The sequence below is a fragment of the Dreissena polymorpha genome, chromosome 1 (genome assembly GCF_020536995.1).
Source record: "Dreissena polymorpha isolate Duluth1 chromosome 1, UMN_Dpol_1.0, whole genome shotgun sequence".
In the NCBI taxonomy this organism is placed as follows: Eukaryota; Metazoa; Mollusca; class Bivalvia; order Myida; family Dreissenidae; genus Dreissena; species Dreissena polymorpha.
Genome location: NC_068355.1, coordinates 200,114,864 through 200,259,042, shown reverse-complemented (window position 1 = coordinate 200,259,042; position 144,179 = coordinate 200,114,864). Strand labels below are relative to the sequence as shown.

At 37.5% G+C, this 144,179-nt stretch overlaps 5 protein-coding genes and 1 long non-coding RNA gene across 17 annotated transcripts; 3 read left to right on the top strand and 3 right to left on the bottom strand.

Moving 5' to 3' along the window:
• Window positions 1–7,679: 7,679 nt before the first annotated feature.
• On the bottom strand, window positions 7,680–15,213 carry LOC127864599 (uncharacterized). 3 transcript variants are annotated; one of them, XM_052404361.1, is made up of 3 exons: window positions 15,096–15,211; window positions 13,642–13,712; window positions 7,680–10,990 (listed from the first exon to the last, which is right to left on the bottom strand). In XM_052404361.1, the coding sequence occupies exon 3, from the start codon at window positions 10,985–10,987 to the stop codon at window positions 8,798–8,800; it is 2,190 nt and encodes a 729-aa protein (XP_052260321.1). In that variant the 5' UTR covers window positions 10,988–10,990; window positions 13,642–13,712; window positions 15,096–15,211; the 3' UTR covers window positions 7,680–8,797. The 3 variants fall into 3 exon arrangements, with proteins under 3 accessions (XP_052260321.1, XP_052260320.1, XP_052260322.1); XM_052404360.1 differs by lacking the exon at window positions 13,642–13,712 and having other exon boundaries at window positions 15,096–15,213; XM_052404362.1 differs by lacking the exons at window positions 13,642–13,712; window positions 15,096–15,211 and adding an exon at window positions 14,878–15,015.
• Window positions 15,214–25,358: 10,145 nt separating this feature from the next.
• On the bottom strand, window positions 25,359–73,952 carry LOC127864598 (prolyl endopeptidase-like). The gene is made up of 19 exons (XM_052404358.1): window positions 73,785–73,952; window positions 66,022–66,149; window positions 64,745–64,840; window positions 62,474–62,642; window positions 58,899–59,000; window positions 56,495–56,637; window positions 54,903–55,068; window positions 48,701–48,796; window positions 47,840–47,944; window positions 46,050–46,154; window positions 45,465–45,545; window positions 40,249–40,362; window positions 39,016–39,164; window positions 38,692–38,808; window positions 37,865–37,960; window positions 37,095–37,196; window positions 36,748–36,904; window positions 29,747–29,815; window positions 25,359–25,654 (listed from the first exon to the last, which is right to left on the bottom strand). Exons 1-19 carry the CDS (start codon window positions 73,851–73,853, stop codon window positions 25,589–25,591), a joined length of 2,130 nt encoding a protein of 709 aa, XP_052260318.1. The 5' UTR covers window positions 73,854–73,952; the 3' UTR covers window positions 25,359–25,588.
• A 32-nt stretch (window positions 73,953–73,984) lies between these two features.
• On the top strand, window positions 73,985–83,600 carry LOC127864597 (uncharacterized). 2 transcript variants are annotated; one of them, XM_052404356.1, is made up of 4 exons: window positions 73,985–74,273; window positions 75,740–77,196; window positions 77,544–77,729; window positions 81,533–83,600. In XM_052404356.1, exons 2-4 carry the CDS (start codon window positions 75,873–75,875, stop codon window positions 82,489–82,491), a joined length of 2,469 nt encoding a protein of 822 aa, XP_052260316.1. In that variant the 5' UTR covers window positions 73,985–74,273; window positions 75,740–75,872; the 3' UTR covers window positions 82,492–83,600. The 2 variants fall into 2 exon arrangements, with proteins under 2 accessions (XP_052260316.1, XP_052260317.1); XM_052404357.1 differs by lacking the exon at window positions 73,985–74,273 and adding an exon at window positions 74,389–74,529.
• A 3,730-nt stretch (window positions 83,601–87,330) lies between these two features.
• LOC127864595 (uncharacterized) lies at window positions 87,331–93,973 on the top strand. Of its 8 annotated transcripts, none has more exons than XM_052404352.1 (3): window positions 87,410–87,618; window positions 87,876–87,942; window positions 92,278–93,973. In XM_052404352.1, the coding sequence occupies exon 3, from the start codon at window positions 92,397–92,399 to the stop codon at window positions 93,438–93,440; it is 1,044 nt and encodes a 347-aa protein (XP_052260312.1). In that variant the 5' UTR covers window positions 87,410–87,618; window positions 87,876–87,942; window positions 92,278–92,396; the 3' UTR covers window positions 93,441–93,973. The 8 variants fall into 8 exon arrangements, with proteins under 8 accessions (XP_052260315.1, XP_052260312.1, XP_052260308.1 ...); XM_052404348.1 differs by adding an exon at window positions 88,387–88,490 and having other exon boundaries at window positions 87,410–87,984; XM_052404355.1 differs by lacking the exons at window positions 87,410–87,618; window positions 87,876–87,942 and adding an exon at window positions 87,331–87,350.
• A 9,827-nt stretch (window positions 93,974–103,800) lies between these two features.
• Window positions 103,801–108,042, top strand: LOC127867840 (uncharacterized). 2 transcript variants are annotated; one of them, XR_008043675.1, is made up of 2 exons: window positions 103,801–103,983; window positions 106,371–108,042. It is a non-coding gene; the product is annotated as an uncharacterized LOC127867840 (long non-coding RNA). The 2 variants fall into 2 exon arrangements; XR_008043676.1 differs by having other exon boundaries at window positions 105,443–108,042.
• A 1,930-nt stretch (window positions 108,043–109,972) lies between these two features.
• Window positions 109,973–137,221, bottom strand: LOC127864594 (succinate dehydrogenase [ubiquinone] flavoprotein subunit, mitochondrial-like). Its single transcript, XM_052404346.1, has 15 exons — window positions 137,069–137,221; window positions 136,331–136,423; window positions 134,987–135,148; window positions 134,189–134,332; window positions 129,569–129,733; window positions 129,104–129,252; window positions 127,147–127,271; window positions 126,178–126,346; window positions 125,669–125,864; window positions 120,346–120,549; window positions 118,622–118,813; window positions 117,267–117,410; window positions 115,805–115,915; window positions 114,495–114,599; window positions 109,973–110,871 (listed from the first exon to the last, which is right to left on the bottom strand). Exons 1-14 carry the CDS (start codon window positions 137,126–137,128, stop codon window positions 114,513–114,515), a joined length of 2,001 nt encoding a protein of 666 aa, XP_052260306.1. The 5' UTR covers window positions 137,129–137,221; the 3' UTR covers window positions 109,973–110,871; window positions 114,495–114,512.
• Window positions 137,222–144,179: the final 6,958 nt, after the last annotated feature.

Below are 144,179 nucleotides of genomic sequence, written 5' to 3'. Positions count from 1 at the left end.
CTCGTCGTGTCGTCCACCGTCCGCGTCGTGCTAAAACATTTTGTTAAGGTTTTCAACATTGGCTCTAAAATCAAAGTGCTTCAACCTACAACTTTGAAACTTCGTATGTAGCTGCACCTCGATGAGTTCTACATGCCACACCCATTTTTTGGGTCACTAGGTCAAAGGTCAAGGTCACTGTGACCTCTAATATAAATCTTTAACATAAACCTTAACATTGGCTCTAAAATCAAAGTGCTTCCACCTACAACTTTGAAACTTCATATGTAGATGCACCTTGATGAGGTCTACACGCCACACCCATTTTTGGGTCACTAGGTCATAGGTCAAGGTCACTGTGACCTCTTATATCAAACCTTAACATTTGCTCTAAAATCAAAATGCTTCCACCTACAACTTTGAAACTTTATATGTAGATGCACCTTGATGAGTTCTACACGACACACCCATCTTTGGGTCACTAGGTCAACGGTCAAGCTCACTGTGACCCCTTATATAAAACCTTAACATTGGCTCTAAAATCAAAGTGCTTCCACCTACAACGTTGAAACTTCATATGTAGATGCACCTTGATGAGTTCTACACACCACACCCATTTTTGGTTCACTAGGTCAAAGTTCAAGGTCACTGTGACCTCTAAAAATAAATTCTGACAGGCTTTCATTTATTCAAAACTGCACCCGCAGCCGAGCGTGGCACCCGTTATGCGGTGCTTTTGTATTATACATGGAATGGCGGCGATGTCCCAGCGGGCTCGCAAAATATGAGTTGTGTTCTAAGAAAAAGTCTCATAACTCTGACGTCATGGTAATAATTCATGGTGAAGAGTGCAATTTGGCCATTAAAAAGTTTGTCAATACTCAACTTTATTATGCAGTAAAAAATAATTAACCACATTTTCAAATTTGGAAATTGAATGTCATGTTTAACAATCGTCACCCTTACATTTAGGTCACACTCAACAGATGGGTCAAACAGTAACGTATATTCAGGTGTTCAATTTCAGCAAAGTACAGTTTGTCTGAACTGCAAATTCATCATTTATCATGTAAAGGTAATGGTCAGACTGAAGGTCAAACATGGGCCTGGCATAGCTTGTTAAAGAATTGCAAGCATTTTTGTTAATGGGTCAAACATGGGCCTGGCATAGCTTGTTGAAGAATTGCAAGCATTTTTGATTAAGTTTATTTTATACTGCCAACAGGGCATCTGTCTAGGATAGAGTGTACTTGTTATTTATAATTTTGAAGAGGGGCACTTCACAAACATTGTGAAATAAGTAATAGTCATTATATTATTATTTATGATGAAAGTGAAATACCGCTTCATGCATGTGATTTATTTATTCATGCTGAACTACAGAGGCAAAGCCTGCGGTTAGGCAGCCGATGCACATAGGCAAAGCCTGCGGTTAGGCAGCCGATGCACATAGGCAAAGCCTGCAGTTAGGCAGCCGATGCAAATAGGCAAAGCCTGAGGTTAGGCAGCCGATGCACATAGCCAAAGCCTGCGGTTAGGCAGCCGATGCACATAGCCAAAGCCTGCGGTTAGGCAGCCGATGCACAGAGGCAAAGCCTGCGGTTAGGCAGCCGATGTACAGAGGCAAAGCCTGCGGTTAGGCAGCCGATGCACAGAGGCAAAGCCTGCGGTAAGGCAGCCGATGTAAATAGGCAAAGCCTGTGGTTAGGCAGCCGATGCACAGAGGCGAGGCCTGCGGCAAGGCAGCTTTAATACAGAGGCAAAACCTGTCGTTAAGCTCTCAATGCACAGTGGCAAAGCCTGTGATTAGGCAGGCGATACACAGAGGCAAAGCCTTCGGTTAGGCAGCTAAAGTACAGAGATTAAGCCTGCGGTTACGCAGCTTAAGTACAGCGGCAAAGCCTGTGGTTAGGCAGCTATAGTAATTAGGCAAAACCGGCGGTTAGGCAGCCGGTGTACAGGGGCAACGCCTGTGGTAAGTCAGCCGTTGTACAGAGACAAAGCCTGCGGTTAGGCAGCCGATATACAGATATGTATAATTTTTCCAGTAGATTAATATATTATAAATATTTTCTTAAATTTTAAGTCCTATTGGTGCGTTCTGCAAATAAAATTATTCGCGACCATTAAACTACTGTACAAGATGGGCATTATTCTCCTGAAAGGCATGTAAGTGTTATGGAACTTAAAATGTGACCTCACACAATAAACTCGAAAACATATGCGCATTTTCAATTAAGTACATAAGGAAAACTTAGTCAATTAAAAACGTGGATTTTATAGCAAAATTCTTGTTTAATTGTGGAAAATCAACCATGTGGTAAGATCTGTTATAATATATATATATATATATATATATATATATATATATATATATATATATATATATATATATATATATATATATATATATATATATATATATATATATATATATATATATATATATATATATTTAAAGGGAAATAAATTCTTCAGCAACAAAAGTACATAACAATGTGATAATCTCCCGTAAGTTAGCGTAAAGTGTTCATCACATGTTTTCAATAAAAATATTTTAATTTTCTTTTAAAAACGTTGAATAAAGCACTGAAGTAGCACTAATATATATTCCCATTTGGTGCATAATGCGATGACAACGAAATTACTAAATACCCTCTAGTAGCTCTAGGAGATTTTCTTAACATTTTATTCATACCATACAATATATTTTCGGCATTTGTTACTAACATCAGTTTAGAAACTAGCAAATTATGTTCACTTCCCTCTATGATGCTTACACAAAATAAAGAAATCGTATTCCGTGGCACGTACTTTCAAAGAATTTAACTTCATTTGAACTGATTCAGATGTTCGAACTATTTCGACACAACAATTGCAGCGGTAATTTACAGAAGATCTAGAGAATCTGATGAACAAGACGTGACATTTAACACTATTATTTACAGAATTACATCTGCATTGTGTAGACAAGACCGGCACATAGAAATAATACCTTAACGCAAATGCAATGGTATGAGCCTTTTTCTGAGAAAACTGGGCTTAATGCATGTGCGTAAAGTGTCATCCCAGATTAGCCTGTGCAGTCCGCACAGGCTAATCAGGGACGACACTTTCCGCCTAAACTTGATTTTCGGTAAGGAGGGACTTCCTTGAAACTAAAAATACCATAAAAGCGTAAAGTGTCGTCCCTGATTAGCCTGTGCAGACTGCACAGGCCAGTCTGGGACGACACTTTACGCACATGCATTATGCCCTGTTTTTTTCAGAACATGACTCGTATTTTTAAATGGCAAGAATCATTGCACATTGAGAAAATTGCCCAATGTTTTTCTTAAAGCTACTTTTACAGTATGGGTGAGATACAACGCGCCTGATCTATTGTTTTGTGGTTTTTTTTTAAAGTTATTGGAAGTAATCGCCATTTACGTAAAAAAATTAGGAGCTTAAGAATAAATTTCCTCTATGATAATTTAACGCAATGTTTTTATTATCAAATAGTGACGATGTGGCCGTGTATCTTTTGAGATAAAAAAAAGTAATTCATGATTGAGAAGGTCCAACATAAAGTGGAGATTTCTACTAGACTGTATAATATAGTAAGCCACTCTTGGGACATACGTTTTGCTAATATGTGTTGTTGTTGTTGTTTTTTGCATGAATGTGAACGTTTATCTCGATTATTTATGCTTTACTAAATATACTTAACTGACTTCTAAATAAGCATTTATGTGTCAGTCCATTTATTATACTTATTAAATAGGCGAAATAGGTTCAAGTGGCAGCTAAATAGGCTAAAATGAGCTTAATAGGATGTTAATTTCAACATTCGTACTAAACTTGCTAAATAGGTTAAACAGATTTAATTGGCTTACTTCACACACGTAAACAACAAATTATGAAGCACATGTGCATTGGTGCATGAATAATTAAAAAACTTACCAACCACTGAGCCAGGAAGCACATGATGAAGAAGCTGCTGGATTCAGGATGCTGTCCCAATGATATTATACAGATTAGTGGCCATAAGAAAGTAAACGCATCATAAACTACAGCGACATATCTCTCCAAACAAATGTCCAAATATTGTATCAGGCACTCGAATTCCGAAAAATATGTCTCGAAACACCATGCACACGAAAGCATCTCCATTTCGAAGTCTTCGTCTGAATCCCGCACAAAATCAGCTTCCAAAGGAAGTCTTCGCAGCTGTTAATCCATTTATGCATAGCGTTTAGAAAAAAGGCATTGGCAAATAGCGCAGACCCAGATGAGACGCCGCATGATGCGGCGTCTCATCAGGGTCTGTGCTGTTTGCTTAAAGGAATTTCTGTAAGAAATATTCTAAATATAGAAATAAATATACTACTGCGGCGTCTCGTCTGGGTCTACGCTGTTTGCCAAGGCCTTTTTTTCTAGACGCTAGGCATTAAAGGGTTAAATTTAGTATGTCGTTTACGAAGTCACAGTATGCCATTTCAACTTAGGGGGATTTTACAATAAGTTGTATTTCCGAATAACAAGCTTCTTATATTTAAGTTGTATGAAACACTATTGTTCTACAGACCGACCATTAAAAAGTGAGCTTTTTTCACAGCGTCAAATAAAATAAATGCGTTGCATTTTTAAAGCAGACCACCTATACAAATAAATAATTTCGAATGTCAATACTATAGCCGAAATACGGGCATGTGTTTCCTGTCAACAAATAACTAGATCTATATTAAAATTTTGGCGAGGTGGCAGTCTACAACAATCTAGGTGTGGTGTTTCCCAAGTACATGCGTATATTGGTAGCTTAATTTCTGTTAAGATTGTAATTTTGTATACGCTGTGGAATGATACCACGAATTATAAATACATTTATCAATGAAAACTCCATGTATACATTTGTACTTATTTAATTATGAGCATATAACATAATTTTTAAACCATGGTGCATGATTTGAGATGAAAATATGAAAGAATGGCATTACCTACATCCTTTTATATTCAAACGTTTATATCCATTTGTATGCAATATTTTACGACCTATTTGATATGTATACTGTGACAGGCAATTTGATTTTAACATTCCTATTGTGTTTGTCTACAAGAGAGACCTTACAATTCTCGGATGCAATAAAACAAATGCAAAGTTGCGTTCAAATTTCGAAATTTCAAATTTGCGGTTTTATAATTATGTATAGAAATAGCTGAAGCTAATTAGATACCCGCTAACCCATTTATGCCTAGTGGACTCTCCCATCCTTCTAAATTGCATCATTTATTTCCCAAATTAGGGATGTCTAGTATATTTATTTCTATATTTAGAATATTTCTTACATAAATTCCTTTCAGCAAACAGCGAAAACCCGGATGAGACGCTGCATCATGCGGCGTCTCATCAGGGTCTACGCTGTTTGCTAAGGCCTTTTCTCTAGAAGCTAGGCATTAATCGGTTAAACGAGAGGCGATTTCGCAAGTCACTTGGGATTCACGTGAAACCAATTAATATGTACAAAACAACGCTTAAATTTGCTTATTTGTTTAATTGAACTATCAATGACTTTTTTTAGGAAACTGGCACTGGAAGTCTCCATTTCAACTTCAATTCATTCTTCAGCAACTAACGGTCATCTATGCACAATTCACAAGTATAGGAACAACGGACACACTCACGGACAATAGAAGGCTACAGCATAAAAATGATCCCCTTTTTATATTAAAGTGACATTATGGGCATTTTTCACCGTTGACTTGTGATGAAAAGAATTAATTAAAATGTGGTAACTGACCAATTATCTGCAACTCATCTTGCTTCCAGTTGTTTATAAAAAATATATATCATATTCGATATTTTACATGACTGTACAGTCCTTTAAGTCGAGCGGAACTGTCTTTTTATTAGGATCGGAGTTAGTGTTGGTGTGTCGTATGAATAGATATCGTTGCAGGAAAACGAATCATTTCTGTCGCCAGTTGTCAAACGAAAAGCCACACAACTTATTTGGCATAGTAAATTTAAGTATAAATAAGAAACATATTTTATCTATGCCAATTAGAATATATCTGGTGGTTTGCGCTTTAAAATTTAAAAATAACCGCGTGTGTCAAAATAGAGAAAAAATAATAAATTACTTGCTAACTAGGCTAAAGATTTAATTTTATCTATGCCAATTAGAATATATCTGGTGGTAACAAGGTAGAAATCCGTCTTTTTTTAGCGTTTGTCGAAATGGACGTATACGTATAGAAATCCTACTTTTTGTACGAAACGAAAGTACGGTTGATATTCAAATGCGTTATTTTTCTCATTCCGGGATATTGTTTTAGTATGTTGATGCTGCATTAACACATATAAGTGTAAATGAAGTGAAAACACCAGAAATAAACAACGAGTGCCATGGGCGGGTCCAGGATTTTTGGTTAGGGGGTGGGCGGGATATTGAAAGATTTGCTGGGGGTCCAGGGGGCCGTTAGGGCCACTGGTGGGAGCAGGGCCAAGCCCTGCTAGGGGTCCAGGCGGCAGAGCCTCTCAGAAACTCCACGAGATTGTGTTCGAAAAAGAAGAAAAATGAGTTTAAATAGGTTATTTAGATCTAGTTAAGTGTGAAACATAAAATGAATTTATTTACTTTGGCGATTTTAGGGGGAGGGGGGGGGGGGGGGCGTACGCCGCGGATCACCCTATGGTTGCGACAGACACCTTTAAACATAGCATATACTTTTAGATGCGCATTATGTCACTTTAAGGTTATTTACTCAACACTTTCAAAAGACTATGCTGTAAATGTAAGTGTTTATGTACCTTCAACGTGCCTGCTGTATGCTTGAAATTCTTAAGTGACAATATGTTGGCATGTAAAACACAACCTCGAACTGTATGACGTCATGTGAAATAATCGAATTATTTTGTCGATGTCGAATGAACAAGACATATTGTTTTCAATGTTAGTTAAAGTTATTTTGGTATGTGTGATTTATTTATCGATAATAGCGAAAATACACGTTTTCGAGGGCATGATCATCTGCGGGCGCTCTCAAGATCCGTTCTGCGCACTAGGGCAGTAACGAATTTTTCGAGGGCCCGCAGATGATGATGCCCTCGAAAACGTGTATTATCCCTATAATCATTGTGCATGCTTTGATGAGTGGCACAATTCACGCCACATGAGCTCGATTTTGATTCACTGCATCAAAGCGGTCGAATAACAAGCGAGGTCAAACGCTGGAAAAAAAATGCAGCTATATCACTAACGTTTGTTTTTATTAATAGTTGACTAGTATACTGAACATGATAAAGGTAAAGAAAGGTCTCAAACAAATGGGCCAACCGACGAAATAAACAGAGAAAAGCATGATTTTAAAACAGACTACAACCAATTGTATATGTATCATATCTGATTTATTTGTACATGCGCCGTTTTGGATTTATCAGTTCTCGCGTACATGCTAACTGACTTTACGTATTTTAAACATAATATTGTAACCCTTAATCAATACTATGAATAATAAAGACACATATATATTTATGTATATATATATATATATATATAATATATATATATATATATATATATATATATATATATATATATATATATATATATATATATATATATATATATATATATATATATATATATATATATATATATATATATATATATATATATATGTGTGTGTGTGTATATTTGTAAAAATGACAGAGGCATGTCTTTTAATTTAAGTATACAATCTATACGTATCAAAATGATAATGATATATAAACAATTATCACCACATATCAGATGTGAGATTATATTTGTCTATCTAGATTCCATAGCACTTCACAGAAATGTCTATTTGACTGTCGGACGCACTTTATGACATTGGAGCCAAAATTGATACTATTATAGACCGGAGAAGAACATTCTTATTTATAAAGAGTGCTTGTATTAGGAATTCTAATACATGGATACAACCCGGATCGTTTCCATTTTGGGAGCCAATCGGAAGGGGCCACTACTCTCGGTCTTCAGTCTGATATTGATTTCTTATTTTGTAACAACGATGGGGATATCACGATATTGTGGGGAGACTGGGAGGATGGGAAGACTGGGAGGATGGTAAGACTGGGAGGATGGGAAGACTGGGAGGATGGGATGTTTAACTACTGATGTTTCATGATCAAACCACTCCTCCACAACAGTTCTGGCTACTTAAAGTCCGATGGGACTCACCAGAGTTAGATACCTGGCTGGTCCATGACGTACACGTTAGGAAAGATTTTGGAAAAGAACTGTTGAGCTCAAAACGATGGAAACATGAACTCGAGTCTATTGTTAAATCTACAGTTGAGGTAACCAACTGTGGGCCTTCTATGAGCTGGGTACCCAACTGGGACATTGTACATGCAGTTCAAATATGCAAACCTCTTCCTGAAATACTACACTGGATAGACAGATGTAGAGGTGGACACTGGCCGCCTGTCAAGCTACTTGAGGCTGCACGGGTCGCGCCGTGTTTCCTGGTACCGGCCGGGCATCCAGACAATGATTACAAGAGCAAAGAATGGCGACTATCTCCGAACATGATAGAACAAATGTCAATATGACACAAATAAAATGTTACGTTGTTTTAAAACTAATAAAAAATCTGTTTTTGCTAAAGTAGCGGAGAGTCTACTACGGAGTCTACTACGAACTACTACTACCACCACTTCCACTACCACTACTAAAGTTTCGAACTTTGCCGAGATATTATAGGGACACATTACTTATTTAATGTATATACTATAACGATGGAAAAATGTTCCTCTAATACCATGTTTAATAGAAGTTTATTAAAAACATAACTATACAAGCCCCAGTAGCCTTAGCAGACGTGAAGCCGCAAGATTATCATCCTGTCTAGCTGTTAGAGAGATCGCGTAATAACCCAAAGCACTATCAAAATCGCGTTCCACCTCGCAACAGTACCCAATCATACTCATCGTGGTCTCATAGTGATGCATTTGCTCGAAACGTTCCGTCCTAACGTACGTCTTCAAACAGCTCAATGCCGTCTCTTGTCGGCGCCGTTCGCCGAAGCGCCCGAAGGTCAGATACTGAAGAAAGTACATAAAAGGCCGCGCGTCAAAGGCAACCCATGTAATTTCCTTTGCCTTGCGATTCTCACATTTGATCTCGGTTAGATCGGATCTTGAAGTGTGTTCTGCTGGAACTAACATGCCGGGGACGCAGTAAAACTCGAAATTATTGAAGCGCAAGCAGTAGGCGATGTTGCTGGTGAGTTTCCCCCCGTACCGGAAATCCTCAGTCAGATACTCGTGAACTGCAGTTTCATTAAACGTTTCAAATGTCCGCCCACACCCGCATACGGCTCTAACGGTGACGTCATACCTTCGTTCTACGTCATCCAAAAGTTTGGCCGCGGCGCGCAGCTCCCCGCCGCAGTAATACATGGCGGCCATTTTTAAACGACTAGAAACCACGTCCGAATCTAGCGACAAAACAAACGCCTCCATAACTGATTCCGGTAAGCCTTCCGGTTCTACTGCGACAGCGACCTCTATACTCAGTATTCTAGACGCAGCAACTGTAGCGACTGTGGAGTAGAAGTGTCGCTCTAGCCGAGTGGCAATATATTGCTCAAACACCGTACCCCCGTTTATGAACGGTCTTAAAACGTCAAATTTGCTTTGAAGAAAATCTATGTATTGAAATTCGTCGTCGAAATGTTTGTGCATATCATCAGCTAAACTTAATCTCATGTAATTATATATTTGTTTATTCAGGTGATTCTCAAGCATACGCGTAAAGGCGAAGCGGGAAACACTGCCGAAAATCTCTGCATTTGGTCTTAACATTCCACCGAAAAACGCCGTCATTCTGTACCCAAAGTTGTCAAGGTCAATATGAAATAAGCCGATGACGTTATTGTCAATTAGCTTGGTTACGTAATTATAAAGTTGAGTTTGTTCCATGTGAGACAGTTTTCCTTCAAAAAGATTCACACCTTGAACAATAAAGTGCGGGCAATAATGATGTTTCAGCCATAATTTAATATCATTAAGGCATATCAGAAGACAAGCCATTACATTTTGTTTCTGCCATAGACTCTTCGGAGTTCTTTCTAAAGCGAAAAATAACGCCGTTTTACAATGAAAACTTGTAAAACCTTTCCCGACGATCTTGCGAAAGAGGGATTCTTTGATCATTTTCAACAACACGTAGCACTGTAACTGGACGGCGTTTAAACTAAACATTAGATGACGCTCTATCAGACTCGGCGACAGTCGCCACTCTATCATTTGAAAGTCGCTATCGTGTGACCCAACGGGCACCAGAAAACATTCACACCGCGACGAGGCCGCCATTACTTCCGGTGAAGGCCACGTGTCGATGCCTCGCGGTTTGCTTAGCCATCGTTGAATTTCCGGCACAGGTTTCGTATATTTGAACGCCATCACGAAGTCGTGTTCCTGGAAAAACGACACAGCGGGTCCGTGCTCGTACATCCGGGTAAAAGACGCCGATGGTCCCGTATCAACCATCTTTAAATGTGACTCTAGAATGGCTTTTTGCATCGATGATTTGTTAATTTGGTTACTCAAAAAAATGTTACCCAGTGGTCCCCTCACGTGAAAATCGCCATCCCAATTAGACAGCGCCACCGGTGATTCTGTGCTAAACACCTGGAGTAAGTAATGTTGTTTCGTGGTTGTACTCTCTTTACAAAGAAGGTAGTTATCTCGCGAGGTTTTCCAGTCGACCGCAGAAGTCATAATGTTAGCAGTACATTCACATTCCAGCAGGTCGGTATCTGACCTAAGCCCGGGGGTGTTGGTACCCTCGGTCTGGCTCCCGAAGTGGTAGCACTCAAAACTGAACCCGGACATCCGGCGGCGAACCGTCTCAAGGGCCTCCATGTGTAAGAACACGTCACGCCTCTTGCTGATGACGTCATCATTGATCCCGATGTCGTCGAGTACGCGTGCAACACGCTGCGACAGGGTGTGGTCGCATCTTGGAGAAAATGCCATAATCTGAATGAAATAATTAAAACCTAAGGTCAACTATACATGAAACAAGAGGGCCATGATGGCCCTGAATCGCTCACCTGACTCATTAAGATCAGATGAAAACTATGACCTCTATTGTCTACACAATGTTTTTCTATGATTTGACCTAGTGACCTAGTTCCTGACTCTAGATGACCCAAATACAATCCCAATCCAGATTTCATCAAGATAAACATTCTGACCACAGTTCATAAATATTGGATGAAAACTGTGACCTCTATTGTCAACACAAGGTTTTTCTATTTATTTGACCTAGATTTTTACCCCAGATGACCCAAATACAATCCCTCCCAGATTTCATCAAGAATTCTGACCAAATTTCATAAAGGTTGGATGAAAACTGTGATCTCTAATGTCTACACAAGGTTTTTCTATTATTTGACCTAGTGACCTAGTTTTTGACCCAAGATGACCCAAATAAAATCCCAACCCAGATTTCATCAAGATAAACATTCTGACCAAATTTCATAAAGATTGAATGAAAACTGTGACCTCTATTGTCTACAGAAGGTTGTTCTATTATTTGACCTAGTGACCTTGTTTTTGACCCCAGATGACCCAAATACAATCCCAAACCGGATTTCATCAAGATAAACATTTTGACCAAATTTCATCAAGATTGGATGCAAACTGTGACCTCTACTGTCTACACAAACAAATTGTTGACGGAATGACGCACGGACACACGCAGGCACGCACGCCGGACATCACACGATAACATAAGCTCACTGTGTCACTTCATGACAGGTGACCTAAAAATATGTGTCGGAGATAAACATGAACAGTTGTGGTTAAAATCCCATAGAAACAAGGGCTGTTTGTAAAACATGCATGCCCCCCTATATGGGCTATAAGTTGAAGTAGCAGCCATTGTGTGAATACGTTTTTTGTCACTGTGAATGGTGGTGGTGGTGGTGGTGTAGTAGTAGTAGTAGTAGTAGTAGTAGTAGTAGTAGTAGTAGTAGTAGTAGTAGTAGTTGTAGTAGTAGTAGTAGTAGTAGTAGTAGTAGTAGTAGTAGTAGTAGTAGTAGTAGTTGTAGTAGTAGTAGAAGTAGTAGTAGTAGTAGTAGAAGTAGTAGTAGAAGTAGTAGTAGTAGTAGTAGTAGTAGTAGTAGTGGTAGTAGTAGTAGTAGTAGTAGTAGTAGTAGTGGGTAAAAGTAGTAGTAGTAGTGGCAGTAGTAGTAGAAGTAGTAATAGTAGACGTGGTGGTGGTGGTGGTGGTGGTGGTAGTAGTAGTACTAGTAGTAGTAGTACTAGTAGTAGTAGTAGTAGTAGTAGTAGTAGTGGTAGTAGTAGTAGTAGTAGTAGTAGTAGTAGTAGTAGTAGTAGTAGTAGTGGTAGTAGTAGTAGAAGTAGTAGTAGTAGTAGTAGTAGTAGTAGTAGTAGTAGTAGCAGTAGCAGTAGCAGTAGCAGTAGCAGCATTACAAGACCAATACTTAAGAATGATCAAATGGGAAAAGGTAACATAGCACCAGCAGTAAATATGGGGCTCATTTACAGGTCAGATTTGGAATCTCTGCTGTAAAATGAGATTTTGAATGAATTAAAGGGAGGCAAATCTGTAATAAAAAGAACATGCATAAACCGTAGTTGTTTCCCTTGTTTGAACCATGCTAAATCCTTACAAGTTTGGAAAGAATTGGATGAAAAATTTGGACTTTATTGCATAAACACCATTTTCTCAATTCAAGGGGAGGTAATTCTGTACTTCATGGACCAATAATGCTAATTTTTTGTAGGGTTCGTGTCCTCATTGATATAAAGACACTGTGCAAATTTGGAAAGGATCGGACAAAAAATGTGGAAGATTTTTGAAAGTTTTCACAAAATAGGCAAAAACGAATAAACATGCAAAGTTCAACGAGCTCCTGCGGCCATGTTTTTTGACGAATCAAATTTCTTTGAACAACTTTTTCAGGGGAGCCCTCAAAGGTCATCCCTGTGAAATTTTTTGAAAATCTGATGAGCGGTTTCTGACAAGAAGATTTTTTAAGGTTTTTACCATATATGGTCATGGCGGCCATCTTGGTTATGTGATCAAATTTTTTTTAACAATTCTTTTGTCCCATGACCTAGGGATGCTCCACATGAAATTTAGTTGAAATTGGCTCAATGGTTTAGTAGAAGAAGATGTTTACAAATTGTTTACGGACGGACGGACGGACGGACGGACGGACGGACGCCGGACGCAGAGTGATCACAATAGCTCACCTCGAGCTATCGCTCAGGTGAGCTAAAAAGAAGAAACTTATTCTTATGAACATTGCAAAGACCAAAATACAAATTACCGCTTTGAAATCCGTCGAATAATGACGATTTGAGTTTTTAATGCCTATTTTGTGATTACAAAATAGCGTGCGATGTTTCTGGAGTAAATAAAAGTATCGGTACGTACACTACCGTACATAAAAGTATATATTTTATTCGTACCAAGTAGTTTTGAACATATAACATAACGTATATGTATTTCTTATAAAAGACGTAGATTTTACTAAAATAAACATCATTTCAAATGATGCTTAACAACTAGACAACTAAAGAAAAACAAACAAACAAACAAGCACATTACAATTGTCTAATTGTAACGTAACAAATATCATTAAGAAGCACTTTACACACGGTGTAGATGCATATCGGTGGCCTTTCTGTCAAAATGATGCCCCTCTGTTCATTCTTCGCTGCCTCTCTGTCATAAACAAGAACAATGGATGACCGTTATTCACAAACAGGCAAGAAAATCTAAAATTAAAACCCGTAAACACATTTGTGCATAAGTATTCCGCAGGTCCAAACACTTATCACAAACTCTATCGACGATGGAATGATGACGAGGGTGGTGGAACAACCGTGCATACATGCCACTTTGATGACTTTTTAACATAGCTTTTCCGTAATATGTCAAATACCTAGTATCATTGATATCATCTTTATGATCCAATCTTTACGTTCAATGTATGCTATAAAGTAATTTTCATCAATTTTACTTAAAAAATGCCTACTTTCGCTATCGTTGTGGCACGAAAAGTCTCTCGATCGGCTCACTTTTCTGGTGTATAAATGCTGACTTACTCCAGCAATGTTCACACAGGTCCATCAATCTTTACACATGTCAGGGGCGTAGCTGCTATTAGGCACAGCTTGCCCGGGACTACATTTTTTGAAAACATGAACAAAATTAAAATGCTTCAACTTCGAAAAACGCATTAAAATGTTGACCCTGCGGTCTTAGAAATCTGCATTTCATATTGACATAATCCTTAGACAATGGATTCTGGTCGTGTTCAAAGGACATATCATCCAATTATAAAATCTACTTCTTTCTATGTGCATAGATTCTAGCTCGCTTCTTTTTACGTGACTTGCTGTTACAAGTTTACATAGATCTACATGTAGATCTACATGTCTCCCTTTCAACACTACAGTAATTTGTAATCGATTTTCGTTGGATTTTTAAGAAACATTCCGAATGATGTTTATGACCGCGGAAATTTAAAATGGAGCACTTGCCCCCGTATCCCGATCAATTGACTAAATCCGGGTCGGCTCGGTCCCTTAATGCCGAACAAAAACAAAATTTAGTTCTCTGACATTGAGATAAAACAGTAAAATATCAAAGAAAAGCAGGCCAAAGTCTTATATTTTCTTATCTTCTTATTTGTCTAGATATGTATTTAATCTCACCACAGGCGTTATAGGATTTACAAAATTTCAGGGGGAAGGACCCCCGGAACCCCCGTTTTATGTATTATATCCGGGCCTACAGCTCAAAAAATGCTAGCCACGCCCCTGCATGTCCAGCAATAACATGCCGACATACTTTAGTATATCACATGTATTAAAACTATACGTACAGGTGAAACGAAAGCCGCAATGACGACAACAGGCGATGATAAATCATTCTAGCTACCAGTTAATGAAATTAAAGAAATACATCAGTGTATTGTCAGTGAACTCACTTGGGAGATATACGTGTACATGTCAAATAATGAACTGTCGCAACGAAACTAGATGCAGTGACTGAAAATAATTCACGATAAGCCGAAATCACAATACAAACGCAAATATGTACCTGTGATGTTGGTTGTCCACTGAATTCCATTCACATAAGCAAATAATTCGTGTCTGTCCAATAATACACAAGTCAAGCGAGCCTAACCCTAATTTAGATGAATCAAGGGGAAATACTCCTTCGTAGGTTACATACAAGTAAACATAAACCTTTCTCGCGATGGCTTCCCCTGCAGGGTAATGCGTTATAAATAAACGTTTCAATAAAAATTGTCGTCATATGCGACTTAAAACTAGCAAACAAAACTAATGTCAGCATTTTATTTCTCTCTCTTAAACCTATCCATGAAAATGAACCAGGAATGCGTAATAACACGTTAACTCGCTTATAACGATAACATCGAACGATGTTTCAAGTAAATTAGAAAGACAAAGTTTTCGACGATACCGACATGTTTTTTTTTAAACCAAATACATGTTTTTGTATATGTGCCGTTTGCAAAAGTTGCCCATAAATTTTCCTATTGTAGAGCCGAAAATTCTTCGAAATTGCATAAAACACTAATTGCGTTGATTTTCTGTTCCTATATCTTATAAACTGTTATCCTCGATTTTCATTCATCTTTTTACCCGTTTTCAAAAATCGTTCCGTCACTTGCTTGAAGAGTGGCGGCAGCGAAAACGGGTTGCGCATTTTCTAAAATATTCGATTTTGTTCAGACATTTTTATTTACATACATAAAATTCGATAGCGTGGTGGATTTGTGAAGACTTATTAGCTAAATGATAAAGTTAGCATCAATAAGTTTCTGTACAGTTAAGTATACCATGACAATATTATATGCATCATATTTACAAATTTGCTTCTTTAAAAAAAGAACCCAGCCATCTATAAAATATTTTGTTAGTGAATCGCACAAAAGAAAGACAAGGGTAAATCGTACAGACGAACACATAAATAAAAATGTGTTTTGGTACCAATTACACATTTTTGTCCCCTACCGGTTTCACCGGAGAGGACTTATGGTTTGCGCTCTGTGTGTCCGTCAGACTGTCTGTCCGTCACACTTTTCTGGATCCTGCGATAACTTTAAAAGTTTTAATATTTTTTCATGAAACTTGAAACATGGATAGATGGCAATATGGACATTATGCACGTCATTTCATTTTGTTCTTACGTCAAAAATTCTGGTTGCTATGGCAACACATAGACTAGAACTACTGTTGAAAATGGTGGTTTTCTGGATCCTGCGATAGCTTTAAAAGTTCTTCATATTTTTTCATGACACTTAAATCATGGATAGATAGCAATATGGACATCATGCACGTCATTTCATTTCGTTCTTACGTCAAAAATTCTGGTAGCTATAGCAACAAATATAAAAAAATCTGACAATGGTGGAGCCGGTAGGGGACATATATTGATTGGCAATAGTCATGTTATTACATGAGATGGACATTAAGATGTGTTTTTGAACGTAGTTAATGGTTAAATATACCGCCACCTTCAGCCTTGAATCCTACATCCGCGCATAGTAGTTAATTATGTGGTTCACGCCATATCATGGAAAACCCATTCATTCATGATTTCAACGGATATATTTTTAATAATACTACTACCACAGCACCTAAATCCGCCATGGTCTGTTCCATTTATGTCTTTGGCGAATACCCGGGCAGCCGGGGTAAATTTGACCTACTTGGCTCAAAATAAAGAAAAAATGCTATAAAAGGTCACATGGGAAGGTCACAAACAGGCAGTCATGAAAACGCCGCGGGACCTGTGAACTCTTACTTCCACACACGTATCTCACGAATAAATTCTTCGTTTGTTTTTGAAAAAATATATATACAATTTTGATCGATTTAATAAGAATTATTCAATCAACTTGACCAATGAATTGATCATAATCGCGATGATTCACGATACTACACATACCGTTAGTTGAGTCAAAAAGCTTTGTACATCAAAACCACTAAAACAGGTCTGTTCGAAGAAAGCACGTATACATTTTTGAAATATAAATGGATGATTGGCGTTTTGCCTGATAACTTGTACGTTTTTATTTCATTTTCAACGAGTATATCGAGTGTTTTTTTTATATTTTATTTATACATATATTACCAGTATTCATTGTGGTTGTGATGCAGCTAAGAACTGATCTTTGATCTCATTCATATAACCGATATATCTTTCACCAACGCAAGCAAAAATCAAGGCCGTATATCTCTTTTTTTAATATATTGGCATGTGGTCTAAAATATTATTTTAATGAGAATGACGTCATTTTGAATGGATTTGATGGCAGTACCGGTATAGATTAGTTTCAAGTTTTCAAGTTTATTTGAACATAACATCCAGAAGGCCAAAAGCCCAAATGGACAAATTAAGCGTACAGTGTTTACATAGTAAATAATCATGATTATACAAAGTAATAATACGTACAATTTCAACAATACATATATTAATAATGTTTACATAAACTATGTCTTAATATGAAATAATACTTCATACTTAACCAAGTAACACAATTCATGCTTTGTACATGTTTGATAATTGTAGTACAATACATGTATATGTACGCAGTAATTCGACTCTTTACAATTAGTAAACTGCATTGCAAACATATTGTGGTATATATATATATATATATATATATATATATATATAATATATATATATATATATATATATATATATTTATATATATATATATATATATATATATATATATCTATATATATATATATATATATATATATATATATATATATATATATATATTTATATATCAATAGGCACGATAATGTAAAATAACCTTTAATGAAAAGATAATGACAATTGATCAAAAACATTCAAAAACAGTTTTTATAATAGATTTTACAGGTCCGTTTAACACTTACATATATCAACAGGGTGCATATGTATTATTAGCCCGTACTATAAATGATTTATATATGTAACAACATAATTTGTGCCGCAACGTTTTATTTTCAGCTGTTAGTAATTCAATACATTTGATTACGTTAGGTCGATTTATGTAATAAAATGGTATATACTGGGATCTTAATTCTGAATACATTCTACACTCTTAAACAAAGTGAAATTCATCTTCTAATGTGTTACAAATATGACATATTCTTTCGCCTATAGGAACGGGAGGTTTGGCCCATCTCCCACTTTCTACATGCAATCTATGTGAAGAGCATCTCAGTTTAGAAAAACAAATTCGAAATTTTTTAATTGTGCACAAATCTAGATATGGCTGGAATTTAGAAATGGCAATGTTTTATATAAATTGGCTCTGCTTCAGTTGTTCAGTCTCTCATTCCAGTTTTGAATAAAATTATCATTTAATCTCTGTTTAACATTTGAGATGAACACCTTGTCATTTCCAACATCCTGAAACAACCATGCCTCGTAAAATCCTAAGTTACCAAGCAAGACTTTAAGTAGTGAACACCAGTTGATTTTATTAGGATGAACATTACAATCATTCACCAACATTAAGTAGACTTTTTAGTAAACTTTTTTTCTGATGTTCTAATTAATTTAATCCAATATTTAATAATATTAACATATCTAGCAGATTGACAGTTAAGACGACAAAGTTCGCCATATACACAATCATTTTGCGTACATCTTTTTACACCAATTATTTGTTTACAAAATTGCATATGAACACGTTCAAAAGACATACCACTAGACAAGCCCCAAACTTCACCGCCGTAGTTCAGAATTGGCGTTATAAGTCTATCAAAAAGATTCAATCTGTGACTCACAGAAAGGCCAGTAAATTTATGTAAATATTTATTCATTTTGAAAATAGCTTTTAATGCTTGTCCTGAAAGCGTAGTTTGTGCTTCCGAAAAGGAACCTCCATGTGTAAAAACGATACCGAGATAATTAAACTTATTTTCAATAGCAACCCGTTGACCGTTATAGTAAAAATGTTTAGAAGTTTGTCGCCCACCTTTTTCTGAAAATCATGATTTTTGTTTTTTCAGTGTTTACAATAAGTTTCCAGCGCTGACAATAATCTTGAAGTAAATCTAATCCTTTTTGTAATTCTTCTGCTGTGTTACCGAAAATAATCATATCATCAGCATAAAGTAAAAGGAACATTTTAAAAGTATTAACATCAATACCTTCTATACTTTTAATTTAAAATTCTGACTCTAAGTCATTTAAATACATTGAAAATAAAAACGGGGACAAACATTCACCCATTCACCTCCAAGCATGCATTCGTAACTATCACTTATTTCGTTACAATGTTTGACTTTGGACTTAATCGCATTATAAATCGACCTCATGATATCAAGAATAGGACTACGAATACCTAACTCTATCACTTTATACCATAAATTATCCCTTACGACGTAGTCGAATGCCTTAGTAAAATCTATAAAAGCACAATACAACTGTTTACCATGATTTAACATGTGAGATATGAGTCCATGTAAAACACGAGACCATCTGACCATGCCGTAGGGAAATACCCTAACGTAAATATTTTTATTAAATAGCGCATGTAAATACGGCGTAAGTATTATTTTTTCCGTGTATAAAAAATTCATTTAAATATAAATCAGGGCCTGCACTCATGTGAGGGCTTATTTCGGAAATTGCCATGTTAATTTCTTGTATTGAAATGAGAATATTTAATTCCTCAAACATAATATTAAACTCATTTTGTTCATACCTTTCAACAAAGTGCACAACGTCTTCATCAGGTGAAAAAAACATGCTATCTGGGTTGTTTATACTTTTAAAATAATTCGAAAATACATCCATGGTTATATTTGATGTTTGTAAACCAGCTGACTGTTTTAGCATTTTCCAATACAATTTTGCATTTTTAAACCTGGCCTCTAGCAATTTTTTTGTTTGATTATTATTAGCTTGCTTAATACAATGCTTATATTCAGTCCTACTGTTAATTAATAACGACCTATATTCATCTGTTTTATTTTTTCTATATAAATTTAAATGATGATAAAAGGTCGATCTTTTTTCAGAGCATTCAGAAGTAAACCATCTATTGTTACGACTTGAACCCCCATAATTTGCATTTTGTATTTTCAATTTCCGCTTGAATAACGGTGACACAACTTGATCAATAATACCACTAAATTGTGAAATACATGAATCTATATCATTTACAGAACTGCAACAACTAACATCATTTTGCCATGCATTCATTTGATCAATAACATAAGCAGATGACAATACTTCTGTGTAACTATCCTTTTTTACACTATTCCAAACATATCTATATGACTGATTCTGTTCAACTTTTACAAATGAACTACTATTATCAGGCAGATTAAAAGACAATGAAAAATCTAACAAACAATGATCAGATAAAATATTTGTATCATGTACACAAAATTGATTTATATATTGAAATAAATATGACATAGTTAAAACATAATCAACAACGCTTGATCCAGAGATACCAACATATGTATATTTACCGGGCACATCTTTATCAATGCGACCGTTAACTATACGCAAACCGTTTTGTTTACACAAATCAAGAAGCATCAAACCAGTATTATTAACCCGCCCTTTATCTTGCGAGAAGCGCAGAATACATACGTCAGGGATATAATAGTCTGGCAAAAAATCGATATTATTAATGTTTTAATTTTCAACGAAATCAGGCAGATCTGAAGTATGAGAGTTTAAGTCACCACACACAATTAAATTTAGCTCTTTTCCATGTTTGGGTTCAAGATCAACAATAAATTCTAATAATCTCTCAAATGTATGGCTTTGGCGAGAACTTCCTTCTGGTACAACATAACAAAGACATATATACAAATCATCAGATAAATTAACTTTTGATGCCTCAATTTTAACACATATAATATCATCTTTTGATTTAAAAACCAAAGTATTTTTACCTTCTTTTGATGCCTCAATTTTAACACATATAATATCATCTTTTGATTTAAAAACCAAAGTATTTTTACCTACAAATGCATTCCTTATGTAAACAATTATTCCACCCGGAGATCGCTTACTAGTTTTCAAATTTTCATATCGATTCAATTCAAAATATTCAAACCCATCAAAATGTAAATCGGTTAAATCCTGTGCCCATGTTTCAGTTAACAGTACAATATCATGAGAATCAAAGATACTAATAAGTTCATTCGTGTGAAGTTTATATAATCTACGGCTAAAAATACCCCGAGTATTTAACAACGCACACCGCAAATTGGCCTTCCCAACACCGTCCTTGTTTTTTATACCGCATGACACTTGCTGTATTTCCACGGGATTACCATCCACGCATTGTTCAGAGTCAGCTGATTTCAGGCTTGTGCTGCTAATTTTAGCTGCAGATTTCATGACCGGTCTATTTTGGGAATTACCCCGATCATAGGGTTTAGCAAACTGTGACCGCTTTTCTGCCCTTGAAATCGACCGTGCTTCTCGTGGACGTCCTCGTGCAGGTGCTTTCACATTTGAAGGTAAATTTGGGTTGCTTGCATCATGTATCACCGATTTCACTGTTGTTTCATCTCGCGATTTTGGGGGCATTGGTGGATTCATATCGTACAGTCTCGGCTGTTGCACTGTGCAATTATTTATAATTTGTGACGTATGCGGTACAGAAGATTGTGGCTGGAGTATTGCTTGTTCGATGTTTATGCTTGCCTTTACTTTTTGACTTTTTCCAGTTGTTGAAGTGTAATGATTTTAGCATTGACGGGTTCTGGTTCAAGCACATTGTAGCACTGCGCGTCCATCGTCTCAGTGGTACAAAACAAAGTCTCATCATGCTTTTTTTGGTCACACCCATTGACGTTAGCGGTCATATTTGTCTCGGTGTGAAACATCGATATGTTTGTGACGGGCTGACTTGCAACGAGGTTATGGACCGACGGTCGGTGAACATTGGTTTCACTCCGGGGTGAGTCGGTCCCACGAGTATGAGGTGCCTTAGTGCGCCCAATTTCACCAATTTTCAACAGCCGGTTGTCCCCGATGTACTTGCCCCATTCAGGCAGTTCATCCTAGATTAAATTTCCGTAATGCATCAATTTCGCCGGGTACACAATACGGACCTTTGACCTCGGATTTTGCACTTTTAGCTGTTTGTATCTAGGCCACAGACGCCCTCGAGCCTCTTGAATTTCTCGAGGAAAATCGAAGTCAATAGAAAATTTAGTGTTCCTCAGCCTTCTTACAGTGTTTATGATTGTCTCGACATTGCAGTAATCACGAAAATTCACTATAATCGGCCTGCTTTGATGGCAATGCCTCGGATTTTTGTGACCAAGTCTGAGTGCACGAGCAATGTAGACATAACTTGGGTCAATATCCAGATTGTTCTTTAAAAAGCCAAAAAATATTTGAGTGCAGTTTTCCCCGTAGTTCTCAGCGAACCCCCTGAATAATAGGTTGTTCCGCCTTGATCTTGCTTCAATATCGATCGATTTATATGCAAGGGTCTTCAAAAAATCTGAATGGGCATTCGTGGTTGATGTAACTTGAGAAAGCTTTACATTGATGTTTATGATGTCTTGTTGCATGTGCGTAACGTTCAAACTGCAATTAACTTGCTCATTCCTGATGAAGCGCAGCTCATCAAACATATGATTTAGTTTATCATCTAATGTACTGTTAACAAAATCTTGCCGTGATATACTTTGACACACCGCTCTGCTTTGTTGTTTGTTTTCCCGCTCCCTAATGGCGCTAAACCGGTTTTCCACGGACACGGAAAAATTGTCACAATCCATGTTTATGTCCTTTTTTGATCACTCACACACATGTAAATCTTACAGTAACCACTTATTTAACACAAACATCCACAATTTTGGTAGATTTTAAGTCCAAAATAAGAAAAAAATATTAGTATTTCGCTAGCAATTTTCACGACGTAAACACTGCATCACGTGACCGGAACATGTATAGATAAAAGGCCTAGTTTAATGAACGGCTGGCCACTCCATGGAGTGTGTCACTCAGTGTATTGATACAACATAAAATAAATCTCTTAATATTCAATATTTTCTCTTAGTTAACTTTACCGTTTTCGCCGCATCTGTGAATTAATGATGGATTCCAGTAAACAGTAGTATACTAAACGAGTTTTGGGGAGGGGGGGGGAGATTTGAACAAAGAAATAATTAAGTTCTTTAAATAGTTATGATATGAAACATGGGTATTGTGTACAAGTTCAAAATGTTCTAAACCTATTTATTTTAGCCCGATTACATCGGAAGTCTAAGTCTTATTCAAAAGCTCATGAATCCTTTCCCTCGGTAGTTGTTGTCTTTGGATGTGAGCTAAAGAACTCTGCCACCGTGAGGATACCATCTGAGTTTACTCCAACAATATCGTTCTTTGCATCAGTGTTTGATAAAATAGCGAATGAAATGTATATATAATAAAACGAATGTTGAACGACACTGAGTATGTATTTTTTTATATAAATATGTTCGTATCCGTTCACAGTTAGCATATTCACATCGCATTCTGTTTTTTCGACTTAATACATCCCGTTTTAACACAAATTCGTTAACATGACATGTTCACAAATTGTCATAGTCCAAAAACAATTTCATAGATTGCAAAAAGAATGCATAGATTTTATTCAAACGAGTAAAAGAAGCATTCCTTACCAATACATATGTTTAATATATCGTTTCGTTTAGGAATAATCATCATTCGATAAAATAATTAAACTTGTCATAAATTATGTGTGAAATAAGCGTTTTACTAAGCAGGGTTTAAAACACGGTAATTAAACAGCCTACATTGTATTCATAGCCGATTCTTCGGGTTTCCGTTGGGGCAACTTGATGTTTCTAATAGTCGACATCTAGACTACAAGCGCTAGGAAGCGAGAAAACGATACGAAACAGCGGGATCAAGATGCGATAAGCCGAGATCACGATGCAGGATCGCGATATTAGATACATTGTCCTCTCCTATCTTCGTATCTTGATCTCGCGTTCGCGACCTTATACATTCAAAGCTAGACAACGTGAATACACACTGCAAGATAACGGTATTAATATCGCAAACTCTCGTCGTTGTTTTGCTATATATCTTTTTATAATGGTGATCTCTCATCGTTGTTTCGCAACTTCGCATAGTAATCTCGCTACCTCGAATCGTGACATCGCACCATTGTTTATCGTCTGTTGTGTAAAAAGGCGGTAAATATTCACAAAACTTCATACAACTACCAAACAACAGCAAATAGTGATATTGTTGGGCATAAAATGAGCTCACAACGCGGGTATTAAACATGTATTAATACATACATTGAATTAATAGATGGTATTAAGATAAAACAGGAAAAGGAACGTGTATTATACAAAAGCGGACGACGAAATTTTAAAACGAAATATAACTTCTAGCTTATTTATTACCGTAGTATTGCCGCATATTAATAGCTGTTTTGCACGATTGTTCTTCTCGCGGTTGTATATGCAAAACAAAATTGTCGCCAAATGATCTTAAATTGTTCGAGTTTCGATGAGAATTAGGGAGATACATGTATGTGAATTTTCAAAATAAACTTGAGAGTTTTGCCAAATGTGTTATTCAGTTAACAAACCATCACTTCCATGTCATTAAACGACTGGTGTATGATACAACATGATTCAGATGTTTTGCAAAAGAACTTTAAAAGCACATAACATTGCGACGTTCGGTGTTATCCATTGTTTATTACATCAGACAGCGAATTACAATTGAATGATCTCAAAGGAAATGGGCATTCCAATTTTTTACTTTGGCATGTTTATAGAAGCCATAAAGACCAAGCGAATCACACGTGTATTTTAACTTTGGCACGATTATTTTAGCGATAAAGACTACAACGCGTCTGTACCGACCAATAAGTGTTCGGATTCTGACTGCAGTACAGAACTGTCTGGTCCAGCTTGTAATGTCCATTCAGTGATGCAGTGACGATCCCACGTCTTTACCACAAGCAATTTATTTAGCATTATTTATGTATTATAAATGGTTGAAATTGTTTCATACATCTCAGGTTACTTGTTAGGACAACGTGTAGGCACTGCACTTCAGCTTAATTAAAGCTTCGCACCTATAAAGTACCACGTTGATACGTCCTAAAATTTTCGAGACACAGCCTGGTCAACTTTTCAGCGTAAAAAATCACAAAATATTCTGTGGAACTACTCAAACAGAAGGTACGGCGCTTGTGCATAGCACGCCCTCTTAATAATGACATACGCACATTACCAAAAATAAACTGATTTCTTTTGGCAATGTGTTTCAAACGAATTCAAATGTATAACAAGGTGTATAAACATAAATAATTCCTTGAATAAGATTTTTTTATTCATCAAAATATTGAATTTCTTCAGCTAAGACAATTTTCAATATGACACATAATCAATAATGAAATAAGAAGCTAAGAGAAATTAAGTAATGAAAAAGTCTGGTATTGTTATATTCATATTTTTACTAAGACAAAACAGAGATAGATTTAAAATAAATACTTCAGTTTTAAATATAAGCAGGGTGCTACGAAAAATGATTTATCACAGTTTTCACTTGTGCCACTTCAGTCCCAGTGTTTGATATATAAAGCTGTATATATCAGTCAGCTCTTCGATCTGCAAATATAACATACACAGACATTTGAGTTGCGCTCTGGCAATATGGGGTTTAATGCATTTGCGAAAGGTGTCGTCCAAAATTATCCTGGGCTGTCTTCACAGGCTAATCAGGGACAACACTTTTACCCTGATTAGCCAGTACAGACTGAATAGGAACGTCTGGAATGACACTACCCATATGCATAAAGCCCTGTTTTCCATACAGCGTTAGAAGTCTTCCATTAATCACGTATATTATCACCATCCAAGCACAACAAAAACAGGGACCAAGCCTGGTACACCCAGATCAACTGGCACCAGTTAACAGGGACCAAGCCTGGTACACCCAGATCAACTGGCACCAGTTAACAGGGACCAAGCCTGGTACACCCAGATCAACTGGCACCAGTTAACAGGGACCAAGCCTGGTACACCCAGATCAACTGGCACCAGTTAACAGGGACCAAGCCTGGTACACCCAGATCAACTGGCACCAGTTAACAGGGACCAAGCCTGGTACACCCAGATCAACTGGCACCAGTTAACAGGGACCAAGCCTGGTACACCCAGATCAACTGGCACCAGTAAACAGGGACCAAGCCTGGTACACCCTGATCAACTGGCACCAGTTAACAGGGACCAAGCCTGGTACACCCAGATCAACTGGCAACAGTTAACAGGGACCAAGCCTGGTACACCCAGATCAACTGGCACCAGTTAACAGGGACCAAGCCTGGTACACCCAGATCAACTGGCACCAGTTAACAGGGACCAAGCCTGGTACACCCAGATCAACTGGCACCAGTTAACAGGGACCAAGCCTGGTACACCCAGATCAACTGGCACCAGTTAACAGGGATCAAGCCTGGTACACCCAGATCAACTGGCACCAGTTAACAGGGACCAAGCCTGGTACACCCAGATCAACTGGCACCAGTTAACCGGGACCAAGCCTGGTACACCCAGATCAACTGGCACCAGTTAATAGGGACCAAGCCTGGTACACCCAGATCAACTGGCACCAGTTAACAGGGACCAAGCCTGGTACACCCAGATCAACTGGCACCAGTTAACAGGGACCAAGCCTGGTACACCCAGATCAACTGGCACCAGTTAACAGGGACCAAGCCTGGTACACCCAGATCAACTGGCACCAGTTAACCGGGACCAAGCCTGGTACACCCAGATCAACTGGCACCAGTTAACAGGGACCAAGCCTGGTACACCCAGATCAACTGGCACCAGTTAACAGGGACCAAGCCTGGTACACCCAGATCAACTGGCACCAGTAAACAGGGACCAAGCCTGGTACACCCAGATCAACTGAACTGGCACCAGTTAACAGGGACCAAGCCTGGTACACCCAGATCAACTGGCACCAGTTAACAGGGACCAAGCCTGGTACACCCAGATCAACTGGCACCAGTTAACAGGGACCAAGCCTGGTACACCCAGATCAACTGGCACCAGTTAACAGGGGCCAAGCCTGGTACACCCAGATCAACTGGCACCATTTAACAGGGACCAAGCCTGGTACACCCAGATCAACTGGCACCAGTTAACAGGGACCAAGCCTGGTACACCCAGATCAACTGGCACCAGTTAACAGGGACCAAGCCTGGTACACCCAGATCAACTGGCACCGGTGAACAGGGACCAAGCCTGGTACACCCAGATCAACTGGCACCAGTTAACAGGGACCAAGCCTGGTACACCCAGATCAACTGGCACCAGTAAACAGGGACCAAGCCTGGTACACCCAGATCAACTGAACTGGCACCAGTTAACAGGGACCAAGCCTGGTACACCCAGATCAACTGGCACCAGTTAACAGGGACCAAGCCTGGTACACCCAGATCAACTGGCACCAGTTAACAGGGACCAAGCCTGGTACACCCAGATCAACTGGCACCAGTTAACAGGGACCAAGCCTGGTACACCCAGATCAACTGGCACCAGTTAACAGGGACCAAGCCTGGTACACCCAGATCAACTGGCACCAGTTAACAGGGACCAAGCCTGGTACACCCAGATCAACTGGCACCAGTAAACAGGGACCAAGCCTGGTACACCCAGATCAACTGGCACCAGTTAACAGGGACCAAGCCTGGTACACCCTGATCAACTGGCACCAGTTAACAGGGACCAAGCCTGGTACACCCAGATCAACTGGCACCAGTTAACAGGGACCAAGCCTGGTACACCCAGATCAACTGGCACCAGTTAACAGGGACCAAGCCTGGTACACCCAGATCAACTGGCACCAGTTAACAGGGACCAAGCCTGGTACACCCAGATCAACTGGCACCAGTTAACAGGGACCAAGCCTGGTACACCCAGATCAACTGGCACCAGTTAACAGGGACCAAGCCTGGTACACCCAGATCAACTGGCACCAGTTAACCGGGACCAAGCCTGGTACACCCAGATCAACTGGCACCAGTTAATAGGGACCAAGCCTGGTACACCCAGATCAACTGGCACCAGTTAACAGGGACCAAGCCTGGTACACCCAGATCAACTGGCACCAGTTAACAGGGACCAAGCCTGGTACACCCAGATCAACTGGCACCAGTTAACAGGGACCAAGCCTGGTACACCCAGATCAACTGGCACCAGTTAACCGGGACCAAGCCTGGTACACCCAGATCAACTGGCACCAGTTAACAGGGACCAAGCCTGGTACACCCAGATCAACTGGCACCAGTTAACAGGGACCAAGCCTGGTACACCCAGATCAACTGGCACCAGTAAACAAGGACCAAGCCTGGTACACCCAGATCAACTGAACTGGCACCAGTTAACAGGGACCAAGCCTGGTACACCCAGATCAACTGGCACCAGTTAACAGGGACCAAGCCTGGTACACCCAGATAAACTGGCACCAGTTAACAGGGACCAAGCCTGGTACACCCAGATCAACTGGCACCAGTTAACAGGGGCCAAGCCTGGTACACCCAGATCAACTGGCACCATTTAACAGGGACCAAGCCTGGTACACCCAGATCAACTGGCACCAGTTAACAGGGACCAAGCCTGGTACACCCAGATCAACTGGCACCAGTTAACAGGGACCAAGCCTGGTACACCCAGATCAACTGGCACCAGTTAACAGGGACCAAGCCTGGTACACCCAGATCAACTGGCACCAGTTAACAGGGACCAAGCCTGGTACACCCAGATCAACTGGCACCAGTAAACAGGGACCAAGCCTGGTACACCCAGATCAACTGAACTGGCACCAGTTAACAGGGACCAAGCCTGGTACACCCAGATCAACTGGCACCAGTTAACAGGGACCAAGCCTGGTACACCCAGATCAACTAGCACCAGTTAACAGGGACCAAGCCTGGTACACCCAGATCAACTGGCACCAGTTAACAGGGACCAAGCCTGGTACACCCAGATTATTAGTTTTGCAGCATTTTGGGAAAACTGGTCTCTTTAGAACAAAATTCCTTGGCAGGAAGGTGTCAACTCTGATTAGCCTGTTCGGACTGCACTTTACGCACATGAATTAAGCCCCGTTTTCTCAGAACCAGGCTCAATTTTGTTAAGGGATCTTTTGCAATAAAATATGTGTCTGCAAAACCAGTAACACTAGTTATGAGTATTTGGTTACTGGTCTTAAATAAAAAATGAATAATGCCATGAGCATTTTGTACTCTATTGATCAAATCACTGCCCACTCTGTAAACACGTTTACTGTGGTCAATCTCCTGCAAACACAGTTGACAGTATAAGAAATATGAGCAGCACTTTGGGAAAACAGGGCTTAATGCATGTGCGTAAGGTATCACCCCTGATTAGCCTGTGCGGATTGCATTAGCTAATCTGGGATGTAACTATAACACATGCATTAAGAACCGTATCCGACAATGCGGCTCAGTTGAATGTTCCAAAAAGACATTTTTGTTACAATTAGGTCCCAGCTTTTGACAGGCTCTCATAAATTATCAAGGTCTTCTAACTTGACAATCTCAGATCCCCCCATAAGTGCAAAAGGTACCATGTGACATTAAAATAAGGAGTCACATGGTACCTTTTTGCACCAATTTGGCGATATATTACTAAAGCAACAATTGGTGTCACTACGATTGTTAAACTTACAACTTTAGCAGTTGGTTTCCCTGCACCGTGCCCAGATTTTGTGTCAACACGTATCATCAAAGGATTGGTCTGTAATGAAAAAAGAGATGTTTGTAAGACATGAATGCAGCCCCTTCACATCTTACAAACTTGTAAATAGTTTCAAAGCCCCCATCAGCAATCAAAATACAAGTAAATTGATAGGTTTATGAATCGGGCTTAGACAGGTTTTTATGTAAACATCAGATGATAATGCATCTTCTCCATGCAGCAACATTCTATAGCAAATGAGCCCCATTCTGGGATAACTGGGCTAAATGCAGTCAGCACAAGGCTTATCATGGACGACACTTTCTAAACTGAACTAGATATTTCCAAAGAAGAGACTGAATTAAAATAAAAGCTACAATAAACGCTGATAGTCCCTGATAAGCCTGTGCGGACTTCACAAGCAAATCTGGGATGACAGTTGTTGCCCAGTTTTTTCCAACCTAGGCTCAAATAATTACGGTATACAGTGTCCAACTGTCATATGCTGTTTTATTGCACTTGAAATTCCTCTTAAGTTAATGGATTATTTGTAAAGGTTTTACGTTACTTCAAACCACCATTGTACGTCTATTATTTCATGTTACAAGCCCCTGAGACCTTGACTTTTGACTAATTGATCTAAAACTCCTCATACCAATCAGGGGTGGCGAAATCAAATGTCCGAGTTGCCCGAGTCGTACATTTGCTTGTCTGGGCAACTGATTTTTTTCAATTAAGTTGTCCGTGGACAACAAGTTTTTTAAAAGTCGGGTCCAGGAATACAAAAAAATACATTGTATTAAAGCCCTAATTAAGTTTTACAAAACCGTATGTTGACATACGATTACATTGTCAGTGCTATCTGCGGAGCAATCAAGCTAAAATACGGGCACTCTCCTGCGCAGTGATCTCCCTTATTATATAACAGACCAAGAGCATGCCGCATTTTAAACATTCGGCCCGACTGTTAGAGAGTGTACAGACTGGTATCTTTATTTTTACAATCGGACGGAAATAAAAAGTATCAAAGTAAGATAATCAAAACACAGTCTACCTTGTTATTTAAAACGACTTTAATGGTAAAAATGGAACATTTAGTTTTTTTAAATCTTCAACAACGGAGCAGAAACCCGAAGCTTTGAGCAGTCCACCTCCCAAAAAAACTAAGAAAGATTATGATAAAAAATATGATCTAAGTAAACGCACCTGAACTTTTCAAGAAACTTGGCTCACAGATTTTCAATGGTTACCAGTTGATGATAATCAAATTGCTACCAGTAGCGGCGCAGAGCCTCAGTCTGATAAAGTCGACATATTGGACTAGTTTAATTTGTTAAGATTACGATGTACTTATGTTCAACACATGTTTTAATAACACTAGCTTTGCAAAATTAAAAGTTTTAGAAAGTCTTTATATTGTTTATAATATACTGCTATAATGAATGTACTATTGAAATACAACTATAAACAAAACTAACAAATCATACTCATTTTGGTATATTCCACGTTGTTTTACATTAATCATGTAATCTTATAATTGATATAAACATTAACGGACAAGTGTAGTTCAGCAACGGACAAGTTAAATTTCCTAAATGGTTGTCCATGGACAAGTATAGTTTTTTGAGATTTCGCCACCCCTGCCAATATGCTTGATCACAAGTAAATACTTTCTCAAGATGTTGTGTGGATATGAATGGGTTTACTGACCTACCCACCCAGTACCCACAATGTGACCCACTGAATGACAGACAGGTGCAAACCAATATACACCCCCTTCTGCAAAAGGGGGAAGAGGGCCTCACAAAATGGTTTCATTAGCATTTGTATTTCATTTTTACAGTCAGTTCTTTATAGATAAACATGCCAGTATCAGATGTGTCATAATTGTTACAGTCAGAACTTTATAATTAAAGAAGATGTATCATAAATGTTTAGTTAGTTCTTTAAGTTAATAAAAAGTGTAAGGTGTGTGATAAATAAGAAGACAGTATCAGATCAGTCATATGTTATTGTCAGTTCTTAAATTGTAAAGAATACAGTATTAGGTGTATCATTATATATCATATTTGAAAAACACTAAAAAAGAACTTTAAATAAACACAATGGTAACCTTAATGACAAACAACTGTTGAAATAATTCTTTATACACATAGCTTGTTAAAGTTATAACTTTTTTCAGACACAGATAATGGATACAAGCCAATGACTCTGTGACTTCTAGTAATAAGTTTCTGACATTTTTTCTTCACCAAACTGTGGAAGGTCAGATCCAACTTGAGTTCAACAAATTTGCATTTGCTATCAAGTAATTGAATATTTTTTTAATCTGCAAAAACTGATTTCTTCTGCTTAAGCATCAATTACTTAAGCAAAAACCATTTGAGCCTCGGTCTGGGAAAACTGGGCTCAATGCATGTGTATAAAGTGTTGTCCCAGACAAGCCTGTGCAACTGGGCTCAATGCATGTGTATAAAGTGTTGTCCCAGACTAGCCTGTGCAACTGGGCTCAATGCATGTGTATAAAGTGTTGTCCCAGATTAGCCTGTGCAACTGGGCTCAATGCATGTGTATAAAGTGTTGTCCCAGATTAGCCTGTGCAACTGGGCTCAATGCATGTGTATAAAGTGTTGTCCCAGATTAGCCTGTGCAACTGGGCTCAATGCATGTGTATAAAGTGTTGTCCCAGATTAGCCTGTGCAACTGGGCTCAATGCATGTGTATAAAGTGTTGTCCCAGATTAGCCTGTGCAACTGGGCTTAATGCATGTGTATAAAGTGTTGTCCCAGACTAGCCTGTGCAACTGGGCTCAATGCATGTGTATAAAGTGTTGTCCCAGATTAGCCTGTGCAACTGGGCTCAATGCATGTGTATAAAGTGTTGTCCCAGATTAGCCTGTGCAACTGGGCTTAATGCATGTGTATAAAGTGTTGTCCCAGATTAGCCTGTGCAACTGGGCTTAATGCATGTGTATAAAGTGTTGTCCCAGATTAGCCTGTGCAACTGGGCTCAATGCATGTGTATAAAGTGTTGTCCCAGATTAGCCTGTGCAACTGGGCTTAATGCATGTGTATAAAGTGTTGTCCCAGATTAGCCTGTGCAACTGGGCTTAATGCATGTGTATAAAGTGTTGTCCCAGATTAGCCTGTGCAACTGGGCTCAATGCATGTGTATAAAGTGTTGTCCCAGATTAGCCTGTGCAACTGGGCTTAATGCATGTGTATAAAGTGTTGTCCCAGATTAGCCTGTGCAACTGGGCTCAATGCATGTGTATAAAGTGTTGTCCCAGACTAGCCTGTGCAACTGGGCTCAATGCATGTGTATAAAGTGTTGTCCCAGACTAGCCTGTGCAACTGGGCTCAATGCATGTGTATAAAGTGTTGTCCCAGCTTGTACAGGCAAAGCAGCGTAAACACTTTCTGCTTTTATGGACTTTTTTATTTAAAGGAGATCTCTTCTTAAAGAAAACCCACTGTAGGCAGAAAGTGTGGTCTCTGATTAGCCTGTGCAGACTACACAAGCTTACTCTGATTAGCCTGTGCAGACTACACAAGCTTACTCTGATTAGCCTGTGCAGACTACACAAGCTTACTCTGATTAGCCTGTGCAGACTACACAAGCTTACTCTGATTAGCCTGTGCAGACTTCACAAGCTTACTCTGATAAGCATGTGCAGACTTCACAAGCTTACTCTGATTAGCCTGTGCAGACTACACAAGCTTACTCTGATTAGCCTGTGCAGACTACACAAGCTTACTCTGATTAGCCTGTGCAGACTTCACAAGCTTACTCTGATTAGCCTGTGCAGACTACACAAGCTTACTCTGATTAGCCTGTGCAGACTACACAAGCTTACTCTGATTAGCCTGTGCAGACTTCACAAGCTTACTCTGATTAGCCTGTGCAGACTTCACAAGCTTACTCTGATTAGCCTGTGCAGACTTCACAAGCTTACTCTGATTAGCCTGTGCAGACTACACAAGCTTACTCTGATTAGCCTGTGCAGACTACACAAGCTTACTCTGATTAGCCTGTGCAGAATTCACAAGCTTACTCTGATTAGCCTGTGCAGACTTCACAAGCTTACTCTGATTAGCCTGTGCAGGCTACACAAGCTAACTCTGATTAGCCTGTGCAGACTACACAAGCTTACTCTGATTAGCCTGTGCAGACTTCACAAGCTTACTCTGATAAGCATGTGCAGACTTCACAAGCTTACTCTGATTAGCCTGTGCAGACTACACAAGCTTACTCTGATTAGCCTGTGCAGACTGCACAAGCTTACTCTGATTAGCCTGTGCAGACTTCACAAGCTTACTCTGATTAGCCTGTGCAGACTACACAAGCTTACTCTGATTAGCCTGTGCAGACTACACAAGCTTACTCTGATTAGCCTGTGCAGACTTCACAAGCTTACTCTGATTAGCCTGTGCAGGCTACACAAGCTTACTCTGATTAGCCTGTGCAGACTTCACAAGCTTACTCTGATTAGCCTGTGCAGACTACACAAGCTTACTCTGATTAGCCTGTGCAGACTACACAAGCTTACTCTGATTAGCCTGTGCAGACTACACAAGCTTACTCTGATTAGCCTGTGTAGGCTTCACAAGCTTACTCTGATTAGCCTGTGCAGGCTACACAAGCTTACTCTGATTAGCCTGTGCAGACTACACAAGCTCACTCTGATTAGCCTGTGCAGACTACACAAGCTTACTCTGATTAGCCTGTGCAGACTTCACAAGCTTACTCTGATTAGCCTGTGCAGACTGCACAAGCTTACTCTGATTAGCCTGTGCAGACTACACAAGCTTACTCTGATTAGCCTGTGCAGACTTCACAAGCTTACTCTGATTAGCCTGTGCAGACTACACAAGCTTACTCTGATTAGCCTGTGCAGACTTCACAAGCTTACTCTGATTAGCCTGTGCAGACTACACAAGCTTACTCTGATTAGCCTGTGCAGAATTCACAAGCTTACTCTGATTAGCCTGTGCAGACTTCACAAGCTTACTCTGATTAGCCTGTGCAGACTTCACAAGCTTACTCTGATTAGCCTGTGCAGACTACACAAGCTTACTCTGATTAGCCTGTGCAGACTACACAAGCTTACTCTGATTAGCCTGTGCAGACTACACAAGCTTACTCTGATTAGCCTGTGCAGACTACACAAGCTTACTCTGATTAGCCTGTGCAGACTACACAAGCTTACTCTGATTAGCCTGTGTAGGCTTCACAAGCTTACTCTGATTAGCCTGTGCAGGCTACACAAGCTTACTCTGATTAGCCTGTGCAGACTACACAAGCTCACTCTGATTAGCCTGTGCAGACTACACAAGCTTACTCTGATTAGCCTGTGCAGACTTCACAAGCTTACTCTGATTAGCCTGTGCAGACTGCACAAGCTTACTCTGATTAGCCTGTGCAGACTACACAAGCTTACTCTGATTAGCCTGTGCAGACTTCACAAGCTTACTCTGATTAGCCTGTGCAGACTACACAAGCTTACTCTGATTAGCCTGTGCAGACTTCACAAGCTTACTCTGATTAGCCTGTGCAGACTACACAAGCTTACTCTGATTAGCCTGTGCAGAATTCACAAGCTTACTCTGATTAGCCTGTGCAGACTTCACAAGCTTACTCTGATTAGCCTGTGCAGACTTCACAAGCTTACTCTGATGAGCCTGTGCAGGCTACACAAGCTTACTCTGATTAGCCTGTGCAGACTACACAAGCTTACTCTGATTAGCCTGTGCAGACTACACAAGCTTACTCTGATTAGCCTGTGCAGACTACACAAGCTTACTCTGATTAGCCTGTGTAGGCTTCACAAGCTTACTCTGATTAGCCTGTGCAGACTACACAAGCTTACTCTGATTAGCCTGTGCAGACTACACAAGCTTACTCTGATTAGCCTGTGCAGACTTCACAAGCTTACTCTGATTAGCCTGTGCAGACTTCACAAGCTTACTCTGATTAGCCTGTGCAGACTTCACAAGCTTATCTGGGATGACACTTTACGCAAATGCATTCAGCTTAGTTTGTTCAGAGCGGAGCTCATTTCTTAAGTAATAGTTACGTTTACTGCCTCCACCTATGTCCCATGATATCCATAGCAAGGTCTTGATAGCAAGCATGCAAGTAGGAAGTATCACAAAATAGCTTAAATTTAATGAGAGTAATATTGAGCTTCAAACATTCTTTATCTTCCATATAAATGATGTTGACCCCATTAGGTGCAATCCCAAAGAAGTCAGGGGAAAAGGTATTTATGCATTACATTTCATTACATTACCAACGATTTGTTGTTCTTGCATTAGTAGTATCTAGGGAAAACATTTTGCATTTCTAGTAAGAGTAACAATTAAAATGCCCACTAATTTCATATGTATTCCCAAGCCATCTTCATGTAAGATATCAATCTATATATGAAGTTGAATGACAATCCTTTATCCTAATCCTTTATTGTGTTGTCAATATGTTAAAAAGAAACCCTAGTTTGAAAATGTGTAATACTAATATATAGCTTATTGTATGTTATTTTTAACTTAACTTTGACAAGTTTCAAACAAGAACTGCAAAGTTTTGGAAAAATAAACATAACTGTTAAATACAATTCCCAAATTTAAACCCTTTTGTTATTAACTTGCACTTAGCCCAAATTATGACATCGAAGAATGGTTAGTAGAATAGCTCTTCTTTTCCACAACAAAAATCTTATCAAAACAAAAAAAAAACTGCACAAAAAAATGTTGCAACAGTTGATTTTCTAAAGCCTGTGACCAACATAGCCTCGTGTGGAAAAACTGGGCTTAATGCATGTGCCGAAAGTGTCGTCTCATTTTAGCCTGTGCAGTCCACACATGTTAATCACGGACGACACTTTGGAAAGTGGAAAGTGTCATCCCTGACTGCACAGGCTAATCTGGGACAACACTGTATGCACATGCACTTTGCCCAGTTCTCCCAGAAAGAGTGATGACATTAACCAGTACCTGTTTCTCCACTCTGCCCATGACATTCTGCAGCTCAGCAATGAACTTGAGGGAGTGGAGGGGCACAACTCTGTCATCATGGTCTCCCGTCAGCAGCAGAGTTGCAGGGTATTGCACCTCCCCCTGGGGCAACCTGACATTGTGCAGGGGTGAGTACCTGAGAAATACAGAGTTGAATGATCAAATTACTCAGATTTATATCAAATAGGCTTCATTCTTCTCATATCATGGAGCCTCACTCTGGGAAAACGAGGCTTAAAGCATAAGCGTAAAGTCGTCCGAACTTGAAATGTGGTATACTTGACTTGATATATGCCATGTCTTACTTGATTTGTGCAATGTCTTACTTGATCAACCACTTGAATTCCTCTTCTTTGTCAGAGCTGCCGTAATCTGTGGTCCAGGCATGGCCGATGGTGAACTGGTGGAACTTGAGCATGTCCATCACCCTGACATACAGACAAAACATGTATGTCCATCACCCTGACATACAGACAAAACATGTATGCCCATCGACCTGACATACAGACTAAATATGTATATCAAAACCCTGACATACAGACAAAACATGTATGTCCATCACCCTGACATAAAGACAAAACATGTATGTCCATCACCCTAACATACAGACAAAGCATGTATGTCCATCACCCTGACATACAGGCAAAACACGTATGTCCATCACCCTGACATACAGACAAAACATGTATGTCCATCACCCTGACATACAGACAAAACACATATGTCAATCACCCTGACATACAGACAAAACATGTATGTCCATCACCCTGACATACAGACAAAACACATATGTCAATCACTCTGACATACAGACAAAACATTATGTCCATCACCCTGACATACAGACAAAACACATATGTCAATCACACTGACATACAGACAAAACACATATGTCAATCACCCTGACATACAGACAAAGCATGTATGTCCATCACCCTGACATACAGACAAAACCTGTATGTCCATCACCCTGACATACAGACAAAACATGTATGTCCATCACCCTGACATACAGACAAAACACATATAGGCTTATATGTGTAAACAACACAACTATGCCTGTCCTTAATTTTGCACATTAAACAGCAGGACTTACCCCACTTGGGCTATACCACATCCAAACAAGTCTGGTCTCTGGTTCATGCAAGCTCCCACCAGCAAGCCACCATTGGAACCTCCATTGATCACTAATCTATAAAAAATATTAATGGAATGGGAATCACAAGAAACAAGACCTGGTGATGCATATTAGTCCATCCTCAACCGTGTGTCTGATATATTTGTTCATTCTCACCCAACTGTATATTTGTTCTACTTTATCCAACTGTCTGATTGGGTATATTTGTTCTACCCCACACTCCTGCCTCAAGAGGTATATTTGTTCAAACCAACACACCTATATGATGAGGTATATTGTTCTTCTAGACCCACCTATCCGATGAGGTATATTGTTCTATCCCACCCACCTATCTGATGAGGTATATCGTTCTACTCCACACAACTATCCGATGAGGTATATTGTTCCACCTCACCCACCTTTTTGATGAGGTATATTGTTCAACCCAACCCACCTATCTGACAAGGTATATATTGTTCTACCTCACGCACCTATCTAATGAGGTATATTTGTTTTACCCCACCCACCTCCATGTTGAGGTATATTATTCTACCCCACCCAACTATCTTATGAGATACATTGTTCTACCCCACCCACCTTTCTGATGAGGTTTATTGTTCTAACCACCCACCTATCTGATGAGGTTTATTCTTCTACCCCAGCCACATATCTGATAAGGTTTATTGTTCTACACCACTGAACTATCTTATGAGATATATTGTTCTACCCTACCCACCTATCTTATGAGATATATTGGTTAACCCCACCCACCTATCTTATGAGATATATTGGTTTACCCCACCAACCTATTTGATGAGGTATATTTGTTCTGGATGAGGTACTCAGCTGCTGCCTGGAAGTCGTCAAACACATTCTGTTTGTTGGCCAGCATGCCAGCCTTGTGCCATGTTTCACCATACTCTCTACAACAGAAACTCAGACATGTGATGTGATATAGTTCTTCCTGGAATTAGAATATTCTTTCTCTTACGTCACTTAAGATTGTTCTTTCTAGAACTTAAAATAAATGGACTGATACACAAATGAAGAGAACAAAGTTTTGATGACATATGGACGATTTCACAGGGTATTTGTGACCACATAAACCACACTGAGGTGCTGATACCTACCCCCCTCCCCGTATATTTGCCACTACATAAACCCCTCCAAGGTGTTGTAGGAACACCAGCCTGGATACAGAGAATGTGGGTGTAATGGAGATGTTGAAGCCACCATAGCCATACAACATCACTGGATTCGTGCCGTCCTTCACCAGGGACTGAAAAAGAGAGATGTGTGTGCTTGAAATGCAGACAGATATGTGCTTGAATTGAAATGCAGACAGATATGTGCTTGAAATGCAGACAGATATGTGCTTGAAATGCAAATAGATGTGTGCTTGAAATGCAGGCAGATGTGTGCTTGAAATGCAGACAGGTGTGTGCTTGAAATGCAGACAGATGAGTGCTTGAAATGCAAACAGATATGTGATTGAAATGCAAATAGTGGTGTGCTTGAAATGCAGACAATTGTGGGTTTGAAATGCAATGGTTTATATGTGATTGAAATGCAGAGGTATACACATAACTTTATCCTGCACTACAAAACAATCCTATACAGCAAAAAGAAATTCATCATGAATACCTTAAGATTTACACACAAACTTTAATGCTAATTTCAAAAGTTAAAAAATAGTTAAGCCACTCTTTACTTAAAAGATGTCTGAATAGTTCTGAAAAAAATTAAATAAAAACTAATTAAGCCACACTTTACTTAAAAGATGTCTGATTAGTTCTGCAATAATTAAATTAAATATCTCATAAAAGTTATAATTATTTATACAGACTTCAATAAAACAAGAAACCGTCGTTTTTTTGTCACAATATTGCACAGTAGTTGGGGGGACAAGAATTCAGTCAATGGAAAATTTCAAAGTGCCATAACTCAGTGAAAAATCATCCGACGAGAACCGGCTGATAATATGTACATCTCCTCTTGGTAGTGAAGCTTCCCATAAAGTTTCATTGAATTGTGGTCATTAGTTGCTGAGAAATAGCCCAGACAAGAATTGCACTATATGTACAGTTAATGGAAAATTTCTAAGGGCCATAACTCTGTGAAAAATCATCCGACCAGAACCGGCTGATATTATGCACATCTCCTCTTGGTAGTGAAGCTTCCCATAAAGTTTAATTGAATTCCGGTCTTTAATTGCTGAGAAATAGCCCCGACAAAAATTGTGCAATGACGGACGGACACACGGACGGAGAGACGAAGCGGCGACTATATGCTTCCCCCCAAAAAAATGTATGCATAGTTCTGAAGTAATTAAACCAAAGATCTCAAAATAATGGAGCATTTACCTTTGGTTGAACAATAAACATGGGTATCTGAGTGCCATCTTTACTCGGGTAGAAGACTTGCTCTGTCTTGAACTCATCAAAGGAAAAGTTCTTCACTTTGATATCTCTGAATACCTAGAAAATATACGACAACTGGAAGATTGGAAATAATATGAGCATTGTTCTGGAAAAATGGGGCTTAATGCAAATTTCGTAAAATGTCATCCCACATTAGCCTGTCTTTAAGAGGAAAATCTAGTCTAGGCGGAAAGTGTTGTCCCTGATTAACCTGTGTGGACTGCATAGTGTAATCTTCGAGGAAACATGCATAAAACTCTTGCAAGGCCAGAGCAAGGCTCAAATCCAACTTACCAATACAGCATCAAATTCATCCTTACAAAAACATTGTGTAGTTGTAGTACAGTACAGCTCACGCAGATTTTTCAAGATTGTTATAAGAAAATTCCATTCGAGCAAAGGTTCATTACGAAAAGATATAACATACAAGTATACCTTTGTATTATGTCATGGTGAATAAATAAATTCCATTAATTATAAATTGCTCTATGATATAACATTGTTTTGTTCTGTTTCCTAATAACAATGAAGAAACACGTAAAGTATTAATAGCCTGGTAACTAAGATTCCCGAATATAATCGTAGCTAACTGTTCCTATTTCTGTGAAAAGTAATAAACATGAGAAATTATATTTGAATACACAATTAAATACTCTCAAATAAAAAGATGATAACTCGTGTAGAATAACTTTTTGTGCGTAACGTTTTACGCCATCTCGAGTCCCTAACATATGAGCACATAATCTGTTAACCAATCAATCAATTTAAAACACCTGAATGTATGATCATTACAAAAGAAGAATTATTCACGCTTATTTCAGTTTGTGTTAGCATTATCGGTTTTGTTCTTTCCGCAATTATTTTAATTGTATTTCACGGGTGATCAAAGAAATTAGTATTTTTACAAGTTGCAAAGACACGAGTGAACATATTTTTTCTATGATCACCCTTGAAATAAAATTGATAAGCTTCCCAAACCAACACATTTAATTTTATAACACAGTTTACAGTTTACAAATCTGAACACTGATACTCATTTAATCCATTTATTATTAACCTATACGGCGGTAATCAGAATGAAGCGACGTCATTTCAAAATTTAATCCTGGCTAATCAGGTGTTAAATTAGCCTGTGGCAATATGTGTCGCTAAGTTAAGACATTGTCCAGATGGTAACCAACATGATAGTTGTTACAACAGAGACCCTACACCACAGGTGGTAAACGATATCAGGATCATGAAACGTAAAAACATGCTTTATTAAAGTGTTCATGTACGTGTAAAATAAGATAGAACAAGCAAATTCGTTGAATTGATATCGCCCGCCAATATGCTTCTGGACACAAAAGCGTTATATTTGACACTAAAACAAGAGATGTGTTTGTCAGAAACACAATGCCCCCTATTGTGCTGCTTTGAAATAAAATTTCAATATATCATTTGGCAGGTTTAGAAATTATCTCCCTTTTAAAGCTTATTACTTCCCTTGGATAGTATTTTTTGACTTTTGACCTTGAAGGATGACCTTGACATTTCACCATTCAAAATGTGCAGCTCAACGAGAAGAAAGTAAAAGATTAAATGGAGAAATGATTTGATTTTTTTTTACCTTCCACCTTGAAGGATGACCTTGACATTTCACCACTCAAAATGTGCAGCTCCACGAGATACACATACATGCCAAACATGAATTTGCTGTGTTTAATATTAAACAAGTTATGGCAATGTTAAAGTTTTCAGACGGACGGAATATTTGACATTTGACCTTGAAGGATGACTTTTACCTTCACCTTTCACCACTCAAAATGTTCAGCTCCAGGAGATACACATGCATGCCAAATATCAAGTTGCTATCTTCAATAGTGAAAAAGTTATGGCCAATGTTAAAGTTTTCGGACGGACGGACATACGCCATATAATGTAACGGGTTATAATGGGTATATTTTAGTAAAATGTATATTTTATTATTATGGGTTTATTTTATGAAAAGATAATAGAAATATTTCAGTAATATGTAACGAACAGAAAATATAAGAATCGTGACTCGCAAAATGCATATAAACAATTAGTAAGTACATTAAGCGGGAAGGAGCCACATTCCGATACATTTTCCAGGTGTGAATACAAATTGGCGATGTCAAATTAAATGGAGACCCGCGAGTACAGAAGGTGTTAAATCCGTAGGGATGGTACGTCATCTGTCTATGAACGCCAAGATACCCATTATAACCCGTTACATTACAGCCATATATTAGACATTTGACCTTGAAGGATGACATTGACCTTGACCTTTCACCACTCAAAATGTGCAGCTCCATGAGATGCACATGCATGCCAAATATCAAGTTGCTATGTTAAATATTGAAAAAGTTATGACCATTAAAGTATTCGGACGGGCGGACAGACTGACATACTGACTGACGGACAGTTCAACTGCTAAAAGCCACCCTGCCGGGGGCATAAAAAGCATTTTTTCAAGATACAAAGGGCCATAACTCTGTTATTATCAGATGGTGTACAATGCCATGTGGCGTGCATCATCCTATTAGCCATATAAATACTCATACGAAGTTTAAATGAAATCCGCCAAAGCACTTCCAAGATATGGCTCCGGACGGACGGAAAGATGGACGGACGGACAACGCCAAAACAATATCCCTCCGCCTATGGAGTGGGAAAATAAGATGGTATCGGTGCGCATTTTTGTAGTGGTATAAATAATGTTAGTAAAGGTACTAGTATTATATAATTCGTCTTAATGAGTTACTAATAGGAAATTTCGCACATGTTATCAATATCAGTATTTTTAATTGATCCAGGCTTCATTGAATGTGTGTTACATGTATAATAAATAAATAATAATAATAATTATATCATGCGCTATGATATCTATTTATTTTAAAGATAAATACATGTACATGTTTGTATATTTAAAATCTACTTTGAGATTAAATAGTTACAGGCCGTCAACTGACTTAAGGTGAAAATATAGGAAAAAAATTAGGAATTTTGCATCAAAATAAAGGACGTTTGGGCTTGTTTAGGGTTAAAATATAGGAATTTTATGGTAAAAAGTAATGTTCTAGAGATATGTAGAGAACTTCTTACTTACTTGTTTTCTGTCTATAATCATTAAATTCATGTTTTACTTAACAAAACAGTCCCTCATCTTCACCACCAAGGCAGATATGCTGATGCAGCAACACACTGTGGTCATCAATGTGGACACCTGAATTGTTTTTATTATAATAGTTAAAAATCAACAAAACACAACACATTATTAAACATTGTATTATAACTTACATAAGAGTGCAACATAACCAAAAACATGAATCACATTCATGTAGTATCATATCATGGTATATGATATAAATTCTGTATTTTATGCACGTTAAAATTTCTGTACACTCTTCAATCAAACATTTTTAGGACATGAAAAGAACACCAAAACATCATATATGATAAAATGTACATACAGAATATAAGATTTTTCTGGCAGCTTCTGCATATAAATATATTTGAAATTGAAAATCAAAATAATTAATTAAACAAAATTGCACGGTGTTATTAATACCAATTGTAAAACTATCTAATCTCATGGGTATCAGATACACAATGGAAGATGCATATCCTAAATTATTCCACAAGACCAATGCCCTAAAATATTTAAATAATTTTCAATATTCAAAAGAATTGGAAGCCTGTATATACACTCAATTCCATCTAAGATCAGGAAGAGCATTTAATATCCCCTCAGAAGAGCATCCCTGGGGAAACCCCTGTAACAACTATCTGTTAGGATTTGTTCTCACCTTTGAAATGGTTATATTTTTCTTCATCAAAGGTGTCCATATAGATATCACAATGGTGTACAACAGCACTCCTGCAAGATGGTGATGATTTGGAAGAGGAGGGACAGCTTTTTACACTGTAAATTAATATATCTTACGGCAGTATTACTTCTTATAACTATTTTTTTTTAAAGGAGGAAATTTTCAGAACAAAATATAGGAAAAAAGTCAAAAATATAGGAAAATATAGGAAATATAGGGTTTTTGAAAAATATGGGAAAATTCTCCAAAATATAGGAAAATATAGGAATATAGGAATCAGTTGACGGCCTGTTAAGTTAAGGTCACAGTGTAACGCTGCGGATCGTCACTGTGGACCACGGTGGACAAATGTCTGCTGTGTTTTTTGCCCAAGTTGATTACGTCCGCTATGGCCTGACACGACGATTATCACGGACCGGTGAAACTCCGATGTTGGCAGCAATTCCTTACAAAAACGCGTCCGCGGTGACACAGCGGAAAGTGAATACTGACTAAGAGCTGTACTGTAGCAGTAAATGTATGCCAAGTCTAAACTTGACAAAAAAGACTAGCTTGAACTTTAGACAAAGGGATTGAAATATGCTGGGGCCCACCAGACTATGGCCCCTTAGAGGGAATACTGGGACACTGCATGTTTTTGGAAAACTAATAGATCCTCTAAACAGAAAGTATTAAAAGAATAAGTGTTTGAAAATTGTCAGTTTGTAACCATATTGAAGAAGCTTACAATTTACTATTATTACTGCATCGGCAGATAATAATTTTGGATTGTATAAAGCAGTAACAGACCTATGTTTAGTTAAAAACTTTTTATTTTAGCTAGATTGCATCATAAGCCCAAGGTTTATTGAAACTCTCTTTAGTCTACTCGGGGCTTTTTTTTCTTATGAGAGAATGGCCATTTTTCACAAATTTGAAGTTTGCTACTTAATTCACAATTTAAAGAAGTTTGCGACTCAAGATTTCACAAATTTAGGGGGACAATACCAAATCACACAGACGAGAAAAAAGTGCTGCCATTTCCTGGGAAGAACCAGTATTTTTAACCTATTTATTTTAGCTTGATTGCATAGAAAGCCAAGGGCTTATTTGAAATGCTCTTCAGTCCATTTCCTGGGCCTAGAACCAGTACTTGGTGTCTATGGGGAAAATCTAAAGAATGCTCCCACAGTGGGGATCAAACCCATGACCTTCCGGTCGCTAGGCGGACACCATATCCACAACGCCGCTGCAAACAGCATTTGACGGGAAGATCTAAAGAAAGGACCAAGCTCTCAGTCATTAGGGAGGTTCCATATCCACTACTCAAAAGCGATGTTAAAATACCTTGGGCTCATAGGTATCGTTTGCCATGGGACACTGGTATATTATTCCCGGAGTCAGGAACGACATGAATTGGTAGAATATCTGAAACAGAGAGTCAATTATCAATAGAACATGTTCAAAATGTTTAAAAAGCAACCAATTATTGCAATACTATATATACATTACAAGAAGATTTTCCCTGAAACAAGTTATGTTTGAGGAAAATGGTTGTCCCCCCCCCCCCCCAAAAAAAAAAATTCAGCAAAGTTGTCTCTATAAACTGGATTTAACATCTTGTGATTAAAAGAAACATTAGGGTTCATTATTTGTTGAAACTAACAAGAACAGATCAGAACAGAACTTCCATTTTCACCCACGTATATAACATATACAATAAGGGCAATACATGTATAACAAAGTACAATATTAAGTACAATATTGTCACTTCCGACATCAATACTAAATTAAATGATCTTACGAATTCTCTTGATTTTGTGCAGACACCAATTTAATACAAGCCCCAATGACCTTGACCTTTTGACCTGAATGTTATAGGTGTCTTACTTTCCACCAAAGTGACCACAACACCAATGTGCATACTCATACCTGGTCATCCCTTTTCCTGCCTGAGTATGCCACTATGGTACCCACGTCCAGGGGCAGGTGTCCCATCCGCTGACCACTGGGCAGGTCATGGATGTACAGCTGGTTCTGTACAGCCGATAAATATGGATGTATCGAATATTTAATGCAGAAAACTGGTCAAAAGCCTTCAGCATCTTTATTCTCAACTATCATCAATATCATCATCATCATCATCAATATCATCATCATCATAATATCATCATCAATACCATCATCATCATCATCATCATCATCATCATCATCATCATCATCATCATCATCATCATCATCATCATCATCATCATCATCATCACAATCATTACCATTTGAATCATCATCATCAGCATCATCATAATTTAATCATCAGTACCATATCATCATTACTATTATCAACATCAACATCACCAGCATTATCATCCTCATCATCACCACCACCATCATCATCATCATCAGCAGCAGCATGTTCAAATTCTTCATCAAAGAAAAGAAAATAAGCAGGAACCAACTAGGCTGACCGAAAGCCCCAGCGCCCTCACACTACTTTGGGGGAAGGGGTCCGCAGCCCTTAGGTGGGGGAATTTTCGCGGCGTTTCCCATTTTGGGGGATTTTTTTACTTACTCTCTCATAATTACATTTGTAAATGTTTGCACTATATTCATTGCATTTGTCATAATTTAGTATTTTTGTAAAGATTTAATTGAAAAAGAATTGAGATATAATAATCATGAGAAACATCTTTCTATGAAAATTTTATATTTTTTTTTAGGGGGAATTTTTCCCCCCAAAAGGGGAAAAAAGTATACTTTTCAGGTGGGGGACTGCTGCCAAAATTCGGCGGCAGATTTGATAGATTGAGGGCCCTGAGCCCTTAAAATACTTAGTGGGCCCCCAAATCTACAGCAATTAATTGCAAATGGTTTCAATGTCCCCCAGAAGGACAATCAAAAGCAATGAAACTGGAAGAACCAGGTTTTTTTTAACATGTCAATCAAGATTACGTGTTATGCACAGTTTGCATTAAATGATGACAAAATATTATGTATTAACAAGAGATGTGTTTGTCAGAAACACAATGCCCCCTACTGCGCCGCTTTGATTTAAACACAAATTCACTTTATCCCTTTGAATTGGATCATAGATCATTTTCACAAGGGAAGTAATTTTTTTTATTACTTCCCTTGTGAAAATGATCTGTACCTACCAAATGATAAATATAAATTATCTCCCTTTAAAGCGTGTTACTTCCCTTGGATTAGTTTTTTTACCTTAGACCTTGAAGGATGACCTTGACCTTTCACCACTCAAAATGTGCAGCTCTATGAGATACACATGCATGCCAAATATCAAGTTGCTATCTTCAATATTGCAAAAGTTATCGCCAATGTTAAAGTTTTCGGACGGCCGGACTGACTGACGGACGGACAGTTCAAATGCTATATGCCACCCAACCGGGAGCATAAAAAGTTACAATTGGAAACATATTTAAATATACAAAATGACGTTACTTCAACAGTGAAAAATCTAACAAAAAAATTAAAAACTTTATATCCACAAAACGTGTCTCTATAGGTAATCCATACTTCCACATTATCAGTCTCGTTTTCATTTGGTTTTATCAGGGGAGACAACTAATACAGACCTATTCTCTATATCTGGAAATGTGAAAAAGGTTTATTGAAAGTTTTCTTAATGGCTGCAAGCATAATACGGCAACATAACACCTTATACATGCCCACAACTCAGAGACCTCTCCCTCCCCACAGCAACATACCTTGACATCCTCGAGGTAACACAACACCAGTCTGTTGCCATGGACACAGGCCGCCCACTCCAACACACTCCTTTCATGCTCATCCACCAATGTGATCCAGTTCTCCTAACATTGAAAAAAACTTGGCTTAATGCATGTGGGTTTATCCCTTACGAGTTAATCTTAATTAACCAAAGATAAAATGGGGTATAAACTCCCAATATTAGTCAAATTATTTACTTTTGTTTGTAGAATTTTATTATTCACTCGAGCACATATTTAACCATAGTATTACTTTTTGCTGTGTTCTATTATTTGACGTGTAAAATCCTTCGCATTATAAGTAATTGTTTCTAAATAAAATTATATATTTTTTCATTTATATATTTATAAGTTTTTTTGTTTTTTTAAAACCTTTTTATACCATCACTTTGTGTATATTAGAAAGCTTTTTAACAAGACAAATGAGCCATATTATAACGGTCAATGAAAGCTTGGCCCCACTATTCAGACATGATTTGGTGTTTGAGTAAAACAATATGACAAACATTATCACAATATCAGTAATCAAGACTTACAGACATACAGTTCTCTTGGACTAAGTCTCATGTGGGTAAATCGTCGTCCCAGACAAGCCTTTGCATCCACACAGGCTAATCAGGGAAAACACTTTCCCCTTTTATGGAGATTTTCAATATAAGGAAATCCCTTCTCCATGAAAACCCAGTCTAGGCAAAATTTCTCATTGCTGATAAGCCCGTGGGGAATATATGCACATGCATTTAGCACCATTTTCTCAGAGCAAGGCTCTTATAGTAAAATACAAATAAAATACATCGGTTTATGATCCTGCAATAATCGTGTCAACAGACACATACATACCATGCTATATCTCTGGAAGTCAATGTTGATTAGCTTGTAGTTGGGAGACTTCAGGTTGGTCTTGAACGTGAACATTGTTCCCTCGTTGGTGATGTACTGAAATGTACAGAAGATGTCTCTATCATGATCAGAAAGCTGGTAGGTATTACACACTTGCAGTGAATACATTCCCTTTATTTTGGAATTCCCATGATACCATGCTGTTTAGAGTCAAACAATGGCACACACCTTGTGGTTCTAGAGAAGTACATTAAAAAGTAATGTTCAATTGTTTTAAAGCCTTCCAGTCCATGCACACAATCGGTATACACACACACGTACAACCAATGGACAATCTGGTATGATTAAGTTCTGGCTAAAACTCTGAGTAAAAATGTGCATACAATTCCATGTTTTTGAATTATTTTTATTGTATAATAAAGTTGGCAACACTTTTATTGGATTCATCAGTGTTTGAGTACAACTACTATATTACTGATTACCCATAATTTGGGAAAGTTATACTAGGACATACCAAGACAGTATAGTTACTTAAAGAAAGGAGGGAGGCTGTGCTTATTCTATAATTCTACCATTATGGAGAAAATATTTTAATTACCAATAACTTAAATTTGAGCATCACTTTGAGAAACAGGCCTTAATTCATTTGTGCAAGGTGTCATCCAGATAAGCTTGTGCAGTCCTCACAGGGTAATCAAGGCTGACACTTTCTGTCTATACTAGATTTCCACTAAAAAAATACTTCTTTTTTTTTAAACGAAAAATTCAATAAAAGTGGAAAGTGTTGTCTCTGATTAGCCTGTGTGGACTGCACAGGCTAATCTGGGACGACTCTTTACACACATGCATCAAGCCCCGTTTCTACAGAGCTTGTCTCGTTAATGAAATTCTTCACATAATGATATCCTCCAGGTATCAAATACCCGTGTATAAAGAAAACAATGCAACAACAAACCATTACCTTCTAAGAATTATTGAATTCCCATGAAATTCAATGTCAAATTTGTGTATTTACAGCATGTCAAACCTTACAAAGCCAAATGTTCCATAAACACTCCAACAGCATTTATTACTTGCATGATTTACCTATTTCCAGTTACGTCACACCAATGAGAGAGTACTCCATTGCATATTGGAGATAAACGGTTTGTGTTAACACTTGTGGGGTCCTCTGCTCCACTTTGCAGTTTATGTGGAAATTTCTTTAAGAGGACCAATAGAATGAATGGATGAAGTAAGATTTAGAAATGAATTAAAACGTGTTTTCTTCCTCATTTTTGTTGTATTTGTATTTATTTTCAATCCTAACAAGAGATAAGAAACGCAATGCCCCCTACTGCGCCGCTTTGATTTATAAAACAAGAGGGCCTGAAAGGCCCAAAGTCACTCACCTGAGATAACAAGATATTATTGGGACAGATCTTCTGACCAAATTTCATGAAGACCGCCCCTTGGAAGCCATGTTTTTCAAGCAAACATAATTATTTTCGAACTCATCCCACAAGGTGCCTGTACCATGTGACTTTTTCAGCTATGTATGGGACAATCGGATGTCAACAAACCATCGCTTCAGGTAACGTTTTTGATAATTTCTTCATTTATTAAAAACCATTTTCAAAAAAACAAAGACGAGAGCCCGGTCATTGTCAAAATACACAACTGTGTTAAGTTTGCACAAAATTAATTAAGTATTTTTTCCAAAAAGTGCAACCGCGTGTTTGAAAACACACAGAGTGAAATGCTATGTGTGGTATATTTGTTATTCAATCAACAAAAACGTTCATTATAATATTATTGAAGGTTTAAAAAATAGGGCGGACATTGTAATTCTTCATAGAGAAGCTACATATATTGTATGTTTGCGCATATACATCTGATTCGGAGTCTGTATATAAAAATGCAATAATGCTATGTGTGGGACACATTTTTGAAATGCTATGTGTGGTATGCAAGAATTTTCCTGTCAGTTCTGCATTTAATCAGAACACAGTTTTGTAAGAATCTAAAACATATACTTCAGTCTGTACTGAAAATATATCAAATAATCCAAATGTTACATGATGGAATACTGAAGTAATTGTGTAATGTTTAAACAATTTATGTTTAATTGAACATAAATTTTAAATAAAATACACTGCGTAATTGGTATCCAACCAATGGTCTTTTTTAACAAACACGTTATGTTGAACTATAATATATATATTTTTTTTTACTAATTGTCTTTAAATAAATATCATGATTGATATTTCTGCCTGATTATTAAATTCGGTCCTTTTTTATAAATGAATGACAAAGAAAGTAAAAGCACTTGCTTTAAAATGGGTTTTACTTCTGTTGTTTTTCCAACTTGACAAGGATTAGTCGAAGGATTTGTAACACTTTAATGCGAGAAGCTGTGTTAGATTTAGATGAACACCATCAAACCACATGGAAGGTGTTAAGCGGCAAGTTAATTTTCAAAACCACAGTGACAGAGACAGACCCAGCTTCATTCTGTGATGTTTGCGGAAAGCTTTTTCAACTAACTATGCAAACATACCATTTAATATGTATTTGGCATAATCAAAACAAAGTGTATGTTTTGATATTTGTGTATATTTATGTGTTTTGTATCTATGTTATTAATGAAATTGAGTAGATGAATATAAAATCTGAGTATAAATGTTAATAAAATAATTGTTTCATAACAAATAACAATATAAATCCAATGATGATTGTTTGTGGTCTATTAAGTTCATTTAGTTTCCAATATCATCTCCATGTGAATATCTTAAGTATATCAAAATAAACACTTCATTAATAATAACATTGCTTTAAAACCAGCATGCACATGTTACAATAGAAATTAAAGCACCAAGTACATAAAGAAGTACATCAGTATTCGCAAAGTAACAAATCTTTCTATACAAACATATAAGTGATCTAATTAACACGTAACAAATGATCATCGCAAAAAAGTCTTGGCTTTGGGGGTTTATTATACCAACAAACATATTTAATTGTATTAATACTTCATGAACTCAATTTCAAATGAAATCTGAATAACTGAAAATAGTGTAAGATGTTTAATGAAAATACTCATTCAACCCGGTCATGAGAGGGGCTGCAAGATCTTGTTACCACCGCACCAAGTACTAAACAATACATGCTGTTCAATTTGTTGAATTGTCAAATGTGTATTCAATGTTTACTTTGATTGTTTTCTTTCACTGCAATACTTGCGTCATCTGGTAACAAAACAAACAGTCTTTTAAACTTTTGAACATTAACTATATATGACAACTTTTCATTGATCAAGATATCTGTACGTCTCTTGAAGGTGCTTCCATAAATACTTTAATCTCCCTGAAAAGAATAAAATACACATGAAATAAACTGTAAAACTTAAAAAAATAAATAATTAATTGTCATGCATGATATATAAGATAGCTCAATAGGATTTAGATACGAAAACATGATTTTACAGAAAAATAAGTTATTGATCCTTTTGTCTATTTGCTTAAATAATGCTGTATTATCTCTTTATGCTTATTTAATAACTCTCGTTACGGTCTAATATGTTTACACATTCCTGATAAAAAGCACACAACCATAAGTTCAATACCACTTTTTGTAATTTTGTTACAATTATATTCACATGACACCTTGCACAAACAATCCTTACGATTTTGTGTATTAAACAAGTTGGAAGTAACAATTCACTAAAAATTTAACATTTTGTAACAATCAATTTTATAGAAACTCACAAGAAAAGGTTTGCCGCAACAGAAATATTTTCCTTCCCGTGCGTGGGTGGCTTTGTGTTTGGAGATTCCCGACTGTGTTTTGACCTTTCTACCACACTGTTCCCAAACAAATGGCATTCTACAAGTAAAAAATATGAATATAAATTATCGACAATCATGATAATTTTGAGTAACATGAACGTCATGATTATCATATTTTAAGCACGCAAAACAGTACCAACAATGTTTATTGACCAATTTTTGTTATTTAGACAGACTTTAAATATTATTGATGTTTATGTCAATCTTTCGATTCTCTAGTTTAGTTTGTATACCACACATAGCATTTCAAAAACGTGTCCCACACATAGCATTATTGCATTTTTAAGCACACACTCTGAATCAGAAGTATTTGTGCAAACATACAAAGAATGTAGCTTCTCTATGAAGAATTACAATGTCCGCCCTATTTTTTAAACCTTCGACAATATTATAATGAACGTTTTTGTTGATTGAATAACAAATATACCACACATAGCATTTCACTCTGTGTGTTTTCAAACACGCAGTTGCACTTTTTGGAATAAATACTAAATTAATTTTGCGCTTAACTTAACACAGTTGTGTATTTTGACAATGACCGGGCTCTCGTCTTTTTTTTTTTTTAAATGGTTTTGAATTAATGAAGAAATTATCAAAAACGTTACCTGAAGCGATGGTTTGTTGACATCCGATTGTCCCACACATAGCCTAAAAAGTCACGTGGTACAGGCACCTTGTCCAAGATATCATTGAGACCAATCTTCTGACCAAATTTCATGAAAATTGGACAAAAAGTGTGGCCTCTAGAGTGTTAACAAGGTTTTACTATAGCCATATAAGGAAAAATGCCCCGCCCCCTGGTGGCCATGTTTTTCAACCAAAGGGCATCATTTTTTAAGTCTTCTAAGATATTATTGGGATAAATCTTTTGACCAAGTTTCATGAAGATTGGACAATAAATGTGGCCTCTAGAGTGTTGACAAGATTTTACTATAGCCATATAAGGAAAAATGCCCCACCCCTTGACAGCCATGTTTTTCAAGCAAAGGTTACCATTTTTAAACTCATCCAAGATATAATTGGGACAAGTCTTCTGAGCAAGTTTCGTGAAGATTGGAAAAAAAATGTGGACTCTAGAGTGTTAACAAGTTTTTACTATAGCCATATTAGGAAAAATGCCCCTCCCCCTGGCAGCCATGTTTTTCAACCAACCGGCATCATTTTCAGACTCGTCCAAGATATTGTTGGGATGAATTTTCTGACCAAGTTTCATGTTGAGCAGACAATAAATGTGGCCTCAAGAGTGTTAACAAGATTTTACTATAGCCATATACAGCCATATAAGGAAAAATGCCCGCCCCTTGGCAGCCATGTTTTTCAAGCAAACGCAACCATTTTCGAACTCAACCGTCATATCCAGAAAAGACATGTTCTGACCAAATTCCATAAAGATTGTACCAAAAATGTGACTTCTAGAGTGTTCACATGTTTTCACTATATACATATAGAGAAAACTGCCCCGCCCCCTGGCAACCATGTTTTTTCACCGATTTGGACCATTTTCGAACTTGTCCGGGTTATCAATGAAACCAGTGTTTTCACCAAGTTTCATGATGATTGGGCAAAAAGTGTGACTTCTAGAGTGTTCACAAGGTTTCTCTATAGCCATATAAGGAATACTGCCCTGCCCCCTGGCAGCCATGTTTTTCAACGGACCGGAATCATTTTGGAACTCAACCAGCATATCATTTACACATATATTTTGACAAAGTTACATGAAGATTGGGCATCAAATGTGACTTCTACAGTGTTCACAAGGTTTTTCTTTTTTTTGACCTAGTGACCTAGTTTTTGACCCAGCATGACCCAGTTTCAAACTCAGTCGAGGTATCAATGGGACAAATGTTCTGACCAAGTTTCATGAAGATTGGACAATAAATGTGGCCTCTTGAGTGTTCACAAGGCAAAATGTTGACGATGGACGACGCACAAAAGGCGATCACAAAAGCTTACCATGAGCACGTTGTGCTCAGGTGAGCTAAAAAAATTATCATTTGGCAGGTACAGATAATTATCTCCCTTTGAAGCTTATTACTTCCCTTGGATTTGTTTTTTTACCTTTGACCTTGAAGGATGACCTTGACCTTTCACCACTCAAAATGTGCAGCTCCATGACATGCACATGCATGCAAAATATCAAAATGGTATCTAAAACGACATAGAAGCATTTTTCGAAACCTAAACGTAAAGTGTGACGGAAAGACAGACAGACGGACAGTCCAATCACTATATGCCCTCCTTCGGGGGCACAAAAAATGATAGTAAAACATAATACACAAAGTGCATGCGTATGATGACATCACATGAGTCTAGTTTTAAAGGTAAACAAAATCACAAAAAATATGTATTTAAAAGGTCACCGTATGATAGGTTACCTCGTATTCCGCGTCGAAGTTGTCTACGACTTTCACAAAGGGCAGTAAGCCTGTGATACCGTCTGTGAGGAGAGTGAGGTCGGTGAAGAAGAGCCGGTTGACCGGATCACATCCCTCCCTAACGGTGATGATCAGGTAGAGACCACAGTCACTTACCTCCGCACCACTGAAACATACGCACTTCGTGATCATGCTTTACACTCGCCTACATTACTTTCTTTTCATTGTCTTCATTGACAATTAAATTATGGCTTTCTTTTCATTGTCATGATTAACACTGAAACTAAGTCACAGCTAGGGCAAACAATGAGCATTCTGTGATGGGGAATTCCCACTCAAATCAGCCACTTGGTTGGCAAGGGTCAACATTACCATCTGCTTTAAACGATCCACAACTCAAGTCATTCTAGCCTCATTCTGGGAATATGGGGCTTAATGCATGTTAGTTAAGTGTTGTCCCAGATTAGCCTGTGAAGTCTGCACAGGCTTATCAGGGACTTCACTTTCCATGTAGACTGCATTTTAGTTTAGAAGAGACTTGCTTTAAAAAACAATTCCAATAAAGTGTGGTGTTGTCCCTGATTAGCCTGTGTGGACCATACAGGCTTATCTGGGATGAAACTTTACTCACATGCATTAAGTCCAGTTTTTCAAGACTGCGGCTCTAATGATCATGTGATACACTTTCTTACATGACAAACTTTTTTAAGGCATACCACGAAAAAAAAAACACTCAGCAATTAATACTGGTAAGTAAAACCTTAAATCTGAAAGTATAATACACATGCATTGTATTTTCATTGTTAGGTGAAAACAATTTACATAATCATCATCATTGGCTGCCTCATTTACAAAAATGTGTCATTTTTATGCCTGTATGTATAACAGAGAGATTTCAGCAGATCTTGATTTTGTTCATAAGTAGCTATCCAACACTAAACCATAACTATTTCTTAAATAGTAGTGTTACACTGTTATAACTTCAGGCCAACACAAATTTAATATGTGACCGGGGATGCCCAACTCAAATAATTCACTTCAATTGGCCAGGGTCATTCATAAAGATTTCCTGCAAATTAGAAAAACCAGGAAAAAGAACCAAATGTAAAGCCAGTCTACTCCGGAAGCACTGGCAGCCAGCAATTCCACCGGGTACTTCCAATCTTTGCGCCGGCTACTTTTCCCCAAAATATTAATTCAAAACAGGAAAAAAACACGTTATAGTTCTTCTTCACTGGCTTCTTTGAAAATATAACTGGCTACTCAATTTTTTACGGAGAACACTGGTATAGCAATCTGTGAAATCAAAAGAAAAATATCTGGTGAAAGGAGGATAAATGAGACCCCTGATACTACATGATGAAACCTGCCCCATTTACCCTTGGTCATTTTCTGCTCAGGTACTACTTATAAGTATCCAAGGAACTCTTAAGCATACTACAAAGTACTAGGGGTACAGAAAATTTTCTAAAATGCACCCCAGATTAGTGCTTAGTTCCTTTACCCAGAGTACATTGTACTATTCTTAAAGAGTCCCCAGGGTGTTTTCAAGTAGTACCTGAGCCGACAGCAACCAATTGAGCCTCACTTACATCATCCACTTGGGCTGGTGTGGGAACTCTGCCACCTTTACATCCTGTGTCTGGTCGGTGCCCAGTCGGTGGTAGTAGAGCTTCTGGTGGAGGTTGGAGGTCGTCTCCGTGCCGTCGACCTTGCCTTCCTGCTCCGGGTAGCGCTTAAATGAGCATAGGATATTTTAGTTTTTCAACCTATTTATTCAAGTTTGATTGCATTAAAAGCCGAATGCCTTTGAAACGCCCTTGAGTCCCTTCCTTTGTAAAAACAGTTCTTGGTATCTTTGGGAAATATCTTCAAAACACTCACATATTGGAGATCCCACCCATGACCTCACAGTAGCTAAGCAGACAAAATATCACTATGTAAAAATTGCAGTGTAAACAAGAAATGTGTTTGTCAGAAACACTATGTCCCCTTCTGCGCAGCTTTGATTTAGTGTTTTTTTACCTTTGACCTTAAAGGATGACCTTGACCTTGACCTTTTACCACTCAAAATGTGCAGCTCCATGAGATACACATGCATGCCAAATATGAAGTTGATATCTTCAATAAAGCAAACATTTGCAAAATGTTTAAGTTGGCGCAAACAAACCAACCAACAGCAAGACCAACAGACAGGGCAAAAACAATATGTCCCCCACTATAGTGGTGGGGGGCATAAAAAGTGAAGGACCATATAGGTATTTATAGTATTTTACTGCAGTTCACAAACAACCTACATATTAATTATTGGCAGATAATTTAAAGTTAAGTAAAATGCAAGTTGGTAAGTAAAAAGCTGTAGTCCATACAATACTGTGAACATGTATTTATGCTAAATCTCTAGGTATAAGCTGTTTTGGTTGTAGGTGCACTGATGTCATTATGTCTTATCACCAACAACAACAAGAGATGTGTTTGTCAGAAACACAATGCCCCCTATTGCGCCGCTTTGAAATAAAATTTCAATATATCATTTGGCAGGTTTAGAAATTAACTCCCTTTTAAAGCTTATTATTTCCCTTGGATTGTATTTTTTTTAATTTTGACCTTTCACCTCTCAAAATGTGCAGCTCCATGAGATACACATGCATGCCAAATATCAAGTTCAATATTGCAAAAGTTATTGCCAATGTTAAATGTTTTCTGACGGACTGACGGACGGACGGACAGACAGTTCAAATGCTATATGCCACCCTACCGGGGGCATAAAAAGAATGTCATAAGATAAGCCAAGGTATAACACAAATGATGCAAATAAACATGTGTGTCCCTCATTCTACATGTAAAATTGTTGTTTCATTTCATCCAGCAGTCACCGTATCACTTATATTAATGCATGATTAAGTAATCTTTGAATTCAACAATATGAGCCTTGTTCCAGGACAACTGGGCTTAATGGGTGTCCGTAAAAAGAGCAGCCTGCACAGACTAATCAGGGACGACTACCGGTATTTCCACTTTTTTGGTATTTTCTTTAAAAGGAAGTTTCTTTATAGCGAAAATCAAGTTAAGACGGAAAATGTCGTCCCTAACTGCACAGGCTTATTTTGCACAGCACATTACCCACAGGCATTAAGCCCAGTTTTCCCAGAACCTGGCTCATATGCCCAATCAACAGCTATCAGAGAGGACCTGCATTGTAGAAGATACCCATACAATCAACAGCTATCAGTGAGGACCTGCATTGTAGAAGATACCCATACAATCAACAGCTATCAGTGAGGACCTGCATTGTAGAAGATACCCATACAATCAACAGCTATCAGTGAGGACCTACATTGTAGAAGATACCTATACAATCAACAGCTATCAGTGAGGACCTACATTGTAGAAGATACCCATACAATCAACAGCTATCAGTGAGGACCTACATTGTAGAAGATACCTATACAATCAACAGCTATCAGAGAGGACCTGCATTGTAGAAGATACCCATACAATCAACAGCTATCAGTGAGGACCTACATTGTAGAAGATACCCATACAATCAACAGCTATCAGTGAGGACCTACATTGTAGAAGATACCCATACCAATCAACAGCTATCAGTGAGGACCTACATTGTTGAAGATACCCATACAATCAACAGCTATCAGTGAGGACCTACATTGTAGAATATACCCATACAATCAACAACTATCAATAAGGACCTATATTGTAGAAGATACCCAGACAATCAACAGCTATCAGTGAGGACCTGGATTGTAGAAGATACCCATACAATCAACAGCTATCAGTGAGGACCTACATTGTAGAAGATACCCATACAATCAACAGCTATCAATGAGGACCTATATTGTAGAAGATACCCATATAATCAACAGCTATCAGTGAGGACCCACATTGTAGAAGATACCCATGCAATCAACAGCTATAAGTGAGGACCTACATTGTAGAAGATGCCAATACAATCAACAGCTATCAGTGAGAACCTACATTGTAGAAGATGCCCAGATCGTCGTGGGTCCATGCCATGCAGGAGAACTTGACACGGATGAGCACGTCTGGCAGATCTTCACCACTGGGACACCTCTTGAACTGCAAACATTCAAGACATCAGTCACATAGAAAGGCAGTAGCAATACTGATTAAGATATAAAAGTTGTAAGGGCTTTTTTTGCATCTTAGAGAATGGCAGTTTTTCACAATTTTGAGAAGTGTGCGACTCAAAATTTCACATTTTTTAAATGTTTGAGTCTAAAAAATTTACAATTTTGAAAACCTTGACGCTCATTTTTTCACAAAGGTGCCTAAGATTAGGAAAAAGCTCTGGTAGTATCAACACTGATTTTACTCTAATTCTGAAATCTGGTTAACACACAAGACAGCACAGCAAGATATAAAGGTCGTACCATACTGAAACTTGTATTACGCACAGTTATATAACTTTCAATCTAACAAGTTGGTGCGGTTAAGACATTGATACATCACTATTATTTGTGCTTATTTGTGAACATTTAGTTTAGTTTAAACCTATTTATTTTAGCTCGATTGCATCGAAAGCCTAAGGCTTATATAAACGCTCTCGAGTCCGTTTCCTGGGCCTAGAACCAGTACTTGGTGTCTTTGGGGGAAATCTAAAGAACGCTCCCACGGTGGGGATCGAACCCGTGACCTCCCAGGTCGCTAGGCGGACACCATATCCATTACACCACGGCGACCTTGTGAACATTTCATTGTGCTATCCTAAATATCCATATTCAATGCCATGTTGGCATTAAAAAATGAGGTACAAATTTAACATGGTTGCACAGAATACATGGTAAAGTACGGTAAAAACAGTGAGTTTGCTCTAATTCTAATATCCAGTTAAAATAGTTTCCAAGCTTTCTTAAATGTTACACACAAAACTCTAGGTTGCCAGGAACATGTGTTTTGTGTGTCAGTTATGTTTTAAAAGTAAAAATATGCATAAAGCGCTGTAAGTACATTTAGTAGAAAACACACTCAATTACTGTCATTCATTGCTATATTGTTTAAAAATAACACCAAGCATATACTTCCTTAAACGCAGTACTTCACTAACTTTTCCCAAGGTCAAGCACCTGATGCACACGTGCAACATGGGGGACTAAACTAAACTAACTTTAAATGCAAAAACCACTTTTTTAAAATGGATTGAACAAGAGATTGCCAAGCAATATTGTACCCTTCTGGTGAAACTCAACCATTGTCAGATTATTAAAAAAAAATTGTTGCCATAGCAACCAGAATTCTTGACGTAGGAACAAAATGAATTGACATGCATAATGTCCATATTGCCATCTGTCCATGTTTCAAGTTTTCATGAAAAAATATGAAGAACTTTCAAACTTATCGCAGGATCCAGAAAAGTGTGACGGACTGACAGACTGATGCACAGAGCTCAAACCATAATTCCCCTCCAGTTTCACCGGTAGGGGATAATAAAATGAGCGAAAGCCTTTGCAGACGTTACAGATTTCAATGGCGTATTTTCATTTTTGGCTGAGATATCATTAGAACAAATAGTCAGGTTACAAGATGATTTAACTTAAAATGCCAATTAACAAGCTATTTCTTTAATTTGACCTAGTGACTTGATTTTGACCACATGTGAACCAGTTTCTAAATTGGCAAAGATATAATTGGGCAAATGTTCTCAACAAGTTTCAAGTTTCATGAAGATTGGACAATTAATATGGCCTATAGAGTGTTAACAAGATAAATATTGATGACGGAAGAAGAACAACGAACATAAGAAAATTATAAAAGATGACAATGAGCATGTTGTGCTAAGGTGAGCACAAGAAAAGTTTTAAACTCCAAAAAGATACAGATATGTATCTTTCTTTAAATCTTATACTGTCTTGATCAAACTGTTGAGTGACTATAAATGCTGTACATTCCTGCACTTGCTACATTACTGTGATAGTGTTCCAGTCTGAGCCACTCTCACTGAGTGAGTACGCCAGGAAGTGGCCAGACTGCTACATTACTTTGATAGTGTTCCAGTCTGAGCCACTCTCACTGAGTGAGTACGCCAGGAAGTGGCCTGACTACTATAAATGCTGTACATTCCTGCACTTGCTACATTACTTTGATAGTGTTCCAGTCTGAGCCACTCTCACTGAGTGAGTACGCCAGGAAGTGGCCAGACTACTATAAATGCTGTACATTCCTGCACTTGCTACATTACTTTGATAGTGTTCCAGTCTGAGCCACTCTCACTGAGTGAGTACGCCAGGAAGTGGCCTGACTACTATAATGCTGTACATTCCTGCACTTGCTACATTACTTTGATAGTGTTCCAGTCTGAGCCACTCTCACTGAGTGAGTACGCCAGGAAGTGGCCAGACTACTATAAATGCTGTACATTCCTGCACTTGCTACATTACTTTGATAGTGTTCCAGTCTGAGCCACTCTCACTGAGTGAGTACGCCAGGAAGTGGCCAGACTACTATAAATGCTGTACATTCCTGCACTTGCTACATTACTTTGATAGTGTTCCAGTCTGAGCCACTCTCACTGAGTGAGTACGCCAGGAAGTGGCCAGGACTACTATAAATGCTGTACATTCCTGCACTTGCTACATTACTTTGATAGTGTTCCAGTCTGAGCCACTCTCACTGAGTGAGTACGCCAGGAAGTGGCCTGACTACTATAAATGCTAGTGCTGCAACAATACGCCAAAAACCGTATTGCAATATATTGTCAGTTCAAAAACCCGTATTGCAATATATCGCAATATATTGCTAACTTGTACCAAAATTATAACTTGCCAATTACCCGATAATCCCGTATATTCCAGTTTTAAAGCAAATTCTGGTATACATTTACTATAAATGTGCTCAAGAATAACAAGAAACACAAACATTCGCAAATTTTCTTAAGTATCAAATATATTTTGGCATTTGTTACTATTTAAGATGTGATGAAATAACGCCCAGCCGGGGCGTTTTTTTCCACTGAACATGTGTAATTCACCTGACGTGATGTTCCCGTTTTTATACAACACAAAATACACCCATACTTTCCATGCGACGTTCTACGTGTCTGTATAATTTTCGCACACTTTTTATTGAGACAAAGGATAAAGCACTTTTTATTTGACGCTAGAATTTTTTATTGTCGCATTAGCATTAAAATTTGGAAGCGTATTTCCGAAATTCGGATTACAAATTTAATAATGCTCAATTCAGAATCGAACGAAACATTTACAGCTGTGCGCAATTAATTCAACGATAATATGTTCAAAAGCATCGAACGGATGCTCTGATGGAACAACGCTACTCCGTATAATACACTTTCAGAATGCTATTTTTACGAAAAAAACTATTCACGCTGCTTTGTTTTGTTTACCTTGTTATCATTATTTCGGATGGCTTTTCTTGACGAAATGTGAATTAATTTTTGTAAAATTTTCGTACCGGTATGATGAAAATCGTATCGCAATACAATATGCGGATTGCGTATTGCGATATATACCGATATACCGGTATATTGTTGCAGCACTAATAAATGCTGTACATTCCTGCACTTGCTACATTACTTTGATTGTGTTCCAGTCTGAGCCACTCTCACTGAGTGAGTATGCCAGGAAGTGGCCAGACTCTGAGAATGACTTTCCAGATACTGCCACAGTCCCGTCAGCAGACAGTGCGTTGGGGTCAAGCAGGACTCGTGGCTCCCCTTCCAGTGAATCTTGAACATAGTGGACACTGAAACATGATAATTTTGGAATTGTTCTGGGAAAACAGTGCTTAAAGCATGTGCATAAAAATTAGTTCGGCTATTCAGGGCCAACCCTTTCTGCTTTTATGTAATTTTTCTTTCAAAGGACGTCTATTCTGAACGAAAATCCAGTCTAGGTGGTAAGTGTAATCCCTGATAAGCCTATGCAGACTGCACAGGCTAATCTGGGATGACACTTTTTGTCCTTGTGTTCAGCCCTTCAGACTGCACAGGCTAATCTGGGATGACACTTTTCGTCCTTGTGTTCAGCCCTGCAGACTGCACAGGCTAATCTGGGATGACAGTTTTCTACCTTGTGTTCAGCCCTGCAGACTGCACAGGCTAATCTGGGATGACACTTTTCGTCTTTGTGTTCAGCCCTGCAGACTGCACAGGCTAATCTGGGATGACACTTTTCATCCATGTGTTCAGCAGACTGCACAGGCTAATCTGGGATGACACTTTTCGTCCATGTGTTCAGCAGACTGCACAGGCTAATCTGGGATGACACTTTTCGTCCATGTGTTCAGCAGACTGCACAGGCTAATCTGGGATGACACTTTTCGTCCATGTGTTCAGCCCAGTTTTCCCAGAACATTGCTCGTTAAATAAAAAGTTCTCATGTTCCTGACTAAACACACTTGGTGGTAAACACCTCATAGTATAAAAGTTCTCATGTTCCTGACTAAACACACTTGGTGGTAAACACCTCATAGTATCTACAATAACCCAGCCTTTATTCAATTTTTTTTTGTAATTATAGGCAATGAAAACATATACTAGTATTAGTTCTCTCTACATGTGTTGATCTTCCTCCTCAGCATAGCAAACCTCTGTCATCTACACAGGATCATACTCCTAATATACATGTACTAAAAGTTGTATCTCCAGGCAAGAAAATACTTAATATGATAAACATGTAAGAAATTAATACAAACAATGTTACCCTAATATTGACACATATTTCCTTTGGACAGTATACAACATATTCACATAAACATCAAGCACTTACTATGGTATGAATGGTGCATTTAGAAGATGAACTGTCAAACTTTTGATTCAATTAAAATTTACTGAACACTATTTATCAAAGGGGATATTAAAGGATTTGTTAACATGCATTGAAGGTAGTAGTTTAAACTAAAGTTTGTTATTTACTGTCTGATTCTAAATACAATCTCTCATTAGGTCATTCTATATTATTAATAACATTGTTTGTAACCAAAGAAAATAACATATGACTGCCACTTAGCATGCATACTATTTGTGTTTACTCAAGATTATACAGTCAGCAAAAATACCACAGTTACTTAACTAGCTATATTTTGGAAACTTTGTTATTGTTTTACACAGGAAAGCTTTCTCTTCACAAATTAGTTTTTTTTTAGATGCCTCCCATACACAAGTGAAGCTTATGCATGCAATATGGAAACTACTGTAATTGCTGTGTGAGTGCTGTTGTTATACCACTACCTTGCTTCATTCTTGGTAATTAACTATGAACTCTGTGTGCATACCTTTGGTTCTGGAGTCCTGTGTGCATACCTTTGGTTCTGGAGTCCTGTGTGCATACCTTTGGTTCTGGAGTCCTGTGTGCATACCTTTGGTTCTGGAGTCCTGTGTGCATACCTTTGGTTCTGGAGTCCTGTGTGCATACCTTTGGTTCTGGAGTCCTGTGTGCATACCTTTGGTTCTGGAGTCCTGTGTGCATACCTTTGGTTATGGAGTCCTGTGTGCATACCTTTGGTTCTGGAGTCCTGTGTGCATACCTTTGGTTCTGGAGTCCTGTGTGCATACCTTTGGTTCTGGAGTCCTGTGTGCATACCTTTGGTTCTGGAGTCCTGTGTGCATACCTTTGGTTCTGGAGTCCTGTGTGCATACCTTTGGTTCTGGAGTCCTGTGTGCATACCTTTGGTTCTGGAGTCCTGTGTGCATACCTTTGGTTCTGGAGTCCTGTGTGCATACCTTTGGTTCTGGAGTCCTGTGTGCATACCTTTGGTTCTACCTTTGGTTCTGGAGTCCTGTGTGCATACCTTTGGTTCTGGAGTCCTGTGTGCATACCTTTGGTTCTGGAGTCCTGTGTGCATACCTTTGGTTCTGGAGTCCTGTGTTGTAAGTGTAGTAAAAGCTGCTTCCATGCTTATCAGGGCAGCCATATTTAGGATAATCCCACATCTCTGTAATCCTGTACAGAAAAAAAGATGTTTTGCAGTTGTTTTTTTTCTTCTTTCGACGGGTCCGGTAAACGGACCCAATGACTTATGGACCCGTTTCCAAAATGAACCAGACCCGTCCCAATTTCCAGAAAAATAGAAAAAATCGAGTTAACAATCCCCGAAAAAGGCTAACTTGACGTATTTCGAGACCGTTTTAACTTGCGGCCAATTTGACTTCTCAATCATTGACTGGTTTAAACATTTAAACATGTAACATTAATTAAAACATTTAATGTTACATTCGTACATTAAATATGTGTATGTTATTGCATAATATATACCAGTATGAATTTTCTTACGCTTCCGGCAATATTCGCCATGAGTCACAATAGTAAGATTAACAGAAAGAAATTAAGGCCTTGTGAAGTCAAAAGCAAATCATTAAGCGATTTTGGATTCGTAAAAACTTTGGCGTCTGTTTCGTCCACCCATTCCCCTCAGTACACTGCAACAAAAATTGTCGAAGATGATAGTAGGCTGCAGCCTGGGGGTGTCAGGACCCTCATCAGGCCAGAAAGAAGCCATTCTTGATAAATTTAAAGCAGATAAAAACCCAGAACTCTGTAACAATCTGTACCTAATCATGTTTCCTTTTTTCTTTTTAATTTTCCTCACAGGGCTCTTGCTACCTTTTATAAAAGTGACAGTAATTTGTTTCAATTTTTCAAAACAAGAGGCAATGCTAGAAATTGAATTGTGTCCAATATGAATAATGATCAACACTTTGTTAAAGTGGCAAAATTGGGAGCAGTGGTCTAATGGTAGGACGCTGGCTTAGGGATCGAGAGATCCCGCGTTCGAATCCCGCCCTGACCACTGGAATTTCCTTGAGCAAGAAATTTATCCCACATCTGCTCCTCTCAACCCAGGTGTATAAATGGGTACCTGTGAGGGAAATAAGCCAATGTGCCGTGGCTGCATACTGCGCCAAGTTGTTAACTGACGACTTATGACCCGGTGATCAGGGAAAAAAAGTAAAGCGCCTTTGAACGCACATCTCGAGTATGAAAAGGGCGCTATATAAGTGTGGTATAAAAAAAATATTAAAAAAAAAAAATCAGTAACAAGTTTTTTATAGCAAGCAGGAACCCTGCCTTAGTAACCAATTTTATAAGTACTATAATTTATGATTCACCACACACATGCTCACCTCTCTTGGAGTTTAGATTGCAAAGGACATGCCTCTATGTATGGACGGGACACATTGTTCTGAGCCTCAACAAATGCCTGTGTCTCTGCAGTGTCAGGATCTTCCAACCATTTATACGGATCTGCAACCTACACAGCACAGATTGTTATGTCAGGTTTATGGACGTTTCCCTCCACTACCAGTTAATGCCGATGATATTTGTATTGAAAAGGGTTCAACGTTTAGTCCCCCTGGTAATATATAGTCGGATACGTGTGAATGATACCCTAATGGTGTGAATCATAACCAGAATCTTTGGCATCTTTGATTGTCACCTCTGTGCAATGTAAAAACAAAATTGACTTATTTCAAGATTATTAATTCATGCTTAATGTATTTTTTTTACATGCAATTCAAGCAATTTAAAGATTTATGTTTAAATATAATACATTAACAAATTATATTTCAGTTTAAGATTTATTTTACATTTTTCATATAAAACATTAACAATATTGATAGTGAATACATAAATATATTAAAACATTTTTCAATAAGTTTACAATATTTACATACAAGGAACAATAGAAAAGTCACAAAATATATTTCATTTTAAGATTTATTTTCCTTTTCTTAATACATGTAATGCATTAACAATATCAATAATGAATACATAAATATTTTAAAACATTTTTCAATACACATATACACAAGTACACAAATATCTACAAAAATAAAACAGCATACTATACACATAGTAGATGTATTACACTACATTTTATTTCAGAATTCTTCTTCATCATGGATCTTGTCGTGAGTTTTGTTTGGTCCCAGGCCTGTGATGTGGCTACATGCCCACAGTAAGAGATGCACATCTTGTTGTCTTCATATTTGTCCCATATGTCAAAGATTATGCCGTGCACTTCTTTGAAATTCCTCCAATGCACTCGAGTCAGGGCATTGCTCTGACAATTAGGCGGACCATCAGGTCCACTGTATCTGCCTCACAGTGTAACACTTACAGAGGGACAAGCATGAAAACCCCTGAATTAACACATAGAGCACAACATTCAGAAAAGGACCTCTGACTTATAAGGACCATTTCTTCTTATTAGCTAGTGCAAATTTGGTACATCCTGTAACATATTTGTCTTCAAGTATTATGCTGTTTTTAAGCATGTACAGTACACTCCATGCGTTTTCCCCAATTTCCCTCCATACGCTGCGTGCAGTAACGCCGAGGGAGATAAAGAAAATTTCGCGATACGCAGCGTTGAACAATCGGCAAAATTTATAAGCCGACGCAGAGGCCCTCAGGCGTTGGCAACGCGGGGAAACTCCGTGTTTTATGAGATAACGATCAATTTAATTTTGTTTGACTTCCTGATTTTCAAATAAAATTACATTTATTACAAGTACATATATATATTTATTTATAGTGTTTTTCCCAGGAGGGCAAAGGGGCATGGCGCATTACTTTCAAAAAGGGCATTTTAGCGCGCAGTTTAGGCAAAAAAGGGCAAAAATGTTCCCTGAATACCTGAATTACGGGGCAACATGTAATCGCATCTGAAGCAGTTGTCGAAAAAATAACATATAAACAAGCACATTAATTAATTGATGTATTTAACTTACTATGATTTATATTAATATATTTACCTTGCAATGTACATTTAAGTTCCATGCTGTTTCAATAAACTGTACAGCACGACAAACATAATAAAGCAATATATGCATATGAATCTGATTATACACAGATCCACTAACATATAAATGAAACCATGTTTGTCTTATCCCATTTTCTAACAATAATCTTGCCAGATGTTTAAAATAACATTGCGAGTAAATTGATCGCTAACAATATGCAAACACTCGGTTCCGTGACATACATCCACCAAGTAGATTACAAATAAATAAATAATGTTGTTGCTATCTAAAACATGTTCATGCATCGTTGATTATTACAGACATTTCATTAATTCCTTCTTAATGTATAATCTCCATCGTTAATTCGATCGTTTACGACGTTATTTGCCATTTTTGGCGAGTCGCAATTTAATTCTGTATAGTCCGCCATGTTGTTCAAATGTCAAATGATGCAAGAGACAGTTGCGCATAGCAACGTTAAATCGTATACGCGATTCGCATTTTAGTTAAATTAGTATACGTCTCAGTAATTTTTTCAATAACTAGATCTAATTATCTTAAGGACGAAAGCGATAAATAATAAATTTGTTTGTGTTTTTAAATGTAATTATGCGTAAAAATATATGTTTTGATATAACTGAAGAATGCATGCAATGCACAATTGCCACGAGAATAACATCGAGTTTTTCATCAAAAGTCTCCGAAGTAATGATTTTATTGTGGAGGAGGACACATTGTCGACCGAAAAGTGCGCTTGGTATAACATAGCCTCTGGCATTATCGATTGATACTGACAAATGGTTATTCACGCATGACTAATTCACAGCTTTGGAGCAGTCTACCTAAAAATCGAGCACTGTAATAGATTAAATCTGCTAAAATATAGTTGATTAGACGTTGACGTCTCTCGAGTAAATCAAGCACAGTCGGAGCGTCACAGACAATCAAGGACGCTGATTTTGTGGACCAAGTTAGATCGTAAGGCAATAAAGATGTTATCGATAAGGGCGCGTGGCGAAATTTGCCTTTGAAAAGAAGGGCGCATGGCGAAATTTGCCTTTGAAAAGGGCAGCGTGGCGATCTGGGAGGGCGGCGTGGCTTTTCGCCACGCTAAAATGGCCTGGGAAAAACACTAATTTATATACATATACAAATGTAATATACCATTAAAAAAAAACAACCAAGATAGATCGATCTCCACGTGGTTGTAGAAGTTGTATAGAAAACTTGCTGATTTACGACAAACAAAACGTAGTCTTTAAACTGATACTTACCAATTAATATAATCACAGTTTGCAACATTGTTTTTATTTTGATAATTTAATCCAAAGTTTTTATGTTAGCAGGTGCTTTTTCTATATTGAACATGGAAACAATGACCGAGGACCCTATTAAAAGTCTCGGAAATCTGTGTGAATTGACAGTTTGACGTTAGCAAAGGAAAGCCGCTTCCTGTCTGAATGCATAACTTACTAAAGTAAACACGTTCAACGAATGCATAAGGAATGGTTTTAATTGTCGGAACAAAGTCAATTCACTGCTCACTAAAGCATTTATTTTTTCTTCGTAGGTAGTTATTCCATTGATTGCTAAAAGAAGGTGGTAACTATTGAGTTGAGAGTTGCATTAAATATTCACAGTTGTGTTCTAGTTGCGTCGACATTCAAAACAATGTTTACCAGTAATTATGGACCAAATCGGCAGAGTGAAATTTACACATGTTAATTCCTTTTGTTAAAACAACACATAACGCCAAACACTTTATCCAGTTCCGTCCAGATGTTCTCTTTAATAAGTATACAGTACAATAACTGTTTCAATAATTACTATACTAAAATACCGTAACGATTAAGATATTTGAATTGAAATTAATTTGGAGGAAATATAAAATTATTCGCGATATAATTGTGTTAAAAAATACCAAAGAAACTTTTAACCGAAATCAACAGAATTCAGTGTTCTCTGCACTACAAAGTTGTATCAAAAAATCAATACACACACACTTTCCACGCTTTTCACGCATAAACCTTGAACTTGTACATTGTAGCATATTTTTTGCGCGCTTTTGTCGGGAAATATACATGATGACTGTATATTGGAAGCATTTGTAAACGCCGTGTTAACATAAAAAATCGGAAGCCTGTTTCGGATTACAAACAATTATTCTCAAATGGAAATTAAACGGAACATTTATTCTGGTGTTATATCTGTTATGAATAAAATATTAATTGGTCAAAACGCTTTACGTGTTGTATATTCATTCATATTGTCGACGTACCTGTGAATAAAAACATATATGAATTGTTTATACAATTATCTTTATTTTTATAAGCCACAGTATTTAAACAATTTTTAATGACAATATTTTTATTTTTTGTCATGCCAAGTAGCACACTGCTAACGGGGTGTTGCGCGGCGGTCGCTGATAAGAACGGAAATTGTCTGCATTTATGGACTAGGCTAGAGTTATACATGCCCAGGGCTTAACACTAACTTTTTTTTCAACTCGCCCATTCGGGCTAGTAAATGCAGAACCTACTAGCCCTGACCAATATTTCATGTGCCCTGATCCCAAATATTATCAAAACCTTTATATTTATCATTCAACTTGTATTTTCTTGTGCGTGGAGATGCTCAATTATGATTCAATCATTCTCATTAGCTTGCCTTACTAATGCTAATAAATTCAATATTCATCTACTTAAGACATCTTTTTGTAATCTTCACGCCATTTCGGGAGAAATTTCCTTGTTTTTTTTTCCCTCATACTTTCTATTACTTTCCTCCTTCCCTTTTCTTTTCTTATCTGAGGAACCCCCATCCCCACCCGTAAAGGCAAACTTAAACAACGACATGAATGTTAAAACCTTTTTTACATAGATTGCCATGCTTGCCGTCTGACGACAAATGGTAAGTGAATCTTAGGTGTCGCAAAATAACATGTCACGGTAGTCGTAACAATTGTACAGGGTTAACTCTCTACTTAAAGCTGGGATCAACCATTAATATTAGTTTTGCTAATTGAATTGCGTAAAACAGATTGTTAAAACACTTCTAATCGATCAAACAAATTAAAATTATTTAAAATTGGTAAATAACTAATAATTTTATAGTAACTTTGTGTTAATGTCGAGTTTTATACCTTCATTGATCCCGGACGATCCTGGGGGATCCCAGCTTTTAGTTTTAAACGTATTTTTATGAAGAAAACACGTCACTTCAAGGAAACCAATCAAAAACCGTATCTAGCGGAATTCTGTTTAAAAATAGGTACTGACGTTTTTTACCTGAAAAAACGCAGGGGATTTTCTGAATTGTCGACCTCTTTTTGATTGCAATCAGGGGGTTCCAAATATATTTTGAGATACGATCCGTTTGTTGTCTCCAACTGCACTCTGGGATTTAATTGTCATCTGATCATACTGTATTAAGATTTCTGCATCTTTGAAAAGCTTATTTAAAACACAGTTTATTGATATAAAACACATAATCCCGCCCAAAATACACACGACCGGTCGGGCATGTTCCTGGGACATTGGCTAGCCCGGACCTAAGTACAGGCAGTGAATGTCGTTCGGACGTGCCTTAGTGTTAAGCCCTGCACGCCGTGGGTAAAGAGAACAAGGCGGAACGCCGCGTTTTACCTCGCTTTCAACTCCGCGTAAATACTCGCTAGCAGGAATAAAAACGCGGCGTGACCGCGTTTTTTGGGGAAAACGCGTGGAGTGTACTGTATATCCGAGTAAAATAAGATAATTTTTCTACCAATATTATAATAAACAAAATATACATATCTCTCAGGGCCCTCAATCTATCAAATCTGTCGCCGAATTTCGGCTGCAGTCCTCCACCTGAAGAGTTTTTTTTATTTCCCCCTAAAACTGATTTTTTCCCTCAGATAATTCATTAAAAAAATCAACAACAAAAAAAGGCTGATTTATATTTGAAAATTGACTCCAATATATCACGGGCCTTTATATCGCTTTGTCCAATATAGTCCTAGTGAAAAAGAAGTCTTGTTTCCGGTTACCCGACGACCCTGTTTTTTATCCGCCGACTCAACAGTTTTTTTCTGTTATAAAATCCGCATCCGAATTTAATGTCCGAATTTTACGCAACGTGCGGAAAGCGTCTGGATCGTTAAGAACTGTTATTTCTGATAATTTTTTGTTTCATTGACATTTAGTTCTAATCAATAAATGCTTTATTCAAAATGCAGTCTTCAGTTTTCAAAGAATATTTATTTGTACAGTAATTTACAGATAAAGACAAAAGTTTTTTCTGTTACAAATTCCGCGTCCAAATTTTATGTCCGAAATTTACGCAACTGCGGAAAGCATCTGAATCGTTCAGAACTGCTATCTTTGTTAATGTTTTGTTTCCTTTACATTTATTCTAGTCAATAAATGCTTTATTCAAAATGCAGTCTTTAGTTTTAAAATAATATTTATTTGTGCAATAGTTTACAGAGAAAGACATACTGGATCAGACATTTTTTTATTAAGAGATATATCTGAAAGTTAGTACTATGTCATCATGCATTTCACACTGCTGATTAAGTGTTGTGGTAAGAAAAAAAGCCTACCTACCGACACACATTTAAATTAGATTACTGTTATATAGTCAATAGATTGAGTAAAAGTCCACCTTTCTGTCCTATAGACAGTCACATATAGAAATATATGTATATAACAGTTAAACACCCTTTTTTTAAATAAAAATTCCCCCATTTACAAGAAATTCCCCCTCCCTAGGGCTGCGTACCCCTTCCCCCAAAGTAGTGTGAGGGCGCTGTATCTTCAGCCTGCAACCTCAACTGTTTGAAGGCCAGACCAATGTGTTCAAATGGCAAATTTGGCAAGGACATCAGGACATATGCCGTTACGAAGCCCTCGATCAGCGCCTTCAGATAAACGTGCTGGTTTCAGTGGACTACACAGCCTTTTAGGGCTGTCACGATTCACCGGTATACCGGTATATCGCGGTGCATGTCGTGAAAAAAATCGCACCGCGGTACGGCATTGCCGCACCGGTTTTTTAATATAATTATATTAGCACATATATAAATACATTACGTAATTATTTTGATATAGATATCGTTTTGAAAACTGTAGAGCGATTCAAAAGGGCTAAATAAATAATCCGTTAATATCCAGGTCAAGCAAGCGCTTCCACTGGTAGATGTTTAACTTTCACGTTTAAAATACGGCGATGTATAGGTCCGTACCTTTTTTGGAATTTGGGTTAGATTTCGTTTGCAAATAAGCTCATAATTATCCAAAAGAGGTTTACTCTATTTCTTATTTTCTTTCTTTAGAATATCGATCATTCAAAGCATGGCACTTCCAAATTATGTTATCTTAAGATTATGAATAAGTCGAGGAAGAGTCAGAACGCTACGGATTTTCAATACTGGGCCTGCTGACTCCGCGTTTTAAACATGCCCTTGAAGCGTTCGAATTACACAGGTCGTAGTCACAGCTATTGTAAACAACATGGCGGACATTTTAGAAAAAGACGCGAATAACATTAACAATAACAATGACTACTTCTATCAAGTTTATTACAGTGTCTTTTACAGTTTCTAGTCATACTATGATACCAGTGTTTTCTGATTATTGAGTTTAATAAAGTTTGTAAACTTTTTTTTTTACAGATACATATTCTGTAAAATATCGCGGTACGTACCGCGATACAGCGTTGCCGTACCACGATATACCGGGGTACGCTCACGGCGTATCGTGACAGCCCTACAGCCTTTCAGTGTCGCTTCTGTTAAAATCTGGCGTAAGGCCTTCCATGCCTCAATTAATATACATCCTGTTATAATTCAAACCTATACAGTATTGTTCTCACCTATCAAGCTATATATTACCAGTGGGAACAAACTTCCGATCCCTCCTTATACAAATATAAGTGGCACCAAATGGTAGTGGCACGAAACGACCACGTGTTACATCATTATCTTAACATTTCTATTTTCTGTTTTTTCGGTAACAATACACAGAGGTATGAAAATGTATAGAAATCTATCTACCATCTCATTAGTACGAATTGATAAGCTATCCGAATATAAAGTACATAAACTAAACATGAATATTTACAATAAATAGCCATAGCCATTATCACCAAGAACTCACCTTAACTCCGTGATATTCGTCGAATAATGTGGCATCACGCCTAACATCTGGATAATGAAACTTAGACATTATTTTATTTACAAATCAAATAGTTGTGTCAACCGGTTAATTGCTCGGAAGCGGAAGAGATTTGCAAGTCGCTCGTGAAATCGACTCAAAGTAACAAAAACAACGGAAAGCAAAATGGTAAACTTAAAATATAAAACGCTGACATAACAAATCAACGAAAACGTTTAAATATCGTTTAATTTTATTGTTATTTCAGGCGAATAAATCATGTTGATAAATTGGTCATTTTATTATCCTAAACATGGACAAATTTCGGCCATGTAAATAAAATCTTTAGGACAGTTTTGGTTATTTTGTCTGCCTCTCTGTGTGACAAAACGCATGACTTCCTGGCGAAGAACACAAACAAAAATCAAAACATGAAAAAAATGTCACGCAAATGAGTTGGTGTAGAATGACAGCACACTTTAAGTTATTCAGGTATTATATTCAGACTTGAAGTAACACTAACTGTACATGTTTGATGTTCTTAGTTGGTTTATTATGACGCAGATTCTAAAAATAGCGATTGCATTTGATGTATCTATACTAGACAGGAAACAAACATTTCTATTTTTAGATCGACGATGTAAATAAAAGAACTTGTGGCAGAAACAAAATACACAGAATTCAGTTTGTTGGAATATAAGTAGATTGTTTTACAAATGTTGATGGTCTGAGCTGTAGAATACTAAAGGTAGTAGAGTGTCTTTGAAACTATCATTTTCAATTTTAAAGATGTTAACTTATTTAACCTTGTTAATGTGTGTTCTCAAATGAAAAGCACTTCATTGTCATTCATATTATGTTTGTCAAACAGTCATTTCTTATAGATTGCTCATTATTTTCCCCACACTCCGAATTGGAGCGGGGGTATTATGTGGTTATTTCCGCCGACTGTTCGTCCGTCCGTCCTGGCCACTATCTCCTCCTACACTTAGTATTAGCACTAGAACCTTCATTGAAACTTAAACACACAGTAGCTATTAGCATATGTCAGGGCTTGACACTAACTTTTTTACCTACTGTCCCAAAGGACCACCAGCTTTCAGAAATTACTGGTCCTGCAAGATATAAACTGGGCCGACAATTTTTTGTATGTTATTTTACCTAAATTTCAAGCTTCTCTTCATTAGTTTTAGGTTTTTTAGGCGGAGGTTTAACCAACCCCCGAATGAAATTCCACATTGCGATAACTTGTAATCTTGAAAATACGCACGTTTACTCTCCGGCAATATTAAAACATTATTTGGCGCCCTCCAGTGTAAATTCGCACGGTAAATAAAGTATCTTCTGATGGTACTAAGATCAATAAAATGCTGATTATTGCTGCTTTTTCAAAATAATAAATACCATTTTGTTCATTTCTCGATCCAAAGGCTTTGAATGTTATGTTAATTTGTGTATCGATCACGGCAAAGTCCAGAGACATTTGTGGAACGCAAATCGATTTTTTGATCCAACAACAGGTTTTTGTTATCCGGGCATCTAGAAAAATTGGAATTTCCAATATGTTGCTATTTTTATCCCGGTCTCGAGTCTGCCCATAAAATAATGATAAAATTATCAGTCTATTATGAACATATAAGTTGTTTTATTGATTAAAACGGCTTTCCACCAGTATTTCACAATAAGCTGGCCAGGATTTTTAACTGGTCCGACGGATCAACCAATTTCTAGTTTCACTGGTCCTCCCTATTTTATTACTGACCCCGGGTCATCGGACCACCGTTAGTGTCAAGCCCTGTATGTGGGACAGTGCACTATTTAGAATTTTTGATATGACCCCTGGGTCAAAAGCTGCGGCTTGGGGATATGCGTCGGCCACGGCTGCGCCATTTCTAGTTTGTCTTATGACCAAATAACAAGGACTCATCTACATGTACTTGGTGTTTTCTTATTTTCAGAATCTTTAAAGCTACATGAACAATTTGTTTGGATGAGTATATGGAGTCTGCGTGGTCAATACAAATATACAATATATTTTAATATACAACATTAACTTCCTGAAAAACTGTACAATTAAATTAAAAATTCAAAATGAAAGGACTTCCACCACCTCTTCCACCACCACATCCGCCACCACCACCACCATTGCTTCCCAGTGCCAGAAATTGTCACAGCAACCGACATGCTGGTCAGTGTACAGTGCGAAGGAAGAGCAGCCGTCCATCGTCACCACCTGCTCCAGCACCTCTGCCTCTCAGGTCTGATTCAGAACGGAGGAAAAACAGCTTGCATCCTCAAGAACCTCCTCAAGATGACAAGAACAACCAGCCGTCAACATCAGATGAAGTAAGAAGTCTTCAACAGATGAAGACAAGAACTCACGATGATATTTTGAGAGATATTCATCCATCCCTCTTACACAATGCAGACTATCTCAAGTCTGATCCCTTGTTACGACAGTATCTTTATGCACATTATCTGGATCAGACTGAATTAGAAGAGATTGACTGGACTGGTATGGCCGGAGCTGCTGGTGGGTCCGGAGATAATGAAAATACGGATAGTGAAGAGAATAATGAGATGAATGGCTGGGATGAAGATGACAGTGATCAGGATGACTGGGGAATGGAACGGTTATCGTCCTTAGTCAATAAATTTGAGAAGTTACGTCTACGCAATCATCTGGAAGCCTTCAGTCATGGTGATGCAGAAGTCAGAGAATGCTGTGTGTGCCTTGAGGTAACAAACCTGTACAAACGCAAGTGCTGTAGTTTTGCTGTGTGTGATGAATGCATTGAGCAGTTCTTGACGACTCAAATCAGCGAGGGACAGCTCAAGATAAGCTGCATGAGTGACACGTGTGACATCATTATGGACCGGGACGAGATTCTAGCTAGGGTCAGTGTCCCAGTCAAGGAAAAGTACTACAGGTTCCTTGTTGATGCGAATAAAGATCCAAAGGTAAAGACATGCCCAAGGTGCTGTCAGATTTACAAGTTGAAAGATGAGGAGGCACTTGCCAAGAACAAATATGGCATGCCCGTGGAATGTACTGAAGAGAACTGCAAGCTAATATGGTGTTTTGAGTGCCAAGCACCGTATCACAGTGGTGTCAAATGCAGAGATTTTGTGAAAGGCGACAAAATGGTGAAAAAATGGGCGCAAGAAAAGCATTATGGCCAGAACAACGCACAAAGGTGTCCAGGATGTAAGATATTTATTGAGCGTAAATGCGGATGTGATCACATGACATGCTCCAAGTGTAAGACGAGCTTTTGCTACAAGTGTGGGGAGCGATACTTGAGTGTGAAGTTCTTTGGCAATCACCTGAGTCGGTACAGTCCGTTAGGTTGCAAGTACAACTACATCCCAGAGCGACCAGTGGTGCGCAGGCTTGTTAGGGGCTCTGTGTTTGGTAAGTAATATGAGTCTAACATTGTAAGCTTTAAGGAAACCTTCTGATTTATTCAATGAGCAATGTTAAAAATAGTCCTCCTGAAACATCTTTTTGCACTGGAGTGTGATTTTAGAATCACCTTTGGGAAGGAAAATGCCTTTACCCCACTATTAAACTCTTTATTTGTATATAGATCAAGGTAAGTTAATTTCTTTTTGTTTAATAAATTTTGCATTGAAAGGGAAGACATCAGCAGAAAGGAGAAGATATCACACCACTGTCCTTGTGTGAAACAGTGATTTTTTTCAGCAATCTATCATGACACCAAGGGAATATTCAGTGAACATGTATTTGATGTTGTTCAGGTGCCAAGCTTCTGGGTGGTGTGATGTTGGCGGGAGTGGGCGTCGCCCTGGCTGGGGTCCTCATTGGCACTGCCCCAATCACCCTGCCCATCCTGGGGGCATATCAGCTGAAGAAGAGGCACAAACGGAGGCAAAGGATGAAACGACACCGCCGCATTGTAGAGCTTACCTCACGACGACTGCATGGTAATAAATAACAATGGGGCCTTTTGCTTCAAACTTTTTAACAGTTATGCTTACAGGACCTGGGATTGATGTGTTTTAATTATTAACCATTTAATATGTGTGGTAATGTAAACAAATTTGCTTGCATATGTTTTATAAAAACATTGCTTTTACAAATACTTTTATCTGGGTCTGATTGTTACCTTAACTGGTCGTCAAACTTTTGAGCATTCGGGCCCAGACTGTTATTGCAGATATAAACTAGGGATGGGACCGAATATTTGAATATTCGAAAATCGGCTGAATATTCGAATCCAAAATTCATATTCAAATATTCTATTTGTATGCAAAGTGATTTTAGTCTAAAAAAGTTATAAGAACATGTACAAAGTCGCAGTTTGGGTTTAGTGCAGACGACTTTCCTGTATAAGTCATTGTTTTGATAACAGCTTTCATCAATGATCAATGAACGATCGAGATGATCATTAGCAAACGGGAGGGTATAAGGAGAGGGACCAATCACCTATTTACTTAAAATTTATATTGATGCAATATATACAAACTGTTTTCTGATAATCAGCCAAAAATGAAAATGAATTTATGTGAAACATCAATGTGTTTCGATAATCATTCAATTTGTTTGATAAATGCAATCTGTGTTTTGACAGGTCTTTTCACCTCAAGTGGTATAATACAGAGTATCTTTGGACTTGATTGGGCCGCAGCTGGCTTTTTTTCAGTGCGACACAGTCTATCAATAGCAATAAGCAATCCATATCATAAGACACCATGATGTGAATGCCTGATAAAATAAATAATTTGCAGATAGGTGTCAAAAACTACACTGATGCACTCGAGTAGTAAAAGTAGATGGTAATAAGGGGCAATAAAGGGATTAGTGATAGTTAGTTTTACCAAGACAGACCTTGATTAGCAAATTTTATTGTTAATTTATAGAACGTATGTCGTGTTTTATAATTGTCAGGACAAATTGTCTCATATCAGGACGCCGAGCAAAATACCCCAAAAGCGTGTCTGTCCCACCAAGAATGCTATGTATCCATATATTAAATCAATGTTTATTATGCCCCCCTTCGAAGAAGAGGGGGTATATTGCTTTGCTCATGTCGGTCCGGTCCGTCCGTCCGTCCACCAGGTGGTTGTCAGATGATAACTCAAGAACGCTTGGGCCTAGGATCATGAAACTTCATAGGTACATTGATCATGACTTGCAGATAAACCCTATTGATTTTGAGGTCACTAGGTCAAAGGTCAAGGTCACGGTGACCCGAAATAGTAAAATGGTTTCCAGATGATAACTCAAGAACGCATACGCCTAGGATCATGAAACTTCATGGGTAGATTGATCATGACTCGCAGATGACCCCTATTGATTTTGAGGTCACTAGGTCAAAGGTCAAGGTCACGGTGACCCTAAATAGTAAAATGGTTTCCGGATGATAACTCAAGAATGCATACGCCTAGGATCTTGAAACTTCATGGGTAGATTGATCATGACTCGCAGATGACCCCTATTGATTTTGAGGTCACTAGGTCAAAGGTCAAGGTCACGGTGACCCAAAATAGTAAAATGATTTTCGCATGATTATTCAAGAACACATATGCCTAGGATCATGAAACTTCATAGGTAGATTGATCATGACTCGCAGATGACCCCTATTGATTTTCAGGTCACTAGGTCAAAGGTCAAGGTCACGGTGACCCGAAATAGTAAAATGATTTTCGGATGATAACTCAAGAACCCATATGCCTAGGATCATGAAACTTCATATTATGCCCCCTTTTGAAGAAGAGGGGGTATATTGCTTTGCTCATGTCGGTCGGTCGGTCGGTCCGTCCACCAGGTGGTTGTCAGACGATAACTCAAGAACGCTTGGGCCTAGGATCATGAAACTTCATAGGTACATTGATCATGACTTGCAGATGACCCCTATTGATTTTGAGGTCACTAGGTCAAAGGTCAAGGTCACAGTGACCCGAAATAGTTAAATGGTTTCCGGATAATAACTCAAGAACGCATACGCCTAGGATCATGAAACTTCATGGGTAGATTGATCATGACTCGCAGATGACCGCTATTGATTTTGAGGTCACTAGGTCAAAGGTTAAGGTCACGGTGACCCGAAATAGTACAATGGTTTCCGGATGATAACTCAAGAACGCATACGCCTAGGATCATGAAACTTCATGGGAAGATTGATCGTGACTCGCAGATGACCCCTATTGATTTTGAGGTCACTAGGTCAAAGGTCAAGGTCACTGGTGACCCGAAATAGTAAAATGATTTTCGGATGATTATTCAAGAACACATATGCCTAGGATAATGAAACTTCATAGGTAGATTGATCATGACTCGCAGATGACCCCTATTGATTTTCAGGTCACTAGGTCAAAGGTCAAGGTCACGGTGACCCGAAATAGTTAAATGATTTTCGGATGATAACTCAAGAACGCATATGCCTAGGATCATGAAACTTCATAGGTAGATTGATCATGACTCGCAGATGACCCCTATTGATTTTGAGGTCACAAGGTCAAAGGTCAAGGTCACAGTGACCAGAAATAGTAAAATGATTTTCGGATGATAACTCAAGAACGCTTTTGCCTAGGATCATGACACTTCATAGGTACATTGATAGTGACTCGCAGATGACCCCTATTGATTTTCAGGTCACTAGGTCAAAGGTCAAGGTCACAGTGACAAAAAACGTATTCACACAATGGCTGCCAGTACAACGGACAGCCCATATGGGGGGCATGCATGTTTTACAAACAGCCTTTGTTTAATCAGAATTTAGTTACTTAAATATTAACCAATTAAATCATCATGGTTCTTAATGCCAGAAAAAATAGCGAAAACAAAAGCATAAATATTATCAATGGGAAGTGATCCGAATAAATTAGAAGTATTGAAATAAATAAGAATTACGATAATGTGTTTTCTAAAAATATCTTATATCTTATGAAAATAAACAATATTTATTTAAAAAGGAGAACATAATAATTTTTTTTTTTTTCTAAAATTATTTCTCTTATTTTTCAAAGCTGCACATATGATACGATTTATAGTGGTATTAGTGGCAATATGAAATAGTACGTTTCTCCTGACAGTCATAAATTCGGACATTTTAATGTATGGTTTAAAAATCGAATATTCAAATATATTCCAATTATGACAATCGAATATTCAAATATCATTTTCAGTATTTCGTTCCCATCCGAATATAAACAAATCAAGTATCATATTCAACTTGTTTATCAAAACATTGAACTTTCCTTCACCGCAACTATTGACATTTTGAAAGTGTGCTGTTTCTCATTTTGAAATTGAATTTAAAATTTCATTTACTGGTAGGCCAGGTCAAAATACAAATGAAGTCTGAAATTAACATTATAAGTGTCAAGCAAAGGATATTGTTTGGCCACATGACTTCCAGTTAAATGAATAACATCACTGTCAGTTAAATGGTTTAATAGCTTGGCATTTCGATCTTGAAATTAGTAGATAGTCATTCATATACTGCAATTTGCCTTGTTGACCCTCTATTACCAGTCTTTCCAAACAATTTGATTTGATGTGATAAAAACTTTAAGGTTGGCAGGGTGAAGTGGGTATGGGAACCACCTAGAGAATAGGATGTCATGGGTTTGATCCCCACTGTGGGAGATTTCTTTCGATATCCATCGAAGACACCAAGTACTTGTTCTACCCAGGAAACGAACTGGAGACTTTCAATTTGCCTAAGAGTTTCCATGCAATGAAGCTTAAGTAAAAAGGTTTAAACTTAAATCTGATGTTGCAGAGCACCTGTGTAAGACGGCCCAGGCACCCAGAGATTCCTTAAAACTCTATGCAGACACCATGCATATAGGGATACAGACAGGATCATCACAGGAAGTTGATGTAACGGTTCACAATCCCTACCAACTCGAGTCATCGTCGACGTCAAGTGACTCTGAGATGATACGAGTCAACTTCATGGACCTAACCGGTAACTGGACCGTGACTACTGCTGAAATTACCCACAATGCCTCAGATGAGGACGGGAGGGAGCCTGGCATGGTTCTGCACGTGAAAACATCCTATATTAGAGACCATAAGGACGAATCTGTAGTGACACTTGAAAATAGTGACCCTGTGAACGATCATCTTGAATCAGCCCATCGTAGCGGGGATCAAAACAGTGACAGTATTTCTAAGTTTGGCACATACAAATGTTCCCACTCAGGTTATCCAAAGGCTGTTGTCCATAGACGCGCTCATTCCACTGGGTCCATCAGGAGGCCTTCACGGTTTGGATCAATGTCAACCAAGAGTAAAAGGAGCCTGACCCCTCAGAACAGCCACCACTTTGAGCCCGGTCTACTGCCACATCCCCGTCTAGATGCTGATCAGAGTCCCATTGAAAGCTCTCTGGATCTAGAAGGATATAAAGCCTCCGTCTACAATGATCAAGGAATCGAATCCAAAACAGTGAATCAGTCTGGTTGCTTTATGAAACTTTTCAGTAAAAAGCCAACCACTTCGCAGTCTCAGAGTGATAGGGAGAGGCCTGATATCAGCAGAGACAAGCCTGATATCAGCAAGCACATGCAGAACGACCTTGACCTCCATTGGGGTGTTTGTCCAGACGTCGTAGCGTGCACTCTGGAGTCGGGGGCGAGGCATAAGGAGCTGGCTGAATGGGAAGGGGCCAATCAGGGGGTCTCTGTGGGGGAACAGGGGCTGGTTGCCAAGGAAACCCTGTCAACATATTTGTAGAAGAATGACCAGGTTGAGTCTGTGATTAATAGCTTGGAAGTGATATATGTGGAAACTGTATGTGATCTTGTATGTGAGATTTGATGCAACATGAAGTGGTGGACACAAGCCTTTAAGTGAAATATTGGTACATTTCTCAGTATAAAACAGGAATTCTTAATCAAGGGATTACAGTGATACAATAACAATGTGTAGGTATGTGTATGTCCAAAGTAATATTTTCAATGCCTTGCTTGATAACCATGGTCAAAATGTTTAAGAAGAGAACACTGGAAACGTTTTTTATGTGGTTAATCAAAGAAAGTCCATGAGGTTCTTTGTTTGGATCAACAATGTTTACTTGTTTGCTGATTGTATGGTTATTTTATTTTGACAAACAAGTTAAACTTGTTTTATATTAGGACAAATCAAATCAATTTTTGTAAGCAGTGTGAAATCATACGAAAATTAATAAATACATAGATTTACAATGTTAATGTAACTGGACACCTAGGGGTGACAGATATCATGTATTGATCATGTTGTGTTCCAAACCATACACATGGCATGTTAGACTGACTGTTTGAATTATTAATGTGATAATGTAATATATGTAGTTAGTGGATGCAGTCAAACATATGCTTCTATTCATCTTTTTATACCCCCAAATGGCAAAGGAGGGCATATAGTGATCTGTCTGTCCGTCTGTCTTTCCGTCACACTTTTGCGTTTTGGTTTTGAAAAATGCTCATAACTTCTATGTCGCTTCAGATGTAACCTTCATATTTGGTATGCATGTGTTTATGCACAAGGCCTTTCCATACGCACACAAATGTTGACCCTTTTGACCTTGACTTTGAACTCAGGGTCCACATTTAGGTTTGGAAATCTGCGTTTAGGTTTCGAAAAAGCGTTTTTCGGGGGCATATGTCTTCCGATGGAGACAGCTCTTGTTGTTAGCGAAAAATTGTTCAAATTTCTAAAATGCGGAACTTTTTTTAGAAAATGAGAACATGTTTATCATTGTCATTTTCTTATGTCGTTTTAAAAAAATTGTACAGGAAAAATACCTTTTCCTTATGAAAAAACACATACAAATATTTGAAGAGATAAAGATGTTTTTTGGCGTAGATTGTTGAGGTTTCATAAATTATGTTGTTTTGTTTTTAATTTGTATGCCCCCTTTCGAAGAAAAGGGGGTATATAGTTTTCGCACTGTCCGTCAGTCTGTTAGTCTGTCTGTCAGTGTGTCAGTTTTTCACACTTTTCGTGTCCGCTCTCTTATTCAAAAAGTTTTCATTCGATCTTTACCAAACTTGGTCAGAAGTTGTATCTCGACAATAATTAGGTCAAGTTCGAATATGGGTCATGGCGAGTCAAAAACTAGGTCACGGGGTCACTTAGTGCATTTCAATAACCACTTTTCATGTCTGCTTTCTAATTCCAATAGTTTTCATCCGATCGTTACCAAACTTGGTCAGAAGTTGTATCTAGACAATATCTAGGTCAAGTTCGATTATGGGTCATGCCGGGTCAAAAACTAGGTCACAGGGTCACTAAGTGCATTTCAATAACCACTTTTCGTGTCCGCTCTCTAATTCAAATAGTTTTCATCCGATCTTTACCAAACTTGGTCAGTAGTTGTATCTAGACAATATCTAGGTCAAGTTCAAATATGGGTCATGCCTCGTCAAAAACTAGGTCACGGGGTCACTAAGTGCATTTCAATAACTTCTATCAAAGTGTTTATTGGGGGCATATGTCATCCTATGGAGACAGCTCTTGTTAATATCTGTGATATGTGTATGATAAGTTTTAATGAACATTACCATAAAAGTGAAAAGTGTCCACCCTTATGAGCCTGTGCAGATTGCACAGGCTAAGCTGTGATGACACTTTAGGCACATGCATTAAGCCCTGTTTTCTAACAGTACGGCTCAAAATGTACTGAAGTCATATTTATGAAATGCTTGTTTGACTTGACTGACTTCTGGCAGTACAGGATGTGTACATGTGATATGAAAAGTGTTCTGACTTCTGGCAGTACAGGATGTGTACATGTGATATGAAAAGTGTTTTGTGGTAGTTTACGGTAGTTTACATTAAGATTGACTTGGTTGCTTGTTCATTGCAGATGTTTGTATGAATTGTAACATATTGATACTTTTACTGTTGTTGTCACATGTTAGTGGGACATTAATCTTACAAATCATTGTTTGATGTCTTTTACCTTTGATATTGCTGTTGATTTTTTGTACCTTTGATATTCTTATGAAAATGGTAAATCTGTTTAAAGAGGATATCCAAGGAACTTAAATGGTAAAAAATAATATTTGAACTAAATATTTAAGAAGTCGTGCATTTTGATGTATGGTCATGCCTTATTGTTAACTGTTTATTGATGGTTAACGGTTGTCCTGGTAATATGTATCATTAGTTACAAATATTGATAAATGCAGAATGATTTTGAATAAAAAAATTGTATTCACGGCTGTTGTTCTTCATTTTTCATGTTTTATCATCTAACTATGTGATTGAATTTATTGGATAAATGATTTTTAATGACGACTTTCATGATATGTAATTTCAAGCGTATTTTTATTTAATATCTTATTTTACACAGTTTGTATTTAGATTGATTATCCGTCAATGGAATGTGATGAAAATAACTTGTCTCAAGTAAAGTACGGTACATGTTTGGTGTGTAAATGATTATGTAAATAATCCATTTTAATTAAGAAGGTGCAGTGTCAACCTATCTGTTCCAAATAAAATTTGTCATTCAAAAATGTGTCCCAATTAAAGATTGAAAGTATGTTATATTAAAATGATCCATCAAAAGTAAAGTATGTAGTGTGAAAGATCAATCTGAAGTAAAATGTGTACTGTAAATGAACAGTTGTATGTAAAATATTTAGTGTAAATGAACAGTTGTATGTAAAATATTTAGTGTAAATGAACAGTTGTATGTAAAATATTTAGTGTAAATGAACAGTTGTATGTAAAATATTTAGTGTAAATGAACAGTTGTATGTAAAATATTTAGTGTAAATGAACAGTTGTATGTAAAATATTTAGTGTAAATGAACAGTTGTATGTAAAATATTTAGTGTAAATGAACAGTTTTATGTAAAATATTTAGTGTAAATGAACAGTTGTATGTAAAATATTTAGTGTAAATGAACAGTTGTATGTAAAATATTTAGTGTAAATGAACAGTTGTATGTAAAATATTTAGTGTAAATGAACAGTTTTATGTAAAATATTTAGTGTAAATGAACAGTTTTATGTAAAATATTTAGTGTAAATGAACAGTTGTATGTAAAATATTTAGTGTAAATGAACAGTTGTATGTAAAATATTTAGTGTAAATGAACAGTTGTATGTAAAATATTTAGTGTAAATGAACAGTTGTATGTAAAATATTTAGTGTAAATGAACAGTTGTATGTAAAATATTTAGTGTAAATGAACAGTTGTATGTAAAATGTGCAGTGAAAATGAACAGTTTTAAGTAAATCTTCGAATTGTTAGTGATCTATGTAAAGTAGGATATGCTATGCAAATGATCCTTTCCAAGTAAAGTACACGTAAGATGTGAAAAGGATCTGTCCACTTAAGTATATATAGTGTAAGTAATCCGTCCCAAGTATGACGTGGAGATAAAACTTTATACGTAATCTATAAAGTGTAATTGTTTTATCCTGAATAGAACAATGAATTCCTTGAGCATTTACTAGTGAGTCTGTGGTAAATATGGTGTAGTCAATTACAAATAGAAAATATTGTCCATACTCTTGGAAAACTGTGCTTAATGCATGTTCGATAAGTATCCTCAGAGAATAGCCTTTCAGTCTGCATAGGCTTATCAGGGACGTCACTTTCAGTCTGCATAGGCTTATCAGGGACATTTCCCGGTTTTTATGAAATCGTGTTTAAAAGGAAGTGTCTTCTCTACGAAAATCCAGTCTAGGCGGAAAGTGTAGTTGCTGATAAGCCTGTGTTGACTGCACAGACTAATCTCGGACTACACTACTCATATGCATTAAGCCCGCTTTTCCCAGAACGCGGCTCATGTGGTCTTATGACATCGCTTCTTCATAACCATAGAGGTAGTATTTTATAGTCAAAAGCCCTACCTACTGACTAGTCCTTCGCATGGGACATTCAACCGATACACTCTGTGTTCGATGCCACTATGTACTTAGTTAAGCCGGAGACCCAGTTACATCACTTATTAGGGTAAGCACCGCATCCCAAGAAACGAGGGTGGTGACCACCAGAATGAGGTTCACAGTGCACTAACTTCTGGCATCTTTGTGCTAAAATGTCCCTCAGTCGTGTCAATATGAGCCTCGTTCTGGGAAAAGTGGGCTTAATGCATATGCATAAAGTCTCGTCGCAGGTTAGCCTGTGCAAACCGCACAGGCTTATCAGGGACGACACTTTCTGTCAAAAGTGGAATTTCGCTACGAAGAGACTCCATTCAAAAGTTTATAAAGCGAAAAGTGTGGTCCGTGATTAGCCTTTGCAGCCTGTACATGCTAATCTGGGACGACACTTTACGCACATGCATTATTCCAGTTTTCCCAAGACGAGCTTTACAATGTGGAGTGATCTGTTTCGCTGATATGCTGTAGTACTATACCAAACTTGATCTTGGTAAATGAACCGTGGACAAATATAAGTGCATTTGAGACCACTGAGATTTACCCTGCACTAACTACTCACATTTTTGTGTCAAAAAGTCAATAAGCTGTGTCAATGTTGTGAAGTAACGTGTCAATAAGCTGTGTCAATGTTGTGAAGTAACGTGTCTTGCTGTTATACACATGGTGCTATAGCCGACTTGACCCCTTCGTAATTGAACTATAGATAGCTGTAAGTACATTTCAGACGCCCCTTGCACTGGAACAAAGGTTTATCGGCTGTATCTTCGTCTATCTATGCCTACCCACCCGTTTGAAAGTCATACATTTGGGAAGTGTCACACTTCACAAACAAGCGTTTAAGATTATAAAATAAAACGCTGTCAGCGATATTAAATTACATATTGGCAAAATTACTTAATACGTGCTCATTCTGGTGGTTTCAAAGAGGATATTGAATAAGAATTGAATCGTCGGTTTTATCATCTAGCTCATTACGGGTATTGGGTTTCATGAAAATTTGTAAATACATTAAGCGTACAATAAGTAATGAATAACGCCTATGCGAATGTTCAATATTTACTTTTAACCAAGGTTATGATGGGGAAAAAATGCGGAATTTTGAAACATTCGCGGAAATACTTAATACGTAAATGAGTAAAGTATATATTTCGTATGAACAATTCCTTATGGTGCATAATACTAGAAAAGTGTTTTTAGTGGCTTTACGGAGTGTTTGTATTTACTTCCGACACAGCACAATGGCGGATAAGTGACCGTATCCTGGTTTGACTTCCCATAGCTATTGAGTCATCGCACTAGAGGTGATATTTACACAAATAACTACATGTCTTTGTGCACCGTGCGTATGTATACTATATTTTGAAATTACTCATAAATGTGTGAGTGACGACACGCTGGGGATTTTGTTGATCTGTTTACATTTAATTTTCGTGATAGCCTTATACTTGGTCGATAGATGAAAATATGATAATTGTACATGTACACTGTATGGTATGGCTGTTGGTTTAACTTAGGATTATTGTATTATTATGGTGTTACAGTAATTCAACTCTTTTATATAAAAAACTACTTATATATTATTAATAATAATACACGAAGTATAAGTAGATGTATCTGTAATAATAATATTCATTACCACACTTTGAATAATACGATAATGATTGAAAAACAAAGCAAAGATGCCACCTATAAAATACTCGAATAAGATCAGTGAAAACATCTTTATATTGATAATTCTCTATCAGTAATGGCCATCCCGTTGTGATAATCATCATGCAGCATCAACAACAGCATCAGTTGTAAGGATAACAAAATCACGGCAAGAACACCATAAACATTATTTAATTTGGTACGCAATTGAAAAACTCTTTTACTGCATATACTGTCTTAAATACATGGATACTGTCCAGATAAATTGACAGATCCATATACAGGATCATATCCATACAGGATCATATCCATACAGGATCATATCCATACATACATAATTGTATATATATATTATATATACATTATCGTATCAACACATGATCATGCCCTTACATGATAATAACCATACACAATGGTATCCATACATAATCATATCCATACATAGTCAAACTATACATTATCATATCCATACATTATCATATCCATACATTATCATATCCATACATAGTCAAACTATACATTATCATATCCATACATTATCATATCCATACATAGTCAAACTATACATTATCATATCCATACATAGTCAAACTATACATTATCATATCCATACATTATCATATCCATACATGATCATGACCTTACATGATCACATCCATACATTATCATATCCATACATGACCATATTCATTTAGGATCATATCCAAACATGATCATGAACGTACAGGATCACCTTCTTAAAGGGTCATTCTTATACCACAAGAATTATATTGTTCGAATATTGGTTAAACGTTTCGTAAAGGGGCGTTACGTTAAGGCTAAGTGTGTCCGTTTTAAGTCGAGTGTTTCCAACAATTGTTTTTGTTCTCATAACAATGTTGATGGACATATGGTGGATAATGAACTTTTAGTTTTCATTTGTATAAATATCGTCGATTAAAAATAAGATAGCTTAGTAACAAAATTGTTTAAATGTCCATTATTAATTACGGTTAATAAAGGTTGTAGATACCGGGCCAAGCTTTTTGTCCTTCCGTCCGATGGTTGTTAACATTGAGTTTCTGTTTTTATTTTTCCTTTATTATTTATGATTTCAATAAATTAAGTCCTATTCTCGCTTATCGCCTAACACACAATAAAGTAAAACGGTATAAATCATTGTTCAATAGGTTTATGAAATGATAAATCATAATCTATAAACTGTTTAATTCTGCTGTATTGGATCGTGCATTATGCGTTTTCAATTGTCAAACCAGGTAAAACTAGGTTAAATGTTTAATCTGTTAAATTTATATGACTGAAAATGCTTGAATGTTGTAGGAATATGCGGACAATGCGATTTCCATTTCAACGTACTATTAAATGGATTTGTTAAAAGATTTTGGATTTTGTTCAGAAAAACTCATGTAATATCTTTTATAACAAATCTATTATCATTTGAGTCGTCTTAATTAATTATAATAGCAGATGTAAAGTAAGATTAAAAATATATCCTTTCCCGGGATTCGAACCGAGACATTTAAAAGATAGAGCGCTACCAATGCGCCTCGTATGCTGTAATTATTGGCGGCGAATTATAAACCCTATATAAGTAATACATGTATTTTCCAAATTATTGTGGACAAGCGTTTTAAATGCATCATTATTTACCGATTTGCAATAATGATTATTAATTAATTTACCAAAGATTTGAACATTGTTCATGGTCATCAGTTTATTTCGCGTGTTTAAGCATAATGTATACCCTTTTTTTAATCTATGCCATTTTTTGAAATCTTCATTTTTACACGACCATTTAAGGCTGCTGAAACAATTTGTATGCTACGCTGGTTTGTATGGCACCACTGCTATCTTTGATCACAAGCCTTGACGGGATTATAGGCCTATTACCCACATGCATTAAGCCCAGTTTTCACAGAACGCGGCTCAATGCCCCTTTTCAATTGTTTTTGCGTTTAGTTTGCTGATGCTGACAACACATGTTGTATGTCGACAATGTTTCAATCCGATGTCAAGACTGCCGTTCATTTTGAAATTATATAAGAGTTAAGAGCGTATTCTTGACATTTGAACTCGGGTCTCGGCCATTGCGCAAAAGTGCAATTCGAAGGTCGAGACATGTTATTTTAAAAGTGCAGCATGCAAGCTGCATCATTACGATTGGCCTATCATAAACACATTGACCCATGACCTTTGACGTGTACAACCTTGACCTTAAAGATAGGGATACGGGTCTTACACTGGCCACGCCGTCATGGGGAAGATGTTGGTAAGATATTTTTTAATTGCCTATCGAATAACGAATGAACTATCCAGATAAGCCATTTTATGTCCAGGTTAAATATCAGTATATTTACGTAAAATTACCACTGGACATAACGCTATGTGCACACATCATTAAAGCGCTTTATTCAAAGCTTGTTAAAATGACGATTTTCAAGATAATGGTCACAGATTCAAACAGAATGCATAAATTATGTTTAAACAACCGAAAAGAACTCCTGACTAAAAAAGTGTATCATCTGGGTTCTTATATGTAAAATCGGCATTATAAATCGTTAAAATAACAACGTGTTTGTAACGCTTTTCATCGATAATTTGGAAATATGTGTATTGCTAACCTATCGTTTATGCTTCACTTTTAAACATAAAAGCCAGCGTTGCGTGGTGGTAGCACACACGGTTTTGCTTCCACAGAGCCCGGATTCGAATCCCGACAGGAAAAAGAATCTTTTAAATTTAAATCGCTTACTTGTTATTGTTATAAGTTAAAACAATTTAAAACTGTATAAAATTATTAGAAACCATATTTTATGAATTTAAAAAAAAAATCGAAAAATCGGTGAACAAGTCGCTGTAATGTTAGAACGCGAGCTACGCGATCTGATAATCATTCCGAATTAATATTCCATAATACCAGATCTTGGCCGCGATTGTGCCATTAAAGTACCGATACCCGAGATAAAGATCTTTAAATAAAAGGATTGGGGTGCGCGTAAAACACAAAGAGCATTTTTATAATCGTTTTAATATCTCGGGATTAATTTCTAACAACAAAAGAGCCGTGTTTATCGACATACTAGTAATTAATTTAGGTTTCGAGATATAGATTTGTGATCGGCTTGTTGTAGTTATTTTATATAATGTAACGAAACAGCTAAAATACGAATTATCAGATACACTGGATCTTATTTGGTTGTTTTTGGTGAGCGCTTTATATTTTACTCAAAAGTTTCAATGCAGAAATAATTTTGCAGGCAATATAAAGAATTTACCGGTCTGTAAGTTGATACGAGAAACTGCGTTTTAATGTTAGACTACCGAGCTTGTCTTTTACTTATTTATGCATTCAGCCATCATATATCATATTATAACTTGAATTCGCAAAATATAACAAAGTTGAAAATAGTATGCTATTTGAAAAACATTTAAAAACAAAACATATACTTAACACATATACTGTTACTTTATTTCATGTGTTCGTTATAAGATTGTGTACATTGTTGTGGACATAATTATAAAATGACCTTTATTGCTTAATTAAACAAGACTGTCCTTTGAAGCCATTTTTATCGTATTTTATTTATTTTAACTTAGTATATAATAACATTAGGTGAAAAAGTAAATTATTTTACATGTGTTTTGTATGTGATTGTTGGTGGGGGTACCAAAAAATCACATTAAAATAGTGTAAATATATGTCTGCCAAAACGATATGTACTAATTGTTTTACGATTGAAAAGTTATTTCTTACTTCGATGAGGACATTAAAATATCGAAATCTTCCATATCTCGATAGTTTTTTATATGTACGTTTAAATAAGCGAACATGGTCGTGTGTGATAATCTAATCGAAAACTAAAACTGAACAAATGTCGGTATTACAATATTGGTCGGTCGCATTTGCGAAAACTAACGATTTTTCGATGAAATCTGTATAATGTTTATTCAAGAATATTTTGTAAAAATGGAACATCTCGTTTCAGATGGCAGTCAATGTCATGAAGTCTGAGTAGCGACAACCGGGAGACAGAAGTTAAGTTAGAAACAGAATAAACCTGGGTGAACATTGACTTAGTCTGAAACTATCGACACAAACCGCATCATGACGGAGCCTATAGGCTGGGCTAGCATGCGCCATTCGCTGCATTACAAGACCGTCTTCCCCACTGTCCCGGATGTCGGGATGCAGGCCACACTGCACCGGAACTTGTCCAAGCGTCTGCAGCCGCGGGAAATGATCGAAATCAACCAGCAAAACATTGAAATGGCGCGCCGGATATTGCATCGACAGCGTGTAGCGCTTAAACTCTTTTCCGGAAGTCGACTCAATCTGAAAGGTTCGACACCCCACGAGACGTCGTCGAGGCTTCATCGGCAGCCGATGCGTTCGAGCACTTGTCCGGACGGGTTCTATCGTGAAAACTCGGAGACCTTTTCCAACATGCGGTCAGAGGGGTCTACATTGCTGACGGAAGCGTCTCTTTACGGACCGCCCAGAGAGTCTCTCACACGAGAGAGTCTTTTGCCTAACCTGTATGGCAGAAATATGAGTACAATACCGGGAAGTGCGCGTTCCATATTTTCCGATCAAAACATTTCAACATATGATCCGGAGAAGGCACCGGACTCACGCGGGTACCTTGTGAAACTGAAACGTCCTATCGTATACAAAAAGAAGTACACAGAGGCGGAAGTGCAAAATATCGTGAGACGTCTTACGGACTATGACCCGGAAACACACCCGGCGGAGTCTAAGGGGACGGTGCGTGACCGACCGGCAGTGGTGACTCAGGTACCCAGACAGAGCATGAGCAGGATTAAGAAATGCACGGCGGAGGAAGTGCAGCAAATTGTGGAGCGCCTGTATTCGTTTGACAACTCAAAATGGCCGCCTGAGTCGAGAGACAGAAAGCCACAGATACATCCGGGTCGGCCGCCGAGACAAATTCAAACCGCTCCCGCTGGAGCATCAAGACAACCGGGTATCGTTGTTTCGGCGCCACCGCCTGTGATACCGCAGATTCAGACTTTGAGTTTCGAGGAGCTTGCAGCAGCGTCTCAAGGAGCGTCACAGCCGCCGCCGTCAGTTCCGGCCACCATATCGGAAGAGGAAGAACGAGAGGACCCGACGACAGATACGTCATAAGACAGATCAATGCGTGTGAGGATCTTTGGAGATACTAGTAACTGTGCATGCACTGTTTTTATGATTGGTAATGCGCAAAATAGTTTTGTACAATAACGTGACTATTTACCCTAAATACTGTCACACTGGCCTTTTTTAAGAGTAGAAGAGCATAAAATAGTGTTCCGTTGTGTTTGATACAAACTGACCGAGTGTCAGACAGGAACCGTATGTTATGTTATGTTCTGATTCCGACGACATGTCGATATTGACGTTGAGACAATACGAAAGCGCACAGCGGGGAAATCCGTCAGTCGTATTATTCCGACACTAATCTCTTTTTTGTATGTAGCACGTTTTATTCCTGTACATATTATGCATTGTGTTATGGTTTAAAAAAAAGCTGACGTGCGTGTATAAGTAACTACTATCAGATGTGTGTTTTAGGGTCGAATCAGTGTACACATTTTTAACGGTATAATTGAATGTAATTTAATATGTATAATTATGTTTTAAATTATAATATATTAATTCAATTAAACTAATTAAGATGTGACGGTACGATCATTTAATACATCACTCAAAACAACTAAAACTTTATGATGTTCGTGTATTTTCATCTGTGTTTGTACCATTTAGTTCTGATCACGTGATTAATGCAAGCTTTTATCAGAACCAATCACATCCTCTTCTTAAGATTATAGAGCATTATGTTCGTGTTTTTTTTAACAACACCAGTTTGTTACTCCGAGTATCCATTGTTTACTGTTCTGGCGTTCCTTTATGCATCGGAAGAAAAATTGTTCGGGTCATTCAAATGCTCAGAAATGGCCAGTTCCCTACTCGGCAGCTAGTTTAGTTTAATGGTACATATTACCTATCTGCCAATATCTGAAATTTAGTGTAGGGACATGATTTTCATCAGTTAAGGCTTCTCTAAGGTAAACACTGGCAGTCTCAGTTACGGTAACGTACAAATACAACATATTTGGGTTTCGCTCTGGGAAAACGGTGCTTAATTCTTTTGCGTAAAGTGCCGTCCAAGATTAGCCTGTACAGTCCGCACTGGTTGATGAGGGAAGACATTTTCCGCCTAAACTGGATCAGCCTATACTACACTTGACCGGATGTATACAAGGTTTGTATAGGTCCCTGTCTGGGCCGACTATTTACGCACTTGCATTAAGCCCGGTTTACCCAGAGCGAGGATCTTTTATATTAGGCTTAACATAATTTAAATGAGGATGAATTATTGTGTAACTTAAGGCCAGTGAATTTAAAGGGTTTAATCAAGTTTATGTAACATGAACCAAGCCATTGCAACCTGAGACCTTATTTATAACGTTATTCTCCGCTGAGCGCCAAAATTTCATTCGGACATATCGGTGATTATAGTGATGGGATCCAAAGACTCTGTCAGAGAAATACCAAACACAGCTGCCTTCTGTAACCACCTCGACGTGTTGCTGCTCAGCATTGACTTTTATTATAAAAAGACTGTAGCGAACGAATTGGCTATCCATAGCTTTTCTTCATAGGTCTAATGAAATGCATGAGTTTGCATAAGATGCAATTAGATTTTAACGAAATAGAATAACATCATTAAAAATAATTGTCGAAATCGAACGTCTTATACAATTAAGCCTCGCTTAGTAAACATTAGGCTAAATGCATGAAGTGTCGTCCCAGAATCAGGGAGAACACTTTCCGCCTTAACTGAATTTTCGCTAAGAAGAGACTGTCTTTAAACGAAAATACAATAAATGCGGAAATTGTCGCCCCATATCAGCCTTTGCAGACGACACTTTACGCAATACATTAAACCACGTTTTCGTAGAGCGAGATTCAATTTAAAACAGCATTAAATCCCCTGTCCATGGAAATAACATATCGCATGCCAAAATAGCATAAGTTCTTTCGTAACAAAACTTTCGTTTCAGTGATAAGAATTTCGTTTTCAATAAATTTATTTGATTATTTTTGTGGTTCCAAAATGCTTTGTGCGAATGAATTACTTACTCGATTTACTTAAGACATAGGCATCATACGCTTCCGCATGTGTATTAACTATGAAAAAATACTCGTCCAATCTTATTGAAATTAGGGTCGCTAAGATGTTCATCACAATATGCCGGCAGGTTTTTTCCCAAGTGCATGTGGATATTGCTTTCTAAGTGTTTTCAAAGGGCCAATAAATGCTTACTAACAACCGTTTGTAAATATTCTTGAACAAAATTGCACTTACCGCTATCTGATTCGGCAAACAAAGGAAAGTACTTTTTCAAGTAACACCGGATATATTATTATCTGTGGTTTTACACATGCAAGAAGAGTAAACATATTTCAGTCAATTGTTCTCAATTATATCGTCATACTACAAATACAAAGCAACGCATTTCATATGAAAAGTTGGATTCACAACACAACCACTGCGCCAATCAGTGTACCAAGTTCGTACGCTCGCGTTCTGTTAGTTATACGCGTTTATTACAAATTAACGATAAAAACATGTTACAAATTCGTTTTAATTCTATATAATTTCTTTAAATATTACTTAAAAATAGAACAATTAGTTTACACATTCTTCTCAGTGACGAGTGTTTTTGTGTATGCATGGAAATAATGAATATCTTTCTTAATTTCTCTTTTGAATTTTCACTTTGCAAGCATGCGAAAGGTCGTTACCATTTTTAGTTCTTGTTATTTGATTGCAAGCCAGGGATGGTTCAAGTGTAGCAAAATTGTACACTCCTTATAACTTGTTTTCCGTAATACTTGTTTATCTTGAAACAATTTAATTTAATCATGTGCATTTTGTAGACCGTTTTGTACAGCTTGATATCAGCTACAACTGCCTGATAACATGTTTATAAAGAAGGATGATTCAGTTAACGAATACTAACAGTTTAATAGACTTGCATAATACCATATAACATATTCTACTTTAATTATCTTTTATTACTTAATTTAATAATTCATACTTATACCATACAACCATGTTAATATAATATACTCATGTTTTCCCCCATCAACAACAAAAAATGCCCCGGCATCACACTTGTTTCCCCTTTAACAAGGCGAAGGCCGGTTCCCTTAGTCATGAATAACCTCTGAACGTGTTCGGGAATACAGCATTATGTCATTCTTGCATCAGGTCATTTATTATATGCATTTTATTAACCATTGGCGAAAATTATCCATTGCCGAAAGTTGTTTGGATACAGAAATTGTAGGCATCATTCTGTCCGTGCGTGTGTTCATGTGCGTCCTACTTCTGTCACACTTAAACTTCTGTGTGCAACCCCTCCTGCACGTGATTTTGGTCAAACGTTCACATTACGTTTATATTCAAGTGGTACAGTGCGTATTGTCAAGGTTCCATGATTGTTGTTCTTTTTAAGGACACGTAGTCCTCTGTTTCAGATTGCATATAAAAATGATGTGGGCAACTCCTACACTTTGCATGTGATATTCGTCAAACTTTTATAGAACAATTATCTCCACGTGTTACTGTGCACATTGTCAATGCTGAAATGTATTATTTTAATATATTTGTAAATTGTTAAGAAAAAGTCTTCTTGAATTAAAAAAAGAAAATAATGAAGGTAAACTGTTTTGTTTGTATCATTTAATACATTCCCATCATTTCAAATCCAGGCAGAGTAAGCGAGGAAATGCTCTGGATAGTCTGGTTCTTTATCAGGGTGTCCGGTACCATATTGACAGCCTCGACTGGTAGCTAACGAGAGCCTTCCTTCTCCGACATCAGTAGCTTCCTTCTGGGATAACAGACGCCCTAATCTTTCACTGCCCATCCAACGCAGAAGGGACAGCCACTACCTTGAGACGTCTGTTCGAGTTGCTAGGGTGTCCACTGCCACAGCTTCCAATGTTGCTGACGTTCTCCCGATGTCTCAAATGCGCGACTGCTTGTGTTTTTTTAATGATAGGGACAATGGTTTTTGTCTGTCAAAACATTGAATGTGGTAAAAAAATGTGTGAAATACTGAAAGTAACTGTTGATGTTTTTGTTGGAAAATACTGATAGTAAAAGTTTATTTTGTGCGATATACTGAGAACTTTTGTGTGTGATAATACTGTAAGTGACTACGTATTTTGTGTTAAAATACTGATAACGACAGTTTTTGTGTACGTCAGAAATTGACAGTTTATGTTGTGGGTACTACTTGCAGTGACAGTGATAAAGATGATATTACACGCATATGTCCATGAAATTATACAGCCATACAGAGACTTATATGTAGAAGCCTGAGGCGGACGTGTCAAGTCTCGTTCGTCGCGTGTTAGTCGCTCGTCTGGTCGCATCGCACTCACTTGTCTTTCTCGTTGTTGCACTTGCTCACTTGTCTCACTAAATCGTCTATCTCGTCTTGCCGCAAGCTCGCTTGTCACACGTCTATTCTACGCATAGTGACACTTCTCTCACGGTACTTGTCTCGTGTTACCTCACTCGATCGATAATCACCTAACTCATATCGCAGGTCTCGTCGCACTGATTCCTCTCGTGTCGTTCACTTGTTTGACTCGCTGATCTCACTCGCACCGTGTCACTCGTCTCGTTGCATCGCACTCACTCGTCTTAGCACTCACTCTTAGTTTTTGCATATGACTCACTTGTCACACTCATTTTAAGTCGCCTCACTCGTTTTGTTTCAATTGTCTCGTCTCACTCGCCTAGTCTAAGCTTAGTTATAGTCAATCTCTCGTGACACTCGTCTCGTGTTACCTCACTCGATGGTCAATCGTCTCACTACTTATTACCAGCCTCGTCGCGCTGGTTCCTCTCGTCTCGTTCACTCGTGTTTACTCTCTCATCTCACTCACTCACTCGGATCGTGGCACTTGTGACGTGGTATCGCACTCACTTGTCTTAGCATTCACTCTAAGTTTGTACACGCACATCTAACGAATTCGAAATCGGCATAGATATTGTAAAGATAATCATTTTGATCGAAATTTTAATTTAATACGGCTTCCAGATAAGACCTTGTGATCTAGGTTTTGGACACACACAGCAAACGAGATTCAAACTTGGCCTAATAACTATATATTTTAAATATAAACGTTCAGTACAAGTTTCATCAAGATTAGGTCATACATATGGCTAAAAGGTGGTGCTAAGATTTTACCTGGTGTCCTAGTTCTTAGACAAATGTGAGCCAGATTCAAACATGGACACGATAGTATGAAGATAACATTCATTTTAGTTTTAATAAGCTTGGGTCATATTTGTGGCGTCTATAGTGGTGCCATTTATTTTAAATTTATATTTTAATCTAGTGACGTAGTTTTACCCAGATTTGAACTTGGCCTACAAACATTCAGACACACGACAGGTGACGCCAGACATAGGGTAACAATGTAAAAGATATCAGTTTGTTGTTAAAAAGTAGTAGTTTTAAGTGGTTTAAATGTACAATTAGACATTCTGAGTAAACAGAAAATACATCAACTGTTTCTGCAATTCAGAGTGTTTAACCCATTTATGCCTAGTGGACTCTCCCATCCTTCTAAATTGGATCAATTTATTTCCAAAATTAGGGATGTCTAGTATATTTATTTCTATATTTAGGATATTCCTTACAGACATTTCTTTATGCAAGCAGCGCAGACCCTGATGAGACGCCGCATCATGCGGCGTCTCATCTGGGTCTACGCCGCATCATGCGGCGTCTCATCTGGTTCTACGCTGTTTGCCAAGTCCTTTTTTCTAGACGCTTGGCATAAATGGGTTAAAGTTATCACAAGCGAAGACACATTACATCTTATGTTTCTTTTAATTGTCAAAGATAGTTGTAAGAAAGTAAATACAAACTATTTTATTACAGGATTTGTTTCCCAACCTTAAATTGAACATTCATAACTTCAATACTTAACTGAACATAATACGTATTCGAAAAAATATAACATAACTGGACTTTAACTTATTATAAAGTGTACTACACATGTTTGAATAACAATTTGTTTCGATTCAAGATACATACATTCTAAACCAATTAGTCAGGTTCACAATGTCAATAAATTATATTCCGTTCAAAATCATGGTAGATTAGCAAAACTATACATTTTTGGAAAGATTATTACATGGACAATCTGGAAATCAATGTTTACATTTGCGGTGATACCTGTATGGCCGCCATTTTGGATTTTCAAAATGGCCGCCATAAAAATACATATTTTACTATATTTCTGCCTCTAATAACCCTAAAAACTTTTAAAAATATACTAAACCTATGTTTTCAGGTACAAGGAATCCATTGGTTACATAATCAGAATTCTGACTGTAACAGTTCTTTCTTTTTTCAGGAAATATGCATCCAGGGAGCAACCATTGATACAAAAAATGTTAATATTTTATTTAATAAAAATGTTATTGATACAAAATCCTGTCTAATGCCTTCATCTACACAGACAGTCATATCATTCACATCTACACAGGCAGTCAATAACCAAATATACACAGACAGTCAATGGCATCAAACATACACGATTACAGAATATGCCATTTAAAGTTCGTCATCACTGTCATCACTGTCCTGTGTTTCGTATCCGACAATATAGTCCGCATCGTTTTCACAGTCCGTTCCACACAAGCAAAGGTCGGTGCAAGTTAAGTCATTTCTTCTGCATGAGCACCGCTGGGTTGAGCAATTGGCTTTGCATTGACATCTAACTAACTCGACAATGGCCTGCGGAGCTGGTAGAACCTTGGTGGTGATAGGGAGTATATGGCCTTTTTCGTCCTGATGGTAGCCATGTTTGAGTGGGTCAAACTGCTGTTGCCAAATGACAGTGGCTTGGTACCAAACTCTAATCTGTACTCGCACACGTTCAATGTGCTCCTCAAGTGCACCAGTTGTTGGAGGCAACTTGTTACTTTCTGCCAGATGTTTGCAAAACAGATGCCATCTTAGGTCAGGAATACTTGCAATCTGAATACCTTTTGGGCAATACGCTAAGCATACAAAGCTGGCCAATGTTTCTAATACCTCATGCGTTAGGTCACCATCTTCCGGTAGTTTCATCAGTGCACTGACTACGTCCCTTTTAGCCTTGATGTAGTGTTGAAACCACCTCGTTTTACCCACTCCTGAGAATCGACCAATATTGTCTGCTCCAGTAAACGCGTGAAATATCGGTAATGCTGCTGCCTTTTCTCTTCCTAGCGCTTTCTAGATTGGCCCTACCTACACGGTTCCTGATACCATCGTCATCGATGTGTTTTTGCAGAGCTTGTCATAGGCTGCAATAGCCAGAACCAGGACATCTGTATCCGGGGTGAAGAAGACTAACTGTGCTTTAGGACAACGTTGTGATGCTGCCGCTGCTAAGCTGATCATCAGTGTGTCAGCTTCCTCATGGTTGTTTGAGTCAAACTGCATGCTCCGATTGCTTCTAGTGTGGCCTGCTGCTGACGTGATGACTAACTTTGGAGAGTTTGCATTGTACTGGAGTGTTGCTTCAGCAAGGTACACTGTGAGATCAGCTTTCGTCTTTTCATGAGATAGAAGCGACCCATTGGTATATGTTTGATGCTTCAAAAAAGGCTTTGGTTTGCTGCATGGCTTGATGGGAACATGATACAGAAGAACCGATAGGTTCTTTGCCTCACGAGGTTCCAGGCTGGGTGCGATGGTTTCTCCAGTAGCATTTGCCTTTTGATACACAGCTGTGATTATCCCATGTGTGGTTCCTTTCCCATCAGCTGTGTCCTCTGCAAAGTCAGTGTTGTCAATAGCATAGAACACTAACGACCCTTTCTTGAACACGGTGGTACATACAGGTCATTGAACTCTCTTGTATTTTCTACAACAGCTTTGGCAATTGATGTTTCCAGGAGCAGTGCACGGCTATAAGGTACACAATAGTCATGTGCGTGGAGGAGGTGCACCAACTTCTTGTTTCTGGTGTCATGGTGAACACTAAGTGCCAACCATAGAACCTGTGGATTTTCTCGTACAGACTGTGTCCGGAATGTGGCCAGTGCATGCTTGGGTTTGTGTTGTACCTGCCTTCGGGTCTTGAAAGTATACATTATGTTCTGACTTATGGTCAGTGCTGATCGGTCGACTGTCCTGCTCCTCATCTCTGTCTGTAGCTCTTCTGCGGGTCCTACCAAAATCCATCGTATCAGGCTGTACAAATCATTTGGAACATCTTCTTTTGTGCTTGTTACTGTGACTGTATCGATCTGTTTCTTCTCCTCGGTGGAGTCTGTAATGCGTCTGCGTATTAGGTTAGCTGTTTTGTAGAGCATCTTTGTGTTATCCATTTCACTTGCATGGTCTTTCATCATAGACGTGTTGACCATATCTTCCTCGCAGGCTTCAGGACAATAAAGTGCAGAAGGCTTCTGTCTGTTTTTCTGTCTCACAGACGTTACACTTGGCAATTCTGAGAGCACCTTGTCCTTCAGCCATTGTCGTGTCAACGTCGGTGTGTGCTTCTCTGCCTCATCACTACCTCCCAGCATCGAGATGTATGTTGTCTCAATGACATCCATGGGAAGATACGCTTTGTTTTGAGTTTCAATGTCCACAATATTGATCAACTCAATCAAGCATGCCATTTGCATTGGTAGGTCTGCCGTCGTGGGCCTGGCTTGGTTTCTGGCATCATCCCTGAGGACACGAAACACATGATTCGTCCAGCTCAGCTTGTGGTATCTCACATCGATTGCATGGGCATTAGTTGGTGCGACTGCATTATTTAACCTTGTCATCAGCACTGGGTCTTGTGTAATTTGCATCGCATTCTTAAGTTCATTCCCAGCGTTTTCGGTTCGGACAGTGAAGAGACTCCGGCCGTCATCCACTTGACAGAAGAAACATCTATCTTTCGACAAAGGTGCTGTTGCAGATCGTGTGAATGTCGTTGATGTGGTTGGTGTGTTTGCTTCCATTTCTGAGTTTGTTCTCTGATGACCACGTTTTTTGACAGCATAACTTCCTGTGGACATGGAATGTTCAAAGCGTTCCCTGGCGCGCTGCAAGTATATCTCATTAGTGGCGCAAGAATAGCAGCTTCGATGCCACATTGCTTTAGCTTCGAGCATCGTTTGTTTTGTGCAGTCCTGGAGACGTCTTTGAAGGGTAACATATTCTCCATCCTGTACGATGGCTCTGTCGGCCACTATGTCCAGTAACTTCTGTTACGATTCTGTCCTGGGATTTAGAACAACTGTCTCTTTGTTATTGTTTTTCTCCTGGCAAATGGTGCACAGTTTCCAGTCTGTAGACTCCTTGGACGTGCCCAAAGACAACGTGCTTCCATCAGCATCTTCACTCATGATGAGCTATGCACTGAAAATACAAAAGAAAAAAAAAACACTATATACACCTCCACCAAGTAGATAATGTAAAATAAATACTGTAATGTAACTAACACGTGAGCAGTGTATGTACTTTTATGACGGGCAAATGCAATAACTTAATTAAAATATGAAAACAATATTTTAATTGGCCAGCTTGTATATATACTTATGTAATATAATTAGCAAAGAGTACGTAGGTTTATTATATGTGTACTCAATGCTTATTAGTTTCACTCAATGTAAATATCTCTGTCATCTACGGCTTTTACTTGTAATATCTCTGCACTGTTGCGCTCTCATCCTCACAGATTAGTAATAGTAATAGACTTATCCTCATAACATATAGGTAAGAAAGCGAATGCATAGAGAAAGGGCGAAATATACCAATATATATATTCAATATACAAATATATAATATATATACTCAATATACCAATATACCAAAATATTAACATTTTTTGTATCAATGGCTGCTCCCTGGATGCATATTTCCTGAAAAAAGAAAGAACTGTTACAGTCAGAAGTCTGATTATGTAACCAATGTACCTTGTACCTGAAAACATAGGTTTAGTATTTTAAAAAGTTTTTAGGGTTATTAGAGGCAGAAATAAAGTAAAATATGTATTTTTACGGCGGCCATTTTGAAAATCCAAAATGGCGGCCATACAGGTATCACTGCAAATGTAAACATTTATTTTCAAATTGCCCATGTAATAATCTTTCCAAAAATGTATAGTTTTGCTAATCTACCATTTTTCTGAACGGAAAAACATAGTGAACCAGACTAAATGCTGTACTCATGACATACGTTTTAGCGTGCATAGTGCACATTCGATATTTCGCAAGAAGTGCGTGAAAAAATCGTTTTATAATAACGGATTTGCGTTTATTAAGTGTCTACGAAGTCATGGAATTACATGAAATCCGGAACAAATTGCAACACTCAGATAGACAATCGAACGGATGTGGAAAACACGATTTCAATATATCTTGTGCATGTACTTCATTTCACGATTTTTCTTCCGTTTTCGGTGTCTTATAAAATGAAACCTTGTTCAGCTTATTAACTTGATTATTGCGAAGAATTGCATTGAGTATCTGAAAATTTATTGTGTTTTCAAACAGCGATTGTCATTTAAAGCATCCGTACATAAAAGCCACGTGGACAACATTTACTATTACGCATTTGATATGGATTATTATGGTGCCTAATACATTGTACATCAAGTGGTAAGCTAAATATATATACTTACATAAATTTTACACGTTAACATAATGCAATGTTGTTATGTTTAAGAACTAAAAAGGGTTTATGCGTAAATTGATTTATTCTTTTAATTTCCTATTTTTGGAATTCGAGGGCATATAGTGATAGTAAGCCATTCTGTGTGGCTGGTTGATCGCCGGTTCGTAGACCCGTCTGTCACGCTGTTCGTGCGGAGTTGGATCAGTTAAAAAAACTTAATAAATTGGCGAGATTTTCGGCATTTACTTAAATGGAGCTACTGAACTTAAATTATCTGAAGGTTGCTAATATGGCTTGGGAGCGCAAAAGGGGCCGTTCGGGTCACGATATATTTAGTCAAGCCCACCTAGTTATTGTAAAAAAAAGCCACCCAACCCTGAATTTTTATTTCAAAATAGACATTCACAAAATACATCAAGAATTAATCTGATGTAAATATTTATTTTACACAAACGTATAAAAACTTATCAAATTTTCATAGCTTTAAGGGCTTTTGCAACCAAATGCTCTTGGTTTAAAGTGAAACTACTAGTGTAATTTAATAACAATGCATAGCTAGTTAAACTTTTCGACGATTGCTATGTTATGGGTTTATCAATATTTGTTAACCTGCTTTACATATTTTTAATACTGTATAAGACTTAAAAATAATTAATCCTATATACTAGGAAAACACTTGTTTTAAATAATACATAAAACTATATGTATCTTTGTATACGAAACTTTCAAATAACATGCGCTATTAAAGGGGCCTTTTCACAGATTTTGGCATTTTTTTAACTTATTCATTAAATGCTTTATATTGATAAATGTAAACATTGGATCGTAAAAGCTCCAGTAAAAAATGAAGAAAAAAATTAAAAAAAGGAAAAGAACATTGCCCGGAGCAGGTTTCGAACCAGTGACCCCTGGAGTCCTGCCAGAGTCCTGAAGTAAAAACGCTTTAGCCTACTGCGCTATTCCGCCGAGTACACACTCTTGGCGTATTTTATACGTTATATAAGCAATCTTCGTAGTTTCACAAAATTTAACAACAAAAACAGAACTCTCCAAATTATTCAATCGTTTCGCGTTGCAACGCTTTATAATTTTTAGGTTTTAAAATCGTCAAAAGATGCATATAATGGCTATATTAGAGCATGGTTAATGTTCAGTATTACTGTTTCCTCACAAATATCATAACTAAAACGAAAACTTACGAATCTGAAACAACTTTTTTCAATTTTGTCAATTTACCAAAGCGTGAAAAGATCCCTTTAAAGGTTTATCAAGAAACATATAAGAATATTTATTTTAATGCAAGGCCTGCATTGGACATGAACAATGTGAACATCCATATTTTTTATATAAAACTATGTAGAATAAACTAAGTAACACTGTGATAATGATATATACGAAATGATTAACACTGAACAAAAATGGAAATATACATTGCATATCTAGATTCCAGAGCATTTCCCAGAATTGTCTATCCGGGTGTCAAAAGTACTTAATAACAGTGGAGCTGGTAAAGAAACTGTTATGGAGCGGAGAGAAACGTATTTGTGGAGGGAAAACATGATGAGGGTATCATATCAATATATCGGAAGCGATCTAGAAAGTTTCCATTTTGGGAGCCAATCGGAAGGGACCACCATTCCCGGTCTACAGTCTGATATTGATTGGCTATCAAGCTACAATGAGGTGAATATCATAAGAGTCTGGGTAGACTGACAGGCAGGAATGTTGAACTTTCTGTTGTTGTACGACGACATCACTCCACCACAACAGTACTTGCTACTAGTCATCAGAAATGACAAACCGGAACCAGAGACCAGGTTATGGCAAGACACATTCGTAAGGAAAGATTCTGGGCAGGTACTGTTTAGCGCTGAAAGGCATAAACAGAACCTTGAGAATAAGGCTAGGGAACGAGGAGTGACGATAAAAAATGGACCTTCTGTGAGTTATATATCTAACTGGGATATAGTACATGCATGTCACGTACGCAAACCTCTTCCTGAAATACAACACTGCTTAGAAAGATGTAGAGGTAAACACTGGCCACCTGTCCAGCTACTTGAGGCTGCACAGGTAGCTCCGTGTTTCCTGGTTCCTGCAGGACATCCGGACAGTGATTTCAAGCGCGAAGAATGGCGACTGTCTCCAAACCTGATAGAACGAATGTTGATGTTAAGCTTTAATATGACACAAATTAAGCTTTACATTGTTTTGAAATTAATTAACATATCTTTATTTGCTAAATTTGTGGGAGCTTCCATTACAAGCTTTCATAGTAAAACTACAATGTATTACATCATAGAAAATACACATCCTTCTCTGTGGTCCGAACCTTATGTTTCTACTTCGGCTTTGTTTACATCTGTTACAGAAATGGCTGCGATTGGGAAGGTTCCCGCATTATATCATAAAAGGAGTTAATTTGTTTGATGGAAAATTCTATAAGGTGCAGCAGAGACGCCTTCTGGTGTATATAGACTCCATGATAAGGACAAACTTACACGATTTATTTAATATAGGTATAGATACCATAGGATGTCGGCTACAAGCGTGTAATGCACGGCAAATTGGACAAGATAGAGAACTTGGGCGCGTATGCTTACGTAACAACATCAGCTTGCTGCTGAAGTTTGAGTGCTTGTAAAGATTTTACGCGCAGTTTAGAACATTATTATACAAAATGCATGGATCTTATACAAACATAGAGCGATACACAAGCAGTGTTTTACGCAATTCTTTTGAATACTTCACGAATGTCAGATTGAAAACTATTGCTTTAAAATTTAGTAAACACTTGTACGGGTTGCACAATTCAATTCAATCATCTAACTGTTTGCGATTACGAAACGTTCTTGACAGCGAAATTTTAAGGCGTTTCCAGTATACCTTAAACACGGATGTAGCTTCTAGTCGCTTAAAGTTGGCTTTTACACTGTACTGTAGTGGACATCTTCAAGCGGCAGTGAGGGTTTTGGAGGACGTGGAGATGAGTTTTCGAGGCAAGGTCAAGGCTTAGTGCGGATGTAGAAGTTACCAAGAAGACAGTGAACTCTATATGTTTGCATATATACTATCAGGTAACAATGACAGGGGATTCAGTGATTTGACATTCGCACTATGTGTCATGTTTTTAGGCGAGAATCATACTGCACTCCTTTCACATTGTTGTTTGACATGGTTCTTTATATCACGGAAGAGGAAATGGCACAGAGGGATAACCCTCAGAAACAATGGATGGAAAATGTTGTGGTGCATGCTCGTCCTTTCCTATTATATCTGTAGACAGTACCTCATGTATGGAGGACTTGGTGAACGCGTAGATCAGCTATATGCATTAAGAGACCTGGCGTCGTATGTATGTGATGGACGTAATATAATAACCATATATCACTACGAGACTGCAAAGATCTTGCTGGGACACTGTTTTGAAATGTAGGGAGATTATGAAATTGCATTACATCACTACGAAGGTTCGTTACGTTGTTTCGGGACAAACAATGGCGCCAACTGGCACGTCCGGCGTGTTCTGCGTCTTTCAAGTGGTTAAAATACGTGGTTAAAAACGATTCTTGTTAACAATAGTTAACAAATGATACAAGCATTTTAGTTAGTTTGATATGATTGATTATCCAGTGTTATAAAGTATACGGAAGCGCAATTCATATGTATAATTAACAAAAAAACATAGTTATTATGCGCTACATGCACTTCAATAATTGTCCCATAACATTGGTTCTACGAAATTCACTAATAAGGTGGTCACAAATGGTAAAAAATCAAAACAATATTGTATTCATGTGTTTGTCATTGTTGAATAGCATGAAGTATTGGTTTCAATATTCAAACACCAGGGGCCCAAACCTACCTCGATTTTTCCAAAGCAGGAACAATGTTGTACATTTTGTAATGTCGTTTGGTATACTGATTTATGTCTGTCACATGTATGCATCTGCTTATTAATGTGTGCTGCGATTGTGTGTCTTTAACGCTATGAAGTTTGAACGAACGAATATTTTGAATCTAATAAAATATCAGACGGTGAATGCAGGCACTACAGTAGTTACTATAACCCTTACATGTATATCCATTTGAAAACGATAGGTGTGTCCATCAAGATTAAGACACCATTGTACGCTATAATTTCTATATAAATCACGATTAAAATGTGTGTTGTTAAAGAAAGGTATAAAATACTTCATATCTCAGTTGGTTAATCAGGACGTTCGATAATAATAAAGTGTTTTAATAATTTGTGAAATTTCCTTCATTTAAAACGTATACATTCATTTACCTGAGAACGAATTGTTCACGGTGAGCCTTTGTCGTAACCCTTAGTCATGCGGCGTAAACTTTTATTTTGTAACCACACATTTTTCATCAAATCTTGATGAATCTTAGTAAAAAGGTTTGTCTCTACCGGTTTGATCACATGCATCCGAAACCTATGACAAAGGGTCAAATCTTCAAAAACCTTGTTACCATTGTAGATGCCACATTTATGACTAAATCTTGATGAAACTTGGTTAGAATGTTTATCTTGACAATATCTAGGTCAAAATTGAATCTGGATCACGTGCATGCAAAAACTATATCACCATTTCAAATTTTAGAAAACTATTGTTACCACTCTAGAGGCCATATATATGACTCAATCTTGATGAAACCTTGACATAATAATATTAATCTTGACATGTTTATGTCGAGTTGGAATGTGGGTCACGTGCGTCTAAAACTATGTTGCCAATTCAGTTCTAAGAAAACCCGTATTACAACTCGAGAAGCCAAATTCATGACTCGTTCGTGATAAAACTTGGTCTGAATGTTTATGTCGATAATATTGATAGTTTTGAATCTGGATGAAGACTTGTTCAAAACAATATCACCAGGTTAAGTCTTCAACAATTTGTGTCCGCGAACTGAGGTGAGAGCATCAGAGCTGTATTTAATTTTGTATTGCATTTTCCAAAAGCCGGTCAAAATTGCTGTTATCATTTATGAAGTAATAAGGAATAATTGTGGCACGCTGACGTTCCACATCTCCAAAGTCTTCACGCAATATTATAGAATATTGGGAAGTAGCACTACTCTGAATAGTGAATTACTGAGTACACAGTGAATTTACCACGACCCTCAGAGGGGGTGGGGTCATATTTATATCCCACCCACCTCGAGTGCACACACTTGCACAACGGCTGCTACGTTGCATTATCTATGATATTAACAATGATTTCATATTGCGATACAGAACGGTGAACAACGCGAGTTGCGTTTCGAAGGCCTTTAAATGATGACGAAACATTTTAAGTGATGCGTTATACAGTCGTGCAGACGACGCTGCATGGAAGCTGCTATTGCAGTACACGTTTTGAGTTTGAAACACCCCTCAAAATCTCTTCATGGTATTGAGGTAAATATGTTGAGGAACAGAACGATAAGAACGATGCATGTAAAAATTGTAAGTGAGCCTAGTCTTGTAAGAATCGGGACCTAAAGCATATGCCTTAAGTGTCGTCCCTGAATAGTCTGTGCTGTCCGCATATCAATCATGGACGACACTTTCCGCCTGAACTGGATTGTTGCTGAGAAGATACTTCCTTCAAACAAAAAGTACAATGAAAACCGGAAATGTTCGTCCCTGATAAGCGTGTGCTAATTGCAATCTTTATGTGTACACCAATTATTAAGACTGTGTTTATGCTGCGACTTAATCATATAAAATATTATTTTACTGATAGTATTAAAACGTACTTAACATATAAAGCATTTTATGTCCCTGTCTATTTAAGCGGTATTTCATATGTCAGCATATGGTAACCATTTTGAGAGGTAAATGGGGTTGACCAATGGTACGCCTGTACATTTTATTGATACATAATATTAATAAAGAGTTCTTCACTTAACCTACAGTAAACTGCACACTATACAATGGGTTGTAAAAAATTCAAAACATAACATGTTGACAAACATGTGGCATTAATATCAAACATTTAATCAACATTACAAATAAAAATTAAATAAACAGTTACATTGTTACATATGAATTCTTTGATAAACCTTTATAATTTAACAGTGAAATCAGCATTCGGTACCCCTCGCAGATTATCATAATCGGACTCGGGAGAAATACGGGTTGAAAGTAGTCCGCCCACGTGATACCATTCTAAGAATGTTACAACAACAAAAACAATAACAACGACGGCGTCCATAATTCCTGTAGAGTTTGTACTTGCTCTGGCTTCAGAGCATAGAAAATCCCCATTTTCATCTTTGCAAAATGTAAACAACTCGAAAAACCGGCCATGTTTGTTTTAACTATGTAATTTTGATTCGCGTAGGCCCGCGTAGGTAGACCGCAATACCGCTTCCGAAATGTGTATTCATACTATCTCCTTCGAGGTACTTATCCGATGTTTGACGGAAAGGGCCGATAATGTGCGATTGTGAAATCAGATTAAACGTGTAGTCATATTTCACCACAATATCATTTATAACAGAGAGGCATCTTTCAAACAAAAATCAGAAATATTTACCATCACGATCAGTTTTCAATCAAATAAATAATTGATACTCAGAAACAATTATGAATTGCTTCATAAGATATTCATTTAATTCAACTGTTTGAATAAAGTTATTTACTCACATAACACGAACTAACAGTCCTAACAAAGCGAAACTAATTATTTACTATTAATGCCAACTTTTGTGATAGCTAGCTATGATTCTTTATAATGAATATTTCGAAACAACACTGTCAGTTCAGTGACATTAACAGGTTATTGTTCATCACACTCGTTAACATAATTCCATCTTAGCACAAACAAGTAAACTTGTATCTTCCAAAAGCTGTGTCCACAGCTGAACAGGGATCTTTCCTGCAAACAGACACAATAAAACAAATGAGCTTCATGTAAGGAAAATTGGACTTCATGAATGTAGGTATAGTGTCATCCAAAATTGGACTTCATGAATGTGGGTATAGTGTCATGTGGGTAAAGTGTCATGCAAAATTGTAGTCTGCACAGGCTAATCAGTGACCACACTTTCCGACTTAATGCAATTTTTCCTTTAAAGAAGAGACTTCCTTTGCATTAAAAATTCCATAAAAGTAGAAAGCGTTGTCTCTGATTAGCTTGTACAGACTGCACTGGTTATTCTTGGATGACACTTGACACAAATGCATTAAGCCCAGTTTTTCCAGACAGAAGCTCAAAAAGTGTACAATTCAGCTAACAAGAGCTGTCTCAGAACAGTACATTTCCCTACTGATACTCTATGTCTCAGAACAGTACATTTCCCTATTGATACTCTATGTCTCAGAACAGTACATTTCCCTACTGATACTCTATGTCTCAGAACAGTACATTTCCCTACTGATACTCTATGTCAGATAAACAAGAGCTGTCTCAGAACAGTACATTTCCCTACTGATACTCTATGTCAGATAAACAAGAGCTGTCTCAGAACAGTACATTTCCTTACTGATACTCTATGTCAGATAACAAGAGCTGTCTCAGAACAGTACATTTCCCTACTGATACTCTATGTCAGATAACAAGAGCTGTCTCAGAACAGTACATTTCCTTACTGATACTCTATGTCAGATAACAAGAGCTGTCTCAGAACAGTACATTTCCCTACTGATACTCTATGTCAGATAACAAGAGCTGTCTCAGAACAGTACATTTCCCTAATGATACTCTATGTCAGATTAACAACTGCTGTCTCAGAACAGTACATTTCCCTACTGATACTCTATGTCAGATAACAAGAGCTGTCTCAGAACAGTACATTTCCCTACTGATACTCTATGTCAGATAAACAAGAGCTGTCTCAGAACAGTACATTTCCCTACTGATACTCTATGTCAGATAACAAGAGCTGTCTCAGAACAGTACATTTTCCTACTGATACGCTATGTCAGATAACAAGAGCTGTCTCAGAACAGTACATTTCTCTACTGATACTCTATGTCAGATAAACAAGAGCTGTCTCAGAACAGTACATTTCCCTACTGATACTCTATGTCAGATTACAAGAGCTGTCTCAGAACAGTACATTTCCCTACTGATACGCTATGTCAGACAAACAAGAGCTGTCTCAGAACAGTACATTTCCCTACTGATACTCTATGTCAGATAACAAGAGATGTCTCAGAACAGTACATTTCCTTACTGATACTCTGTCAGATAACAAGAGCTGTCTCAGAACAGTACATTTCCCTACTGATACTCTATGTCAGATAACAAGAGCTGTCTCAGAACAGTACATTTCCCTACTGATACTCTATGTCAGATAACAAGAGCTGTCTCAGAACAGTACATTTCCCTACTGATACTCTATGTCAGATAAACAAGAGCTGTCTCAGAACAGTACATTTTCCTACTGATACTCTATGTCTCAGAACAGTACATTGTCCTACTGATACTCAATGTCTCAGAACAGTACATTTCCCTATTGATACGCTATGTCAGATAACAAGAGCTGTCTCAGAACAGTACATTTCCCTACTGATACTCTATGCCTCAGAACAGTACATTTCCCTACTGACACGCGATGTCTCTGAACAGTACATTTCCCTACTGATACTCTATGTCTCAGAACAGTACATTTCCCTACTGATACTCTATGTCTCAGAGCAGTACATTTCCCTACTGATACTCTTTGTCTCAGAACAGTACATTTCCCTACTGATACTCTATGTCTCAGAACAGTACATTTCCCTACTGATACTCTATGTCTCAGAACAGTACATTTCCCTACTGATACTCTATGTCTCAGAACAGTACATTTCCCTACTGATACTCTATGTCTCAGAACAGTACATTTCCCTACTGATACTCTATGTCTCAGAACAGTACATTTCCCTACTGATACTCTATGTCTCAGAACAGTACATTTCCCTACTGATACTCTATGTCTCAGAACAGTACATTTCCCTACTGATACTCAATGTCTCAGAACAGTACATTTCCCTACTGATACTCCATGTCTCAGAACAGTACATTTCCCTACTGATACTCAATGTCTCAGAACAGTACATTTCCCTACTGATACTCAATGTCTCAGAACAGTACCAGTACATTTCCCTACTGATACTCTATGTCTAAGAACAGTACATTTCCCTACTGATACTCAATGTTTCAGAACAGTACATTTCCCTACTGATACTCCATGTCTCAGAACAGAACATTTTCCTACTGATACTCTATGTCTCAGAACAGTACATTTCCCTACTGATACTCAATGTCTCAGAACAGTACATTTCCCTACTGATTCTCTATGTCTCAGAACAGTACATTTCCCTACTGATACTCCATGTCTCAGAACAGTACATTTCCCTACTGATACTCAATGTTTCAGAACAGTACATTTCCCTACTGATACTCCATGTCTCAGAACAGTACATTTTCCTACTGATACTCAATGTCTCAGAACAGTACATTTCCCTACTGATACTCAATGTCTCAGAACAGTACATTTCCCTACTGATTCTCTATGTCTCAGAACAGTACATTTCCCTACTGATACTCCATGTCTCAGAACAGTACATTTCCCTACTGATACTCAATGTCTCAGAACAGTACATTTCCCTACTGATACTCAATGTCTCAGAACAGTACATTTTCCTACTGATACTCACTCAATGTCTCAGAACAGTACATTTCCCTACTGATACTCAATGTCTCAGAACAGTACATTTCCCTACTGATACTCAATGTCTCAGAACAGTACATTTCCCTACTGATACTCAATGTCTCAGAACAGTACATTTCCCTACTGATACTCAATGTCGCAGAACAGTACATTTCCCTACTGATACTCAATGTCTCAGAACAGTTCATTTCCCTACTGATACTCAATGTCTCAGAACAGTACATTTCCCTACTGATACTCTATGTCAGAACTATAATCTTTAGAAGAAACTTGAAATAAAGACCCCCAGTAACATTTCAACTGATTATAAGAAGTAGTTACAAACCCCTTAACCTTAAATATTCCCAGGTTTACCAAGCGGGTTTAACTAATTAGCTAAAATACAGGTCAAAATCATCTGCCTTGGCTAATATGCTAAACACGTGCCTGAATGAATATCCATAATAGTTGAACAGATATGAACCAGACCTTGCAAAGTGATTTTGATAAAATGTGTGAAGTTTAACGACACAAATATGAACTTGTTGCAATCAAACAGGGGAAAAGTGTACCAAATAATGATAATAGTTAAGCTAAAATCTTTTAAGCCTCGTTCTAGAAAAACACGATTTAATGCATGTGTTTTAAGTGTAATCACAAATAAGCCTGTGCAGTTGGCACAGGCTTATCATGGATGACGCTTTTTACCCCAAGACTTGATTTACCTTTAGAAGAAAACTTCCTTTTTATTAAATTTTATTAAACCAGAAAATGTCCCAGTTTAGCCTGTGCTGACTGCACAGGCTAATGGGGGACAACACTTAATGCACATGCAATAAGCCTGGATTACCCGATTGTATACCTGTTTACATGAGAGGGTCTAGTAAGACCTGACAGCAGGCACCACACTGGGGCAATCCTTCTCATCCAGGGTGTGGTCTATCACAGGCCGGTACTCAAGGGTCGTCTGAAACAGAACAGTAGCTAGAGGGTCGTTACAATTAACTCTTTGCATGCTGGGAAATTTGTCGTCGGCAAAAATGTAGTCTGCTGAATTTCTAAAATTAGCATTTTGTTATATTTTTTTCAAAAAAAACTATCAGAAAGCGAACAGTTTGGATCCTGATGAGACGCCACATTCTGTGGCGTCTCATCTGGATCCAAACTGTTTGCAAAGGCCTTCAAAATTCAGTTCCAGCACTGGAAGAGTTAAGACAATTTCAACAACAATTTTAAAAGATTTTTTTAAGGACAAATAACTTCAGAGCGTGTGGACCACTGGGGATGAAAGAATTGTTTCGGCATCTTCATTTAAGATTGACAAATTTAAAGTTTCCATAAATGGCTTGAGAAATGTGGAAGTAGTTTGCTCCACAAAATTTTAACAATTTTTGTAGACAACTCAACAGACCAACAAAAAAATGAACAATAAAAATAAACGCCAATATATTTTTCCCCTGAGCCCGAGGATAAAGAGGTTTAGGTTAAAAACAATCATTATCTTATACAAGAGATGTGTTCGTCAGAAATACAATGCCCCCTACTGCGCCGCTTTGAATTTTTAAAATTTTTTTTTTACCTTTGACCTTGAAGGATGATGACCTTGACCTTGAACTTCCACCACTCAAAATGTGCAGCTTCAGGAGATACAAATGCATGCCAAATATCAAGTTGCTTCAATATTGCAAAAGTTATGGCCAACGTTAAAGGACAGACTGACATACTGACTGACGGACAGTTCAACTGCTATATGCCACCCAACCGGGGGCATAAAAAGCTAAGATGGTTAAGATATTGCTTCTTTTATCAAGAGCACAGCATAACAGGTGCCAACGCTCGGCTGCGAAAGCTTGTCAGAAATTTTTTTTTAATTATTTTATTAGAGGACACAGTGACCTTGACCTTTGACCTAGTGACCCAAAATTGGGTGTGGCGTTTAGAACTCATCAAGGTGCATCTACATATAAAGTTTCAAAGTTGTAGGTGGAAGCACTTTGATTTTAAAGCCAATGTTAAAGTTTTAGCACGACGCCTACAGCGGACGGCGAGCTGGCTATGATAATACCTTGGGTTTTTACCGAAAACAGCCGAGCTAAAAATAAAGAATTGCAAATGAACTACTGCTTTTAGCTCAGTTTCCCCAGTACCAGACTCATGACTAGAGCCACTTACCTTGTTGTTTGCATCAGAGTATGACAGGGTGTGTTTACGCCAGTGTTTCTCCATTGGTAGAGGTGTCTGACCTGCTGCAGGCTTACTGTAGTCAATCTCGTCTAAACGTTTCTGCAAGACATATACAGCAAAAATAGTAAAACAAGAGGGCCTGAAAGGCCCAAAGTCGCTCACCTGAGAGGAATGGAACTGACCTGTTCTGTGCAGCACAAGATGTCATTAGAACAAAATGTTCTTACCAACTTTCATGACTAGTGAACATCCTGGCAGCCACGTTTTTCAACAGACCACAACCATTTTCATACACATCCAAGATATCATTTAAACAAATATTCTGACAAAGTTTCATGAAGATTCATATAAGGAAAAATGCCCCCCCCCCCTGGTGGCCATGTTTTTCAAGCAACTGGAACCATTTTCGAACTTGTCCAAGATATCATTGGGACAAATTTTCTGACAAAGTTTCATGATGATCGGACAATAAATATGGGTTCTAGAGTGATGACAAGGTTTTACTATAGCTATATAAGGAAAAATGCCACGCCCCTTGGTGGCCATGTTTTTCCACCAACCAGAACCATTTTCAAACTCATCCAAGATTTAATTGGTACAAATCTTGTGACCAAGTTTCATGATGATCGGACAATAAATGTGGTCTCTAGAGTGTTAATAAGGTTTTACTAAAGCAATATATAGCCATATTAGGAAAATGCCCGGCCCCCTGGTGGCCATGTTTTTAAAGCAACCGAAACCATTTTCAAACTCATCCAAGATATCATTGGGACAAATCTTCTGACCAAGTTTCATGAAGATCGGAAAATTATGGCCTCTAAAGTGTAAACAAGGTTTTACTATAGCCATATAGGGAAAAATGCCCCGCCCCCTGGCAACCAACCTGCATCATTTTTGAACTCGTCTAAGATATTATTGGGATGAATCTTCTGACCAATTTTCATGAAGATGGGACAATATATGTGGACTCTAGAGTGTTAACAAAAAGTTACTTGTCATTATAATATCATTTAAAGTAATATAGAAAGTAAGTTTTCAGTAACTTTTACAACATATTTATAGTAGCAAAGCATGATCAGTAGAGTTCCTGCTTATGTTCTCCTTTAATCTCTCAGTAAAATTAACACAAAACAATGATGCGAAATGACTGACATTCTAAACTATCAATTAACTCCATAATAGATCACAATAATGCTGCAATTTCTATAAAGGGTCATTAATAGATTAACAGCCAATTTTTGTGTATCAAAACATTCATACAAATGATATAGCCCAAAACTAACTGTAACAGTGTTGTGAAATGAACTTGCCATTTATCGCCTGTGTATAAGAATACAGTTAAGTGTGTAAGTAACGCAATATTTTGCGCTTGACCATTCCAATCTGGGACGACACTTAACTCACACGTTGTATTCCCAGTTTTCACAAAGCAAGGCCCAACTAATGCTACCTTGAAGTCCTCCCTGGAGTGTGCACCTCGACTCTCTGTCCTGGCCTCGGCAGACACGATGGTCTGCAGTGCGTTCACCATGAGGTTCTGCAGCTCCATGGCCTCTATCAGGTCAGAGTTCCAGATCATGCCTCGGTCTGACAGCTATAAACAAGGGAGAAAACCATCAGATCAGAGTTCCAGATCAAGCCTCGGTCTGACAGCTGCAAACAAGGGAGACAACTATCAGATCAGTGTTCCAGATCATGCCTCGGTCTGACAGCTGCAAACAAGGGAGACAACTATCAGATCAGAGTTCCAGATCATGCCTCGGTCTGACAGCTGCAAACAAGGGAGACAACTATCAAATCAGAGCTTAAGATCATGCCTCGGTCTGATAACTGCGAACAAGGGAGACAACTATCAGGTCAGAGTTCCAGATCATGCCTCCGTCTGACAACTGAAAACAAAGGAGACAACTATCAGAGTTCCAGATCATGCCTCAGTCTGACAATTTAAAACAAGGGAGACAACTATCAGATCAGAGTTCCAGATCATGTCCCAGTCTCACAACTGCAAACAAAATATTTTTTAGTCATTATTTCTGAAGTAAACCTAAAAAGAAAATGACTGTAAAACAACAAGAAAATCATAAAAGACCTGTGTTTTTGAAACGAAATGCCCCTACTGTGCTTTGAAGCTGCACAGCAGCTATTTTAGATAAAATTGTTAAGTCCAAAGCCCATAACTTCACCAAAAATCAATGGACTGGAACGGAACTCACACATCATCTGTAATTCATGTAGTTAGACTCACATACCAAAAACCAGCTTTATATCTAAAAGTGTTTTGTAAAAAATCCTCGCCAAAGATCAATGGACTGGAACAAAACTCACACTTCATCTGTAAGTCAGATAGATTGACTCAAAATACCAAGAAATCAGCTCAATATCTGAAAGTGTTGCAAAAAAAAAAACTCCCGAAAACTAAATGACAGACGGACAGACAATCTGACTGCTATATGCCACCCTACTGGGAGCATAAAAAACACCGGCATTAATGAAAACAAACAAAATAATGTTACTACACGCCACGAGTCAGCTGTTTTCACAAAGCTGAGCCACATTTATATGATGAGATGTTATTTTGTTGCCGGACAGAAATGCTACCTTGAGGTCATTAAGGTGGCTGTGGCGTAGTGGATATGGTGTCCCCCAAAGATACCAAGTACTGGTTCTACCTAGCAAACAGACTCAAGAGCGTTTCAATAAGCTTTTGACGTTTTATGCAAAAAAGCTTAAATATATAGGTTTAAAAAAAACTCAGCTACATCTAACTTAATCTGATGAGGCATTACAGTGAAACAGCAATGCTACCTTGATGTCCTTCATTTCATCGTTGAGTTCATACATCTTCTTGACTCCGGCCGTCAGCGTGGGTCCGTCCCTGAACACGGCTGCATGGTTCTGCATGACCTTCTGGAGACGCAAGCGCAGGTCAGAGGTCGGCACGGCCCCGTTGGAGAACCGTAGCTTGTCCAGGTTGGCTACTGACTCCTCGCCTGCGTTCTGATACAGGCAACACAATGTAGGGACTCATTGGAGATGAGGTGTTCTGATACAGGCAACACAATGTAGGGACTCATTGGAGATGAGGTGTTCTGATACAGGCAACACAATGTAGGGACTCATTGGAGATGAGGTGTTCTGATACAGGCAACACAATGTAGGCACTCATTGGAGATGAGGTGTTCTGATACAGGCAACACAATGTAGGGACTCATTGGAGATGAGGTGTTCTGATACAGGCAACACAATGTAGGGACTCATTGGAGATGAGGTGTTCTGATACAGGCAACACAATGTAGGGACTCATTGGAGATGAGGTGTTCTGAAACAGGCAACACAATGTAGGCACTCATTGGAGATGAGGTGTTCTGATACAGGCAACACAATGTAGGGACTCATTGGAGATGAGGTGTTCTGATACAGGCAACACAATGTAGGCACTCATTGGAGATGAGGTGTTCTGATACAGGCAACACAATGTAGGGACTCATTGGAGATGAGGTGTTCTGATACAGGCAACACAATGTAGGGACTCATTGGAGATGAGGTGTTCTGATACAGGCAACACAATGTAGGGACTCATTGGAGATGAGGCTAACACTTGATATCAACTTGAGGGTTGAAACTTAAATAAACTTATCATTGAGACTTGAAATAAACTTACTGCTGAGACTTGAAATAAACTAATTGCTGAGACTTGAAATAAACTTACTGCCAAGACTTGAAATAAAGCTTAGTGTTGAGACTTGAAATAAACTAAATTTAGAAACTTGAAATAATCTTAGGGTAGAGACTGGAAAAACTAATATAATAGACTTGAAATAAACTTGGAGCACATATTGGAAATTAACTAATTTGTAAAAAACAGAAAATCTTAGTGCAGAAGCTTGTAAAGACTTTTTGAAGAGATTTGAAATAAAGTTCGTGCGAAAACTGGAATTTAAATTAGTGCAGACAAAAGTAATATTTTTGAGACTTGAAAAACGTCGGGAAAAGACGTGAAATAAAGTTAGTATAGAAACTTCAAATAAGTTTATTATTGGGAATTTAAATGAAAGTTCGTAAAACTTTGAAAAAATGATGGTATTTATATTTGTATAGACTTGAAATAGACCTGGTGTAAAACAAACTAGGAAAAGAGATATGTGTGCAGACACTAGACACTAATCTAATTATAGAGATTTCAAATAAACTTTGTGTTGGAAATTTAATTAAACTTACAGGGGAAAATTGAATAAACTTAAAGCATAGAGTAGAAATGAACTTAGTAAAGATTAATTTTAGCAAACAGACTTGAAATAAACTTAACGGAAGGACTTCATATACAAAATTGTAGTGCATATTTATAAAGTAAACTAAATGCACTGTTATGAAATAAACAAAATGTACATTCTTAAATAAACTCAGTGCACAGTCCTGTAAACAAAATAGTGCTCAGTCATGAAATAACCACACCATAGAAACCACTTCAAGCCAATAAGTCTTGTAAATCCTTTTAAATAAGGGCAGTAGAACAATCATTTAGATCGTACCTCCTTCACTTTGCCGATCGCCTCCCCAGGCTTGTTTTCCGCAATGATTGTGTTTGCGCAGCCTCGGCCAAACACTACCAGGTCCAGCAGGGAGTTAGCGCCCAGCCTGTTGGCTCCATGGACACTCGCACATGCCACCTCCCCTGCAGCGTACAGGCCCCCTATTACTGTGTCCTTCTTAGACTTGGGGTCGTAGGTGATGGCCTAAATTAAGAGGCAACTTTGTAAATGGATGCTTTACAGGCAGATTATCAATAAACTTCCTGTTAAATAGGTTGAAGCGAATTATCTAGTTGTGATTTCAAGTGAATTTTTTGGTCTTTATAGTGGACCTAAAGAAATGCATGTAAAGGTCCAAACAAAGACTCATCTGCCCTTTGAAGTTTGGACAGAGTTCCCATGTAATAGTGGACCATGGGTAACACATATACAAGCCCGAAAACAGACTCACCTGTTCGTTGATGTTTATTTGAACAATCCCAAATTTTGCCGTGGACCTTGGGTAACACAGGTAGAGGGTCAATCAAAGACTAAACTTCCTTTGTAATTTATTATGGGCAAACCTGACATGCTTTAGTAAACTGTGTACACAGGTACAGGGTCAAAACAGAAACACTGTCAGTCACCTTGGCTTAGTGGTGTCCGCCTAGCGACCGGGAGGTCACATATTGATTCCCACTTTCGGGGCATTCTTTAGATCTCCACATCAGGTGCTATTCTACCCAGGACATCTACTTGAGAGGGTATTATGAAGCCTTTGAATTTAGATGCCATCAAGCAAAAATATAAATAGATTGAATCTACAAGAGCTGTCAGAGGACAGCCCGCTCGACTTTTCGAGTGCTTGACAGTATAACGTAAGCCACCATGGGGAAATTGTTCACAAAAATTTTTGCTTTGGGGTCGGGGGTGGGGGGCAGGGGGGGGTATAATGTGAGTGTGGTAATTATGTTTAAAAAATAAAAAGTTTACAAAACAAAAAAAAATGGGGGGGGGGGGGGATAGGTTGGGGGGGGGGGGGGGGTGAAGGGATTCTGGTAGGGGCGTGGGGTATTGTTTGGGTAGAATCCATTGTTGTATTCAGGTAAGTGTTGTTTTGTCAAAGTAATAATAAAATGTGATCATAAATAATGAAGTTATGGCAATTTAAGCAAAATGTTCAATAACCTAAGTGTAAAAGGGGCCATAATTATGTAAAAATGCTTGATACAGTGGTATGCTCTTGCTTATAGGTTGGGGTAATGTTGCAAGTATGCAACATATAAAAGCAATATGTCAAAGGATATATGAAATATTTGGGGTAGTACGCAAACTTTAACATAGATTTATCAATAATATGCATATTCTAAGTATAAAAGGGGCAATAATTATGACAAAACGCTTGATAGAGTTGTCTGGTCTTGTTTATAGGTTGAGGTGATGTTGGTAAACAAGTATGCAAAATATTAAAGCAATATGTCAAGGGACAATGAAAATAAATGGCAGGGCTTTCCTTAGAACTCAAATCTCAAGAGTCAATGACTCTTCGGACCATATTTTCAAGAGTCAAAATCAAATTTGTACGAGTCATAATAATAACACAAGAGAGTCAATGATCTTTTGTACTTGAAGCAAATTACTGAGATATAATATATAAAAAGCAACATATTAACAAATATCTTAATATTTATTTCTTATATTCCAGTCAATAAAAGGCACAATGTAAACATACATTGTGAGCATTGTGAAATCAATACGAAAAAAACACACGCACTGGCACTGACATAAAATATATCAGGGGTGTCAATTATCCCAAATTCGAAATCCGGAAAATTAAGCAGAGAGTCTAAGACCGTAAGATAAAGGAAATAGAGGGCACAGCCCCTCGAGCCCTAGCTAGCTTATTGTTATTTGTTATTGTCTTTCTATGTGCAATTTCTTGTAAGTACAATGCAAAATTTTATCAATCAGACCATCCGTAACACCGCATGTGTATTTGTCATTCTTTAAAAATGTTGAAAAGAACGTTGAAAATAAATTAAAATCGACGAATCATACCGTATCCGAAAACGTCTGTCCTAAAACATGTCGAGATTCGTCTTTTGCACATTAAGCAAATACTCAATCAATATATGATTTGGTTGACACATTGTTTTAAAATATGATTTTGCAGTGCTTAACTTTGCTTAAAGATAATTTATAGATGGCGGACATTAGCAACGTTCGTAGAATGCCAATGGTACGGGTTTCGGAAAGTAGCGAATATGTTTGGTCAGTTACTGCTCATGTAACTGCTCAGTGCCAGCCGCTTACCATCAGAAATTAGAAATAAATACCCCTGCCTTTAACTAACTCATCGGATTTACATTCATCTCAAAATCGACCCTGGACGGCTAAAGTCCGGGTTTATTTATTTGTTTATTTTTAGCAACTCTGATGCAAAGCGTGTTATGCGACGATATAGACAGTACATATGCCAGCATAACTTTCGCGCGTATTTAAACGGAGCAAACATGAAGTAAAATAGGGTTGGGTGTATTTAGTTTTAGAAATACATTCTGACATATTGTGGAAGTATTTCTCAAAATATGCTTTACAGTGTATTGTGGATATAGGTGTTATTATTTTATATTGGATATTATTAAAACTGACGCAGGTGAGTCCATTTTGTTTTGGTGGGTTTAATACATGTCTTTTCTGCAAACAGCTGATAACACACGCTAAGATAAATAATGGAACGTTTATCACGCGTCATCGAACGCAGTGTTTTAATTGGTCATTACTAGATTTCTCAATGGGCCAAACTCCGCCTTCTAGGCGGACTTGTGCTTCAATGATTGGAAACGGGCGATAATGGTTAGCATCTACTAAAAGAGATACTCCGCCCCAAGCCAATTATCGCTTAGTCTTAACAACTTTTGATCTCATTGACGCTAGTCGGTATATTACCCCGGGTCAAATGTGACGCATGAAGTAATTTTCTCAAGAGCCAAACAAGGGTCTTCTGTAAAATTCAAGCGTCAAAACCGGGGAGCTAGGGTCAAAGAAAAGCCCTGAATGGGGTAGTACGCAAACTTTAACATTTGCTGCATTTCTAAGTGGAAAAGGGGCCATAATTATGACAAAACGCTTGATAGAGTTGTCTGCTCTTGTTCATAGGTTGGTGTCATGTTGGTAAACAAGTATGCAAAATATGAAAGCAATATGTGAAGGGAGAAAGAAAATATTCGGGGTAGTACGAAAACTTTAACACTTGCACGCAGACGCTAATGCTAACACAGACGCTGACGCCGAGGTGAGTAGGATAGCTCCACTTTATATATTTCATATATAATAGTCGAGCTAAAAATGACACTCTCCTGTCCTTTGTAGTTTGTGGGAACACCTCCCATGTTAAAGTGGACCATGGGTAACAGAGGTATGGGGTCAAAGGAAGACTAACCTGTCCTTTGTAGTTTGTGGGAACACCTCCAATTTTATAGTGGACGGTGGGTAATACAGGTATGGGGTCAAAGGTAGACTCACCTGTCCTTTGTAGTTTGTGGAAACACCTCCCATGTTATAGTGAACCATGGGTAACACAGGTATGGGGTCAAAGGTAGACTAACCTGTCCTTTGTAGTTTGTGGGAACACCTCCCATGTTAAAGTGGACCATGGGTAACACAGGTATGGGGTCAAAGGTAGACTCACCTGTCCTTTGTAGTTTGTGACAACACCTTCCATGTTATAGTGGACCATGGGTAACACAGGTATGGGGTCAAAGGTAGACTCACCTGTCCTTTGTAGTTTGTGGGAACACCTCCCATGTAATAGTGGACCATGGGTAACACAGGTATTGGGTCAAAGGTAGACTAACATGTCCTTTGTAGTCTGTGGGAACACCTCCCATGTTATAGTGGACCATGGGTAACACAGGTATGGGGTCAAACATAGACTCACCTGCCCTGTGTAGTTTGTGAGAACACCTCCCAGGTTATAGTGAACCATGGGTAACACAGGTATGGGGTCAAAGGTAGACTTACCTGTCCTTTGTAGTTTGTGGGAACACCTGCCATGATAAAGTGGACCGTGGGTAACACAGGTATGGGGTCAAACATAGAATCACCTGCCCCTTGTAGTTTGTGGAAACACCTCCCATGTTATAGTGGACCATGGGTAACACAGGTATGGGGTCAAAAGTAGACTCACCTGTCCTTTGTAGTTTGTGGAAACACCTCCCATGTTATAGTGGACGGTGGGTAACACAGGTATGGGGTCAAAGGTACACTCACCTGCCCTGTGTAGTTTGAGAGAACACCTCCCATGTTATAGTGGACTATGGCTAACACAGGTATGGGGTCAAAGGTAGACTGACCTGTCGTTTGTAGTTTGTGGGAACACCTCCCATGTTATAGTGGACCATACAGGTATGGGGTCAAACATAGACTCACCTGCCCTTTGTAGTTTGTGGGAACACCTCCCATGTTATAGTGGACCATGGGTAAGACAGGTATGGGGTCAAAGGTAGACTCACCTGCCCTTTGTAGTTTGTGGGAACACCTCCCATGTTATAGTGGACTGTGGGTAGCACAGGTATGGGGTCAAAGGTAGACTAACATGTCCTTTGTAGTTTGTGAGAACACATCCCGTGTTATAGTGGACCATGGGTAACACAGGTATGGGGTCAAAGGTAGACTCACCTGTCCTTTGTAGTTTGTGGGAACACCTCCCATGTTATAGTGGACCATGGGTAACACAGGTATGGGGTTAAAGGTAGACTAACCTGTCCTTTGTAGTTTGTGGGAACACCTCCCATGTAACAGTGGACCATGGGTAACACAGGTATGGGGTCAAAGGTAGACTAACATGTCCTTTGTAGTTTGTGGGAACACCTCCCATGCTATAGTGGACCATGGGTAACACAGGTATGGGGTCAAAGGTAGACTCACCTGTCCTTTGTAGTTTGTGGGAACACCTCCCATGTTATAGTGGACCATGGGTAACACAGGTATGGGGTCAAAGGTAGACTAACATGTCCTTTGTAGTTTGTGGGTACACCTCCCATGTTATAGTGGACTGTGGGTAACACAGGTATGGGGTCAAAGGTAGACTAACATGTCCTTTGTAGTTTGTGAGAACACCTTCCATGTTATAGTGGACCATGGGTAACACAGGTATGGGGTCAAAGGTAGACTAACATGTCCTTTGTAGTTTGTGAGAACACCTCCCATGTTATAGTGGACTGTGGGTAACACAGGTATGGGGTCAAAGGTAGACTAACATGTCCTTTGTTGTTTGTGAGAACACCTCCCATGTTATAGTGGACCGTGGGTAACACAGGTATGGGGTTAAAGGTAGACTAACCTGTCCTTTGTAGTTTGTGGGAACACCTCCCATGTTATAGTGGACCGTGGGTAACACAGGTATGGGGTCGCGGGTCACATCCACACCAGCGAAGATCATAGCGGTCTCAGAGATTCCAGGGAGGCGAGTCTTGAGAACCTCCGCGGGCAGGTGGGAGAGCTGGAGGTACACGTGGTCCTTCAAGGGGCCAACTCCACTGTGCAAGGGAGAATAAATTGTAAGTTAAGTATGGCTTGAATGGACATGAAGAATGATAGGATTGTTTAGGCCTCTTTTTGTTAATTATTGAGATGGAATAACTGTTCTATTGAATGAATATGAGGGACGACACTTCCTGCCTTAACTGGAATTTCACTGAAATACTTTCTATAAATGAAAAATACCAGAAGAGTGGAGAATGTCATCCCTGATTAGCATGTGCAGATTGCTAAGGCTTATCTGAGACAACACTCAATACACATGCATTAAACTACATTTTCAAGGGAGGCTAAGATATAGGTGTCTCTTACCGTCCCTCCCTGATTTCAATGGTGGATGCCCTGGAGACGACATCTCTGGACGCTAGGTCCTTGGCCGTGGGTGCGTACCTCTCCATGTAGCGCTCTCCCTCTGAGTTCAGCAGGATAGCTCCCTCACCACGGCAACCCTCTGTGATCAAACACCCTGCCCCGTAGATACCTAGGGAACATTTGGTTTTAGTTTTAGCCCATGAATTTAAGCTTGATAGCATCAAATGCCTATTGCCAATAGAAACACTTTTAGGTCCATATCCTGAGTAGAACCACCAGTTTGTTTCCATGGGGGAAGTCTAATGAATGCTTCCACAGTGAACATAGAACCCCTTACCTCGTGGTCAAATGATGGCAGTGGCTTATTGAGACATTCCAGTCCCGATTCCTGAGTGGAACCAGTACGTGTTGTGTGTGGAACCAGTACGTGTTGTGAGTGGAACCAGTACGTGTTGTGAGTGGAACTGGTACGTATTGTCTTTGGGGCATTCTTGCGACAGTCTCAACATGAATTTTGAACCCAAGAACTCCTGATGGCCAAACACCATTTCCAATATGACACAGCCAGTCTACAAAGTTTCCTGCTTTTTAATGCGAGTGGTTTTTTATTGTTTTTGAAACAAAAATAGCAAACTCAGGCTTGCAACATCAACTTTAATCTTCATTTTTGCTACTTCATTAAATAAGGCAGGCTTATGTTTTCAACTTTTTGCATATTTCACCAAAGTCGTTAAAAGAAAAGTAAACAAACACATGCACTGATGTATGCCTGGACTGCTGAGCGATGGACATCGTGGTAAGCTAAAAGCTCCTTATTGGCAATAAGTACTCGGGTGAGCTAAAAACCACTTTTTTTACCAGATGCAACCTAGGGACCCATCTTTGCCAATGGCAACAATATTGCTTACAAGATTATTGTTATTCAGTGAACACTTGATGCAACATGGTTTGAAACAAAGTCATTATTACCTGTTGGATGGAATTGCACGAACTCCATGTCCTCATTGGGCAGCCCTGCCCGGGCGACCATAGCAGTACCGTCCCCAGTGCATGTGTGGGCTGAGGTGCAGGAGAAATAGGTCCGACCATAACCACTGAAAAATTGGACACACACTGCCAGTAAGAAGTGCATTTAAAGGCACCATGTAAATAAAGACTAAAATACTTCAACAATAATTTTTTACATATCACAGAATTGTAGTTATCCAAATTAGCACTTAGGTCAGGCACAGAAACAGAGAAAAAAAATAGGGATGGCATCGAATACAAATGTCGGTATTCGAATGTTCGCAAATTCATTCAATCGAATATTCGAATATTCGCATAAAACGGCTGGATTGATTTTACCTTGTTATGTATTAATTTCCATTGGTTTGTAAGTTATATCCGTTTGCTAAATAAGAGGCTGTTTATTAACGTTGCTATCGAATAATTGTATCGCTGTCGACTAATACTATGACCGATACTGTAATCGGGCACAAATAAAATGAAAAACATCGTGTCATAGAATTTTATTTTTTTAATGATTCCACATATTTGTAGCAGACCGCGCATATGTAAAAATAAGTTTACACACATTACACGTTGCGGTCTTCTTATCCACAGACCATGTAAAGTATTCCATACTGCAGAAGGGGCTGGTGGCATTTTCAGATTTGAATTATGATTCCTTGATGATTGTTTCATTTATATCATCTGTTACTTTTGAGTAATTTACATATTTAAATGTCTGTTCAAACTGTGATCACAAAAACTAAATTATTATTCGCAAGTAAATTGAAGCCCTTAATTGGTACCTTATTGACAAACAACAGTTCGGGCCCTTTCTTATAGTTAGTATATTGCATTGCGCGATTTGAGTAATTCACACATTTTAATGGCTGTACATACTGTGATCACAAAACTTAATTATTATTCGCCAGTCTATTGAAACCGTGAATTGGCACCCCATTGACAAACAACAGTCGGGGCGTTTCTTAGAGCGTGTATATTGCATTGCGCAATCAACACTGATACAGGCCGCGTTATCAGTTTGACACGAAGAACGTCACTTGTTACTCCCAAGTGATTTCGGTTGCTTTTTAGTAAGCGGTTCGCAGTTCATTAAATATTGGTGAAATTACGTTTGGAAAAAAAATGCGAATATGCGAATATCATTTTTATTATTCGAATGCTGACCATTCAATCGAATATTAGATTATTCGAATAATTTTGCCATCCCTAAAAAAAAAGGATGCAGAGCTAACACGGTGGATTTTATTTCTATCACAGCAAATAGATTGACCATGTCCATAACAGAATGTACTACTCATTATTTCACTTAATAAAATAGGAACAGACTAGAGGGAATGAAACTGCAAACGACAGTGCCATCAAACAACTTGTCATTAACTCTTTCCCACTCAGAAGCAAAGTGAAAACCTGTATATGGCACCAGCATAACACCAGAACAGCCTGCAAGTTACAAGCGGTCTGTTTAGGTGTTATGCTGTTAGCTGCTCATCAGTATCATTCTTAGAGTTGGAAATGAAGCCTTTAAAACTTACAATCATTCAGAACAAGAGCTAACGGGTGCCAACCCTCGGCTGCGGTTTCAGTTTTGAATAAATGAGAGCTTGTCAGTATCTTTTTTTTTAGAGGTCAAAGGGACATTGACCTTTGACCTAGTGGCTAGTGACCCAAAAATGGGTGTGGCGTGTAGAACTCATCAAGGTGCATCTACATATGAAGTTTCAAAGTTGTAGGTGGAAGCACTTTGATTTTAGATGTTAAGGTTTTAGCACAGCGGACGGCAAGCTGGCTATGACAATACCTCGGGTTTCTTTGAAAATAGCTGAGCTAAAAATCATTTATTTAATTTTATTTTCTAATGGACTCAAACAAGTTAAATGGTTATCAAGGCATTATATTGTATGAGGGGTCTCACCCAGTGGCCAGGATGGTGTTCTTGGACTTGAAGCGGTGGATGGTGCCGTCCTCCAAGTTAAGGGCAATAACTCCGCGACACTCTCCCTCCTCCATGATCAGATCCAGGGCGAAGTACTCAATGAAGTAGTGGGTGTCGTACTTCAGGGACTGCAAGGGAGTATTTTTTGACTTATTTGATTTGTGTAACATTTGTTATTATTATATCCTCTATAAAGTAGTAGTTGTCATAACCGATTTTGTTGATTTGTGTAACAATTTTAATAATAAAGTAAGGGTTTACAACTTAAAGGACTGCAAATTCATTCAACACACTAATGGTGGCTATCCAGTATTTTTTACACTTTTTTAAGTCTTAGCACCAGACTTACACTTATTACAAAGTAACAAATAATTTTTTACATTGTAATAAGTGTAAGACTGGTGCGAAAATTTTGTAGCATTTACAGAATTGCGCAATAATTACCCGTCCATAGAGCGTGTGCAGCAGGGAGTGGCCAGTCCTATCAGCAACAGCACAGCACCTGTGGGCCTGGCCTCCCTTACCGTACTTAAGACTCTGACCTCCAAACGCGCGCTGGTAGATCTTGCCATTCTCCAGCCGACTGAATGGCATTCCATAGTTCTCCAACTGAAATAGTTGTTAGAGAAACATAAATGCAACAGATACATAAGATTTAACTATAATCAGGGATCATATTTTCCCGCAACATCAATCGGTCCGGATATAAATGGGGAAAAGTATCCGAAAATGTATATCCGAAATCATGACAAATTACGTTAAAATATATACCATTGATTTTGCCATTCATAAAGGTGGTATAATACATGTACAAGTAAAATTCCCTTAGGCATATTTTTTAACGGAACGAGTTTTCTCAACTGGTTTTATCATTTGGTATACCATTGTTGTTTCGTGTGCTGTTTTATCAGACTTTTTTCATCGTTGTCAATATTATTAATCTGTGTAAGTCTATACCGATGTTTTAAATTGTTGTCGACTCGATAATAGCTTACAAACATGCACTGAACCAAACAAATGTCTGTGCGTAGGTTGTCTACTGACAACAACTAACCAAATAATTAAGAAATAATTTGTTGTCAAATAACCCACGGCCGATAGTTTAGATGCGTAGGGATTTAATCACGAGAGCGAAGCATTTGAAACCACGCATCTAATTTTCCGGTCGTGAGTTATTTAACAACAAAGTATAAAGTACACGAATTATTTCGATTCTAACACGGTTTTACATAAGATTTATTCAATGTATATTATTTTTCTTGTGTACTATAGACGAGTTAATTGTTATTGTTTACATTCGGGATTTTCCGCGCATGCGCACTGACTGGTTGGCAAAAACACTGGTTACAGTAACGTAAAACATGTATAAAGGGCTTTTGTTTAGTCAATAAATTGATAATAAATACGAAATAAACATTAAAACTCTTTTAAAAAAAGTGCAAATATAGCATATTTAGTACCAAATAAATGTATATTCACAAATAAAATTTCCTCTTCATAAAAATACGAAGTAGTTATTAGCATAGAGTAAACGTGATCGGAAGACTTAATACTGACAATTCCACAAAACAAAACAATAAATTAGCCGTATTCTTTCTGATAATAAGACTTGAATAAATTATATTTAAACACTAATAAAACATATTTTAATTGTATTATAATTTTAAGTGGTGTGGATAGTGTTTTATTTCATCAGCGATCAATAGAGTCAGAGGTGCATTTAATCAATTATAAAAAAGCCCTAAAAAGCGGAATACAGTACTATTTTTAAATATTGTGGTAATTTTCTTTTACATTGAATGAATTTACGTTTCGTTTACATTGAATGAATATAAATTCAATGTAACTGTCTTTGCATGTATATTGAAATCTCTATTAGTAATAAGGAGTGATAAAAATATAGCATTTTATGATAGATGCATATATTTAATTTATCTAACGGCCCCTTTTGTGACTGCTTATGTTCATGATCGTGTTTCGGACCCTGCAGTAATGTACAATCTTTACACATAATAGCGGAGTTAACTTTTGCCGCTACCCGTTAAATACCTTAATTGCATAGCAGTAAAATTGCACAATATTTAAATGTATAGTTATTAAACAATGTATTATTAAGTTTAACTGGCTAATAAATATATACACTCGTTCCCGTTAATACATTTCCGACAAATGGCTTCATTTTTGTTAAAATATTTCATAAAAAATTAACTTATCAGTATTTTTAGCTTTAAAATGTGGCTTAAATGATTGCTCAATATGCCAAGAGATGACATAGAGGTATCGTGACTTATGTTTACTGACCAGACACTCGCCTGCAACATGTGGTTTATGCAGGGGTCCAAGTGTAGGTCCCTGGGTTTATGACACCATGTTTTCTTTGTAATTGTCTGGACAGTATCCGATCATAACGAGATAATCGGTTTGAGATAACAAAGGTGCAATTATACACCGGGATATAAATGCTGCAACAAAGAGTGCCAAAATTAGTGTGAACAATAAAATAAAACAATTACATTAAATAAAAGAATTTATTGAATGTGTAAGAAGGTAAGTTTTTCCAGACACATAAAGGTTCAAATCAGTTACCCTATGTCGCGTACATACAATTGACCTATTCGTTGTTTGTTTTTATCCTTATTTGTTTTCGTTCATTAAATTTAATTCATTCTAAAAGAATTTTAATTTCTGAGAAGTTTTTAACTAAAAATGGTCGCGATGAAGTGCCAAGTAGAGAGATTTTTGTTTAACCACATACCGAGCTCTAAGATTGTGTTCCACTCCCGAGTTCGTTGTCAGTAAAAACAAATAATAATAAAAACAATAAAATCTTTCCAAAGATGCATTTCCTTGTATGCTAATGTTTTATTCAGACATAATTAGTAAAATTATATTCGATATTGTGCATGATTATCATTAAAAACGAAGATTTCGTCAACCTTCTCTATATGCGCTTATATAAATTGCACCTCTTTTGCCAACCAGTGGGCGGAGTCTAAACTTTGCAGGTGCGTGTGACGTCACGCGTTAACTCGTCTATTTTATGTGAAGTTCCGCCCATAAAAATAACTTTCGGCTGTTCTGTCGATCAGATCCGCGACTTTCATTCATAATTATATTACCGGATTATTACGCTGGTGGAAAATGTATCGGCATGTTTTGTTTAGTTACAGCGCGTGCATTCAGACGCGTCTTTTCGGATGCGTCTTTAATCCGCTGTTCACAAGTTTTTGATTCTTGGTCTGACGTGCAATAAACCGGTCCTGACCGGTTTAGAGACTGCAGCGAATGTTTTATCACACCTTATCGAGATAAGAATGTCATTAGGGTGTGTTAGCATGTACACTGTGTAATCGATTTCATGACATGGGAATTCTAATAGCAAACTGAATCGGACCGACTGTTTGGGATTTTCAATCGGTCTTTCATGACCCCAATCGGTCTAGGACCGACAAAACCGAAAAAATATGATCCCTGACTATAATCATCAGACCAACTATAATCATCAGCCACAGGGGTGTGGTTGCTGTGGTGGCTAAATCACCATATTATATATGAATTTTTTTGTGCCGGGTCCCTATGAAATTACCTTTTGGAAATGGGAAGATGTTCAGAAAGACTTTTCAATTACAGAATTTTAAAATACACCAAGTACAGCCTTTTCGCAGAAACAAACTTTTTTTAATACAAAATTGGCTGTTAGCATTTTGCAACCTTATTAGTTTAAAAAACGCAACAACAATATCTATTACAAGTACAAACTTTAAGTGTCAGAAATATAACACAAGAGGGCCTGAAGGCCCAAAGTCGCTCACCTGAGACAACAAGATATTATTGGGACAAAATCATCTGACCAAGTTTCATGAAGATCAGAAAATAAATGTGGCCTCTAGAGTGTTAACAAGGTTTTACCATAGCCATATAAGGAAAAATGCCCCGCCCCCTGGCAGCCATGTTGTTCAACAAACCGGCATTATTTTGAGCTCGCCCAAGATATTATTGGGATGAATCTTCTGACCGAATTTCATGAAGATCTGACTATAAATGTGGCCTCTAGAGTGTTAACAAGATTTTATTACAGCCATTTAAGGAAAAAATGCCCCGCCCCTTGGCAGCCATGTTTTTCAAGCAAACAGAATCATTTTCGAAATCATCCAAGATATCAATAAGACAAATCTTCTGACCAAATTTCATGAAGATTGGACAATAAATGTGGCCTCATGGTGTTAACAAGGTTTTACAAAAAACATATATAGCCTTATAAGGAAAAATGCCCCGCCTCCTGATGGCCATGCTTTTAAAGAAACCATAACAATTTTCGAAATCATTCAAGATATCATTGGGACAAATCTACTGACCAAGTTCCATGAATATCGGAAAATAAATGTGGCCTCTAGAGTGTTAACAAGATTTTACTATAGCCATATAAGGAAAAATGCCCTGCCCCTTGGCAGCCATGTTTTTCAAGCAAAGTAACTGTTTTTCGAACTCACCCAAGATATCATTGAGACCAATTTTCGGACCAAATTTCATGGAGATTGGACAAAAAAATGTGGCCTCTAGAGAGTTTTCAAGGTAAATGTTGATGCTGCACAACGCACGACTGACAAAAGGCAATCACAAAAGCTCACCATGAGCACATTGTGCTTAGGTGAGCTCAAAACACACAATCACTTTTTTATCAGGGACTCTATTCACCAGCATTTTCCATCTGTTAATGGCATACAAGTGAGGAACATTTGTTGTTATTTATTATTATATTTATTATTATATTTACTAGCAATAACAGTAATTTATGGAGTCCACGTGTATTTTCATTATTCACTCAAAGACTGGGGTGGTCACCAGCACAAAACCAGATAAGCCTGTATGTAACCTACACATTTTACAGGTTTTTTGCTGTTTGGTGCTTATCAGATTTTTAGGGTTCAAACTGAAGCCTTTAAAACTTGAAACTTAAAAAGGTCTTCATTTTAATTTGATTTTCTTAAGGACTACAAAACGATACAAAATGCGTATGTGAGCTGTACAGGGTTAAGTCTGCCAACAGCAAGCCCTTGTTTTCACCTCAATGACTGCCTTGGGTGCCTCCTCACACATGTAGTGTATGGCATCCTGGTCGCCCAACCAGTCTGAGCCCTTCACAGTGTCGTAGAAATGCCACCGCCAGTCATCTTCCTCCATGTGACCCAGCGCAGCATTGATACCACCCTACAGTACCGTAAAACAGGTATAGTGCAGTGAAACCCATTCAGCATCCTACAGTACCAAACAACAAGCTACATTGATACCACCCTATAGTACCATACAACAGGCTTCATTTTTACCACCCTACAGTACCACACAACTGGTTGCATTTATACCACCTTACAGTACCATACACTGATAGCACCCTACAAAACCATACAACAAACATTGAAGCAGTTACCAAGCACTGCATTGATACCGCCCTATGGTTCCATACAATAGGCATTTGTATAGTCACCCAGCGCTTAATTGGTACAACTCTACCGTACCATACAAAACGCTTTGCTGTAGTTCTGGAACTGCAGTTTATTGTGACCAAATGGATACCCTACATATTGACAACAGCTTTACTATCTTGGAACAGCAATTTATTTGAACTACAATAGTCAAATGAAAGAGAAATTGATGAGAAACTAAATTCAAAAGAGTTTTGTTTCTGTAAATAGCATAAACATAAATAATTTATTATAATGCAAATGGTTTTTTGGATAGAAGTTAAGGTTACTGACTTTGATGAACAAATTCACAATGTTATGACTATTTATAAATAAGCACAAATATTTAGTTACAGTATTTCCAAGACAATAGTAAGACTTCATGATTTATAATGACTCCAACCTGTGCTGCCACCGTGTGTGACCGTGTTGGGAAGAGTTTTGTGATGCATGCAGTCTTGAATCCCTCATTGGCCAGGCCGAATGCTGCCCTGAGGCCGGCACCGCCAGCACCAACAACTACAGCATCGTATGTGTGGTCAATGACTGGGTAGTCTCTTGAAATCTGCAACATAATATTAGCTTTGTTCTGAAAAATAAACTGGGCTTAATGCATGTGGTTAAAGTGACGTCTCATTTTCATCTGTGCAGTCTTAGCCTGTGCAGTCCGCACAGACTATTGAGGACAAACTTGTCAGCTTTTTAAGTATTGTTCGTTTAAAGTCTCTTCTGAACAGAATGAAAATGTAGTGTAGGCAGTTAGTGTTGCCCCTGATAAGCCTGTGTGTACTGCACAGGCTAATCTGCGATAATACTTTATGATCATGCATTTATTTACTAACCCGATTGATAATCATTACACTTTTAACAATTTATACAGCAATGAATGCACGATACCAGAAACATTATGTGAGATATTCTTTGGGTTAACATTGGATATATGTCAATACAGTCTAAACAAGAACCAGAGATGTGTTTGTCGAAACACAATGCCCCCTACTGCGGTGCTTTGAATTTCCTGCGTTTATTTTTAAACTGAACTATTTAGAATGCATTACACTAAGTATGTTCTTAGCTGACACTTGACATTCCATTTAAAACGCTAATGCATAAAATGGGACAGCATTGTTTCATCAACAGATTAAGTTTTTCCAAAGTTATGGAGATGTGGATAAAATGCAGTATTAAAGAGAATTTAACCAAGGATGGGAAAAAAGATCAACTTTATATTCTTGACCTGTGCAACAAAGATGCCAATCTCAACATTATTTAGTCAGGACAATCGCATAATAAATCGAATAAAGATGCAAAATAATAGATTGAATTCAGGTTCACAGTATGCAACGTAACAAATTAGACAGAAATTAATAAATTATATGTTTTCTTTGGTCAATTTAGATTATGTCTAATAAATGAAATAACAACACCACCTACTTCTTCGAAGGGGGGCATTATAAAGTTGGACTTTATGGGAAATTATGTCTGGGACATCCAAAATTTTAGAATTGGAAGTCAGGACTTCCAACTTTTAAAAGCTTACGCTAAGCGCTGCCAAACTAGAATAATTTCAAACTCCTCCAAGATATCATTGGGACACATCACCAGTTTCATGAAGATTGGACAATAATTGTGGTCTCTAGTGTTAAAAGTGTTAAATGTTGATGACCCAGGACGTACAGAAAGCCATCACAAAAGCTCAACCAAGCACAGTGTGCTTAGATGAGCTAAAAATGGCTACAATCTTTACCTGTCCACCTGTTTTAGCACCCTTGGCAGCTGTATGATTTTGTCCAAAGACTTTGAATGAAAAGCTCTTGCTCCCAACTGCTGTTGGCTGCACCTTATGATACAGATCACAATATTACAAATAACACAAACATTTTAATGTTATTTTTTCATTAATCAACAACATACAAAGTTTTTTCAGTGTTATAAAAGGACATGCAGAGTCAAGCTTAGTTGTTGTTGTTTTCAGTGACTAAGTAATGTAAGATATTGTCTTTGTATTACACTGATTTGTCATTCTGTAACAGTAAGCTAATTTCAAAATTAAAAAAAAGTTCTTTAGAACCCATCAGTAAAATATACATATAGATAGCTAAAACCTACTTAAAACTCTTCACAATGATATTTATTTTTCTCTCAACATCCTTGACCCTTAAAGCTTCAATATTTGCAACTTTTAATCAAGGACAAATATCAAAAATACTAGTGATCATTTAAACCAAAATCATTTGCAAATACTTAAATTATTAATCACTCAAATAACCTGTCACATAAAATTGCCATCTTTAGTTTCGGTAAATGTCAAATTCAGATGACACTCATTACGAAAGCTGTGACCTTCACCTTGTCAAACAAGACACTGAATCTTTGGAGTTTATCTGATGTAAATACGCACAAAAAGGAAATATAAGAATAAAGAATCACGAATTACTTATAAACAAACGAGTTAATCACAAGAAAATGTTTGATAGTAACTTACAACATTCTGCAGCACCGATTTTTGTACCGCACTCGTCGTCAACTTCAGCAGGCTCGCCATTATGTTTACGGATATTAAATTCGCGCATGCGCGTTGGTTGTATACGGAGACAACCCAATCATACAAATGAATTTGTTGTGCAAAACAGTATAAAAAACACCAATCATATGTAATTCGATCGTATAATAATTACATACGGGAAACACTCAAATGTTGTTTATCGTAAGATGTTCACTTCTTTATTATAGATTCATTTATTCCTGTACATTCGACAAGCTCGCCTGATGGAAATTTGAAAAATGTTTCCGAAAAAACTTTCGTTAATTATATCTACTTGTATTAAGAATAAAAACTACTCTTAATAGAGAAAATGAACTTATTACCTAAAATAAATAAAGCATAAATACTGTTACTTGATTCGGCGAGGAAATATAAATTTAAGATGCTAGAAAAGTTATAAATAAAAAAAATATTGCTGTAATATTAGCACCGAAACAGTATGTTGTTAGTCTTTAAAATCAAGATGCGTTCAATAATTTATATCAAATATATCACATTTTTTTTACAAAAGAAATGTGTGTTCATATCAAAATAATGACTGAACAGATTGATAGGAAATAAAAAAAATCAGGGTTGCAAGAGTGCCTTGTTAAAATTGACAATTGCTAACGAAATATGTTATCTGTTAACCATCTTCAAGTCATTTTGTTGTCACAAAACATAAATTGAATTTCTCCCAGATATTGACATTTTTAAATTCAATGTTGAAAGTTAATTTACATTGAAGAGGCTGAATCGATAGGAAAAGATGATTGTCAAGGTGAGAATGAAAGTACTAGGTGCTAGTACGTGCTGTTTATATACCGATAAAAATAATACTTTATATGTATTAAAATATTTCGTTGTGACTAGTACATGACTTATGTAAGCGACTACTTAAGTGTTACGAAATGTGTTTATATAACATTTTGGCAACTATAGTTTTCTGCTTGAATGCTCGACACAAATTAAATGCGTACGTGTTCATTGAAAGCTGCAAGGGATGCGAGCGGCTAAACATGTTCGCTTAAATTTCATTAAACTATGATTAATTCATAGTTACCTATGATATAGCAATAAACAGTTCTCTAATAACAGTCCGTGTCGGACTAAACTGTATACATTAAGACAGTTGTGTATTTTAGGAAGAATAATGTGCAAATTCTACCGAAACTTAAAGTGTTCAAGTCCTACGTCTTAAATTTATATACACGTTTACATATTACACACCTTAACATTTAATAATGATCATGTTTTCGCGTAGATGTCTCACTTATATGACGTGCTTGACATTTGACAACAGCCAATTAAACCTTGGTGAAATTTCCAACCAGGACACCCGAACGATTACAGTTAAATCAAATTTGTTATATTTACCAATATCTATAAATTTTAATTAGACCCGTTTCCAGTGGTTTATTGCAACAACTCTTGGAACGTGTATGCACTACGACGTTTTTGTTATCCAGCAATTTTACTGAATGAATGTCTTATAGAGTTGTTTTGTGGAATAGCGTTTTAGTGAAAATGTAAACGTACAGTAATGAAATTAGAAACTCAAAGAACACCTCTCAAAAGAGTATACATTCTTTTATGATCTGGCGCCGTTTCGAGTTTTAGCTCCAAATGCACACACGATTCCGATATGATCCGTTTAGGTTAGGCGCCGTCCCAAACAAAAAAAATCTTTAGCAAATTGTACCAAAATTGTCAATAAATTGGTAATAAATCTGAGAAATCCAATTCATTAGCCCCTTTTATTACCAATTCATTTAATGAATAAGCAATAAATTGGTTTCTTCAGTGAAAGCCCTAACCCTATTTGTTGCCAACTCATTATTTTGTCCCGATTTCTGTACAAATTATTCGAGAAAGACAATACATAGAGAATTCTTTATTGCCAATCCATTGTAACAGAAAAATGTTTAGTACTATTTATTGCCAATTCACTATAGATAAAAATAAAACAAGCACTATTTATTGCACATTCAATATAGATCAATTTAAATAGAGCATTATTTATTGCCAATTCATTATAAATAGAAATAAATCGAGCACTAGTTATTGCCTATTCATTATAGATAGAAAAAAATGAGCAATATTTATTGCCGATTCTTTATACTTCAATATATGTCTTTCACTTATTTAATGCATAATCAATATATTTGCGCACTGAAAATCATTCCCTGCTAATTTCAAACGTTATTTATATGTAGCAATAAATTGGTAGATTTTATTTAAAATTACAAAGCCATAAAAAGCGGGTTTCTGGCAATTTTAACATGATTAATTTATACAATAAGGCCTGATTACGAGTCTTGTTTATCAGAAAACCATTAAGATCATGGATGCTACCTTCCTCAGTGCAGACGACCCAGCGAACACGAAAGCAAAATTTGTTTTTCTATAAAATGAAAATTTCTTTGTTTTTTGATCCTTTTAAAAATGTATTGTCAAACAAAACACAGTCAATGAGAAACAAACACATTCTTCTAGCAATTTGTTTACATTTTTAACAAAACGTGCCTTAAAGTTCATAAAATTAATAATAATGCATGACGTGAAATGAAAATAACCATATTTAATGACACAAAATGAAAATAATCTGCAATACCACCGGTATTTTCTTTACATCATTCAGTAAATAATAAGAAGGCAGTAATGATTATTGGGCAGGGATTTCACTAGACTAAAAAAGCAAAGTGCTAAAATCGGCTCATATATAGTCACAAACTTAATTGAGTACGACACATATTCAAACTTAAGTTGGTTTTAATGAAAATGACTCTAACCATATTAAAAGCATGCTTCTTTTACAAACACAAAGTCAAAACGTCATTATGAGAGTCAAATGAAAGCCCTTGCTGTTTGGCCAAATAATCACAACAGTTTTGGCAATTGTATTGGTTCATGTTTAAATTACAAATTTCTTTCAAACTTATTTGGATCTGCTGCAAAACAGATGCGCGTGTCTACATCAATACAAACACACATCTCTAAAATGTCACAGGCATCCACAATGAAATTCCTTTTGGAAGATTTGAAATACTGAAATTGTGTTGAGTCAATGTCCAGAAAATTTGTGGACAATAATTCCAGGTCACTGTTATTACATTCAAGGAAAAAAATGACTTCATCTGCCTGCATGCAAATAATTTTACAGATTCATCTTTACTATATTTACCATACCACAGTACAAACCCATAACATATGCTGCCATTCAAACTAAACTTAACTGAATAAGAATTTCTCTTTTGCACTCTTGTATATGACTTACTATGGAAAACTACCCCATTGATTTTCAATCTTTTATAAAACAGTATATTAACATCAACATATTTTCACAAACAATGAATCCTCTTAACATAACTTCCGTTAAAATGTCCAGTTGTTTCTTAAAAGGCTTCCCCATGGTAGTAATGTCTTCCTTATGCTGAAATCCGTGATTTTTTGTGAACGACTTGACAACATTGTATGCCATATCAGTAGACTTGACAGCATTACAAATAGATGGGAGTAGTTGGTATATATTCACAGCATTTACTATTTGTAAGTCAATATATTGAGTACCATGAAACATTTTAAGTAAGTCTCCATTTGCCCCTTCAAAGGCAAAACAAGAGTAGCACCATAATGGACCAATTAAGTTCTTTGACCATTGCAGGCAGATGAAGCAAAGAATGAGCATTAAGCAATGAGCCCATTATTAAACTGGAAGCTTCGAACTTGTAAAGGTTAACATTTTCATGCAATCAATCGATCTTTTGTCTTACACATTTGATTACAATTTAAGTCAGTTTTGTGGAATAGTTCAGTTGTGTGCAATTACATGTATTATATTATGCATTCTTCCATTTGTATAAATCTATATGTGAGTAAATGACTAATGCTTTTTTTATAGAACTATTGTATGATATGTAAATATATATGTAAATAACTAAAATTGATAAAGGCACCTGATATGTACATTTACGCAAAACCAAACACTGCGTAAGTATTCATTATTTTATAAGAATTATAGAGCTACAATTCATATTCTGAAGATAAAAAAACATAGTTACATAAAATTGACATACATTTTTGTGGTCACTCTCAGTTTGCGTTTATTTCGATCTCCTTATTTGAAGCGTATAACATTTTTGAAACATATTCGAAATATATATTTAATTTTATATACAATTTCATATCATTAAGCTTGAATGTTCATTTTTCCTCGAAAGATACCCTCCATTCTGGTCTAAGACAATTAAAGGCTATATTCTTTTCCTTCAATTACTTCCAAACGATTTCATCATCAAGACTACATTTTTTGTATCTATAGCTTACCATATGTACGTGCAGATATCTAATAAAATGTATAATGCCCCACCATTAACTGGCTATATATTTCTTTGTAAAGTATTATATGTGGAATGATGGGCAAATTGCCTTTTTCTCTTGAATAAAGCATATCTATACATTCTGCATATATATATAATGGCCTCAAAATATGTGTTCATGAACTTGTATTAGCATAAACAACGCTTTATTATTATACAGCCCATGCAAAATCTCTGTAACAAACCAATACATTTAATAAAAAAATACAGGAACAAATTTATACTTTGTTACATTTAAATTTCCATCAGATTTTTTTTTAGAATTTATAAACACTATTTATTGCAGACTTGTTAACCTGATTTATTGTCAATTTTTTGCGTATAGGCTTTGTACTTAAGTCCCAATTTATTGCCAGTTTATTGACGGTATTTATTGACAATTCATATACCCTATTTATTGACAATTCATTTATCATGTATGAATAAATTATTCACAATTTATTGCGGATTAATGATCCAATTTTTTGCCAATTTATTTCATATTATTAGCTCATTTGCATGTGATTTGCATTGGCAATAACTATGCAATAAATAGCTTATTTATTGACTATTAGTTAACCATATTTATTCTCAATTTTTTATGTTTGGGGTGAATCATTGCTTTGGCCGATTAGAAAATTCTAGGGATGCAGAGGGCATGTTTGGTAGACGAATGTTGAGTGTGAAGCTATCGTATTTTATAAACAAATCATGCACAACATGGGTACAGCATTATGAACATGAACTCTCCAAATAAATATAGAGTGTGCGTGTCCTTAAATTTAAAAGGTGTTTAACCCATTTATGCCTAGTGGACTCACCCATCCTTCTAAATTGGATCATTTTATTTCCAAAATTAAGGATGTCTAGTATATTTACTTCTATATTTAGAATATTTCTTACAGAAATTCATATAAGCAAACAGCGCAGACCCTGATGAGACGCCGCATGATGCTGTTTGCCAAGGTCTTTTTTTCTAGACGCTAGGCATACATGGGCTTAATTTAAAAGGTGTTCAACAGGAGGTTATAGCAATTACATACTACTGTATAAAATGTGCTGTAGGCATGTGATTGAAGTCATACGCCGACCAAAATCGTTTTGACGGACGAGTATATAATAATTAACAAACACAAATGTAACAAAACAAAATATTTTCAAGAAATAAAATGCAAAGTCTTAGAATTAGCATTTCTTTGACATTATATCCCAAGGCCGCTGTTGCTGACATTTGACCAAACGATTCTAATAAAGGCAAAAGAAAGATTAATTATTGCACACTGCCATGTTTTTTAATGAATTAAAATTGTTTGGAGTAGTTTTGAGTAACCGAATGAACATATTTACTTATTTATTAACAATCATTAAGTCATTGTTGGTGATATGGTATTACTAAAACTTTTTGACACATTGACGTAATCACAATTGCCCTACATGTTCTACAAGAGAGGGAGAGAGAAGTAACACACATGCTTAAATTATACATATTCATTTTTGAATAATCATAACTGACTTGGAATGCTTATATTATTTTCGTTAAAATCTGACAACATGTAAATAAATTACTAATAAACACGAAATATCTTTTCAATTGTATTTGGTTTCCTTTGATTAAAAGTCGATCGTCACTAAAATCAATATGATCATATAGTTTGGATTTATGTCGAGGATGTTTTATCAACCCATGAATGGTCTTTATGTACGCCTTATTTCATCTCTCGATTTTATTTGCAAATGAATAATTATTTATTTTGTTTCCTAAATACATTTTTGCGGACTGTCAATAAACATGGCTCCGATATTGACATTTGAACAATACTACTGTAAATGAGTCTTGGTACCATGGTACAAAACCGATACTAACACGTATACTAATATAATGTGCATCACCATAAATGTGTCTATGAGTCATGTGCCATGTGAACAAATCTACAAAAATAGTAGGGATATTCCAACAGTGTGCAACTTTTACGCTATACTGCATACAAAACCCAAAAATTCCAGTTAATGATTTGAGTCAACTGGCGGGAAATTTCTGGAACATTTTATTGGCTGTTGATAAAAGTAAATGAAGTTGAAGACCTGGGTTAGACAGCTATGCCGGAAAAGAGCTGAGGATCCACCACATTTATTGGATTTATTATAAGTCTGAAACTGTTCGATTCAAGTTCCTTGCTGCTTCAGTGTAGGCTGAAATGTGCAAATATTGGTAGGGCATGAACTTAATTTCGCCTATTTGTTTCCCCCGAGTCAACGTTACGCGTGTACATGTAAATTATGGGGCGTCAACGTTACGCATGTACATGTTAATTATGGGGCGTTAAATACGAATCAAACACAGTTTCGGTGTTGTCTTCACAGTATTGATTAATATTGCAATCAGTGCCTAATTAAGCACCGTGGGGCTCATAGACAGTGGAACTTTTGGGGCAAACACCGTCAGACCCCAGTGCCTACTAAAACGCCAGTGCTTTTATGGGCTGGGGGAGGTCATCGTGAATGACCCAGAGTAAAAGAGCACCATATTGAATTCTGCTCCAGACTAAACCCCATAATTAACATCTTGAAAACGAAATCACCACCAAAACAATCAGGTTTTGCATATAGTAAATGATTGTAACTTGGGAAGACAATGTACGTCAAACCTTCAATCGGTACATAAGATTGATATGAATAATTGGCTTTCTCAATTTTTGTATAAGGCTAAGCAAATA

Bases quoted from the DNA above. Each gene is read 5' to 3' on its own strand.
- LOC127864599 (XM_052404360.1), bottom strand. From the start codon at position 15,125: ATGGAATTCAGTGGACAACCAACATCACAG. The intron at 10,991-15,095 runs GTACATATTTGC...TATTTCATTCAG, and splicing joins GTGGACAACCAACATCACAG to ATTATGGCATTTTCTCCAAG.
- LOC127864597 (XM_052404356.1), top strand. From the start codon at position 75,873: ATGAAAGGACTTCCACCACCTCTTCCACCACCACATCCGCCACCACCA. The intron at 77,197-77,543 runs GTAAGTAATATG...GATGTTGTTCAG, and splicing joins TGTTAGGGGCTCTGTGTTTG to GTGCCAAGCTTCTGGGTGGT. The intron at 77,730-81,532 runs GTAATAAATAAC...CTGATGTTGCAG, and splicing joins TACCTCACGACGACTGCATG to AGCACCTGTGTAAGACGGCC.
- LOC127864595 (XM_052404355.1), top strand. From the start codon at position 92,397: ATGACGGAGCCTATAGGCTGGGCTAGCATGCGCCATTCGCTGCATTAC.
- LOC127864598 (XM_052404358.1), bottom strand. From the start codon at position 73,853: ATGTCTAAGTTTCATTATCCAGATGTTAGGCGTGATGCCACATTATTC. The intron at 37,961-38,691 runs GTTGGTGGGGTA...TATTTTTTATAG, and splicing joins AAATATACCTCATCAAATAG to ATTAGTGATCAATGGAGGTT. The intron at 25,655-29,746 runs GTAAGTTTAACA...TTATATTTGCAG, and splicing joins GGAAACCAACTGCTAAAGTT to ATCGAAGAGCTGACTGATAT.
- LOC127864594 (XM_052404346.1), bottom strand. From the start codon at position 137,128: ATGGCGAGCCTGCTGAAGTTGACGACGAGTGCGGTACAAAAATCGGTG. The intron at 134,333-134,986 runs GTTGGAGTCATT...ACGGTACTGTAG, and splicing joins CACACACGGTGGCAGCACAG to GGTGGTATCAATGCTGCGCT. The intron at 115,916-117,266 runs GTAGCATTAGTT...TATGTCTTGCAG, and splicing joins ACTCCAGGGAGGACTTCAAG to AAACGTTTAGACGAGATTGA.